This window comes from Haliotis rubra, unplaced genomic scaffold (assembly GCF_003918875.1).
Source record: "Haliotis rubra isolate DU_JTF1 unplaced genomic scaffold, ASM391887v1 Scf121, whole genome shotgun sequence".
Classification (NCBI taxonomy): Eukaryota; Metazoa; Mollusca; class Gastropoda; order Lepetellida; family Haliotidae; genus Haliotis; species Haliotis rubra.
Window position 1 is genome coordinate 1,854,714 of NW_025765126.1, and position 144,179 is coordinate 1,998,892.

At 40.0% G+C, this 144,179-nt stretch overlaps 1 protein-coding gene across 1 annotated transcript; it reads right to left on the bottom strand.

Moving 5' to 3' along the window:
• Nucleotides 1–33,522: 33,522 nt before the first annotated feature.
• LOC124265168 (putative carbonic anhydrase-like protein 1) lies at nt 33,523–107,912 on the bottom strand. The gene is made up of 12 exons (XM_046699959.1): nt 107,505–107,912; nt 70,582–70,623; nt 52,937–53,073; nt 46,068–46,168; nt 44,948–45,038; nt 42,874–42,969; nt 41,143–41,209; nt 39,949–40,103; nt 37,486–37,614; nt 36,823–36,862; nt 36,551–36,635; nt 33,523–36,124 (listed from the first exon to the last, which is right to left on the bottom strand). Exons 1-11 carry the CDS (start codon nt 107,557–107,559, stop codon nt 36,610–36,612), a joined length of 939 nt encoding a protein of 312 aa, XP_046555915.1. The 5' UTR covers nt 107,560–107,912; the 3' UTR covers nt 33,523–36,124; nt 36,551–36,609.
• Between the last annotated feature and the right edge of the window lie 36,267 nt (nt 107,913–144,179).

A 144,179-nucleotide genomic window follows, 5' to 3' on the forward strand; every position in this document is an offset into this window, starting at 1 on the left:
CAACGAAAAATGGTTTGGCCTCGCTGTTCCTGTTGGTCAAAGAGGATGTAGTGTTGGTGGGAAATGGGCTCACACTGATAGATGGAGGCATCAGTTGCTTATCCATCCTCGGATTGAAGGTTCGAATCTCTAAGGACTTGGTATATTTGAATGTAATTTCCCACCCATGGATATACTGTCATGTCTCGAGGGACCGACTGTAGGATGGGCCGGGAGCTAAATCGGTTTTTCTTCGGATAACTGGATCTGGATTGTTTAAATGCCTACATGTGCCGTTGTTGAACGTGTTAACTTTCTTTCATCCTCCAACATTGGACATGAATATTTACTGATCTACACTTCATTTCATAGAATCTAACAATCCCATTGTCAGCTTGTGAATAGGCACAGATATCGTGGCTTGTCTTGTAAGGAATGCCGTTTGTTGGGTCAGCAACAAAGAGTGAGCTGGATATTAACATTTTACGCTTTTCACATTTTGTTGAGCTCCATATTTAGAGGTATAACTATAAAAATAAAAGGATTGAAACAAGACATAATCTAGAATTTAAAACAAACATCAACGAAATGCACCTGGACCAGTATCTATGAACATGGTATCTCTCTATCTCACTCTATCTCACTATGTTCTTAATGCCCCATGTGAACTCAAACTAGGTGAAGGCATAAATCCTACTGAACTACTATGTGTAGTGGTCCAGTCTGTATTGTGTAGTCATGACAGATGTGTTATTTTCCTGTGTTCCTACAAGATGGTAAGCTTTGTCACGATATTTTAAAACTCTTTCTTACCTGGTAACAACTGCAATATTCAACCCTTTCAACAAAGGTACTTTGAGCACTACTGAGTTTCAACTGTCGATGTGCCTAGACTGGAGATTGTTTCTTACATAAGGAATCAGAACTTGTAAAATCAACATGTGAGACAGCAACATCTCTTCTCTTCGACGTAGTGAACAAACACAGGTTTGATAGTGAGTACATGGTAATGGATCTTATTACTGTAGTCTAAATATAAAACACATGAGACACTTACATCAGTTTCTTTTATTTATAGTTCAGGAGGGTAAATCATTGAAAGGGTTATTTGAGCATTTGCGCGACAATTACTGACGGGGTGCAATTGTAATACGGCTCTGCCCTCATATACTATTCATGAACACATGATAGCAACGTTCTCGTTCTGATATATTTGACAACAACATGCACAAAATCGAAATGTCTACCATTAACTACTCAAACGTATTTCAGAGTTCTGCTGCAAGGTATTATGGCATTCATCAAGAAGACATATTAATACATGATAAATGTTGGAATCAATAACCGTGTCAACGACTTCAAACAACAACCTCGTGGAAATATAATCCTACTTTCTCCACTAGAGAATCCTGCCACCTCAACACCTCTGAAGTATAAATCCGACAACTTGAAAACTTTGATAACAAAACAGACGATCAGTTCGACTAACCCGGATTTCAACTGGGACAGCAATCTCCTTCCTAATAATTTCACAACTTTTTCAAAGACATCAATATTTGTTAATGTGTTTTTACAGACAAAACTTCCCATTTGAAATGTGTGTAAAGTAAGCGTGAATGGGCACGTGGGTATGGTTTGACACAAGTTTTATCAATATATACGAAGGGGACACCTGAAATGGGCTTCACACATTGTACTAATGTGGGGACTCGAACCTTTGACAATATGACTTCCCTGACAACTTGTCAAGAAAGTATGTTCCTGTCAGAGGGCCTGTAACATGCGAATCACGGGAAATAAGTTGTTAATACACAAAGTTTGCTCTACGCTGTGAGTGACGTCGTTGTAATAGTGGCGTAGACATACATTTATTCTGTGCTGGAAATACCATGGATATGACACTTGAGATCCTCCATGGTATCGCCCCTAACTAAAAGTGAAACTGATGGAGATATAAGCATCCAGATGAATGAGATGATTACACTCTGAGGTCCAGTAGTCAGAGACATCATACCGGACTGCCTCTCTGAGTCGTTCCAGTATCCCTGCAACAGCGAGTTCCTTCTCAGTGGTATATTCCTATTCCTACGTAATATGAATCTTTACAGTTTATGTACATGTTTATACAAATGACTGCATGCCACTGAAACTGAGATTCTATTTGGTTGTGTTGATTTGCTGTTCACATTTCACGCTGAACTGAGTCAACGTCACATCGTCACAAATGAATGTCAGATTAAAAAAAATGAGTTACTTGTTATGTTTCTTGAGAAGACTAAATGCAATTCTGTATGGCACTAACATGCATACTCAGGAAACGATCTTCTAGATATAATATGCTCAATTTGAACAGAGAAGGCCACTTAGCGACATATTCCCCGAGATGGTAAAGGGCAACAGTCGCAGCAATCGAGAAACGTGACAACCCCCACCCCCAACCCCACCCCAGTTCAAACATGTAAATCATCTGCCGTTTGCTCTGTTTTTGTATCTGATGCATTCAAGTTGTTTCATATTTCAGCCTAATTCTCTTGCATCGCTGAATTACAAATCGTGTTACATAACTCACATGCTGAATGTCCTAAAATGTCAGCCATTATCCTACATCCCTTTCATCTCTCCTTTCTCACCACGTCACTCTCTTCCTCCTCTCAACGTAACCCTCTTGTCTGCTCGTCACGTCACACTACCCTTTCTGAACACATTACTGGAATTAATTGTAAATAGTAATCTGGAATCTTCTTGTACAGCATACACTGACCGGGCTTGACGCAGTACACTATGGATATAGTTCTGGGTTAGCCTGTTGTTTCAATTTGGATATCAACACATTTTCACCCTTTTCACACCAACATACATCACCCTCCTCATTTCTCCATTTGCCCTCCTGTCCCTAACGTCACTCTTTCCCATTAAACCCCCTCCACTCCCCACCCCACTCCCTCTCTCTCTCTCTCTCTCTCTCTCTCTCTCTCTCTCTCTCTCTCTCATCCCCAAAACATGCACAATTAGTCTATATTGAAAGCCGGTTGATCCTTTCACTGAGCCTGCTGTCAGAAGTATAAGTGCAAAGATAATTGATTTTATTCTGTTTGGGTTCGATGTTTATCATCCTTGCGATTCCTTTGCGAACGACAGAATGTCACCATACATAAGTCATGTGGACACCTTTAATGAAAGATACAGAAGCACAAGATCACACATCAAAAGAAATTAAGATAATAAGAAGTTAACCTGATCGAGATAATAACAGGTGGTCGAGCTAATTGGCATGCAGTTGTGCTGCTTGAATCAGTCTATGGAGAAACAAAAGATGTCTTCAGACAACACTTGGATCAATGCAATTCAACACCCATCCCAGGGTCCATGGCACAGCAGTTCTGAAATATGTGACCTTCACTTGGACGTCATGGGTGTGGTCAAATCATGTATTGGGTTGTATTTTGTGTTTTGTCAACTCTACAAGCGTGAGACGTCCTCCTAACACTCCAGATACACATATTCCCCAACAATATGCACAGTGCCATGTTTCCCATCAGTCACACTTGTCTCATATAAAACACGATGCACACAGTGCAAACTCTTTCCTCGGGTATCGTATATGGAGGGGTTTTCAATTTCAACATTTTTTCAAACAACTCTGTCAATTCACTGACGACAGTCATCTACCGGACCCCAAAAGACGAATACTGACTTTCAGAACATTGTAGAACTTATTGTTCGGAATGAAATGTAACACCGTTCTGTTTGTCGTTCCTGCTTTCAAATGTCTCTATATGAGTCAGGTTTTGTCATTCATTCCGACCCTGTGACTTTCTTCAAACAAACTTGACTTCTGTACACTTTTACCATGTTACAGGTTTGGAATGTTTGTTGAATGACACATGAAAACATTCACAGGTATAACGTGTTTCCCACTTCGCTCTGTTGAATGCATGTCTGAGCGCGACGGCGTCCGTCTTTCAATGTCGGAAATATTGTCAAAACATGCCTTGATTAAAATATGGTGAAGCTTATCTGAACTTGCCCTTTTTATCAATTCTACATGCTGTACACTGTGCAATCAAACATCTGTAAAAATGCGAACATGTGGTCATCTTTAAATATTACAAAAGGACCAGAAAATGTTTTATGCAGTTGGAGTGAGTGGGCAGTGTTTCAAAATAGCTGATTCTTGATCGGCGAGAGTATTCGTGACATATTTCCGTAATCACTCGTAATTCGTGGGTTATTTTATGAATTGATGTGTTCTTCTACACAATATACCCCACGGCTGTCCCATTACTCCACTACTGGTCACTGCAGTACTGAATATCGTGTCGTTCAGCTGAGTGACTTGCAGGTGTGCTGAATGAATGAAATACCTGGGTTTGGCTTGTTTTGGATGATGTTCATCGTAGGCTCATGGGCATCACTACATGTGCAAGTTTTGTGTATGTGCGTTTTACCGGCATTCCAGTCTGTATTGTGTAGTCATGTCGCATCATCTAAATGTCTGGCAGGAACTGTGAACCATTCTATCGCATGCATCTTCCGAGTATAACCAGATTGTCATATGTCCTTCATCGACAGGTTTATAATTTAATTGCGTTTATTGTTAATTAATAACTTTTTAAGTCACAATATGGCTGATATATTGACCATGTGACTATAAACTCACTCACTCACTCAAATTGTGATATATCAATTTATTACACTTTTGACGTATCTTATTATCTCATGTGCGTAACGGCAAGAACTGTGCTTTACAGTGTACGCGCAACAAAGTTTCAAAGCTGACATCCACGTTATTAGTACTAATTGTGAGGGGTAATTATTTTCAGCTTCTCGTCGTACTATGCACACAACAATGACATGCAGCATGAAACAATTGTGAAACACAAGAATTCCGTTGGACATTAAATAAATGAAAACAGGCCCGTTTCCCTAAATATAGTATTACGAAATATGAGGCCAAAATGTTATAACATTTGTGGACAATAGTTGTGGATTGTAACACTCTGATTTGTATCAAATCACGGATAAGCAAAGTATTGACTTAGAATGAATATCTCATCCGACGGTGGAAGACGATGGTGAGGTTATACTGACAGGCCAAAATAAAAAAATCAAGATATTTCAGTCTATAAGCAGTAATGATCAGTGTCATGAGTGCCAATTGTACAGCGAATTAGCTTCAGAATCTTCCAAAAGGGGACTGTGACATTAAAAGTGTAGGCTATCTAAATAACCGAACATGAAATCGAATATATATCACGTTTTATGGATAACAACTTCTTTTTATTCGTGATACGACGTTTCAGAGGTAATTCTTGCTCCTTCATCAGGTGAACATGAAATCGCCAACGTCAGTGATGTTATTTTTAGCGAGACGTCACAACGGCCTGCACTATCATTGTAGAAGATCTCACTTGATCTGACCCATGCGATATAAATCTGTTTTGTATGATTTATCAGAGACATCAAATCAAGGATGTACAAAGCCACATAGACACTCGTAAAGCATCTATTGAACAGACGGAGCCGCTCCAATAACGATTGACCGTAATGATAAACATATGTTTCTGGATAATTCTGTCATCAGTAATGACTGGAGGTCTCCTTGGCTAGACACCACTCAACCTCCAGCAAGCAGAGCATCATGTGCTAGCGTCTTCACTGATTGATCCTATCCGGTGAAACACAGAGCAGGCACATGTCTGGGTGGTTTAGGCCGATACTTAAAGCTTAATTACCGTAGAGAATGAGATCCTGCTTCTCCCAATGGTTGGTCCGTTAAAGATCAAACGGCGGCTTCATCGTTTCCTTTGTATCGAAATATCAGCAACGGTTTGATGCATAAACCTTGCAGACAGCCGAGGTATGTTATGCAAGCGACAGGCCATTTAATAATGATTAATCAACAACTAGAAGAAGTTAGAAAAAAACCCATTTGGCTTCAATAAGAGCAGGAAGACGAATTGTTCACTGGACGTATTGCATGTCCTGAACACACAGTGCTGTACAGTTGATGACTCACTGGTTGATATTTGAATAACATATATTTCTGTTGAAGGGGAATACTTGGAACGTTACCGATACTGGGTCGGTAAGAAAGTTGTCCAGTAATGTTATTGCATACTGTCGCAGAAGGAAATCAATCTGAATTAACATCTTATAATCTTGCCACAACCAAAACAGTCTTGAAAATGCGGCCATGTCTTTGTCCTTAGGCTTACGGCCTCAGGTTATTTGTGGTGTTTGTGGTATCTGTGAACATGCATATGAAAAATTTGAACAGGGTCTTGAGACTCGTTATTCAATAATGTATGGTACGAATCTCGCCGGAAAAATAACGATACATCCGACGAAAACTGGAAGTCATGACAATAACTGCCAAAACTGCATATCAACAGACGTTCCCATATCCGGAAGTGGATCCTTTCCTGGATCCAGAATAACATTTAACTTACTGATTCGAAATAGCAATTTCGTGCAAATTATATGTACTTAACGAACTTAAAATTGGCATTCATAATAATGAATGTTCAATTATTTCAACTTTCTATTTGTGTGATAAAGTTTTGGCCCCTTAAATGCATGTTGTTATATAGTAACTGAGGCAAGCATCAGATTTTTAGCGTACCATTTAGGAGTTTGTGCCGTTGTTTGGTCTGCCCTGTATTTGCATTGTTTCATGTTATAGTTTACGCCGTGATACTAGCGGTGATGTATGGAGACAGCTGCAAAAGCACGTCATATCTTCTTTTCAAATTGTTACGATATGACTGAAACGTTGGCGATGTGACGTTAAATATTAACTCACTCACTCTTTTCAAATTTAGATTTTGACAGTATGAATGTAATGGATTTTTAAATCAATACAACCTGCAGCATGTTTCGTGCCAGGCAGTCAACCGCCAGGACCTGGAGCGATGTTTCATGGTGTATGGCAACGGATTCTCGCTAATGTCATCAGGTGTTTGACGTCAGCAGTGATGGTCTGCACTGACGCACGATATTGCACCGGATATTTATTACTTTTCAGAGACTCACAAATTGTTGTTAAACATGTGGTTTGACACAATATGATTCATATCAGTGCTGCTCTGTTTAACCTCTTTGTGTCATTGTTACTCGTAAAGTGTCCGCTTGTATGGATTGATATTCGGTTGTTCAAGACTCATTAAATGTATGAATGCTTAAACAACGTGTTTCAGTTGTGTTTCAATCATCTCTTCTGGTAAGTCATTTGGGTGTCATTTTATGACAATTCCTAGACTATATTTGATTGGAAAACACATCAAAGTGGCTGACTCTTTGCCACAGAAGGCTATAAGTTTAAGAGCATTTTGGTGAATGAGCTAAAAATGAATGAGTGGGTGGGGAGGTGTGTGGTGTTCCTCTGGAGAGTAGCTATGGATATGAACTGCGTTTAGCGAGACTTTGTTATATGAAGTTCTGTACGCATGAGGAAAAGTGACGCCGGTCGCAGACGGAAACATGGACGTATGTGCAATAACAGATATATCTAAATATTGGCAAGTCGGTAAGCATTCGGCAATCAGTTCTGAGAAAAAGGTACACATAAGCGCAGTGAGATTTGTCAGAATGTTAACGAAATACCAAACCTCACTGTTTATAAAATGGAATTGAGCGACTTTTGTGGGTTTGTTGTTGGTTGGTAATCATTATTTAGATAATTGTTTGATCGGCATTCTAGAAGTTGGTGAGTCAAAAATGAAACGTACAGCTTTATGGATGACAACTTCTGGTTTATTATATAGAGCGACATTAGATGTAGATTCTTACATCGTTATCAAGCTAAAAGGCTTCTTTTCGCTTGATAACGATATAATAATCTACATCAACTTAACACTGATGTTGCCATAGGACATTCTTCGTTATGCACGCCTATGTAGGCAATCATGTATATTCTAAAAGTCTACATCTTGCCATGTCAAGAGAAGTAAGTTTATTTAAATTTATGCAATTATGAAATTTATACCACGATGCGGGGACCCGACCCGCAGTCTGTGAGATACTGTGTGAAGCACGTGCTTTACGGAGACAGGGTTTCATACTGTCATGGTTTCTCTGCATAGCCCCTCTATCACAAATTACATTTTATCCACCGAAGCATAATTGCAAAAACAGTCGAAACAACAACCCTCCTGTCATATTTTCTCACGGTGGCATGGCCAGATTCACTACTTTAGGCTGACCAGCGACTTGAGGGACTTGACTGTGAGGGACAGCCTTGGACCGCGTGTCTGTCAAATGTCATCGTTCAGCTGATTGTAAACATACGGTCATTCTGTAGCTCATAAGTGTACACATACTGAAATGTGGGTTCAAAACAATGAAGGTATCCATGGCTGACAACCTAATTATCCATTCATGCGAAATCACTGATCGAAAAAACAGAGTGACTTCAAAGGTGTATTTTGACAGCGTATAAACGTTTCACAACCTATAAAAGGGTCAGAACGCTCAGGTGAATTAACAGCCATGGCAAGTCGTGAGTGAGTTAGTCTTCACAGACAGTTTTGATGTTTGTAGTAGACAAGTCACAAATATATAATCATGTCACAAACAAACCATTTTTCTTTGACAGGATGAACGGGTGCTTTAACACAAAACTAACCCCAAACTCCATGTTAACTATTTGAAGTGATGCAGCTGCAAGTGATGTACTTTGTCCGTGTTGGAAATCTGCACAGAGCTAATGTCGTCCCCGTTCCTATAATCACCTGATGACCAAACTTAGGCTCATCTGCACGTATTTTTTCCATGGATGCGTGATAAGGAATAGTTTCGTACAAGTCGAACATAATCAACTACTTAATATACAGCGAGCTAAACTTTGATTTTGAGCATATTTCATCCACAAAAAAGTGAGTTTGTAAATGTGGAATACCAAATATAGGGATATAGCGATATGATGCTTAGGATTCCAAGGAGGTCGCTACATCCGGTGTTAAGAGAGAGTTATAACATTGTTCAGCACTCAAATATTTGATATGCCTGTGTTTCAGGGAAAGTCTGATTGGGATACATGCAACGGCTGTCACTTAAAAGCTTTGGCATGCCATTAACTGCACAAATCTAATTCGTTTTTGCTTCAAGGTATTATGGAAGTCAACAAGAAAACTTATTAATACATGACAAATGTTGGAATCGATAACAGTGTCAACGACTTCAAACAACAACCTCATGGAAATGTAATCCTACTTTCTTCCCTTGAAAATCCTACGATCTCAACATTTCGGAACTAGAAATCTCATCCCTAAGGGAGTTACAAAATAGCCAGCCAGTTTGATTGAGCAAGGTTTGGACTGGTTCAAGTTTATTCAATGCTTCATTGATAATGTCTCAGTCATCATTCATCTGTATTCTGTTTCGCTAGAGGGAAAAGTATTTGTCACAAAAACGATATTTATTGGCATTCAATGGAATTGTCGTTAACCATTTCATTCTTATCCATGTAAAGTATATAAGCAGTATCTTCGTACAGTCCTTTATACATAGTTATGCATTAACGATGTCCAAGCTATTGAACCGAATGCAAAACCTATTTAACCAGTGATGAATATCATATCGTACCCACATCCTAGATGCCAGACACAATTTGCCACAACACGTTAGCTTGACAAGTGTGAATGAAAGAACGCTGTGTGGAATCTTCATAATGATTTGTTATGTCCAATAATCATTTCACCTCATTCTTTAAACCCTTGCTTGGAGACTGAGATCAAACGAATGTTTTTGCATATTGATGTTTTTACGTGAAACGGAAAGATGCAGTGATCGATATATCACCCTTTTATTGCGACATCCTGTGTTGACGGTTTTGTAGTGTAACCAGTTGATATCGAGTGGCGTCCCTCCTAAAGTGGTCATAATAACAGCATTGGATGCAAGTTGTGTCTCCAGAAGGGTTGTGAAATCGAGCGAAATGAAGCGCGTATTGCATTTTGTGAGGTTAAATGGTTCTTCTTGTAGGTATGAAACACGGCCAAGTACTATTCCATTCAGTTCCAATTGAGACACGTAAGAAGAAACTGACTTGAGGCTTAGGCAAACAATGAACAATTGACTCCAAACGTGATTACCAAAATGAAAGTCCATAATTAGGCTTTGTAAACGAGTTTTTAAAATTGTTGATAATGTTGTAATTTTTAGTTAATTTCATTTGTGCAGTCAATAAATCAACCAGTCAATCATGTTTTGCATGTTCTCCCAACACATAGAAAAACCCTCAAGTTAAGTGTTTCCATTCATTAATTCTTTCACAGTCACAGGAAGTCAATTTTGTTCATTCGTCCTCAGCCATCCGGCCATTATCCAGGATCCACCTCTTATCCATTCCATTCCTCAGTTCAATTCATCCACTTGTCTATTCATGTTTTCCACCTACAAAGCCATATAGTCATCCACTGTTATCACTGTGTAAAACACAGTACTCTAATTAGACAATGACGTTTCAAGCTGTCCAGGGGTACACCTGTGAAACATGTATCCCAAGGCCCTGACAACGGGGTAATTGTCTGACGCATGTATTAATTACTTCTCACGGAGTTATAGGGTTCGAATTGGTTAAATGAAACAAAGGTTCACATGATTATGAGTTCAGAAATAAACAAATATTACTCTGGTGAAATTGACCCGGAAACAATGACCGCCAAACTCTTCGCTTCGCATTCTGAGGAAGATATTACAGTCAAACGTTCTAAACTGATCCCAAACACTAAAAAGCGAACATTGCGTTAGGGAAATCTTTCAAACAATACATGTCTGAAAAGGAACAGGACATGAATTTTGAAGGCTTGGATGCCGTAGTTCATATATATCACTGTTTTTACATACGGTTTACTGCCCCAAAACAGACGTGGTAGCCATGACGGTAAGGTACTGGAACACAGAGGGTACATCAGACCGATACGGATACAATTTCCTCTGGTTCCATCCATTCCATGCCTTCATTCAGTGAGTGAGTATAATTTCTCGCCACTTTTAGCAATGTTGTTCCAGCAATCATACGGCAGGGGGACACCAGACAGGGGCTTCACACATTGTACCCATGTGGGGAATCGAACACGGGCCTTCGGCGTGACGAGCGAACGTTCTAACCACTAGGTTACCCCAACACCCCTTTCCTTCATTTAAGTGCCCACCCATCGTTTCTGGGAATATTTTCAATACAGAACTACTACACTCCCTGATAAATCCTCTCTACCGCTGTTCCTGGGTCACTTGGTCCCATTTGATGTATCCCCGTCCACTTACCAAATTCACTCATCTGAGTTTACCTTAAACTGCTGAAAAGGAACGGTCCATAATTCAAGCATGTTCGTACATACTTTGAAAACATACAATTAAGGCGGATACTTCAAAGCACTATACCGCTTGAAACAAGGGGGGGTATTGACATAACTATTGATGGATAAGACTATTCTCTCTGTTTACTGGCTTTTGATGTGTAGCGATGAGTATGAAATACCAGCAATTATGCTCAATAATCCATCATCAATCCATACCTTCCTTGTCTAGCGCCGTGTGTTCCCATGATTGATATATATTGTGTCTCGTTTTGTGAATGGAGCTATCTTGAACTCGTCAGCTTCACGCACAGAGAGACATTCGTGATGACATTGATATTCACATCAGGACCCTCGGAGTTTTTTACAAAGAAAATGGTTTGGCTTCGCTGTTCCTGCTAGTCAATTAAGATGTAACGTTAATGGGAGATGGGCTGACAGTGATTGATGGATGTATCAGTTGCTTATCCATCGACAGATTGAAGGTTCGAATCTGTAACGACTTGGTCTGTTTGCATGTAATCGTTACCCATGGTTACACTCTCATGTTTCTTGAAGCTGATTGTAGAATAGGCCTATCGTTTTTTCTTTAGCTTGTTTACGTCCATTTCTTTACCGTTTTTAATTTACATTCATCCACAGACATTTGACTTGAATATTTACTGAGATATGCATTAGTTTAAAGGTGTAATTGCGATAGCCGAAAGATAAGAGTGATAATTTGGAATTCAAAACAACGATCACGTTTTGCTATCGAAATGTACATGATCCAGCACCTCGACGGTTCATCTCCATACGCAGTAAATCACCTTTAATTATACACAATAGGGGATAGCATATAATCTGGTGAACCACTATGTTACAGACAAATGTGCTGTCTTGTCCTTTGTGTTTCTACAAGATGGGTTACTTTGAAATAGCAAACGAGTCGACAACTACTGTTAGACTCTTAGACCTTACAAATGTTGTCACACACATACCAGTACCACTGAATACCAGACTGCGCTGATTTGCTGGCACATTTGACCCTGTACTCCAAGTCACAGCGGATGTCAAATTCCTAAATGGAGCCACTTGTAATGCTTCCTGGGAATTCTGTATGGTACTAACATGCATCCTCGTGGGAATGATCCCTTTGACATGAATAGGCTGCAAATGAACAGAAAAGGCCATCTAACGACATATTCCCCGAGACGGTAAATGGCAACATTCTCAGCAATCGGGAACATGAATAAAGACACAGTTCAAAAATGTAAATCATTTGCCGTGTGTCCTGTTTTTATATCTGATGTATTCAAATTGTTTCTTTTTCAGCTTAGTTTGCTTGCATCGTTGAATTTCAAATCTTTTTACATGACTCACAGTAGGACAGGAAGCTCCATGTGACTCTGGGGGAGCTTCTGGAAAATGTGTATTACTCAACATAAATTTCAATTTGGTAAAACCCATTTCTGTCTCGGTCCTTCTCCCTCGGTATTATCCCTGCTTCAATTTAATGTTAAATAGTTTTATGGTCAGGATGTAAATGCTGTGTCTACATTATGAACTGAAAACAAAATCACAGAACATTCCACACATGCAATTGCTCGTGCCTTTGCCTTTATCCACATTCAATATCAACAATTATTCTATCGACATAGGCAATGGCCAATAAGTAAACACGTGTAATTGTAATGGATGTATAGTATATCTTATGCGATTTATATCATATTATTTCAACTGTGAGAAAATTCAATTATCCGTACGATTCTATTGCAAGTGGAACTAATTTACGTGATATCACTCACACATTCGTCACGTGATCACTATATGCACGAGATCATCCATCTAAACAAAATGAGATTCTGACTTTACCTAACCGAGTCAAGAACATGAAATTTCTTTTGGCCGTCTTCGTACACAATATCATGATTATCCTATTTCTAGTTGTTGCAGCTCTGAGTATCAGGTGGTTGTTCTAACTGACTTGCAGGTGTGCTGAATGACATTGTTTGTGGACACTTTGATCAATGTAGTACGAGGTGCCATGGTAGAGCATTTCTGAAACTTGTGACTATCACTTGGACGTCTTGTCTGTGGTCACATTGTGGCAGACAATGTCTACTGTTCTCACCTAAACTTCTCCTCAGTTTTATTACCCATCCATGAACTATTTTAAGTCGTGCTGTGCTTTGTATGTATGTACTGTGTCAAGTGTCACTTTAATAAAATACACTATTTCTGTCTTTTTCAAAAACTTTTAAAACAGTTATATACCTGCTGAGGTGGATACATATTTGAACAATCGGATAACATTAGACGGTGATTTCACGAAACCCGAGACGTAGCACATGGATGCACTTGGTTGCTATCACCTATGCGATATCTCTTACATATCTTTAGTGGCCTCTCTCTACTTCGATAATGTCGAAAAACAGTTTTATACATCCATTGTGGTTGCCATTTATTTGGATATTAAATGACTTAAATAAACATATTTCTATTGTTATATGCAATCTCTGCAAGAAAAGATATGCTATATTGTGGAGAAAAGAATTGGTAATTTCCTGAATAGTATCTACTCATGCCTCAGCAAATCATTGGTTTAAGAATCTACTAGCAGGCTGTATTTAGTCCCGACTTGACGGAAATAGACGAACGTGAGATCGCCGACTTCAGTGGCAGACAGATGAGTGATGTCATTTGATTTTGATGTCACTGAAAGCGAGACGTCACAATGGTCTGCAGTACAGTATGATACATTGTCATTGTAGAAGATATCACAAGATCAATTTCTCCAATACACTTGACTGCGAGCACGTGATCTCGCCCATGTGACATCTCTGGACGTCTGCTTTGGATGATTTATCACAGACATTAAGACAAGGACGCACAAAGCCGTACATACACTCGTGAAGCAATTATTAATTTTAGACGGGGCCGCTCTAATGATGATTAACTGTAATGACAAACATATGTTTGAGAAATAATACCTGCACTAATGACTGGAGGTTTCCTCGGCTAGATACCACTCAACCTCCAGCAAGCAGAGCATCATGTGCTGGCGTCTTCGCTGATTGATCCTATCCGGTGAAACACAGGGCAGGCACATGTCTGGGTGGTTTAGGCCGATACTTAAAGCTTAATTACCGTAGAGAATGAGATCCTGCTTCTCCCGATGGTTAGTCCGTTAAAGATCAAACGAAGGCTTCATCGTTTCCTTTGCATTTCGAAATGAGCAGATGGTTGGAGCACATACCTGGAAGACAGATGACGTATGTTATATAAGAGACAGACTATCTGTTGATGCTATAATGACAACTAAACAAGAAATCGGAAAACAGATTTGGCTTCAGGAATAGCAGTAAGAAGAAGTATTCACTGGACGTATTACATGTCCTCAGGAAATACTGTGTTGTACACTTGATGACTTGCTGGTTTATAGTTGAATACCTCATGTTTCTGTTGAATGGGAATGTTTTGCGGATGGTTAAGGTCAGAGTATAAATCCAAAGGCTTATGGGATTGTTGTGGTATTTGCTAATCGTCAACTACATGCACATGGAAATCTTGAACAGAATCGGGGTCACGCGTGATTAAGTTATGCGGAAAATGATAAATACGCACAATGGTGTTGTCAGTGTTTTCGGCTTGAACCTGTAGGAATAATTGAAATCTATCTTCATAATCAAGACACGTTGCCATACCCGGAAGTAATTTTTCCTGGATCCAGAATAACGATTCCAATTTACTTATTCATTTCTAGCGAGGTCTCGTTGTTAATATAAAGTACTTGTCAAATGTGAGAAGACACACAACCTGTTCCCATAGAATTATGTATATTCACGTCATTTAAAAATAGTTTAGTTGGGGGAGTTTCCGGGTTTTCGGGGTTGGTATGAACGAGCTTAGTGTCTGCAGCTTTACCTGACGACATGTAGGAAGGCATTCTTAGCATTGACCTTTAATAATATCTCACAGAACAAGTATGACAATGCCACAGGTACCGATTTAAGCTAGAAAAAACCAAGCATGATCTACTTTGCGCAGAATTATAGGGAACTTCGTTGGAAATTAATGCATGGAAAATAATTTCAAACGCACAGTTAAGTAAAAACAATAGTATACATGTTTTTTGTTCCAAAAAGGTTAATTCATAAACTGAGTCTCGTGATCTTATCAGATTGTTTCTGTAAATGTTTTCCTAATCCTAGGACGGGAATTAATAAGGCTATCTTTCAGATATTCAAATGAAGTTTATCAAAACATTTGTTTTTCTCTGAAAGAAACAGGAAACGAAATTCTAAACACATCCCAAGATTTGACGGACATTCAGTGAAGATTTGTCTTGCTTATGTTAACATGTTACTGTTATCCAGTTTCATCCAACTCTGGCATACTAAATGGTCGGCCTTTAAATCCTGATCTGGTTTTGGTGTTTTATATTTGGCTGGATTAATGATAAAAGCCCTGCAAGAACCTTCTCAATTATTCTCTCATTCACACAGCTATATTCGAGCAGATAGATGTATATCCCTATGTATGTGAATTCATTTACAAAACCGATAAAGGAGTAGACTAACACAAATACAATCACTGTGAATCGTTCGGTAAGACCTTTCATGTATTCACATCCACTGATATAATACATCACCGAAAGAGACGTGCATTCTCCTCCCAGCGCCATCTATATCAATTGGATCAACTAATCCTTCATTCTCAGAAACTCCGGCAAATGTGTTCGGGAGGGTAGAAACTCATTTCCCTGATGGCACAATCGAGTAGCCTAATCCGTGTCTCGCCAAACTCTCCTCGTATAGTCATCGATATCGTTTATTGTTAGAACAATTCCATTTCCAGGACTACTTCCAAATCTAAGTATAAGAATTACAAAGATTGGTTGAATGTCAACAAACAATATTGTCTTTCTACTGAAGTCTGAGATACATTGTTTCTCCGACTCCATTTCATATGTAGCATGTGTCGTCTACGACGACGTATTTAGGCGATTAACACGTGTAAGGGATAAGAAAGATTATTAACATACATAGGGCTCAATACCTTCACATCAAACCGGAGCTTGTGGAGCCAATGCTACCTTACAGCCTTACGCTACTGGCGAGTGACAGATTCATGACACTGTATCTCGAAAACGAATCCCCCTACTATAATCACCAATTATAATGCATATTGTCAAAATATCTTTACAGCTAAAATCCCTTACACAGATTCCTACGAGTTGAAGCAAAACTTGACACGAGTTGGGCGACCCAGATATTGGTTGGCACAGAACTCGAATGTGAGCTAACCACACAGAGCATCATTAAAGTTAATACCCTGGGCAAGTATGTGTCAGCAAGTATTGGCTACAAAATTGATAGTCCTTATCACATTGGCCTCTGAACTAAAACATGTCTAGAATTTGTAGCAGCTCAATGTCTTCACCAAGATATACTGTTAGAAGGCGGCAGGCATACCAAAGCTGTTAGGTACCTTTCCGCACTGGTCAAGTAGAAAGGTGGCATGACAGGTCGTAGCAGGCGGCCCCGAATGGATCTTTCTCACTCTTATACACAGCCCGCCTTCTGGGAACATCTCAAAACACGTAAAAGGTAATGAAGCTCCTAACTAGGAAGCTGTCTACACAGGGTAGTATCAGAGGTGCCCAGAACCAGTCAAGAGTTTGGATCATATGCAGCTAAGGGCGATCACTCTTTTCCATGCTGCCCAGGGCATACCTCGAAATATAATCCTGGTCACACCAATACACGCCATTTTATGAGTGTTTCAGTTGCTGCCGCCGCATGCTAACGAAAACTCAGACTTCAAAGTCAATATATAAAACACGCGTCTTTATCGTATAGCTTAATCATGTAATTTGCAATAATTTCAACTTCCTATTTATTTGATATATTTGCATGTCCTCTAAGATGCACGTAGTCATACGGTCTGGTAACAGATCTGTTTATTACCAGGTGTTTGTGCCAGAATTCTTCAGGCTTTGTTCAATAGTTGCAGCGAAGGATAATATATGAATGGTTCATCTGCCCAATGTTGAGAGTGTTCAACACCTGCATGAATCGCGGCTTTCGTCTACATGATAATGATACGACATGCTATTAGGGATGTTGTATGGAGACAGCTGCAGAAGGCACATATATTTAATCCAATGAAGCTTTTGACTTCATGTTTGTAATAGATTTTTCAATAATACACCTTGCAGCAATACATTTTTAGGTTTTGCAGTTTGCGATAAAAGACCTCCCGCACATCGTCCCGCCCACACCTCACTTCCGAATACATTACTGAAAGATACACCGAAAGACAAAAGAACACATTCAAACACATCATGTGGTTTCAGTTTGCTCACCAACGCTTGTCATTATTTAGAAATATTGACACTTCATTGATCGTGAATTTGAACGATCGCATTTGAATATAGAATCGGCTCCCGTGGTTCTATAGAACTGCCAGTAGTTTCTGGTTTGGCATAACTGTTAAGTACGTCTATGTCTCAATTAAACCAGAGATTTGTCAGGTGATGATCTTTAACATCATATGACAATAATAATATAATAATTATACATTGCTTTAGAACTTTTGAACGTGAGAGTAACCCACTTCACATTCCACTCGACCATAACGTTACCACATGTGGTGAAGTCTTTCCAGAAGTGTTAAGATGTATTAACCTGCATGATCCATATATCGATCTACTCATTCAATATTCAGCAAAAGTCACAGTCGACTTGATCGTGATTGAATGCCTCATCGAATCCTGTGGGAATCAACAGATACATGTTAACGACAGTGAAAGTGCATTACCCATTTGCTTTTCTTTGGTAAGTAGACGATGTTGAGGCTCTCGTATTGTAACATTATACCACAATATTCTTTTAAATGATTAATCAAAATGTTCACTTGTTCTGATTTTATTTCATAAAGAATTCTTTAGCGAGATAACGTATTTACTCTAAGTATTGCTCTCAGATATTAACAGCTTTGATCTGCCCATGTTTCTTCATAAACATGCAGAACAGCGAAACAAAACATAACATTCTCTCCCGACTTTAATCATCATCTCGGAGCTATAAATTGCTAACATTAGGGATAGTTTGCCACGGATGATGTATTTACTGTTTTTAGAGGTGCTTGCTAGATTGGATAACGATTTTCACTGATTTGACCTGTTCGCTTTGGTTACAGTAACATCCAGTCATCGGCGGTGCGGCAACGAGAAGATGCGGACAATATCATGTACTTGTTCAAAGTGGTTTTCCAGGAGCATTGATATGCTTAATGAAGGACACATACTTGCATATAGCAAGTCGATCAATTATTTAGAGTATTACGTCGAATACGTCTGATTTGTATTTTAAAGGAGATTTTCACGAATTCTTGGACCAGCTTCACTAAAATAAGAAATTCAATGTTTAACATCTTTTGAGTACCAATAATTACAGCATATCATATCGCTTTATTTGCACAAATGTAGGCCATCGGCCCATGACACAATATTGTTCGATAGAAAACAGATAAATAAATCACACAATGTCAAACAAGGATACCTCATCAAACCATACTCGAAACAATCATGTTGCATAGATGTACATGTTGCATTATTTCCATACAATTGTTTTATAGTCATTTGTTGCAACATGCCATTCTCGGGCGCATTCCATACTATATGAATGCACAAACATTTCTAATGACATGCTCATTTTCGCAAGACAACAATATGTTGAACTTTTGAAAAGTAGGGTTTACTTAGTATTTAGCCGGTAAAAACGGTTTCCGGAGATCATCATACATCTAGCACACTAGCAAAAATGGACATCTTTCGGATATTTGACACTGAAGTTTTGCCGCTACTCTTGTGTGGTGCAGAAATATGGGGTATCGACACCTATAAGGAAATTTAGTCTGTACACCTATTAGCATGTAAGCATTTTCTTGGAGTTATGCATTTAAACGCTGTGCTTCTAATTGGTGTACATTATTAAGTATGCCTGCATATATAGGTATCCTGGAAAGTGTTTAGATAGGCAATTCCAGGCAATTACTAATGGAATTGGGATTTTAAGATAAAGTTTCTTTTGTATAAATATGGACTTGGATATGTATGGGAACAACAAGAAGTTTATTGCCCACATTCATTTGTATATGAATTTCTTTGGCGCTTACAATCTTCATACATACAACATTGACATTCACCATTAACAAATACTTCAAGGATGTTTACTCATTCATGTTATGATTATATAACATTATTGTATGGAAAAATTCTACATGTACATCTATACAGTATGATTGTTTCAGGTATGATGACACGTAATATATTATCTTAGAGTTAGATGTAGTGGTGTAAACATCATATTGATATGGTTAACGTAATGTCTGAGACGATAGGCTGTGACGTCACCTTGTTTCTCTCTAAGTAAAAAAGAACAGCCACCTTCGATCCCACACTACTTGGCTTATACACATAAGCGTACATGTCCTCCTGTTCTCTAGAGATGAAACCAATCGAACGTTTTAGGGATTATCTTAACAGGCAAGAAGGCGACCAGTACTACAAGTTAATAGTCAGGACCTGGAGCGATGTCTCATGGACACATGGCAACGGATTCCAGCTAATGCCATCAGGTGTTTGACGTCATTGGTTCGGGGACGTGTTCCTGTCTGTGCTGACGCAGGACTCAATATTGCACCGGTGTTTTATTACCTTTTAAAGACGCGTAAAACTGCTGTTAAACATGTGTTTTGACACTGACAATGTGATCTATATCAGTTTGACTCACCCCTACTCCCTTGTGTCACTGTAAATCGTAAAGTGTCTGCTCTTATGGAATGATATTTTGTTCACATAATTCTAAAGTACAAGCAATTTTTTTGTAACCATGCTTAAATCAGTTATACATGGATGGGCTTTGTTTTAAGAATCTCTCAAATATTACACAGGCGACAAAACCTTTCCCACATCCATACGAAATCGTTGTCGATTGTACAACTATGACTATATCATAACAATGCGTTCATGAATTACTGTAAAATAGCGATGAGCGTATCCTGCCCCACCATTAACGCCATAAACACATGCAAAGGCTAGTGAAATGTTCAAGTGTAAAATAAAAATAATAACATGAAAACGGGAACGTATGGTACAAGTGAAAATTGGGAATTGTCTGTGACATATTTTTTGCCACTGCCACTCAAATTTGGAAATGACCTCCATATGTCTAACACAAAGCGTTTTGAAAGCTTTAATGAGGCCTTGAAATATGTAACCTGATTGAACAACTTCGTCATATTACGATCTTGATGAAAACTCAAACTCAACTGTACCTTAAAAGCTGTGAAATTTAAAACATCAAAGGCGGAGCTGCTGTAATATTGGGAAAGTTGCACATTGGAAAATTGAAGTCATCCTCTTATCAGCCTTGTGTGGCGTGCCCAGGTACTCTTTACCCGTAGATCTAAATAAGAATCCCATGTTTCTTTTATTTCAAGTTCACCTGGGTGTCTTTGGGAATGAGTGATTGAGTAGGTAGGTGGAAGGAAGGATGGTAAGTATCAGACGGTGTGAGCTTCGTTTGTCGCAGCATAGACTACATATGTGGGTATCGGTGCAAGTGTATATCGATGTGTGGGTATCGATGCAAGTGTATATCGGTATATGGGTATCGGTTGTGTAATTGCCGTGCAGGTGTAAATCGGTGTATGGGTATCGGTGCAAGTGTATATCGGTATATGGGTATCGCTGCAGGTGTTTATCGATGTTTCGGTATCTGTTCAGGTGTATATCGGTATATAGGTATCGGTGCAGGTGTATATTGAGGTGTGAGTATCGGTGCAAGTTTATATCGGTATATGGGTATCGGTGCAGGTGTATATCGGTGTGTGGGTATCGATGTAGGTGTATATCGGTATATGGGTATCGGTGTAGGTGAATAGCGGTGTTTGGGTATCGGTACAGGTATATATATGTGTATGGGTATCGTTGTAGGTGTATGGGTATCGGTGCAAGGGTATATCGGTGATTGGGTATCGATGTGTGGGTATCCGTGCAAGTGTATATCGATGTGTGGGTATCGGTGCAAGTGTATATCGTTTATCGCAGCATAAACTACATCGGTGCATGTGTATATCGGTGATTGGGTATCGATTTGTTTGTATTGGTGCAAGTGTATATTGATTTGTGGGTATCGTTGCAGGTGTATATCGGTGTATGGGTATCGGTGCAGTTGTATATCGGTGTATGGGTATCGGTGCAGGTGTATATCGGTGTATGGGTATCGATGCAAGTATATATCGGTATATGATGGGTATCGGTGCGGGTGTATTTCGATGTGTGGGTATCGGTGCATGTGTATATTGGTGTATTGGTATCGGTGCATGTGTATACCGGTGTATGGGTATCGGTGCAGGTGTACATCGATTTGTGGGTATCGTTGCAGGTGTATATCGGTGTATGGGTATCGTTGCAGGTGTATATCGGTGTATGGGTATTTGTGCAAGTATATATCGGGATATGGGTATCGGTGCAGATGTATATCGGTGTATGGGTATCGTTGCAGGTGTATATCGGTGTATGGGTATCGGTGCAAGTATATATCGGTATATGTGTATCGGTGCATGTGTATATCGGTGTATGGGTATTTGTGCAAGTATATATCGGGATATGGGTATCGGTGCAGGTGTATATCGATGTGTGGGTATCGGTGCAAGTGTATATCGGTATATGGGTATCGGTGCAGGTGTATATCGGTGTGTGGGTATCGGTGCAGATGTATATCGGTGTATGGGTATCGGTGCAGATGTATATCGGTATATGTGTATCGGTGCAGGTGTATATCGGTGTTTGGGTGATTTGTCAGAATGCAAAACGTGACCCCCAATTGATATAATGAAGTAGTCCTTGGTTATTTCCAGAGATTAATAATTACTTAGATGTGAGTAAATACTTTCAAAGCTTAGTTTAACATACTTAAAGTGGCCGTACATTACGTTAAGACATTCCCAGGAAATATTGACCTGGGCCCACTTGCACAGAACGATCTTAGCGCTACAATTATTGTCAATCCTTAAGATCGCGATCTTAGGCTTCGGCTACAATCACCATTCACCATTCACTTGCACAAGATCATTGTAAATTACAATCGAAACTTACAATCGGTCCGCACCAATTGTAAGGAGCTAAGAGTCTGTGACAAAATGGCGTTCAAGTTCAAGGGTCTGTTTCACGCAAATAATCAGCTATACGTTTGGAGATTGCTTTTATATTGCATAAAACTGTATGATTCGCCTCGACACTTCAACAACACGGAGCATACACCACCGATTTAACATCATTATTTGCGGTAGTGAACTACATAACTATCGAGTCGATATAAAGCACTACTCCCACCCGGTTCAGTGTTGGAAGATGTGTGAAACAACATACCTTTTTGATAATCAAGGAAAGGATAGTAACGAAAGGTGTCTGCATGTGATTAGCAATGGCCGTGACCTTTTCAATAACTCAAGGGCAGCTAATCTTAGTGTTTACACAAGATGGAAGTGGTTTCCCTTGGTATGTTATGCCGCTGCCGTAGACTCTGCCACGTCCAATGCATTGAATGTTGTGACATCTCAGAGCTCCACATATATCTTTTTCCGGTCACATTCGTGTCTTTGATTTTGCCTTAGTTTATAATTAAAATAATCTACAATTAGATAATGTGCAGAATCTAGTTTCTTTCTCATTCTTAAATCTAAACTTGAGTCGGACGAGAGACGAGGGTTCTTAATCTATGCATTTTAGATATAATACAAGTATTCATCAAACAGGAAAATACACTTGCTAATGCATTTGAAATGTGTGTAAAAAGGAATTTCACAATAAGAAACAAATAATTATCAACGAAACAGGGTTAAACAATTAACATACTGTGACTAAGTATTTAACAACACATACCACATACACAAAATATTTATTATTCATATTTCCCTGTCATGCATTTTCCACAACACTCATGTCACCTTTTCATATCTTTACAAAATTAATACTTGTGGGATATATTTGGGGTTTTACACTAAATACCCCGACCAGATGCGTATTAAACAATGTCTCATTAGCAACCACTGGCAAACCACACATTTAGGTGCTATATCATAAGGACATTTTGTTTATATTTAATGTTTTAATTTATTGCTGTATTTTTTCGCATTTCAATATTTTCAAAAATCATGGATAGGTATTTCTGGGGTTGCAATGTCTCATTCTTTGTTCATAAATCATGACAGTTAGAATGTAGAAAAATGTGTCAGCGTAACAGTGTTATCTTCACGTAATCGTTTCCTTCAAAGTTTTGTGGGATTTTTTTTTCATGAAAATTCTGCAAGGTGCGATTGAGGGAGGTGTGTGTTGTGTGCACTACCCAGTTCCACTTTTTATTTGCGCAGCATGCTATGCGCACTTGCAGACAACTGTAGACAGGAGTGGAGTTCACGAAATTCCTACCTCCACCGTTGAAGAGTTCAATCTGAGTTAAGATCGCGATCTTAGATCCATGCCGTCTTACAATTGCGCTAAGATCGGCCTTGTACAATTGGATTAGGGCAATTGTATGGTGATTGTAAAGTTGATTGTAAGGCCCTAAGATTGATTGTAACTAAGATTGCTCAGTGGGCCCTGAGTTACAAATGAATGAAACTTGGGTTGAAATCAAGGATCTTGTCACTGGTCCATTTGCTGGTCTCTCTCTCTCTCTCTTTCTCTCTATGTCTCCCTCTCCGTCTCTCTCTCTCTCTCTCCGTCTCTCTCTCTCTCTCTCTCTCTCTCTCTCTCTCTCTCTCTCTCTCTCTCTCTCTCTCTCTCTCTCTCTCTCTCTGTGTACACGACCTAAATTACATCGTCGTCCAGTGACAGGATTCCCTGCATAACCCTCTATCACATCTTATATTATATCCACCGAAGCATCATTTCAAAGGCAATCGGGCTAGTAATCGTCTTACCATATTTACGCACGTTGACAAGGCTACGAAATGTACAATTGAACCTAGTTAATGGCAAATTGAAGGTTTCGCGTCCGGAGAAATGTCAGCTATCAATTTCCGTTTGAAGATCTGTTCATGATTGACACCAACCAGTTGTCAAGAGTTTGTCCAGGTCATTTAGTGCCAGACTCACTACTTTAGGCTGACCACCGACCGGAGGGCTGACTGTCGGGAACAGCCTTGGACTGCGTGTCAGTCGAGGTTAATGATGCCACGTGTTTGCTCTGGCCGACAGTATAACGCAGGCTTTTGGTGCCAATGTTTTGTGGTGGAAGAATGATTTCTTAAAATCTATATTTACAAGCGCATATGCACATTGCAAACAGAATGGTATGTCTATTAGAACAATTAAGTTTGGTCCTAGGTGTGGACTTAAGTTTTCCCATGAAATGTGTACTAATCATTCACTTGTTTGTCATAATATGGTAGGTCTGCAACCCATAAGTGTACATATACCGAAATGTGGGTTCAAATCAATGCATGCATGCATACAAAACCGACATAACCTAATTATCCAATTATGCACATTGTCAGTCATTAATGATCGTTCAAACAGCAGAGTGGCATCAAAGATATATGTAAATGACATATAAAACTTCAGTTCAATTATCGATTCCGGCAAGAACTATTCAAGTCATGCAAATTTACGTTGTGTATTCGCAAACTCCAATAATATTTGCAGATTCACAACCATTCCTACAACGTATTGGTATTTTGTAATCTATCAAACACATATAAACATAGTTTAAGTAGTGCTGTGGATTATTCTCTCAAGAACAATTAACAAATAGTGATCTATGTACAATAAAAAAAGGTTTATGCAGGCTTAAGTACTACTTTATTTAAAGTTAAGCATCTTAACATTAAACAACATGTGTCCTTTGAAGTTCCATGCTTGGAACTAATGGCCTTGGCAGATGATTCCCCCTTTCAGTCTTGTTTTTATGGCATTCACATGCTTCCATACTTCTGCGGTCCGTATTTTTTATCATATTCAATCTCTTTTTCTGTTTAGCACAGAGCTCAATGCTAAGAGCGCCGATATTGTCCACTGATAAAGTCTTTGATCGATGTTTTTACTGATGTCAGGCCCACGTAGCAAATGTTAATTATCTCCTGTCTCGCTAACTACCAAATGTCAAAGTGCTTTGGATGGAGGAAAGATTGCTCACGAGCTCTTGTAAGATATAACTGACCCTGTCAATCAGCTACTATCAAGAAAGACTATAGTGAATTCTGGTCAATTTAGAAGGTCACTAAGCAAACGCTGTGGACTTGGAGCTCTCACTATCAGCTTTGATCATGGTTGTTCTCGCTCACTCAAATGGGGATTCTTGTATCTCTTTCATATTGCAAGACAATTTTATTAGTCAATCAGGGCACATTGGGAATGAATAAAAGACTGATAAAGAATAAAGGTTATTTTTCTTCCGAAATCGGTGCTTAAAAGGATCGAAGTAATTTGCATTCCTAAATCTTGTCTGAATCTGCAACCAAGTTTTATTTCACGTGCCAAATTTCCCCAGGGTTCGGGTTTAATTGCTTGAATTTCTATTGGCCAGCAAAACGTGCTTGGAATCAGCTCATTGCTTTCCAATATTTACAGTTTGCAAAATTTCGATTTTCACTTTAATTCGGGACAATCTACGCTTCGAGCCCAATATCCCAGAAGGGATCCAATAGTTTCCTCCTTCGCTTTGCAAATGCGTATGACACCGACCCATTTCGTTTTATTTGTAGCCGGCTTTTCTGATCGATTTTGATGTCCGGTTTATATAGCCGTATCGTTTTTCGACTAAACCGGTATACGCATGGGATTTTCGGCTCGCCATAGCAAATCAATGTTGAGTATTGTCATGTCTGTCGCATATTGGTATGTAAACCTAACATGATCTGACTACTCAACGTAATGCCTGTGACAACGTGCTGACTGCGTTCTTTTCGTAAAGCTGATCATTTTCATATTCATGTGATGTATGACATGGAACGTGAAGCGGTAAAGAATCACACCACCTGTCACTCACACCTCACTCCTACTACACCCAGTCCCCGGCCAACATACGCACTGCAAATCGCCGTGAAGAGCTGCATTTGTTTGGCAGCTGTGTTTGAATCTCAGGTGTGCGTGCAATAATGTTTAGTGTGTCAGCTCATCCTACCAGTGACCATGGGGAAAACGTCTATGGTCGTTATTGGGTTATACTTCAACATGACCGTCGTGACATATTTGAATTACTGTTCTAAACGGCATTTAACTGCAACTCAGTAACCTGATTGTGGTATAACTGCATTTATCAAACAGTGGATACCGATAAGTGAATAGTATTAAAGCAGTCCAGTAAACATGAACCTACTGCCCCATCCAACACAACCTACTTTCAATAAGCTCAATACAGGAACCCAATTCAATCAACAAACAAATGTCGCAAGATACAAATCTGTTTAGATAAGTTTCCCGATTTGTGAAAACAAGCATGGCATCATGTAAGTCTGCTCTAAACAACGAGTGGATAGACGGTTCACGCGGATAAACTATTCCTGGTTTCTAATTAATATGTGATGCTGACCAACTTCTCAACGTCTTCATTTACGACTGAAAGCTGAGCTGAAACTCCTTAAATTCAAATTTCCGGTAAACAATACAGATTCCAAGCAACCAATGCCTGTCGAAGGAGGTAACAGAATGGAAACCGTGTCATGGAAAACTGGATGTAATTGTGTCACAAATTGCGTGATGTACCAGTCACTAGATTGTCTTGTAGCTGGAGTATGTCTACCATCGTATAACACAAGCGAACCGCCACTTTATTATTATACAGATAGGAAAAAGCAGCAGTCCGCATGCTTATTCGGCCCCTCTACTGCCAGTGGTCTGTCTGCGCCATGCCGTACTGGTTTCATTAAAACTGGTAAAGGTCTGTGACATACATTATTTCTAACCTTCCTCCATCAATGAGCTAAATTAAAATGCTGTTAAACCTCTGTCTCATTAATTGTTTTGGTTTGTACAAAGTGTCGTTATTTGTCTTCATTGTTATCACGCATCAATCACATTATAGGGAACAAATTGAATGTAATTGTAGAATATGTCATGCATATTTCATGAATGTTTCATGCATGTTTCATGTACCGCTGTGTTACTACGGAATTTGCAGCTGGAGTTATAATGTTTTAACTTTCTGCCTTCTTCGTTGGAATCATTTCTTCATTCCGAGACTCTGGTGTGTTAAGTTCATGTAGGTGGAACTGGCTGCAGGTCATTCAGTTCGGGCATGAAGCTGACATATCAAAGAGGGGATAGATCTATATGAGTTCCCGAACCCACTGATCCTGCCACGCTTCAGAGACGTAACTGGCAACAGCATACAACTGAACCGCACCCGCTAGGGTAACATGTGAACACTCAGTAGACTAGAAAGACTTCCTGTACATGTTACTGGCGATGATATGGCCCACATATTATCACAAACTCTCCAGTATCTGCCGAACTGATTCCACTGGGCGTAAAAGGCAAGATAGTGGTTGAAATTATAATGGATGGGTCTCTGAAATTCAGTATGACAAGGGGTGTTCGCGAAAATGGCAAGCACGTACAGGTAGCACCCGTTACGCACGTCTCTGACCTGACGAAACCATGTGTGAAAGTATATATGTCAGGTAATACGAGACTGGAAGACTAGTTTGATGCAATAGAGTGGATGACCAGAGCAAGGCATGTTGCATGCTGAACAAAAGAAAGCCCAACGGAATTCTTTAATTTCTTAGTGGATATTGACGGATCGAAGGTACCATATTTGGTCTAATGGGTCTGATATTTTTCATCGGACTTCCAGAACCGGCGCTTATAAGAACCCGACGCTTATTGGAAGCCCGGCACTTTTTGCGCTTACTGGGTGTAATAAAATCTTAGTGTGCGTTACGTCAAAGTTTGCTTCGGGGAACTGTAAACAAGCGTGTCAATGCATGATTTTCCTGCATATAAGCGTTAAAGTTTACTTAATCGAAAAACAATTCTTCTTAAAAAGATCGAGGTTTCTTGAACAATTAAACATTGACGCTGAAATTCAGTAAAATCTTACACTGACACGCTTGCTTAAAACTCCCCGGCGCTGTGACTTTGGCGTAACGCCCACTAACAATATTTCGTACACGTTATACTTTACTAAGAGTGAAAATATGATGAAACAAGTTCTGATAGTTCTTCTCAAAGTTTTATTTGAAAACTAGAAAATAATCAAAGAAACAGCAATAATTCTGTGTTTCAGCTGCATGCACAGCTTCCCTGAATGTTCTATTATAAACAATAACAAAAAAAACCTGCGGGTATTTCTTAAACCGCTGCTTTACCCCCGGCGCGTATTGGAGGTCAGGCTCTTATTGGAGGAAATACGGTATTCAAAACGCAACTCAGAGAACGATTGACGAGATCGATAAACAAAATATTTACATTTGAACTTGTAGCTTTAGACGTTACATAAATTTCCTTTCAACATGGTTTTGTTTGTTCCGGTTTGCACATCATGCCGAAGGGAACGTATTGTTTCAAGATCAACGTGTATTCGCTTTGGGTAGGGGCTTTTCCCCGTCTTCAAAGGGGCTGTGGGGAGGCCTTGTGGTTAAAGTGATCATACCCGTGTTCCATTCTCCACAGAGGCACAACGTCTGCCGGGAAAAGCGACATAAAACCATACTCAGTCACTCCTATTCGTCCGTCTGTTCGCCCTTCCGCCTGCAGGTATTGCTTTGAATATTATTTTCTCCTAAACTACTGCACATGCTTAATGTTATCACAATATGTTCATCATGTCCAAGACTACAACCCGTGAAGATCCGGGTTAGAATTGGTCGTCAGTAACCCATGCTTGTCGTAAGAGGCGACTAACGGGATCGGGTGGTCAGGCTCGCTGACTTTGGTTGACACATGTCATCGTATCCCATTTGCGTAGATCGATGCCCATGTTGTTGATCACTGGATTGTCAGGTCCAGATTACTTACAGACCACCGCCATACAGCTGGAATATTGCTACCAAAAACAACAAACATACCAACCAGCCAACCAAGACTACAATTTCAAATTCAAAAGATTGAGAGGCTTTGTGGAACAGACAATGCCCTGATTGAGATGTTGCCGTTGTAAGATACGCAATCAAGGTGTATGACAAGGGTATTTGTGGCACATTTAAACGTCGTTAAAAACCTGAGTAAACACAAAGACTGGGCGGGTTTCAAATACACCTCTGGTATTTTATCCATTTTAGAAATAGAAAAGGCAGGGTGCAATTATATATCTGATATCAGCTGGCCAGTATTGGCAATACCTTACCTTTACGTCCAACATAATCTGAGATATCCACGCATTCGTAAAGGCTGATTTATGTAATGGAACAAGTCCGCGATTCCATGGTTCTGGAAATATACAAGAATAGGACTCAGAAAGATGTTTGTAAAAGGGTAATAACAGAAACTGTTAATCATGCCCTGATATATCCTCACAGACCAGTTCATCGCAGCTTGTAAAGTCATCACAATCTGCCACATATTTGTGCAATGGCTGATTTTGATTCCGTGTACATGTATATAGTTATCTCTTATGTACGACACTCCTTTTCACGAAGCCGATGAGCACAAATTTCACACATGATGTGATTGCAAATATGCAAACACAGAACTGTGAGTAGTTCTATTTAACCATGTAACCACAGAGAACGTGAGGAGGATGTATAACAAATATATCACCATTACCCTTGTTGTATCAGTGAAACTAAAACCGACAAAAATCGTCGACGGACACCAGAACAAAATCTGCTGTAAGTGGATTTCTGACAGCTTGATAGCTTCGTGCCAAATATTATATTTGAATAGTTTGACATCTAAAGCCTGTGTCAACAGAAACAAGTTACTGTGGATCAAGAATCGTCGAATAGTCGAATCTGCTTTTTAGCGGAGAATGTTTAATAATATAAATATCGAAGTGTTTTTCGCTTGTATTTAGTAATCAGAAGCAAACTGAGTTTCAACTTCGTGCTTCCATTGAAAGTGACATGACGTGACCGTATTTGAACAGCCTTACAGTGAGTGAGTATGATTTTACGCCAGCTTGTGTAATAAACCAGAACTTTCATCGAATGGGACACCAAAGATTGACTTCACATGTGGTAAATTGTACCCGGAGTGACGAGCAAACACTTTAACCACCCGGCTACCACACCCACTTGCAGCTGATCAGTGACAACCAACATGTGGCATAAGGACATAAGCAAGTTGAAATATCATAGGGTCGTCGTTTAATTTCAAATAATGTGATGATGTACTGTTGCGACTGTCGTTTCGATAGAGCCACGGTAACAACTGTATATCTGTATATAAGTGTGATTCTCAGCAAGGTCATGCCTGCTTTGTTTTTGTCTAGTTTGTTGTTGGCCTAAGTGCATGTATAAGCCTATTATGAACCTGTCAGACACACCTTTCCATATTCCAATATCGTGTTCAATTACTAACATGAAATAATTACCAATTGGTGCAAATATTCAAATGCTCTTTATTCATAATAACCTAATATTACCCTAAAACGCGTTTTTGTGTTATTTTGTACATTCTTGTCATGGCGTTCTTGTTGCAGGCGATTTGTCAATTGAAGAAACGTACGTCGTACCTTCCTAGCATTTAGAAACTAACGCCAGGTAGAATGTAACTGTTCATATGTAATGAAAGGCAAAGGTTACCATGACATACAGAATACACAGAGAATCGGTCAAAAGGTATCACCACCTTGAAAGGATTCATAAATAATAGAAACAGCAATGAAGAGCTACAGCCTATATAAAGATTGCTCCTGACATATGGAAATGGAGCCGTTGAGAATGGCTCCTTAAGCATTGATGAACACATTGTCTTCTCAATGAGGCCACATCACCTTGAAGGCCTGGCTATTAGTACTCCATACCTGCTGAATAACAACTTTCGTTCCATTTCAGACATAACTGACTGGCGACTGGTTAGGGGAACCTACGGGTCAGGGTAACATGTTGATAATGTCAGATAAAAATAAATAGTACAGTAAGATGTTGTGCAATGGGTTCTTTCCAGGATGGTGATGGTCTGCCGGCTTAGATACTGCAGATGTATTTTTGTCTACGGATTGTTATCTCACATAATATGTCCTCTTGGCCAGCGATGGTATTGGTGGTGAATTATATCATTGTCTGAAACCACTGTTGATACAAGGTTCGAATCAAAATGTGTTGCCTTGAGACGAGTGGCTACAACGAGGAGATTTCTGAAGTGGAGATCCAGTTAAAAATTACATGTGTTGTGTTCCTGGGAGCGTGTTCTTACATTTCAGTTTGAAAACGATCAAAAGTGTGTGTTTTTTCTTACTTTGCCATGATTGCTTATCTCGTCGCAACCATAATGGGGTTTAGATAAATGGCATTTGATGGAACAACATGAAGCAGTTGCTAGAAACGCGCCATTTGGTTCAAAACGCTTCGTCGATTTTATATCAATAATTGAGCTGGTTCAAAATACTAATGTTCATATAAAGTTTTAAAAGTGAAAACATTCATGCCACAATTACCCCCGCCTCTTAGTGTATTTCAAAGTTTCTGGCTACATGAATTTTGAGTTGGATCAGATTGCAGAGTGGGATGAGGTATCAGCATAAATTTCCCAGAGAACTAAAACGCATCACTGTACCAATGTATCCCTAATTATATAATGTTCTGTTGGCCAAGACATTTAACTGCTGAATTTCTGTGGAATACATAGAGCACACCAGCGCACTGTCGTGTTTGCTACAGCTATATGACATCTTGAGATCTGTGTGAAGCATTAAGTGAAGCAGGTCCCAGATGTCACCTCCTTTGTGACACCCAAACGTACAGAACTGCGATTCGAGCCCACGACAATAATTTCGCAGGGGATGACAGAGGAACAGGTTGTGCGGAATATGTGGCCTACCATCAATGATTCGTTGTTGTTTTTCCTTATAAATAGATGATTTCAGTTGGTGATGTTTTCAAAATATGGCGACTGTCCTTGATCATCGTCATCTCACTTTGTTAGCCTGCCAGGCCTGGCTCTGCAAGCACTCGGTGTACATCGGTGCACGGGGTACCACTGTTTACCATGTGCCTTTGCTCAAAGGTTCATTGAAGTCACTTAATGTCCGCACGACCAATCAATCTAATTGTCCGCAAGTAGAAAGGGATAGAGCTGTTGTAATATAAAATTATAGAATGTCGATTCAGTAGTTCCGAATGCGAACAGTGTCAGCAGCTCGGTACGTGGTCAATGTCAGCCCTGATGCTGCTCCAGACTCTGAGGTGCGTGTGGTTCTGAAATCCCCGCACACTCTAACAATTCAGTTCTTGCGTTGAAAAACACGACGTCGACATAAACATGGCCTTGGTTCCTGTTGCAATTTCCGCTGAAGTCCCGTTTTTGAAGCTGACATGACCAGAACCGTGTTAAATGCAAAGAATTCTGATTACAGAGAGCGGCACTGGTGTGGCCTTGATGAGACGGTGCGGTGGCCAAAAACAAAACATAACACCTTTATGGAATCTATAATGTCTTGGAGTCAACAGGCGACACATTTGGGAAATGTGTGTGTGTTTGAGAGAGAGAGAGAGAGAGAGAGAGAGAGAGAGAGAGAGAGAGAGAGAGAGAGAGAGAGAGAGAGAGAGAGAGAGAGAGAGAGAGAGAGAGAGAGAGAGAGAGAGAGAGAGAGAGAGAGAGAGAGAGAGAGAGAGTGTGTGTGTAGTTTCCGTTATATACATGTATTGTTCAGTATATGTCACACAAGGTAGAGACCTGTACCATTGTAGCAATTTCGGAAAAGCACGTCCATATGTCCATGGATATAATGCTGACTCATCAAGGATAATGTGATAGAGTTGAGTGATGAACTCATGATTCACGAATCCTTGTTACAGCGTTAAATCACATGTAACAATATTGCAAACACGACAAGCAAGACGGAGATGGGACCTCACGTGTAATCCGTGAAGTGAATGAAACCCGGGTGCCCGATGAATGTTGTAGAATAGTGTTGGGATACCCGAAGCACCAATTCAAGGGACGACTGAATTCATGGAAAACACGTCCTTCTATAGCTACTCATTTGTGTTTGGGGAGATTTACCAGTGTGTTCACGAACTTTCTTTTCTTTTCTCCCACCTACAAAGGTTCACACCCTATTAAATGAAATACCAAACTATGAAAAAATGAAAAATAGTTTATTGAACAAAGAAATATTATTGCATCCACAAATGTAGTTTTTCAATACATATTCAACCCTAACACACCTTCAACAAGCAAATATTGGTTCTAGAGGAGAAATATAATGGTAGACCCAACGTCATATGAAATATGTACAAATGAATGTGTAAGGAGGGTACACGATCTGTTGCCTGTTACCAGTAGAGTGATGTCTCAATGCCAGAATTTCTGAATCTTGTGGATACATTCAGCAATCGTCACATGCAGTCATCTCATGTGGCGGCCATGGTCATTTGTGTACCTTAATGCTAAGAGCGACGGTCTTTAAGTAAAACTGCATTACCCTCTTATATTCATACACGTGCTTATTGTTTTCCCTACTTTTGTTTTGGATGTGTTTTTCCTGTCGGCACCAACATGTTAAATCTCTTAACTGATATAATTACCTAATTAAATCTCGGGCAAAACATACATTCACTTAAAATTGCGTTAGAGCAAATAATTACGTGAAAAAATATTCCGAAGCTGAAATGTGTTGCCAAGCACTGCAAATCTAAGACCCAAAAGCAAACGATGATACCCGTAGCAGTTAATATTATTCGCAATAAAATCATTAATGTTTGTGTCATGTAGAAATACGGGATTTTGGTGCATGTTGTACGTATCATATCGTCGAAAATGTGTTGTTGACAAGACTAAATGCATAAATGAATGAACATTCCTAATATTCTTCGTCGAGTCCTTTGCTCTCCATCGTATCTGATGTATTAATGAATGTATATTATATATGCATATATCAAGTAATACAAGACGGCATCCGCTGTGCTATACCGTACTTCCATCTGTGTTGCTTTTCAAACCAGCGTATAGATGAGTGAAGTTTGCCCATCGAAACTCAAATGAGTACAAGCTCCAATCGTAATCATGCATTGTAGTCCACCCATGTGGTTGTTCCGGAAACAAACATTACTATTATTAGCCTATGTTTTAATCAACTTAATCAAATGTAATGTCATCAGATTTAAATCGAGCACTTCAGCACGTAAACAATTTGTCAGGAATAATAGAAATATATGTGCTTGATGGCCGCAAGTCGGGATAATTAACTGAACGTGCTGAGCTTATATTCCAAACAAGCAAAGCTGATTATTGTCCTCCTCAAAGTGCTCTCGAATTTCCCACAATCATCAGTACGACTGCAGCGAACGTTTTAAGACGTTCTTTTGCGCCATTCAGCACGAAGGTATTCCAGGTATTTTACTCCATGACAAAACAAGGTAACACAAGGTTCCATGCATAAGTACAGGAAACAATCACAAATTAACGATTATGTTCATATGACTTAGGATTCAAAACTTTGTTGAATGACGAATCTCTTATCACAAAATACACACTTGCAGCACAAATGTTTAAATGCAGTGTTTTAAACGCTTTTAAAGTGCGTGTTTCGAAAAATTAGACAGGAGCACATCTTTGACCCAAACTGTCTATTAAACTGTACAAACATAAGGCAAAGCATCACCTGTGCGTACATACCTGTCCATACCTACTTTATTGTGCCTTGAAGTTAAGGGCTTAAAATATGGCTGAAATACTGTTGATGTTACTTACAATCTTAACCCACTCACTTGAAGTTACGGTAGTTCCCCATTTTCGCCCTTTGTTCATACTTAATAGCCGGAAATCCAAAGAAGCATGTTCAGGAAGGAAAGGCAACGAAATTAGCAATTATTTTGAATTCTGAGATTGTGGTTGACTTACAAAACAGATTTGTGTCAGACCTAACTGTACTTACTCACGTAACCGTGTATGAAGTCAAGGTCATAAGAAGGAGTCGTATATGAAAGTATATCATTTTCTGATACGGTCTTCTATGAATATACAGTTTGATTTGTTTGCTTTATACCTTTACAATAAACAACCTATCGGTGCTACTTGTCATTTTCTAACACAATACGCATACAACAAATATGGCTTAATGGAAGTAAGTAATAACAATTCTTGGAATTAGCACATGTGGCTGATTTGCCAGTTTGCATAGTTAGCATGTAATTCATCCTCGTAGTGTAGCACTGCCACTCTCCCTCAACCTCATCGTATACCTACCCCATGGAAGACACCAAAGACAACCACTCAACCGTCTCTGAATATGAGATGCTCTCTGATCAAATATTCAAATTTCAGTAGATACACATACACGTCATTTATCTTGATGAAGTCTTGCTTTGGATGCCTTTTGAAGGTACCGTCACATTTGTCCATGTAAGGTAATCGTCGATGGTAATGTCAAACAGAGCCCCTTGTCCTATGAACTAGACATAAATTGTCAAATTAGTTTCAAATAAAACGAAACGCTGTTTTAGCATAGTTCCGTGAACCAGCCTCAGATGCACATTTTGTTGATTTCCCCTGCAGCACACTTTATAGATGCTTGTTGTCCACGGCTGGTCAGTTCGCTACCATCCTCTGATGAGAAATCCGTCGCTGTACTCCTCGACATTGTTGCACCGTTACCACTATATAATCGTATTTCAGCTGTCCCTTTAGAATTCCTCCAATACCAACCCAGAGAAAGACTAAAGGTGAATGTGATGAACAGGCAGACCTGTGGGGAAAATGTTTCTTCGGATAAGATGATTAGATTCGATATTATCATGACAAAATTAATCGTGGTGCGTGAGAAATTCTCACTTGGATTTCCACACATGTACAAGAATGGCCACTCACAAAATAGGGTCAAATGAAATGGAAAACCTATTATAATAAACGATGGAGGTAGACGGTATAGACACTAGAAGTAATTACCGTGGTGTAGTTTCTGATTCAACACGACATGGTGAAGTTTGTTTTGCTTCTTGTAAGGTTTAATTAATACATAAAACACATATTGACCAACATTTGTGTACGTTCGTTTACGTTTAATACTCAGACAGCAGACCACTACAAATGTTTAGCTTGTCTTTGGAATACTGTTATTACAAAAATTGGCATGCCCAAGATTCGTTGGGTTCAGTGGAAGGAAATGTTTCACCTGTTCAGGTAGTGAGAAGTATTTTATCCCCGTGATGTCTTTGTGATACAGTTGATCAATCATGTGACCTTGTATTTGTCATTGACTGAAATTAAAGGTGAGACAAAGCGTTATAAACTATTACAAATAATATATAATTGTATTGACACTAAGTTCAAACCGTTGTAAACGCGAACGTCAATCTCAAGATAAATTAAACACTTGGAATAAAGTTAATACCTTCTAGAGAATGAAATACAATAATCCAAAATAAGTATTGATAATTGATTTACCTTCATAAAATGTTATTTTCTTTACACCACAGTTCTGTTCCTTCAACAAAAAAGAAATGATTAACAGTTACTTGAGGACACACACATTTATACACAGACCTGTGTTTAATGTTCCTACAGCAGTGTAAATACACAACTATATTTGGTTTACTTTGAAAAACCTCTCAAATAATCGTCAATACGTTTTATACGTTCAGCAAACAGACGTAGATACAAATATTTAAGTTCTACGTCACATAAAGAGGTAAATAGTCCACATTAACTGCTTCTTTCACTCCAGTGAGACATACCGATATGTGAATATGTCATACAGAAACAACAACACTGCTTTAAATACATATATATCCTACTTTCTTTCTCGTCCTGGACAAAGCACAGCGAGTTCGCTGATCGTGAGACCAGCCACACATGAGGAAGGACTTGTGAATATTGTTTTACGCATCACTCAGCAATATTCCAGATACATCATGACTGTCGGTATATCTCACTGGGCAGGTCAATTCACCGTTTGGCAACGTGAGCAACGACCAATGCTAAGATGACACAACCATCCTCCTTCAAGTCGACACTCAATGCAGGGGGTCCTGGGGACCAATTATTCCACGAGTCCCTAGGGCACAAGAATGAGGAAGGCCACCCACATACTGTTCGAATATTACCTACCTGTTTTTTAGGTGCTATATTTGTTCTGATGGTGCGTCTATTTAAAGGCATCGGTGGACGGAAATTGTTCTCCATAAGCACCTGGGGCAATCCTTCGTGCGCCTTATGCAGCTGGCGCAAGCTATTTAACTGTGAAAAGGAAAAAGTAATTTCACATAAGAGTAATGCATCAGACATAAATTCCTGTCAGTGTTTGTGTAGAGATTCCTGGTTGCCAATGCTCACTGTGATGCACGTCTACATGTACCAAGGGCATATGGCAATAATTAGTTTACTTTGGCACTGGCTTCCTAGTCCTTCTTGACTGTTGCAATAGATACACGTTCCAGCAATAGTTAATTGACTGTGGGATGGAAAGAGAAAGATGTATTTTTAGAAAAAGCATGATCTCAGACCTGTTGGTCTGAATGTCCTCAAAACAAAAGTACCGAGAGATGGTTGACCAGAGCAATGTAGTTATATTCGATTATCCTTACTGTATCTTTCTGAAATCAGAGGACACATATCTACATTATTTTTTGGTCTTCATCACCATGATGTGGGAATAGGCGTGACTTTTATAGTTGTATCAAAACCTAATCCACCTTCTTAATAATTTCCATGCACTAAAAACGGTTGCAAGGGCACTATTGATATACTTTGGTTGTCCCTGTGAACATGGTTTTATAACGCTTGAAGTAAAATTCCAACACTAGTCGCAAAGCTGGGAGTAACATATTTTACCCATCTAGGGGATAGGTACAAGTGCAAAGATAACGATCGGCGGCATTTGTTTATTCCGCTGTGTTTATTGATCTATTGATGGAGAAGAACTGCACTCATATTATTTAATAGTCTTAACTAGATATCGATAATTTGCTGTCAGAGATAGTGGCAATATACCGACAGTTGGGTCACGTCGGACCCCAGTGACTATAGCAACTGATGCTTATAGCATAATGTGTTGATCGGGTTTCGTCTGCTTAAATTATCGCAGATATCTTAACTGTTTTCTTTGTTCTTTATGGACATCCAATTATTCCGAAACATTTGTCTAAAACTCGGATACAACGTACCAAGTAAATGAGCCCTTTCAACCTGGGAGATATTGTTACCACATTTTCATGTTAAATGTTTTGGTTGCAGATTATATGTATCATTAATTTGTATAAGTGGCAGTCGGGTAGCCCAGTGAATTAAGTGTTCATTCGTCAGGAACAAGACTCAAGTTCGATTCCCCACATGGGTATAATGTGCGAAACCCAGAGTATTCTATCACTGTATATGATATTAATATCAGAGCGAGTGAATGGCTCAGGAGGTACAAATCGATGTGCAGAGTTGTATCACTTAGTAAAGTCAGAATCTGCTAATCGCGGTTTCGAAATCGTATTTCGCCTTGATTATATGTATCAGTACTCTAACCATGACAAATAGTTCACTACTGAAACAGGAGGAATTCACCCAAAACACGAACTCCCTGGAGTCGACACATCTGTTTGTAATTACGACACTTTAAACGTTTGAACATTGCTAACTTAAATAGTGACTAATCATTGGTTATGATGTACATTCGAAATACCAGCTTGTCGTATACTTACGGGATATATCAACTTAACAGACCACACTAGGAATTTTCATGTAATTTCACAGTTATTTATAGTATTGAACTTTCCCTAATGCTTGGCAAGGCTGGGTATACAAGTTGATGGAAATCATTAGTATAAAATCCCCCGTCTAGACAAGTCGGATCTCAGCCTTATGAAGCGTAAATAGATTAAAATAAAGGCCATAAAGGGCTCGGTTTGCATTGAAGAGTGAAAGGAGGCTCCGGTTAGGTCGGCGAATATCAATACAAGTTAAACATTGAAGATCTCTAACGAGAACATGTATCCTGCGAGCAAATTTTATGACAATGAATATCGCGACCCCGGGTAGTGCCCCCTTGCTGTGCAAGGCACAGTTTGTCGTGAGTTTGAATCCCTTGTTCGCCACGATATAGATCCTCGTAGGTAAACCTGATCTTATTGTTGTTGTATTTTTGTTTAAGCTTTCGACCTGCGATGCTGATACCTTTCAACTCATATTAACCTGAAACATCGTAATGTGACAGACATGCTCTAAAAACGGTGTTCACTTTGACGCTGAGTGGAAAAGCATGAACATTAACGTGTTCAAGACGATCGATTTTTGTCATCTCAAAATAAGAGGTAACTAATTGGCTTATATCTCTTAGGGGACTTTGTTAATGTGTCCTTATTGTATTAAAATATAGAGATAGGAGAATGGGATGCAAAGACGTTTCCAGGTTATTCAGCACAACACCCAAGCCTGAGTAGTAAATGTCTAAAGCTGCATGACGTATTTCTCCCCACATAAGGTTAAGACGCTGTGACTGAAACACTGTACAACGCGTCGGAAAACCCATCTCACTCACTCACTCACTCACTCACTCACAGAAATATGTCAGAAACCAGGTCTTACTTGATCTTTCGTAACATACAAGGGTTTGTTGAGTATAACCCACGTGACTGTTTCCATGCAGCTCGGTTGCGTCTGTGAACCCTCGTAAGTGAGGTAGGAATCAGTTTCAGGTAATAAATGGAATATAGAAAATCCACCAAGCTGTAAAATATCCCCTGCAACACAATTGCCATACTTCAATATAAAAACAAATCAAAAATTCATCCAAACTAAGAATTATCAGTGGAATTTCAACCATATTACAACAGATGTTTATGAATCACTGTGAGGGTGCCCACCAGTTTGAAACACACGCAAAGGCAAGTCAACAAACATGTGCAAGTCGCAACAGGGATTTACATAAGTCAAATGAGGCACATTTTGAAATGTCTACCATAAAACATCTTGAAAAATCAAAGCTAAAAGAGTTTCAAAAGGCGCTCGTGTTGCATTTCTGACACGAGAATCATTTGAGCAAGAATCATCTGAATCTCATTGGTGGAGTGAACTTGCTCGTGTGTACCTCAAACGCTGTACAATATTGACATCAAACGCCGGAGTAAACTAATGGTATGGAAATGAACGAAACAAGATGTTCGATATGGCATATCTGACGCTAAAACGTCCCGTGTTCTGAGTTTGTCAATCCGAGCGAAAATTTCGATTTACATGCATGAAGAAACAGCTTCATGGTTTCCCGTATCTAGTACCCAAACTTATCAAGATATGCTATTTACGAGGATGTGCAGTATTTCACATGATGTTGTCTCAATAATCTTCAGAAGGCATACTCTTTAATTTTCTGCATGTGGTCCTGCATGGAGACAGATATGTAGTTACATCTAAGGTCAGGGCGTTTTGTGACAAAATGAATCAAGGAATGAAGTTGTCCTTAAGGTTTTCGTATGGGGTTGTGGTTACAGATTCTTTTCTCAAACAGCACAAAGGCAGGAAATGGCTTTGACATGCGATTACAGTGCATGTCGAGTGATCGGCTGCCTTCACTGATAATATGCCAATCCATACACTAGATACATATGGCCTTTTTGTGCAACACAAATAGATGCCATCATTTTCCTACCATGTTTTTCCTTTGTACCTATACATATAAACCTGTCAGTAGAAATTGCAAAGGTAGTTATATTTGGGCATATACAGTCCATGTTAAACTTACTTGAAGGAGCATGACATAGGGATAGAAAATGTTACTCTTACCTTTGAATTTTGTTTGCTGTGATGCTTGCACCAAAATTTCAAATTCAGTATTCTTTTCCTCGCCTATCTGTCGATCAGAAAGAGAATATGTGTCGTTGTAGACAATTTGTCCTGTGATTTGACATTGTTCAAAATATGTGCTCAAAAGTGAACATACATTGTATACTCAGAGGCAAAAGTTATTGTGACATGGAAATGTCTCCTTAGTATGATACGTTTTTGGATTTGAACCAGAGAAATAGTGTGTTGAAGAAACACAACCAATTGTTTTTCAAACTGCACGAAATTTTCAGGACGCATGCCAGATTCGGGAAAGATGGCCACAATTATAAGTCAGAAAAACACCTCCATCCATCATTCTGGAACATGTTTGACAAGCCACGTCTCCGAGATAATGGCATATAGAGAGCTATAGTCTGGTACCTCGCAGTGTGACGTTGCTCGTCGATTCAACGTCCAGAGAAACACCAGTTAGCACTTATGGTGACGTTTTCAGCAGAACAGTCACGCTATAGACCGACCAGTTGTGGCAGCCCAACAGAAACGACCCCATTTGAAGACCGTTTGATACCTCCGAAACATGTTATAGCCAGCATACCTTACAGGCCGTACCATACCTGGCAACATAGGTGTATCTGCGAGAACAGTTCAAAGACATCTTCGCGTCAACGGCATCCATGCCAGACGTCCAATCCAACAGCCAGTTCTGATGCCAGGAGGTCGAGTCAACGTCTCCAGTGCAGCTGACAACACTTTTGATTGGGAGCAAGTGAGTGGATAACAGCTTTCCATACCGATGAATCACGTTTCCGTTTTCACAGGACAACGACAGGGCACATGCGCACAGGTGAACGTTACATCAGCACATGTATTTTGGAAGGAAACGTTTTTGGTGGTTTCGTTAGGATCTGGGGTTAGATTATAGTTGCAGATGCCAATGGATATGGTTGAGGGGAGCATGAATGCTAGGGGGTACCGAGCCGTGATTTTGCAAATGGACGCTTTACAGTTTTATAACAGAGCAGACCAAATTGACGTTTCAACACGATAACGTCAGACCACGCGTTGCTCGAGTTTTACAGCAGTGTTTTAGTCAAAACCTTGTGTTACTCTGGCCTGCAAGATCCCCTGATTTGTCACCCGAATCCTTCAACAACGGTACAGGGACACCGCCAAATCAAGAACGACCTGAAGGATGAACGTTTAGCAGCGTCAATGAGGCGGAGGTGCCAGGTCTGCATCAATGCACAAGGTGGACACACTTGCTACTTACTGTGTGAACCTGCTTGTGAACGCCCTCTATTGTTAAATGCCAGGTGCGCTGTTCTTATCAGCTGGAGATTGTTACCACACCTTGAAACAATTCTCTTTCCACGTAATGACATTGTATTCGCGGCAGTAAACAATTACAATTACAAGTGCTGTATTTGTGCCACACTAACTTTTGCCTCTGTGTTTAGTCATATTTTATAGGCGTTTCGCAAGAGCAACGTTCCAAGTCGTCAGTTGCCTGATGGTTCACATTCGACCAGGTTACACGCTGTGATCACAGATTCTGATACTTTTGTTACGACAAGCATGAACTACTGGAGATCTATTCCATCAACAATTGTGTTTGTTTCATGTTTGCTTTAAAATATATTGACACAAAATACTTTTATCTAATGATCAACAGAGTGTAAAGATCCTTATGAGATTATATACAAATGGACAAAAACTGATTGTACTCACCATACCAAATATAGATATAGCTGCAATACCATGGGGCATCATTTGAGATTCTGTGAAGTTGCTGTACAAATCATGGTTATATCCATATATCTGTAACTAAAACGTGCATGTTTCCCATTAATAGTTGATTCATACTGAGATCGGAATGGGTGTTCTTAATTACTTTGTATTCGGATAAGCAGACAAAACAGCATAAAATATAATATTATGTTGTGTTTGGGATTACACTTAGTCAGTAAAGTTCTGAGAAAGTGTAATCCCAAATATACCAGATATTACATTTGACGACTTTCTAAATGACATTGTGTATTCAAAACATAGCATAGTTTCCCCATCGAGAGTGTTGACTTTTGAGTTGTGTATCCACACAAATCACCAACGTAGGACAGAACACGATAGAGTTCCATTGCAACAGTGACGTTACGTAAAAGAATTCGCATTGGCGTTTATATATTACCGGGCAAAGGAAAGCCATCCCTTTAAAGTAATTGTATAAAAACACACAAATGCTGAACCCAAGCAGAAAACATTCTCCAATACGCATCATGGTCACAATAACAACGCAGCTGTCCGAAAACTTCGAACGAATCGTGCATTTTTTTAAAGGTGAAAAAGGCAATTGTGGAACATGGGTCCAAAGGCAACTACATGGTCGTGGCATAATGCCGATGCTGGACAGAGCAAACATGCAGTAAAAAACACACCGGCCGAAGACCTCTATATCCAGCAGATCCACCTCCGGAACAGATTCGTGACGGCGACGGCGAGGACAGCACTAAGACACGCCATCAGCAGGCGAACAGTCCTTCCAGCTTGGAATGGCTGGTGTGCGTACCTACGTCCGCTTCCGTTGAATGACCCTGAACCGTCTACGCCGTCAACGCAGTTTGGAAGGGGCACGAACTGTACGCTGGTGGCAGTGACGGGACTGGGACAGTGAGTGAGTTTAGTTTTACGCCGCACTCAGCAATAGTCCAGCTATACGGCGGCGGTCTGTAAATAATCGAGTATAGACCGGACAATCCAGTGATCAACAGCATGAGCATCGATCGGCGCAATGGGGAACCGATGACATGTGTCAACCAAGTCAGCGTGCCTGACCACCCGATCCCGTTCGTCGCTTCTTACGACAAGCATGGGTTATTGAAGATCAATATTCTAATCCGGACCTTCACGGGTGACTGGGACAGAGTACTCTTTACAGAGCCTGAGGTAAATTGGTTCAGTCTTTACAGAAACGATGGCAGAGTTCGACGTAGAGGAGAGCGACTGGAGCCAAGACTGGGAGAAGTGCATCCCTTTAAAGGGATGGAGGAGGGGCGGTGGTATGGGGCGGCATTTGTGGCCAGAGAACAGCAAGACTGGTTATCATTCGAGGAAATCTGAATGCCAGGCATTACAGGGTTGAAGTGTTGGGACAGTTTGCAGCATGACAATGCAAGGCCTCACACTGCCAGAATTGTTCGAGAATACCTGCACAACGTTAACATCAACGTATTGCCTTGGCCAGCGCGTTCTCCAGACATGAACCCCATTGAACATCTCTAGGATAACCTTGATCGTCAGCTGAGACAGCGTGTACCACCTCCAGCGAACCAACGGGAACATGAACAGACTCTCTTGGACTGGATTCCCACTGACTGACGACGCCAATGATTGTGCTGGCGTGTATGGATGCCCTAGGTGGTCACACTCGACCTCCTGTCACTCAAGGGACTCTTTATGCACTTTGTGAATGAACTGATTGGTGTAATTTTGCTATTTTGACCCCTTGACTCTTTCTTAATGAATTGCAGCAAATGCAAGGCCAGCATTACAATGACTTTTCAGTCACATTATTGGAAAATGATTTCTGATTGTCAAATAATTATCATAAATGTCACATACATGTATGTCTTTGAAGTGAAGTCGGTGATAACTTTCTTTTGCCCGGTAGTTTATGCAACCTGACAGCCATGTTTTATAAGATGAATTTAATGAAATATTTTATACGTTGTTGTATCTGTATTTGGATTCACGGCCCTACAGTTTGTGAAAAATACAGACGAATCAAAAATGGCATTTATGATCTTACCTCTATAGGAAATGGACGTCCGGCGACCGAGTGTTCCGAACCTATTTGGTCAACTCGCCCATAATGAAGTTTTATCTGGTGAACTCTGTACCTGAAATTATTATTCATTTGTCTATATGCAGAAACATTATAGAGAGCGATTGCGTGCTGGGCAACGCCACAGTCATCATCATTCAGCCTCAAAACTGAAGCATTGCTTCTGAAATAGAAAAACTACAGCGAATGAAAGCAGAAAGCTTCTGAACCAACCAGGAGAGCCAGTCAACGAAGGCATCGCTTGTGGAAAGGAAACAGAAATGACAGAAATCAATTAAATATGTTCAACTGAATTATTGTAACAACCAAAAGCCATTATGTTGATATTTTAGCATACTGTCATTTTGTACTACCCCTTTCGTCCTCTTTGAGACTTGATTGTTAGATTCCGTGATGGCGCAAAAGACGTCAGAATATAGTACTTGAGTAATATGGTGATGAAACAAGGTCTAGCCGTGTGGGTGTGTCCGAGTCGGCTAGCCACGTGGTATCTTTGTAGGCTAGCACTATAAAACCGGCATTAGTCCGGACTAGCAACACACACACGCATGAACATCCGTCACTCAACGTCAAACACCTATTCACCTGACGTCACGTCTCTGAGGAAGTTGGACCTCACAAAAGTGCTCTACAGTATTGTTTTGATGATGTAGACGCATTCAATAATTCAGAGTTACATTCTGTCTGTCGACTATTTTGTTCTTTCCTAAATTGTGCTGAATCTCTTATTGGCACTACCCCTTGGCAGATGAACAGCATTTTGAAAGGGAGTGATAGTTGGACGTTCAACTGTCGTTACTGGTACTCAATAATCCTGAAAGCAGCATCAAGCTACTCTGGTCTCTCCGGAGTACTTGTTTATTGTGTTCCTAGCAAATTAATGATTATTTCAGTTCGCAGACTCATTATCAACATTATACAAAATCGTTAGGATGCGTTGACTGCTGAGCATGTTTGCGTGTGACTCACTAGTTACTGGGCGAAAAAAGAACACTTTGGGTTATAATCTGAAGTCGGGAATGACGGGACCATGTAGACCCAGTAAACTCAACAAAGGTTCCCTTTATAGTGGTGATAAACTTACTTATATGACAATGGACCACCAGTAAATGTGAAGTAAGGCTCGTATGTGGTGTTCACCTTCAGCAGGAGATCATGGCCCGTGTTCATCAACGCCGCATCCACCTGTAGAAACAGAACAAGCTTAGGGTTAGGCTATGTTTGTGGTTGATTTAAGGACTGCAAGCAAATTGTTGATGATTTACGGACTCTAAGCAGTGTGTTTGGTATGTCCAAACGATCGAATGGAGGAATGAACAAGAAGAATTTCAGACTTGTGTTGAATTTCTTCAACTTTCTGTCGTGTGTCTGTCATCAAGGATAAAAACGGAGTCATTAAACTGAAAAACAACAGAACTCTTGCCTAACAATCGTTTACTTTTACATTATAATCAGTAAGTAAAGAGCTTAACTACAACAGTTGTCTAAACAAGCCGTGTTGTTGTTTCACGTGTAGGTGACCAATTTCAAAACCGTACCCGGTTCATACATATTCCTTGGAAGATGTTCTAATCAGAAAATATTAACGTTAACGCTTTTCATTTTAATGATTATTTCAACCCAATTACAAATGAACGCCTGACAGATAAGGGTTTTAAAGTAGACTCATGGAACTTTCACATATGGTTAATATTCACATTATATTTTTTAGTGACCAGTAGACATGTCAACGGATCAGAATTGGACATACAATATGTAAGTGTTGTACTATCCATATTCTGTATACAACGTTGTTCATGTCCAGGTTACGTGTACGTGCTTCGCGTATGTGTGTGTGAGCGCATGCGTGTATGAATCGGATATGCTTATGGTGTTTCCTCGTGATCCCATGGCGTGGGTGGTTCCTAATGCTTGATATTACTGGTAGGGTTTGTCAGTTTTTTTCCTGTCGACGTGACTTTTGGCTTCTTTTCTCTGAGTCACATGGCACGTTGCGGCCTGTAACTACTAATACAAGTGACCGATAATTTGAAGAACGTTCAGCGCCGTGGGGATACAACGACACGCTTACTACAACATTACCGTTTCTACACAGTGACCCATTCCGTCATCTCGTACGATAAGAATTACCTGCTAGGGCCCACTTGCACAAAGCGATCTTAGAGCTAAGACCGTCCTAAGTCGATGTTAAAATAAGGGCGTTACAGTCGCCTTATCGTTACGATCGCTTCATGCAAGGGGATCCTGTTATACAAAGTAATTGTAGCTCTCCGACTGTCCTAACTCATGTTAAAACACGGGAGTTACTAAATCGTGCCGCTCTTTGTGAAGCAGGGCACACACTTCAACCTACAGCACGCATATATGTTTTGGGTATGACAACCATCGATTTAGCAGATCCTGGCACGGCTGTAAGCCGCACCCAACTCATAGCTAGATGATCGCAAATGGCTTAAAATATATGTTAAAACATGTGTAGGTGATAAGTTTGGATAAATGGAAATTTTGGTGAAATTTAACACTATTTGAGAGGTAGGGATAGTATGAACTGATGTCAAACTAATATGCATATTACATGTTACAGCAATGAATGTTTGTTTGTGAAAAAAACTCGATAAACACGGAGGTATTCATTTCAAATTGCGACATTGCTTGAAAAACGATTTGGTTCAGTAGCAAACATAATAACATTGCCAAGCTATCGATCACGTCCAATCTAAACCTAAACGTTTTGCTGATGCTATTAATGATATGCTATCGATCATGCACAAACATCAATCGATACGTTCAGTCGTGTGAGTGGACTGTTCTTGAAAACAACTCCCTCTCTTTCAACACCATTTAGTATGCCTCGGGGGCTTTGCTAAAGATCTTAGCATCTTAAAGACACATTTGTTTGTAGAACAAGCTTTAATCTTCAAAGACCATTTCGTTTTTAAAGAAGTTTGTTGATAATTGTAAACAAACGACGCCGAACTGTTTGATTAAAACAGGATAAATATAAGTATGGGTTCGTTGGAGGAGACAAAATTGTAGAGGGTTGTTTACGTAATCTTCTAAGAATCCCGATACAGCGGAACCTCTCGTATCAAATCATTGGTCCTATCCGAATATTTCAAATCAACACACAGGTGTTTTACAGGATGAATTTAACTCATTTATCTATATTCCTCTGTGCTGTCTGTGGGCTAGCCCAATGTCCCCCGTGTTAGCGCTGACTAATGTGGATCAGGTGTTTCATCGTTCGTCTTTGTTTATGCTATTAACCACAAGCCTGTGCTCAATTCGTCCACAGCACGGTCTTATGGCTGTTCGTTTTCATTCATACAATCATAAATTAAATATTTATACATTCAAAATACATAAAATATTTATACACTCCACATCCAATCTTCCATTACCACAATCTGTGGAAAGAGAAATCAGTTCTCAATTCAGCTGCTTCAACCTTGGAAACAGCCTTCCCCGATTCCCTAATATTGCTTGAAGAGGCGTTAAAACCAAACTAACTCACAGGCTCTTATCTTCCACCATAAGACCTAATAGAATTTAGAATATAGAATTGGAGCAGAACAAAAGTTGAAGATGTGTGATGCAGTTTGTGTACACCTTTGAAACCCATGGGCACGGGAATGATGAGAAAAACCTAATCCGGAAACATCAGGGATTCGAGCACAAAGATTACTCTCACTTCCGTTACGTTAAGAATTGTGTCGCTGACTGGACCGTGTCCCTGTAGACCTACCTAATACCGTACATGTTACGTATACGTAATGACCTACGCTTATTTACTTTACCGATGCTCATAGTAAAGGTGTCATTCTTTAACTGTAATAATTAATTTTGTAACTGTATCGTTAATCCAAGAACATCCTCAGCGTTTCTTGATGATGTATTTTATCGAAGGCAGATCTAAGATTTTACAATATAATTATCCTTGCTGCCAAGGATGAATAGATGCATATTTTCACAAATGCCTCAAGATTTGTCGATTTCTAGCAATATGTATTTACAAAATTTTGGAATTGTTCATAAGTATTTGATGAGGAATTATACACCAACAACTAAACATCTAAAATCTTCAATAGTTTTCTTTATCTAGTCCACTACCATTGAGTGATGCCATGAAATCTTGCCTCGCGTCAACCAATACAGATCTGGGAATTGCTTTCTTTGGCAAATGTGCTTATTCTGAATAAAATAACAGTATTTCTTCAACAAATAATTACATTCAAAGTAACTAAAACAACAGTCTTCAAACGGAACGTTGATGTCTTATTGCGGCGAATGGTAAGAACGAAATGTTCCTGATTTCTTTTGTTTGGAGTGACGAATTTCGATAGGGCGATAATCAGTTTTTCAAAGCCCAATTCCCCTCATGTAATAGCAATTTGTTTTAAAATCAATCCAACCTCGTTCTCATCTTCTAGCTCACTGATATTGAAATCGATATTATCTAACTGTAATCTCTCCCCGGATACGAAATGTTCGAGTTTGTTAAACAACTTGCTAATAGACACCAAGATGATATTGATCACCCCCCATAAACCTATCGCATGTTGATTTATCAAACCAGGGAGAGTAAATACAACACTAATATAAAAGTGAACTGTACGATAAAATTAACAAAAGCCTTTAAATTCTAAAGCAATAACCACGATGATCTAACCCCTTTGAGAGCGGGTTGGTGATCACAAACGGAGATTAATGGCTGAACCAATTTTTCTCTAATCTCAAATGACGGAGGGAGAATCCTCCATGACGGCTAATCAAGCTTAAAATGTGAATTGGAAAGTATTTAAGCCGCAGAGGACGTTTTTTAGAGGAAACACATTATCCTCGTGATTCCATTTCCCCCTTCAGATAGGTTGTTTGTTAAGACGCCATGTATTTGTCTCATGCATATATAAACAGCGTGTATTTAACGATGAAATTCGTTTCATTTACATTCTTGTTTATGGTATTGTGATACATCTCGCGAGTACATTAGTGTTCGAAGGCGCCAAATAGAACGCTAAAGTTGTGTTGTTTAAATGAAAATTCTATCGAATTCCAAATTCCAATGTAAATTTCTGCCCGACTGCCATGTGTTGGATTTATCGTATTGTATAATGTACTCATGAATTTGAAGAAAACAGTTTTAGTATATGATAACTTCTTCCGGTGTAAATATGAACTCTACGAAAGAGTGCCAGGTTCCCAATTTTGGTCGTTTTCATGAGGCAAAACATTTTTAGTTTGTTGTAAAACGCGATATTCTATCTGTATGAATGTTCTTTTAATTATCTAATATCGTGAACAACGATCAACACGCAGTCAACCACGTGACCGAGTCTGTGGGTACACGTGGGACAATATACTTCGACTTATCCGTGAACAGATAACTCGTTTAATATCTTGACACCGTTATTACAAATATTGTGACAACACCATTTATGACTATTTATTTTTGACTGCTGGTCACTCGAATGGGGGCACCTGTACATGTGGCACTGTAACTCCTCCACGCCGACGCCACTGCCGACCTACACAGCTGTTGCACGCATATGTATGTACGCATAGATCTGAAAACTGCATCGTCGACATATTTTACTGGATTCAGGACTTTTCCGTTTGGCTGTGCTGATCACGGAACTACAAATAGGTTTGATATAAAGTATTCGGACTCTTGCCTTTATAGTGAAGCAGTGCAAACATTGTGGTTTTATTTTGTCATTGATTATAATCACTGTGATTCTAGCTCCGAGCATGAACAAAGTATTATGTCCAAAGATCAGCTCAGCATTCATCGACGCGTCTGTTCACGACCTTGAACGTGTTGTGGTAAATGAGAGTAGCGCCCCTTGGATCAAGTAAACAGTCGTTTCACATGTCGTCCTTTTGTCATTCGATGCAATCTCGTGTAATTATTTGTGCTCCGAAAAGGGCCAAATGCTATAGGTTAACGGTAATTGGAACCAATTTCATGACATGTACACCATCTACTGACACGACGTACGTCACACATCCATCATGGTCACTCGACTTGATTGTCTCCCAGGATCAACTCACCAATACACCGTACGGAGATATATGTAGAGTTGGAAGCTAGATTTTCTTCTGAATGGAAATGTTGAGAACCTTTGTTGGTACTGCTGGTATTTGTGTCTATAGATTCAATCCTGAATATTGTTTTAGAACTGCCATCTCGTTGTTTCTTATAATCCTGTGGTAGAATAACGCTGGACTTTCCCTTGCTAGCTATAGCTTGCACCTAGAGAGATCAGTCTATCGTCAAATCATCAGCTGTCTTTTTTCAACATGGAATGTCGATAGTATGTGAAGGGGAAGCGAGTAATAAAATACTGCTGCCCTTGTCACCGTTATATGTCGTTTTTATTACAAATCATGATTATCAAAACGAATCAACTTCGGTATGGCTCTCTGGAAACCTTTTGAAAAGCCTCCGTTATACACCTGCAAACAAAGTGCTGGAACAGCAGCCAGCATGAGCTACACATGGCCGAGCTTAAAACTCAAGATACGATATACACATTCTCCTCACAATAAGAACGTTGTCTCATGGTGACTCGTTCAGTAATTTGTATTCATAATCTAGTTCCATAATGTATTTCATCAGCAGTTTAAATTATTCACACATGCATTGATATGGCACATGTATTTAGTTGAGAGAGTTATTTTCAGACATGCCACCTTAGATGACTGAAGGGTCAGGAATACGTGCACTCGTGAAAGTATCACCGGTGTATTGTTCACGTTATACGGACGGCGTTATTGGCGTCATTCGAATCTTTTAGTGACGTAAGGTTGGGATGACACTATACACGATGTCAAAGGTGACGATTGTTGACGTTATGCCACATTCGGGTTTTCTAAGATGGTGGTCGTGATCATTTTCTGAAAGGTTCTGTAAGTTTCAGATGTCTTGATGACTATTTGTGCCTGTTTGTATGTAATAAAAATATACAAATATACTTAATGGTCACCTTAATCATATGATCACGATATATTTCTGTTTTACTCGTGGAATTTCTTTTAAAACACAATGTTGAAATGTGCTTCTGTCCGTGTGGACTGCTGTTCTACAATATGACAGCAGTGTGAGTATAATATCCAACATTAAGAAGAAGTATCGATAAATTAGACAGCAGAATGACAGATCATATTGCGAATTTAGATAAGGGCTTACAACGTTGCAGTGGTCAAGGTGACTTGAATGAGAGCGTAGCCTGATCAGATATGTATGCTTCACTTTACACCATGCTTCCGTTATGACATAATAATACCCTATACAATATTCATAGGTTTTTCTCGGATATGACAAAGAAATCAATAAACTATTTACTATTTCATCAACACGTGACACACGTATATAACTGACTGGATATTAATGCAACATTTGTGACAGGTTTTGGTGTTGATAAAGAAGGCCGTGGAAACATCATATGTATGTTTTGTTATTCCCTCGTAACATGAAGGGTGCATTACATGCAGACCGTTTACTTTGCATACGTCTACATTTCGTATGATGCCAAATAACCATTCGGTTGTGTTAAAGTGATATCATTACGATCTAGTGTCATGATATCTGGAAAAACACGGAATTGTTGAACTTTTGAGAAGGTTGATTGAAAACATCGTAAGCGAAATACGTGTCTCTTGAAATTGGAGAATGCGAAGGTGAAGCAGATCCTGTCGTCTTTACACATTATGAAATCACGAATGTGGTGCTGACAGCATGAGACCATCATCAGCCAGAGTCTGGGAGCTGAAGATCTGGGACGTCATCTTTACAACTTGACAGCAACTGGCCGCCTTACAAGGCATAACCATACATATGGAAGAGATCCTTCACAAATGTCTGGATTAACAAGTCAAGGGTTACCCCATCCCCATCCCTTTCGGTATAGCGAGGTATCCGGAATACACATGTTCACTGTGTCATTATCTTACCCTGTGTTTATCAAGGCGTAGTGGTTTGAGATTGGGATCGTAGACGAGTGTCTTTGGGTTGATGTCGACAGGAGATTGGTGCTTGCCTTTACTGCATAGATTCCACTCTTTGTTCAGGAGGCCCCAGTAGTCAGGCCCTGTAACCAGATAAACACAATACAACGTCTATAACATGTTAGAAATACTACATGAGTACGTGAGGGTTCAGGAGGCCCCAGTAGTCAGGTCCTGTAACCAGATACACACAATACAACGTCTATAACATGTTAGAAATACTACATGAGTACGTGAGGGTTCAGGAGGCCCCAGTAGTCAGGTCCTGTAACCAGATACACACAATACAACGTCTATAACATGTTAGAAATACTACATGAGTACGTGAGGGTTCAGGAGGCCCCAGTAGTCAGGTCCTGTAACCAGATACACAATACAACACAACATGTAGAAATAACATGTTAGAAATACTACATGAGTACGTGAGGGTTCAGGAGGCCCCAGTAGTCAGGCCCTGTAACCAGATAAACACAATACAACGTCTATAACATGTTAGAAATACTACATGAGTACGTGAGGGTTCAGGAGGCCCCAGTAGTCAGGCCCTGTAACCAGATACACACAACACAACGTCCATAACATGTTAGAAATACTACATGAGTACGTGAGGGCTCAGGAGGCCCCAGTAGTCAGGTCCTGTAACCAGAAATACAACGTCTATAACATGTTAGAAATACTAAATGAGTACGTGAGGGTTCAGTAGGCCCCAGTAGTCAGATCCTGTAACCAGATAAACACAATACAACGTCTATAACATGTTAGAAATACTACATGAGTACGTGAGGGTTCAGGAGGCCCCAGTAGTCAGGTCCTGTAACCAGATACACACAATACAACGTCCATAACATGTTAGAAATACTACATGAGTACGTGAGGGTTCAGGAGGCCCCAGTAGTCAGGTCCTGTAACCAGATAAACACAATACAACGTCTATAACATGTTAGAAATACTACATGAGTACGTGAGGGTTCAGGAGGCCCCAGTAGTCAGGTCCTGTAACCAGATAAACACAATACAACGTCTATAACATGTTAGAAATACTACATGAGTACGTGAGGGTTCAGGAGGCCCCAGTAGTCAGGTCCTGTAACCAGATAAACACAATACAACGTCCATAACATGTTAGAAATACTACATGAGTACGTGAGGGTTCAGGAGGCCCCAGTAGTCAGGTCCTGTAACCAGATACACACAATACAACGTCTATAACATGTTAGAAATACTACATGAGTACGTGAGGGTTCAGGAGGCCCCAGTAGTCAGGTCCTGTAACCAGATAAACACAATACAACGTCCATAACATGTTAGAAATACTACATGAGTACGTGAGGGTTCAGGAGGCCCCAGTAGTCAGGTCCTGTAACCAGATACACACAATACAACGTCCATAACATGTTAGAAATACTACATGAGTACGTGAGGGTTCAGGAGGCCCCAGTAGTCAGGTCCTGTAACCAGATAAACACAATACAACGTCTATAACATGTTAGAAATACTACATGAGTACGTGAGGGTTCAGGAGGCCCCAGTAGTCAGGTCCTGTAACCAGATAAACATAATACAACGTCCATAACATGTTAGAAATACTACATGAGTACGTGAAGGCTAGGCGTGTGACTGTGTGACTTTTTATGTATTTTGTGGACAAATACACGTCTAATGCATACATTGTAATATGACATCGTTAGTGCAAAAAGCCAATTTTAAGAACCGAGAGCAAGGGTAAATACAGTGTATTTGTTCTTTACTACTGTCTTTCAATTTCAAAGGCTGCAACGAAATTCCAGCGTAGGCGGCGTCCCCAGTGGATATAGAAAGGTTCCACATATGGTAATGCTGGACAAAGATGTCCTTCAAAATAACATGCTTGATCCGCAAATAAACACTGATCGTTTGTACACTGTACACGTATGAGTAGGATTAAAGCATTAAAGAATATTTCCCTTACTTTAAATAAAGGAAATGTCACAAAGACCCTTTTTATCAGAAATGGATTGCACTATGCAATTGGAAAACAATCATCCAGAACATTATGTCTTTTTAGTAACAGCATACTTATTCGCGTTTCGGTTGTTACAGAAGTGTTATTGTAAGATTTTCCACCATTTAAGTTTCGCTGATCTGTGTACTTTCTTTGTTCCTTTCTTTTTTTTCCGCTACGTTGTGAGTGAGTAAGTTAGTTTGGTTTTACGCCGCTTTTAGCAATATTCCAGCAATATCACGGCGGGGGACACCAGATATGGGCTTCACACAATGTACCCATGTGGGGATTCGGACCCGGGTCTTCGGCGTGACGAGCCAACGCTTTAACCACTAGGCTACCCCACCGCCCCTCTACGTTGTGAACTAAAATGGACCTTAAATTTGCCGATGTGTCAAACTCTGGCAGTAGTAGCCCATCAATCATTGAATGTGAATGTTTTCAGAGGAAAACTTGGTGACCTACCATGACTAAAATTGAACAAAATGTGTGTAAGATCGCAATAAACAGGTATCACGGAAACTCCCGACAGTTAATGAGCAGATGCGGACAAGACGTCATATGTGGCTTTTGTGATGGCTTCCTCTTTGAGTTTACCTGACAACGTGACAATGGATTGACAGTGACAATGGATTCTAAAGCAGCAGAAGATGTTCGCGATGTCATTTTTGTATGGATGTTAGACAAGATCAGTACGAGCCGATTATACATCTTGCAAGAGAAATTTCTAGTGAAGACGAAGAAGAGGAATCAAGCGAAACAAAAGCATCATAAACTGTGATCCTATGACACACTAGCATCCCTTCAAGTACTGTGCACTTTGTACGCAAATGATAAGAAATTAGTCATTAACTGAATTAGTCAATAATAGTTTTAAATATATCGAAATGAAAATGAATACAGACCTGAACATAATTTAGTCCACCCTGTGAAGCACCACATTTTACCCAATGTCCAGAAAAGAAATTGTTGTATCGAATCGAAATACATCTAATCTTAGCCAAGACCAAAGCATTTGTTGTTCCATGTAAAATACTTGATAGAAGGAGACAAGTCGAGGCATTACTGTCATAAACACAGTTCCCAACAGATGTCTAAACATACAAAAAAGTTCAAATACGTCAAACGTTTATCAAATCTGACGCGAAGCTTAATATCACTGGCATCAGTTGTCCACATCTTCAATATTACAAAGTTCAACATGTTCAAAACACATCAGACATAGGCTTGTGCAGGCCGTTAAACACAAACTGTAGTGACATCAGCTGTGTCCACATCCTAGTCAAAAACATGTTCAAACACCCCCATATATAAAGGTGTAAAACCTAGTTCGAACATTCGTGATATTAAAACATCAATGCCACCAGATGTCCCAACATGACGGCACGTCACAAGCCACTTACAAAACACAAGTGTCAAACTGTCACCCTGACATTAGTGTTAGGCTAGTAACACCAAGTGTTCATATGGCAAAACAGTTCTTAGCATCTTACGGATTACCAGTGCAGAAGGCTAGATGGTATTTCTAGCCGTGAATAGATGCAATTTTGCCAATTTTAGCAAAAGATATTCTCATGTCATCATCGGCTGCACATCAGTTTCTCGGCTCACAAACAACGTTTAGACAACAACATCCTAGAGATGTGACAAAGAGCCACTGAGCACGGGGAATATGAAGTTGGCCAACTAATAAAATATGCTTCTACAAGACCACAAATACCTGAATCTTTAAAGACGTGAAGAGATAGACTTGAGGCAGGTTGTGTTTCAAATAACTGACAATACGCTTTACCAAATTCAAAAGAAGGTTTTTATCGATTGTCAAATGCTGAAATAAAAAATCTAGATAATATTGTTTTGTTTGTTTGTTGGAACCAACTTGAGCATTATCTGCACTCGGTCAGTGTGATAAAACGGAGACTACGTCAGTCTAGATGCCACTGTGTGGGCTTTGCTTTGTCACCTTCACTTTCATTGCTCTTCAGGCGGGAAGTGCAGTATTTAAATCATTACTGCATACCATCAGCGGATTGTGTTGTTGAACTCGGATGTTGATTGATTAAATCTTCTATTCTTGGTTGTGAGAGAGGCTGCGAACGCCTCGTTACCAACTGACACAGACCTCGCCTTAAAAGTGTGGAATTTAGAACTCGCAGTTGATGAATTGAGCACATTTTGGACACAAAACATTTTTTGAATAAAGTTTTGTTCGTGAGTTGAAGTTACAACTTTAAGTTACATTATACTCAAGGCTGGATTCTAGATTAAATGCTCTTATAATTTACTATTTTAGCCTCAATTTGAGAGAGAGACAGAGAGAGAGAGGGAGGGAGAGAGAGGACACAGGCAGAAAGAGAGAGACCGAGAGAGAGAGTGAGAAAGAGAGAGAAAGTGAGAGAGAAAGTGAGAGTGAGAAAGTGAGAGAGAGTGAGAGAGAGTGAGAGAGAGAACCGTGAAATATTTATGAGCACACTCACACAAACACATTTCAACAAATAATATGATTCCAAACCGAAAATAAAACATTCTTTAAAATTACAAACAAAAGACCATATTGCTTTCAAACTAAAAGCATCCGTTCCACCTGTCCACATATAAAATATATTTTATCAGCAGGGTATTAATAGGTATGTATTGTCTGTTTGACCCGTGGCTACCTACCGCAGCACGAAGACCACCTCTGGCGATAGCGTGACACTCAGGCATTGAAATCTCGCCAACGCAAAGCTAATTACCGGCAACATTAATTGCATGTTTCTTCCACTAACAGCCACCTTGAGGTGGTGGGATGACAGTAAATTTGGCTTCACGGATGTAGGAATACAAGGGCCTATTTTGTCTCGGCGAGAGAACTTCCGTCCGAAATTCAACCGGTGTATTACATTAAGTGCATCGTGAAAGACAGTGGATATAGTCCTTTGGGTGCACCAATAATCATACTGACCGAACCAATTTCGCACTTGTAGGTATTAATCGCGTCGAACGATATTGACGTTTTGTGTTATTTTGAGATATGAAGGCAATTCCTAGGTAACTGTATACAAAAGGGGACAAAATCTGTTTCCGAAAAAGATGGAAAGTAGTACTTGACCATCTAGGTTTATAACAACAAATAAATCGCCTGGCAGACATGTGTTATCATGTGTAGGGAAAAGTATGAAGGTATCGGCGACTATATTGACGCGTAATCTTATTAATGTCACGCTTTCAACGATTTCCTTCTATGTCTGAAGAATGTATGTGATCAGCACATGGTAATGACTGTAAGGACGCCAGTCTCAGTACAACGAGGGTATTTCTCGAAATGCAGCAAAACATTTGCTGTTTCCTATTTTCATGTTAAGCCCAACTAAAGCTATATATTTCAAATACCTGTGTGATAGTTGAAATGGATTAGCTTTGTGTGTTGGTTCGTAGCAATGTTCCATGTATCACCGCGGGCTTTAAATAATCGAATCATTCAGGTACACTGGTGGTTGATAGCGCGATCGATGTCTCACGCCCCTGGGGCGGAAGGACAAGCAGAAAGCCATCACAGAGCCTGGTCGTTCGATACCTTGAGGCGTGCCAGAAACCTAGGTTGGTGGGTTAGAAGCCCAGATATACCCTTCTTGGTTTGCCAGCTGCATAGCCTCGAGCTATCACTTAAGCGATAAACGTCGAAGACCCACACCTCTTCGGGTCTTGCTCTCACAAAAAGTCGTCACTGACATAGGTGAAAGGAACAGTAAACTCACTCACTCAGTCAAAGGGAAATTGACGTCATAGCAGTACCTAAGTGCGCCCTTTGCCGAATATATGACACAGACATATGTCTGGATGTCCTTATTCAAATGACATAAATCCTGTTTGAGTTGTAAGCAGTATTTTTGTTACATGTAAATGCAATGACACTCATGGAAACCCGTGAAGTTCCGGGTTAGAATTGATCTTAAGTAACCCATGCTTGTAAGAGGCGACTGACGGGATCGGGTGGTCAGGCTCGCTGACTTGGTTGACACATGTCATCGTATCTCATTTGCATAGATTGATGTTCATGATGTTGATCACTGGACTGTCTGGTCCAGATACGATTACTTACAGACCGCCGCCATATAGCTGGATAATTGCTGAGTGCGGCATAAAACTAAACTCACTCACTCACTCGTCACATCGTAATTCAACTCGAATAACAGCAGCACTAACCCAAACTTACTCTTAATGACAGTATGTGGTATTATATGATGTTCATCCAATGATGATGTTAGGCTTCTTCATCAACGTGGGGTCCTGCGCATTGTAGCCAGGCGTCCGATTCGAAAGGCATGGTATAGAGTATGCCTGCATGTACAAATGTACCTGTAGTATACAGGCTCGTGTTTACTGTGAACGCACAAACAACTCCCAGAGCATGTATTTCGACGGATTTCAAGTGTATTTTTTATTTATACCTTGAGGTTTTAGCAAACATGTGAAAACATTACAACATCAAGTGGAATGTCATCGCAACATATGTGACAAGAGTCGTTAATAACGCGACAAGAGGTGTTTTGAATGATAATATAGGAAACAGTATTTCCACATGAGCAATTAGTTAAAGCAGAGTAAGCTTCTACAGAATGCATGCAAACTGATTCAAAAACAAAAAGTAAAATTCTATTTCAAATGATACAGATGTATGAAACGGCTGTTGGCATAGACGTGGCGTCATTGTTTGTTTATGTTATGGTCAATACCTCCGTTGTTATGGCATGCATATTAAATTTTAAGGTGGGGATGTTAATTAATGTTGATAAATGAATACAGTATATATAAAGTAACGTTTTGTTTCCCGTCCAGAATCTGACGTTGTTAATTATATGTAGGGCTTCTTGTCAAATCAATTTTGTCAATGGTTATATTAATGAACCTACTCTATTGTTTGGGAGTCTTTGTTGTGAGTCCACCGAGACTGATTGCAAGGTGAAACACCCTAGGCAATGAAGATAGCTGTAAAACATTAGCTGTGTCATGTAGTGCATGATCCACGTTGTATATGATGTGTTATTGCTATGATTATTATTGTTATTGACGATACACCAATGAGGTTGTCGTGGTGAGACATCAGCTGCTCAACACTTCGGGGTTCATCAAGTACAAGTTTTGACTTATTATCAAGTCATAAGAAGGTATTGCCAAGACTTATAGGGTCATTTGGTGTAGATTATACATATATTAGAGTAAACAGATATCCGAGGTTAATGTGTTTTGAAAATAACATTTCCAAGGGTGTCAGTATTCAGTTATAACATGTGGTTAAGCTATAGATACCAAAATGTTTACACAACAGTGGTTCAAGTGAAATGAAAATTAAATGAGTGACTGAGTGAGTTAATATTTATCGTCACATCGGCAATATTTCAGCCATACCGTGACGAGAACAAGGGTTTCTATATTAGAATGAGAGAATATGACTGCAGTGAAATGACAGGAGAGACAGGATTAACTGCTACTGTATAAAACGTCACAATCCGATCGAATTTTTAAAGATGGCAGAGTTGAAATTGAACTGGTTTGAAATTATGGTGTGTTTTAATATGGACATATATGGCGGCTTGTAATTAAAAAATCCAGTGTTCAACAGCATGAGCATCGATCTTCACAAATGGGAACCGATGACATGTGTCTGGAAATCAGCAGATCCTGGAGCTGGCAGCTTCTTCAAAGACAACATCCCTCCAGAGAAAATGTGAGGAATGTTTTCTCATGGACACAATCAATTATTATTTTTACTCTTAGTTCTACCAGCTAGTCATATATCAAAACAAGCCTAGAAACCCATACCACGCACAGTTTTCATAACAATTACTTCCAAAATACGTCGCTTTTTATTTCATGGCTGCAATAATGCTTCAGTGTTGACTGTCACCGTCCGTGCCTCACTAATCGTGAACTTTGCACACGAATCCTACCAGAAGATTACGCCAATATTGGATCAACAACGTTGGAGATTCCCTTTAAATGCTAAATGTTTACACTCTCTTTCCTTCATTTACGGAAACGTGGTGCTGTTACAAAAGTCCAGGGAACGAATTTCCGGAGTGCTTAAGATGGAGTGTTTTTAGACCAAACACAGCATCCCTCCCCTAAGGAAGGTCTTCTGATAGCTTAATTCGGAACCGTGCCATTTGCTCGAATGTTCCAATTTTCTCAATCTATTGGAAAACACTCCGAATGAGACGCAGTTGATTAGTTCGGGAAAATATTTGCTGAAAGAGTTTTCGTTTTCGTTTTAGCAATTCAGTGAAACTTTCATGAATAATGTTGATGTTTTTTACATAGCGTCATTAGCAATGAAGGTGACAGGAGGAGGGAAAGAGGTGTGAACTATGGAATCTCCTTGTTGTTCCTGAGATCATACGGACCTTCAATTTCCATATTACCAATACTTCAAAGGCAATGGCATTATTCTGATTCAGTACTTCAGTGGCATGTTAAATCAGATTAAACACAGGAACCATTTGGCACCAAACTTATTACAGAGAAACCGGAGGGTGAACGGCTGCATTCAACTAACCCGGGCCTCTTGTCTTAGTATTTGTTAGTGGTTTGTCTACACTAGACTCGATATCAGTAGAAACCATGCATGAACAGGGTGTAACCATCACTCAGTGAAATATGAGAACACGTTTCTAAAGGGTGTACCGTGATTAGGCATGGTCACCAATTGGGTGATTGAGCATTCGGTTTGTCGGTGATGACTGAAGGGTTGACGGACGAGAGGAGGGAGGTGAGTGGGTGTCATGGTGTGGGGGTGCGTGGGTTGGGAGTGAGCGGGTGTGGGGTGAGAGGGCGAGCGGTCTGTGAGTTCTGGTTCTATTTGTAATACAGTTTTTGAAAAGAATTATTTTAATTTTACACAATGGCGATGCCATTTAAACCAGTGATGGCGGGTTACAACGAGTGGGTGTTAGAAAACGGTTTCTACAGTCACAGTGTGTTAAACAGCAGCAGGGTTAGACAAGGGTTCCAAACAGTGGTGATCCTGTTACAGCTTCAAGACGGTATTGGTTGGAAAGCATTTTAAAAACAGTGACTGTATTAGAACATGTGTTAAATAGTGGGGCGGTGGGGTAGCCTAGTGGTTAAAGCGTTCGCTCGTCACGCCGAAGGCCCGGGTTCGATTTCCCATATGGGTACAATTTGTGAAGCCCATTTCTGGTGTCCCCCGCCTTGATATTGCTGGAATATTGCTAAAAGCGGCGTAAAACCATACTCTGTCAGTCAGTCAGTTAAATAGTGACGGTGTTAAAACAGTGTAAAACAGTTGAGGGGGGAGAACGTTGGTTTAACAGTGAACACGTTCGATAATGGTTCAACACAGCTGTGATATTATGGCATAGTAAACAGTGTTAGTACAGGTTGGTGAAAGTGTAGAGAGGGTTTATAACAGTTTCACCATTAATATCGCGAGGTGCTGACGCAGCATTGACGGTATAAACAACGGACGTCACCCGTCAGACTGATACATCCAGTATAATATCACTGTGAGCCATGTAAGTCCTTCAAGTAGTGTCCATCAGGGCCATTAAAACACGCTGCATTATGTCCAACAAACAGGATGTCTGGTATGATGTCTCAATCCCGACCCAGCATCAATCCTGGGCACCCTCGGGGGTGTGGTACAATGGCTTTCAGGCGCCTGTGGCCAAGCCGGATAAGAACACAATATCTGCATATGGTACATCTCGTTAATCACACTAAGTGCTTGTTCCAAGGCCAATGATGCTAACGGAGTCTGTTTGAATCAAACGCTTAGCCGATCCATAAAGCCGTTTTCCCGATTGACAAATGATATCAGTACCACTATCGACTTGTTGAGAATGTGTTGATACGTTTGTGAGTCCTTAACCATTTTATGGGAGCTTGGGAAGCCTTGTGTTTGTTCCTTTGTTATTCACCGTTGCACTAAAATAGTCACGCCATATAATTGCGGTCTGTAAATAATCGTGTCTGGACCAGACATTCCGGTAATTGATATTATGAGTGAGTAACGACCACGCCGTCCCAGCAAAACGACATGCAGCCAGCCACGTTGAAGTGCCTGACCACCCAATCAACAACTAATGTATGTATCGTGTAAAAATAGGGAGAGGATCTGGAAGACTATATCTTACAAAGAGTGCTCCAAAGGTGTCGACCGCCTCCGTGGTGTAGTGGTTAGAGCGTCCGCCCGGAGAGCGGAAGGTCGCGGGTTCGATCCCCGACCGCGTCATACCAAAAGACGTTTAAATATGGTACTTGTTGGTCCCTGTCTGGCGCTCGGCATCAATGGGTACAACAAGGACTGGTCGGCTCGGAGTCATTATAATGTGTCTGATTAGGGTATTCATGCTTCACTGCGGCATGGTATCTCAGTGGGCTAGCACTATAAAACCAGCTTCAGTGTGGGCTAGTACAAGCAGCTGCACATACACATACAAACGCATGCACGTCGTCATATGAGCGAAATATTCTCAAGCACGACGTTAAACCCAATTTCACCTCACCTCCCAGGGTGTCAGGTTTGTAGTTAGTCATACGTTGCTGCATACGTTGCCTAGTGGGCCACACCTTCACAGGTTGATGGACAGACATCTGTGGTTCGAATCCAGGATTGGACCAATAAAATCATTTAGTGTGGCATTAACCATGACATTTGATTACCAATCCCATACCAGAACCACGCTGTACCTTCTTCAACGTCGTGTCAAAAGTATATGGTGTTCAGAACAGCTTCCAAACTTACACGCCCACAACAAATTCCTTTCTTCTTGTTTTATATACAGTAGATAAAGTTGATCTTCATATTCTCTTCGAGTAATAATAGGTTTGAATTCTCGGGGGTAAAATAAACTCAACACAAATATAATATTTCAAGAGAAGTCAGTCAGTAAACACGCACCGCCGCAGCCTTATTGATCTCCACGTATCAGATGGGCAGCCACAGCAGCAGCGTGAGAGCACAACCCAAACAGCTGTGGACATTACGCCAACCATGAACATGAGATCCTAGCCAAAGTTACAAACACCGGGACTGTATCAAGTCAGGGTTCTGATAAACTGCTCAGTCTAAAGCTTGAAATTAACCTTCAGAAATCTCGAGAGCACACCAATCAGATACGCTTGTTGATTTAGTAGAAAGCGACTGTTTATTTCCTCTCTATCCCAGCATTGGTTTTGCCATCCTATCTTTGTTTCTTGATAAATGTGATTGAATCAATTCACGACATCCATGAGATTAGATGCAATATTTATCTGTCTGCAAGAGCAAGGCTGTAATTACTCTAACTCGCGGACAAATCCAGTCTGCATACAGACAAATTCTGTTTGCTCACTGCTTAAAGAACTGGGTAGAATCAGTCATGCAGTTTTGAATCACTGACAGTGGGATACTTCTTACCACTGAATTATGGCATTGAGTCATACGTGCCCAATAAGACGCTCAGTCTGGGTCGTGCGTATAATTCACGTACATCATTATATATCTCTTAAGTAAATGTCTGATCAATCATGATCTCCCTTCAAGCAAGGCATCAGGCCATGAAACGTTCTTATCATCACGCGGGTCATTTACACCCTACCGTATGAACAGCTGTTTTGTGCCGATCAATAATGTTCAGATGCGTACACTACAAATTCAGGGTTTAACCTTCGTCGTGTAATTATTCATACTGTCCTATTTTTATTGAAAGAGTTATATTTTCTTCCCAAGCTATGCCGCATCTAATATGAACGAGTTTGAATCACTTGTCACGCAAGGCGCGGGTTCAGCTCCCAGCACTGGTACGTCGATTTCTGGTGTCCCCACAGTGATATTGCTAGAATTAAACCCTACGCACTCACTCACTCAGATACGCCCATGTATCCTACCAACGATCACATCTCTACAAAGCGCAAACTTTAGTTGTTTTAAAGTTCAGGACAGATTTTCTCATCATCGTGTCTGCTATTGAACTTCTAGTTTGATTGAGTGCAGTACATCGTGTCTGAACTGTTGTGGAGGGACATGGAGGACGAACCACTGACGTAATGATTTATATTCGGAAAGGGAAATGAAATCCGGTTTTCTGCGTGACATGATAACGCAGAATCAGTGAGTAGGTGCCCTTTTCCGATGGGAGTGCGAGGCACGGAGACTAATGTGAATTTAAATCCCAGCATTTCGAATGAGTGAGTGAATTTGGCTTAATGTCAACCAAGGTAGTTTAGTATTCATTTCACCGATTAATGTCACCTTGATTTAGGTTGGAGCATTCAGAGTGATGTAAGCAGTAGACGTTTGTTTAGATGGACTCATTGTCACGATTGTAGATGATCCTAGCTGCACCCAGTCTTGTGTGGGCTCAGTGTGTCAACGTGTGGGGACAGAAAACTAGGCCATGCATTCCGTAGACCTGGTATTGTGCCAGGAGACCCATAAGTATATAATTATTAATCAGCGTGTAAGTTCCAGCATGTGAACAAATGAAAGAACCTGACATTTGATATTGTGTATTTTTTATAATGCTGCTTTTGCTGCGATGGAACCCCCGATATACAGAGGATTATAGGGAGCGTAAGAGTTGCGTCTCCAGGCTGGCCAGGCTGTGATCGTGGTGTCGGGTCCGAGGTGCGGCCTTTGTTTGGTCATCGCTCATTGAGTGTTGCAAAGTGATAAACGTCTACGACGGGAAGGACATTATCGTGCTGTCCACACTATGATGGCGCACAGTGATGTTACTGAAATAGTGTTCTATGACGACATACCCGATCTGAGCTAGCCAAGTACAACAACACCCATGATAAAGGGAGTTGTATTGAATATTCTATCCTGGATGTTATTGGAACGTCTAGATTTGCATGTATTTTACTACCCATCAAAAGTTTAGACTCACTTAAAGCACTCACTATATGTTACGTATATACATATGGTTACATCAAAAAAGAATATCTCCACTAACCTGGGGGAACCAACTGCAAATAGTATACATATGAATTGCACGAGGATCATGCATCAAATTGCTGTAAAGCATGTGCAATATATCGTGCATGTGAACAGCTGCGTTTTGGTGAAAAGTTTTGTTAAGAATTCGCCAATTTTCACAGATTTTCATCATTATTGAACTCAAGACAATAATCTTTTCAAAGTTACAAATTTGTTTTACAATACTTCCGTTCATGTGTAAACAATACCTTTAAAAACAGTAGGGAATATTTTGCAAAATCTAGTTTAGAACAGTTGACTGGGGTAGGTGGCTACATTTACACTAGTGAGTCTAAACTTTTGATGGGTAGTACATATCAGGCACATCGACCATAACATTAAAAAAACTAACCATGAACACGTCGAGTCAAGGTCTTACATCATACCCATAACGCCAAAGATTATAATCCGCTAAGCACACCCATATTTCAAGGATGAGGGATTACCCACGGCCTGTCACCAGGGGCGATATTTGTTAGTTATTATGATTCATGGATATTCTTCATCCTTTCGGTATATTTGATCATCACACCTACACAATCGAGCCTTCAGAGGCTGCCGTTACATCCGACAGGAATAACAGTCTTCACTCATCACCCATCGTAACATTCCCCTCGACTTGCCCCTTACCACAATCTGCACTTGGCTTGACACGCCTGGTCACGTATTACATCGTTCCGATCCATCACGGGTTATTTTGAGAGGAAGTGAGCAGTTGCAACACGTTCGGTGTCCTGGAAGACCCATGTGGCCTTATTGTGTGTCAAAACCATCTGTGGTAGTTTCAGTGGACCGACCTGAACCGTGATATCATAACGTGACTCGGTCTCCAGCAGCTAAACCTTTGTCTTGGCCCACTATACTGATGATTAAATATGAAATAATGAACAGAAATTGCAATTGTCCAAATTGATTTTAATCACCGTATGTTACATTTTTTGGAACTTATATGCGGTGAACGGTTGGCATTAAAAAAGTATCCTTCGTACAAAAGTAAAAAAGATCATTAGTCTTTTGGGACCCTTTAAATTTCCTCTATGACACATACAGCTTTCTGTTGGTCTGAAAATGTTTACTTACGGCGTGTCGAAATGAGGCTGTGATTGATAGAATTGCCACGTATAATAATCAGTGATGAAGTAATGATTTTAGACCGTTGGGAATTCAGCTCAACGAGGCAATATCTCGTGCATGTGAGCAGAATAGACAAGGAGGAGGGTGTCACGTGCAAGTATAATCAGCTTGTTCAGGGAACCACGGTCATATATCTCGAATACAAACAAAACTTACAGGCCACAGCACTGACTAAGTAAAATTCCAACATTAATACCAACTCAAACACTCGCTCAACTGTGCTGTGCAGAACAGAAAAAAAACAAGAAGCCTTGTAAAGTTTATAGCGCAATACATTGTACGATAAATCGAACTATGCGTTAGTGCCAGATACTGTCGAAATACATATTGATGCATGAACAGCAAGAACATCAATACATCATGCATAATATGACAACCGAGGCAGCCAGGGGGCGTGGATCAATTTCCCCATAATGCTTGGGATGGTTTACTCTTCATGGTTAACTGCTATTGGCCCGTGAAAATCCGGGGTAGAATAGATGTTCAGCAACCCATGCTTGCCACAAAAGGCGACTATGCTTGTGGTAAGAGGCGACTAACGGGATCGGGTGGTCAGGCCCGCTGCCTTGGTTGACACATGTCATCGGTTCCTAATTGCGCAGATCGATGCTCATGCTGTTGAACACCGGATTGCCTGGTCCAGACTCGATTTTTTACGGCCGCCGCCATATAGCTGGAAAATTGCTGAGTGCGGCGTAAAACGTAACTCACTCCCTCACGCATACATACAATCTAACGTCATGTTCAGCTGAAGTGAACCAAGCTCTTCTAGAGAGTGAGTGAATATGGTCTTACGCAACTTGTGTACATTTTTTCAGCGCTGTCATACATTTAAATTGGCATATACGTTTTGACCATGTCCCGAATCAAGCCCAGGCGGTGGTTCCTATCGCTGTACCTACTAGGCTACCCTGCCCCCCTGGCGACACCGATTATAAATGTGTGGACATCTTCTTCAGATCGACGTCATCCCTAATTCGGGGTTTCTTGACTACCGTTGTCTGAAATATCATGTTGTTTAACCCCGAATTAGTGAAGGGTTTCATCACAGCGTAAACGTACTTCTGTGGTAATCTGTAGTTTTCGATGGTTTCCTTTGGTTCTAATCTCCACGCAATACCAGCAATTCACTGTGACATTGCTCTATATTTGAAGTGGATATCATCGTATGTTTTGCGCCACCTTTGCGTCAATTATTTCCTGTCGAAAATCAACATTGCATAATATTAACGTTCGTTGTGCGCCACCTTTGCGTGTATTATATCCTGTCGAAAATCGACAGAGAATACTACATTAATTCGGCAGAGAACATAAACTGATTCTTAATTTCGTGTCATATGTGTAAATGACATCAACGTACATGTTGAGGAGAACAGGAGATGCAACATCTGGCGGCAGTCGTAAACTAAGTCTGTAAATTAACACTGTCAGTCACTGTCAAAAGGATAGAATTGAGATGGCCTTGTATTAAACGATTTCCATGTGATGCTTTTAACTTTGTTCCGATTAATCGGAGAAGACAAGAACTAATATCCTGGCTTGACAGCTTGGTCATGGATGGAGCCAGCGATCGGTTTCAACTACACACAGCCCGAACCTCCTGATCTGAACGACTGGTGACAAGCGCCGGAAACTAGGGGAGATTACACGGCTTCATTTAACCTCGTGATGAAGTAGACAGAGACTTACCCTGTCTTTACACTCACAGGCAATAGCATTATGTCCAAATAATGTCAGACTTGCAGTAATCACAGCCAAAGTGTTGATAGTCGTTGAGTGGGGCACATGTTGCATGTGTTGACGTCCAAGGAACCAGGATCCGCTGTGCTGAGGCGCCTCTTTAACGCGCACCAGGAAACCAGCTCAAATAGTTAGGAACTAGTGTTTTCTCTGAATTTTGCAGTTCTAAAATAATGTTATTTTAGTGCGTTTGATACTTTTCTTATCGATTACGAAACGTTTTGTTAATTTATTACATTTTGTAATTGTTACCCTGCCTCGTCTGGTGGCTTGAATTCTTATTTGTAGATGCATCCAGTACGTGACATGATGCGTGACAGAGTCGCCTTATTGATACCCTGCATAGCGAATTGTCGTTGGACAGTGTGGCGTCCCTTAGTCGTGTAAAAGAATTGCTGGTCTTCTGGTTATCAACGCTGTGTTTCATCACCACACAATAAGTGTGTGTGAATATTTCGCCCGACTACACGGCTGCGTGTACTCGACACGTCGGTGGCTGATCACCAGAGCATCAAGTACACCAAGGACCACACGAGAAGGATAGGATATCATACAATAAAACCTTAAAGCCACAGTCTTAAAGATGCAGTCATCTTCTACAGCAAACCAGTAAGCATACGAAACAGACATGAAGTTTGGCACCTTGGTGGTAGTACAAGGTAGTTAATATGGGTGAATATCGCAATGGCCATATCTAGCCTGACGCATCAGTCCATTTCAACTGGGTGAACCACCCGAGTGCATGCAGCACGTTTGTTTTGAAAACGTGGACCTGACGGACAATTTACAACCTGAGGACATGTGTGCATCGAAAGGGTGTGACATCTGATCGCCCCAGGAAGGACGACAAATCAAATTCGACTACGTCATTTGCGTAATCATTTTACGACCGCAACGTACCAGTAACACACTGCTTAGACTCGCCCAGACCATGCGAAACCGCTTGCGCCCTGCCCGACGTCCTTATGTTGGGCCGCTTCTGACACAGGTAAAGCAAAACGAACGTCTATGCTGGACATAACTGCACCTGAAAATGCTCTTATTGACGTCCTGGAGTGCCCATCGAGATTATCTGACCTCAATCACATTGAACACATTGGGATGCTCTTGGTAGAAGTCACCATATGACGTCAACCCAAGAATGTTTAAGAACTGAGCGACATGTTAGTACAGCAATGGCGTAGGTTGCCTTATGCGGTGTTCAGGGGTCTCAGTCTCGTGACAACCTTGCCTTGCTGCTGTGAAGGGGGTGGGGGTGGGGTGGGTGGGGTGGGGGCTAACGTGGTACTTAACAAGCTCCAATTCAGATGGCTATTACCTGTGAAATAAAACAGTGACCCTGTAGTGCTACTGTTGACTGTAGAGAGCGCACTTTTTATTATTATTATTATTATATAGGATATTTATATATATAGCGCACATATCCACGCAACTAGTGCATGCTCAAGGAGCTGGTATTTTTTACTTTAATGTTTAATCCTGTTTTAGTACACGCTCATTACGTCCATAAACCAGATTTCTCCATTAGCAACCATTTGTTCTATATGGGTATGTTTGGGACGTAAATGAGTCCATGTTTCTTTTTTTGTTTGTTTAGTATATGTTTCTATAAATCCTGTTGAGAAAGGTGAACGTAAATCCGTTTTACCAGTGGTGTACTTATATCAAGTACGGTAACTGCGGATAACATCTAAGGGGAGCAACTCTGCCTTGTAAACACCGTGACGTCATCCTCATAAAGTATTAAAGACAGAAAAAAAACAATCGACTTACCTGATATTCCTTGATAGGTCCACCATTTCGTCCAAAGGTCACCTGACAAATAAAGAAAATACGTGTAACAGTTATAATCACATAAATGCATTTTATACTGTAATACGTTGATGTTTTCATGGCGACTGTAGGGGATACCTACAGACAAGTTATACTAGGCACCTCGTCTTCCATATCGACCCAAAACATTAACTGGACACATGAGCTAATGCAACCTTAACTGATGTCGAGACACATTAATACGATCAACGCCAAGCAGTCAATCTTCCAAGATTCTGGTGCGACGCCTGGTCCCTGACGGGCTTTACTCTATCACTAGGTATTGTAACACACACGGGTTATCTGTGTGTGCAGTGGTTACACACACAACGTATAGAGTACCATCACCATTAGGTTCCTGCTGAGAGCTTCCTCTCCCATAATGAACCTGTCTAATTAACGTTGTTCGTGCACCGTGTTAACTCATCAAACTGGTTGCTGTCTTTTGTCAAATAGGGAAGACAGACTTGGCATATGCGTACGTCACGTTACCGTGATGTTTTGTTGGGATGAAAAGGACACAGAACAAAAACCATTTGATCAGCGGAGAACACGGGTTCTAATTTCCTGCTGTCATTAAGCCAGTAGATTTTGGGTCTACACAGAGTCGTCTTTTAAACAGGTAGACGTTGGAACTGTTGGCGAGATGTAATATTAGGATAGGTGTTCCAAGTATTCCGTCAGAGATAACATGCATCAACACTTTGATTTTTGCAGATATCTTGTGATCAAGATGCAAGCAAGGTCTGCAATATTATGCTTTGCACCTCTAATCAAGCTTAATGCCATGCAACGCTCAGTAATGTTTTGTAATGATCGGCCCTATATTTTGCTAGTCTATGCTAGTCCGTGCCCTGTTATGCTAAGTTGGCCTGACCTAGCCTAGCCTGGCCTAGCCTGGCCTACCCAACGCTGTGCTATACTGACTTAAAGGGCCTCCTGATGTAGTCTGTCTGATATAAAGTCTGCAAACTTTTGAAGTTCAAATGTGAAACTTTTGAGGACTTTCTGTGGACAAACAATACATATCCAAAATCAGAATGCATCATTCAGCTAAATAGAAAGTTTGAACAAGAAAAAATAACTTGATTTGAAAATGACAATTACTAACAACAAAACATCTTCCCACCTTGGGCGATACTTTGTAGGCCCCGCGTTGGAAACCTATATGCGGATTGCCTTATTTGCAGCAATTAGTGTCCGTCCACAGCATATGTAAGTTGGCATCGCTGTCTGCGCTATTGATATTTGGCTTGTAGCGTCCCGAGATATTGCAAATAATTGACACCGTGATGGAACGGCGTAATAGCGGAAGAATAATCACTTCACCCCCGGGCTACCCCGCAGCGAACTTGCGTCTCTTTTGGAAGCAGTAATAGGGATGAGGTGGTCTAAAAAATTACCCAGATTATTGACAGATTTGACTGCCTAGTCAATTATATTATCACGAAGGCCATTGTATGAGATGATCCTCATGTGAGTTGGAACTAGAGTCAACTGATTGTTTAGTGAATTAATGGACCTCACCGTGAAAGAAAATGGACGGTTGTATCAATCAGGGAAGAAGAGACAGTCGAGTTTTGCAACCAAGTGATTTAACAGTGATTTGTGTTTCGGTTGCAGAGTCCATGACGTCAAGGTGAATGCCTTTTTTTAAACTTCTGATATAAAGCTTTGATCACCTTGCGAATGTTTATAGGTAGCCACACGCCTTCCATAAATTCACCTTTGTGACAAATCATAAAAACACAGCGTCAGAGGCAGCGAGCATTATCTTGATTACCCGCCTGAACAGATTTCCTTTGGCGTAAAAGGCAAAATATCTGATCAAATACAACAAATGGATCTGATACATGTTCTTCGTGAAGGGTAGTTTGAAATATATGTATATATATACTCATGCCAATAATGGTTGTCACCCACTCCCAACCCCAACCCCACACACACCTCACACCCCCACCCCACAAACCCCTCTCCAATTAAAAAAATCGAAGGGGGTGACAACCATTATTGGCATGAGTATATGATTTTACGCGGGTTGTGCAATATTCCACCTTCACAAGAAAGTTTCTTCACATCCGATCCTTCGACTGACGAGCAATTATTTTATCGAGAAGGTTACCCCTAAGCCCTTGGCAGGAATGATTTGTTCTAGTCTGGAATGATGGTCTTCACGGGTTTGAAAGTCAGACAGGAGTGTCATGGAGTTAGTCAGAGTGGCTTTACACCAGTCATATCACGGCGGGACACATTACGGTCATGAAATGGCCCCAATCAGGATTCGAACCCTTACTTCATATCACGAGCGAACGCTCTATCTTACCGTATGGAACAAGTTTTTATGGATAACAACTTCTTTATTTCGTGAGTGCGACGTTTCGATACAGATTCTTGTACCGTTGTCAAGCAAGAGTGATACATGAAGTGGAGGAGCTGCATATTTATGCTGTGTATAACAATGAAACTACATACATTGTAATTGACAAAGGAAGCAACATAATTGCTCCACCAAGCCCAATCTATTGTATAAACATCGCACCTATTGTATAAACATCTCCTTCATTGTACCACTCCTGTATTTATACATCTCTGGCTTCCATTCACTATCCTTTGTGTACTCACTGGCTTCATCAGCTTACTGCTTAACCAATTATGGCAATTATGTTGTTTCCTTTGTCAAATTTGTCACATATGCTTTCTTTCATATTTTAGACTTAATCAACTACGTAATCTGAATTTCCCGAAGGATAACAAAATGTAAGCTCATCTCATCTTATCCTATCTCTCGTAGAGTTTGTCTCGAGTACTTCGAGTTTCCTCAGTTTCTACGCTTGTAACAATGGCGTCCACAGAGTGGGCCGTGGCTGATCGTGTATATGTTTTAATTGTTTACAGGCTGCCGACGCCAAAGATGGCATGTTGTTTTACTCTTTCTTCACATGAATGTAATGGGGATTACCAAATGTTAGTCATAATACACAATGTTGTTAGATAAGGTTACATTAGAAAACCGCACAGTCTGTTGTATTCATCTTATATGGGGAGGAATAAGAAACGTTGATTTAAATCTGATTCAAAATATATTGCTCTGATATCAGTGTTGATTATCTGTTTTCACTGGCACCAGTACCGACTCACGCAACATCAAAGCAACTGGGAATGTCAATGTTTTCTTTTGTAACAATTTCAGTTCGCCATTGCTGTGCGGTACGTACATGCGCATTCTTACTAATGAGAATTGATAATGAACATTTGTCATTCATATTGCTTAACTAAAAGAAGATTGCATTGAAACTTGTGAAACTTAATGGTACCATAAAAAGATATGTCATCTGACATTGGCACTAACCTAACGAAAGCCTAAATGTTTTTAGAAATGTAACACTACATGTACGTACATTAATCTGAACAAGATTGGGAAGGCAGGAGGTTTGTATCTATTTAAGGTTCTTATCTCATCGACATCGTATGAACTATGAATTGTTTGTTTCTTCACACAATCACACATGTACGAACATGGAAAGGCACGTTTCTGAAATGGCTTGTCATAGACGCATTGTGCTGGCACGCTTGCTGACCTTCCGATCTCACTCTAACGGGAAGTAATGTCCATCCTCCTTGCAGGTTAACCCATCCTTCAAACCCGTCCACTTTTCTACACACAAGCTGTTTCCCAGCACTGTGCCTCCACTGTCAACATTCAATTTTCGAAGTGCCTTCGTTGCGAAAGCAATTAGATTTCTCAGCGGTGCGATAACGTCCTTACACGAACATGTCTGGGAAGGTGTATGTCTTTATGAAATGATCTTCAACCAACTGCAGACATATTGTGTGGGTAATATGGCTCTGCACCTTGAGTCAGTTGTAAAACCTGATTACCACGTTCAGCAGGTGTGACAGCGTGTTGCTATACTATATATGTCCTCATACCCACGTCGTGTCGTAGGAGCTGACCTATGTAGTTCCGGCGGTTAGCCTGACCTGATCATGGTGAGTCTTTTTCCCCAGACGATGTACCTGTTGTGTGTTGTCAAATATGGACACAATTGTTGTTTATCATAACGAACATGAAGCTACATTAAGGTACATTGTAGTTGTATTGGTACTTTGAATGCCCATGATGGTATACGCACCTGTGTCACCGCCTATTATGTTGCTGCCAAAGACTTATTCATATTCTTAGGTGCTTTTTAACTTCAATCAAGATTGGCCTCTGACTGACTACACCGTGTTTGCCATTATTAAGATATTTCACTCTCAGTAACAAATACATGCGGATATAGGGGTATAGCCTGAATGAATGCCAGTATAAGATACGGGGCGGTGGGGTAGCCTAGTGGTTAATGCGTTCGTTCGTCACGCCAAAGACCCGGGTTCGATTCCCCACATGGGTACACTGTGTGAAGCCCATTTCTGGTGTCCCCCGCCGTAATATTGCTGGAATATTGTTAAAAGCGGCGTAAAACTAACCTCAAACTCGGTATAATATACTACCAAAACTGGTGTTTTTAATATGAGGTGAATGTCCAGGAACATGCGGTTGACATGATTGATGTGGGGAAAACGCTTCCGAGTCAAGCTCCACACTACACCATTCAGAAAGTCATGAAGCACGTGTCCTCAGACAGCAGATTTACCACGCAGATTTACTGGCTCGGATGTGAGCAAACGGATAGTGCTTAGAACCAAATACTCAAAGACATTTTATTAATCACATTTAATCATTAAGGAAGAAACAGTATTGGTCGTGTGGCAATTGCAAAGCTCTGGACGTGTATGTTCCGTCGACGTAATGAGGGGGACACACGTTAGAATACTGTTGCCCAAATATGTTTCTCAAATCTGACTTCAGGTTATTGTGGAGCTGATGCAAACAAACACATAACGTGGACGCCACCTCTGTGGGCGCCCAGGGGCAACAACTCCATCACAGGTTTGATTAGACAGAACGATGGAAATACGACACCAAGATAACAGGCTAGTTGCACAGAGTGTCAGAGTACATGTCCGGACGGTGCTAAACGTTTACACATATATATGACATTTGCGTGGACGGCGTGGACGTGACATTTCACAACTCACTGCACGTCATTTGAATCAGAGTCGTCAGTGGTGTAGGGAAGATCTTCACTGGGGTAATCGACACTGGGCTTGTTTGAGAGAGAGTTCTCTCTCGACTTCCCAGACCGAAGGAATCGAGTGATGTCCTAGTGAACGTGTTATGGACGTGGAACTATAATGGTACAGGGTAGTACCAACGTTGCATCTTTCAACACGATAATGCACGTGCTCATCGTTTCAAGGTTGGGCCCCAATTCAGCAAAACAGCAAAACGTCAATGCTATGCCGTGGCTATCTGTGAAATCAGTCCCGGAACTTCCACCAGTGAACACGTCAGGGGGTCACTGCCAGACGTTAATGTCGAACCAAAATCTACCCACGACTTTCAATGAACACGGTGCTGCTCTAGCTGATGACGGGAACAACATAGGCGGATCCAGAGGGGCGGGGTGGGGTGTTTGGTGGTGGTGGTGGTGGTGGTGGGGGTTGCAGGGTGCGCACCCCGTTTTGTCCTGAAAGTTTATTAAATAACCATTGAAACTCATTGAAAATGAAGTGTGCAACCCCCTTTTTCTCAATAGTGTGCACACACACACCCCTTTCTCAAAGAGCTGTATCCGCCCCTGAGCAACATGTCTCCATCTGCTATTGATCGACTCATCAGAAGCATCGTTTCAAAGAATTTGTCATATGTGGCCAACAGATGTAGTTTCACCCGATAATGGGGGATGTTGGCTGCAAAAGGCTCATTCCGAATTTGACTCCCGATCTCCTTTACGACCTCGTGGGTCACACTACCTCATATCACCAATGATGACCCAAAAGATCTCATCACCTATCCCAGAGCAGATAGCTGGGTCATAATATTTCAATTACTCCACACAATATGGATTAGAAGATATTTCTACAACAACCTTCTGCTTTTGCCACTGTATATAAATCATCACAAAACCGTTACACAAATCATGAGAGTGAGTGAGTGAGTGAGTGAGTGAGTGAGTGAGTGAGTGAGTTGAGTTTTACGCCGCACTCAGCAATATTCCAGCTATATGACGGCGGTCTGTAAATAATCGAGTCTGGACCAGACAATCCAGTCATCAACAGCATGAGCATCGATCTGCGCAATTGGGAATCAATAACATGTGTCAACGAAGTCAACGAGCCTGACCACCCGATCCTGTTAGTCGCCTCTTACGACAAGCATGGGTTACTGAAGATCAATATTCAAACCCGGACCTTCACGGGTGCAAATCCTGAGAATTATGTATAAAATCTTCATTGTACAATTCCGATTCTGTCACGAGCATGTGCTTTAGGAATCACATAGTAAGTGAAATCCAAATGCCCGACAATAGTTGTCATGTGAATGGAAATATAGGGAATGGTCATCGATGATGGCTTTCACATCACTGTTTGAACGTGCACCCTCACTAACATAGATGTATAGTGTGAACTCTCCTGCCCTTGTTGGGATACGCGTGTGTCTTGGACGTCATGTTTACTGTTTAAATACACTGCAAGAAAAGTCAACTTTGCACTTTTGGAAAGAATATGGAATTACTACAAACACTTCCTGGACTGAAATTACCAGAAATGACGCAAGTTCAGTTGTTGTCAAATTAGATAACGACAGAATGACAAGAAAGGATAAATAGTTGTTGTAGATCATTGTTGATAGGGAGGGAGGTCAACGAGATCAAATAAGGGTAAATCGAAAATCGTTTATTTTGACCGAGGTAGAATACATGTGTGAAAAGGGTCAAAACGTAATGCCTCGTAGCATCGGAATTAAGGGCACTGTTTATCGTTATCTCAACAGAAACGTGTTAATGAATAAAATATGAGGCAACGGACGTTCTGTTGCTAAATCGACAGGTGAAATGTAACTGACGTTTTTCAGATGAATATTATTGATTCCCGTTTAGAATAAGAAAACTGATCTATATAATCACCCGAGCTGTTTTTGATGTAACAATTTGTGAACGCCCTTCGTGGACGAAAAAAGGTGGCACAAATCACCAGTAGTCAGGAAGTATCTAATGGATTTTATTCGGAGGAATGTGTGGAAGCTTTCAAAGCAAACAGTATGGTTTCAGGGCGCTTAGCATCTCTAATGGAGGTATATCAGTAGTGATTAGTACTACTCTAACCTCTAGAGTGACTGATCGAGATGTGTCGATACTCCTTCACGAACTGGGTAGACATCGACCAACAATGACACCACCGAGTGAGAATTAATTAGCCCGTACCTGCATGTCAAAGGCAACTGGCCAGCTCGTTCAAATCAAGTTATCAATCTCGCAAAATTGAAAACGAGCCAAAATAAACGAACTGTTAAAACGTCAATACCCCGCATCACCGCTAGGAGGCGCTGACAAATGGCGCAGCCTCTGGGTAATAAGGAATGGAAGACAAAGAGGTTTGAAGGAGTACTGCAGAAAGTGTGACGGGACAGCGCCACGACTTGAGCTCTCAACGGGACAACGGCTGCTTGTTTCAAGAGCCAGACCCATATTAAACATTAGCATGAACGTTTTGGTGTGAAAACTGGTAATGCATACGAGTGGTTATTTGCAATCAGGCGGGGGGAATGTTTCCCTTGACCTTTGGACACAGACTACTCGTTCCAGCCAAAGGACACCGTTTCCTGGTTGGTTGAAGTTTATGGCAACTGTAAATGGTTGAGGACAATAGGGAAATCGACTACCTAGCAGGTTACAAGGATAATTTACAGCAGTAGTGTTTAACGCTCCGATTGCATTTGGTGTAAATCGATGAGGCGCCTGTAGACTGATACTGAATATTTATCCAAACATACACATAATCGGACAAATATTCAGATTATTCCAGACTTGTAAGGTATGCGTAGCTGGTGGTTAGAAGACATCAGGTTGATTCATCGTGTGTAGATTTGATTACTGTTTAGGCTTGTGTTATGATGCAATTTCATGATGAACGTCTTTCAAGACATTTTTGTTTGTAGAAAAACGCCGCACACAGCAAATACTCCACCTATATGGCGACATTCTCTAAATAATTGAGAAGAGACAATGCAGTGATTAACATAGTTCGCGACAGGGATATGACTACATTAGCCTGATTCCCCCTCGTTTCTCTGAAGCTTTTCTTTTATTATGTAATAAATGTATTTCAATGTAGCTATTGATGGTGACCGTTAATGTCGCAAAGACAACCAGTCAATTTGACAAAACTCTGCCACTGATCATGACTTAAGCCGAAAAATGGGTAAGAGGTCATGGAACACAGCCCCCCTCCCCCTTTGGGACCAACCATTTATAACATGCTATATTTGGGATTCGAACCCACACCCTCAGAGTCAGGCACCTAATCGCCAGCACACAAAGTCAGCCGCCCTAGCTCGCTCAGCCGCCGCGACTACAGCAGTGAAAAAAGTTGATTACTTTTCTTATTAATCTCTGTACAAAGGTCAAAGTACAACGTCGTCAGCAACTGCTTATACACTGTTATGTATTCGTCCGTCAGAAAATCGCCACATTGGGACATATTAGGATTTGTTGCCGGATAAACCGTTAATGATCGCCCTAACATAATCAGTTTTCTGTTTCAACTTATCATATTGACCAGGTTCACTCAATCCTCGGATCTACTCTATTACAATCGAAATTCCTGAAAATATATGGACAACAGAAAAGAGAGCTTTTTGTTACGGTAACGAAATGAATCCAGCCGTTGATCACTGGGACATCATGTTTCAGATATCTTGACAGACCTGGTTGTGATTTATACACGTTACTGAGTAGAGCTGGCTAATGAACAGAAGCACTAAAGAATGGCTATGTCAATACTAATATCTTGACTGGATTGGAAAACGGCAGATTCCACAGACGCTAGATAGTGGTAGTCTTGTGGTAGCTCGTTTCCTCGTCTTGCACACACCCTGGTTCGATGTTAGCAGGTCATTTCCCGTCCCCACAGTTATATTGTTTTGAATAAAGTGGAGTATTCGGTCTTTCAATTTCAGTGTATTAAACCTTGCATTGAACATATACTGTTATAACGTCCAAATCTTCCAAATAGTTTCACCAAACTTCTGAGATACATCGTTCATATCATCTAATACCAGGTGAATGAGTGAGTGAGTGAGTTGAGTTTTACGCCGCACTCAGCAATATTCCAGCTATATGGCGACGGTCTGTAAGTAATCGAGTCTGGACCTGAACTAGACAATCCAGTGATCAACAGCATGAGCATCGATCGGCGCAATTGGGAACCGATGACGTGTCAACCAAGTCAGCGAGCCTGACCACCCGATCCTGTTAGTCGCCTCTTACGACAAGCATGGGTTACTGAATACCAATTCTAACCCGGACCTTCACGGGTTGTTATGGTGAGAAGAAAGGATATACTTCTCCAATAGAACATAGCGATGGTTATTTCTTAAATTCTTAAAGTGTTCTTCAGCATTTTGTATCATTCTGAGATTGCGAGTAAATGTCATGAAACTGATCAAAAATATATTTACTGTGTTTTTCCAGTTTTTACAAATTCAATCATTCAAGTACAACAAACCTTTTAACAAAGTGGCATCAGGTTAACAAGGGAACGAAAACAAGGAAGTGTATTGGGTTTCACTCCATCCTGTACAGAAAATAACGTTATAAATCACTCGCTTACGCCACGTGCAGCGGAAATTGCGAGTCCCTCCTTTATGAAGCTGTTCAAAGTTTTAAACAGGTTTAGAAAAACGAGATTTACACAATCGTTTTTATGTCTATCGTAAAACATTTTCATATGGTTCGAACGCACCGAGAGTTAAAACAATACCATCGGTTGGGTTATATAAGGTGAGAACACTTCTCTTTTATTGTCTGATAGAAATTCGGTTTTGATATAAATTTAATAAAAGCTTGTCCGGACTCTAACATAATAAGTATCCATCCTGCGTAACTATTCCAATATAGCTGATAATGGGTTTGAATCAGTATTCTGCCGTTGGACAAAAACATCTCAAGGACCAGGTAATATTCAAATTAACTTTCCGACGAGAAACAGTTTCATTCTTACATGGTTTAATTTGCAGATACTTAACGTATAGGAGACGGAACACAGTTAGCGGTTGATTAACTGTTGTAGAACCAGTATAACCCCAGAGAAACAGTCGCTGCTGGCCATTTGATAACCTGATTTAATGACAATCTCTCCAGCTAGGGGAGCTGTGGTACTCGAGCTAGTCTGACGGCAGTTAACGCTGCGATGACGTCGATGACGTTGTCGTTATTGCATCTGCTGGGGAAGATGCTACTGACTCCTATTGAAAGACATTGTGTGAAAGCTAACATGTGCATATACTTATAGAAGAAATCGTTGCAGGCTCACCGTGGCGTCTCCTGTTGTGTGTCTGTTCTAGTGCCAATATGTTAGAAGGGCATAAATAATAATGAGCCTTTGAGAACATCTTTTATCGTTATAGGATTAGCTGAATTTCAAATCCGAAACGAGAAAAATAGCTTGTTCACATTGCACGATTTAACGCTTTGCGGCTCGGGACTTTATTCAATTTGTGCTAAATTAGTGACCATCACTCATTTGAATATAAATGATATTCCTTTGATAAGGTTATATTAGCAAATTTGTTACATTAATTTCATGATCAAGTTTTGCTGGGCATGTAGGACAACGAGTGGCGGTTCGTCCCGGCATTATCCCCGACAACGTGACCCCCGATGAGACATCGACGACGTCACCACAATGACGGCAGGCCAGCAGGGGCTGAAGGGTAATAATTTCATCATTAGTTCGCCGGAAAGACGGTCTTATAAGTGGGACGGGGCAATCACAAAAGAATTAGAGGAGGCAAATTTGTATCGGCGGAATAAATGGATTCAATCTGCAATATTTACAGTGTGTATTGTCCCGGCTTAACTGGATCGGGTTTAACAGCTGTCTAGTAATCAATACAGCTTCATAATCTCCTGCCAACTATAGACACAATTTACAGGGGCAACGTGGCCCAGCTAACTTTGATGTAGTTTGTTAGACGATTTGTAAATCGTGCTTTTTGTGAGCACAATGGACGTTATGATGAGGTCCTGAATTGCTCTCTTAGTTCGCAGTATTGGGAATGATGGGTTTGAAGTTGGAGAAGGGAAACTAAATTATTTGTAATTACCAATAAAGAGGACAAGGCCGAAAAGCAGCAACGTGTTTCAGCATACATGACAGATGAATACGAGAACACATGACAGATGAATACGAGAACACATGACAGATGAATACGAGAACACAAGACGTGAAACCTTTACAGACAAAAGATTCTTCATTTGTAGGGACGTTTTAGGCCTGTATACGAGAATCCATGTCAGATGAATGCGAGAAAACATGACGGATGAATACGAGAACATATGACAGATGAGTACGGGAATACATGACAGATGAATACGGGAATACATGACAGATGAATACGGGAATACATGACAGATGAATACGGGAATACATGACAGATGAATACGGGAATACATGACAGATGAATACGGGAATACATGACAGATGAATACGGGAATACATGACAGATGAATACGGGAATACATGACAGATGAATACGGGAATACATGACAGATGAATACAAGAATACATGACATGTGGATACGGGAATTCATGACAGATGAATACGGGAATACATGACAGATGAATACGAGAATACTTGACATGTGGATACGAGAACACATGACAGATGAATACGAGAATGCATGACAGATGAATACGAGAATACATGACAGATGAATACGGGAATACATGACAGATGAATACGGGAATACTTGACATGTGGATACGGGAATTCATGACAGATGAATACGAGAATGCATGACAGATGAATACGGGAATACATGACAGATGAATACGAAAATACATGACAGATGAATACGGGAATACATGACAGATGAATACGGGAATACATGACAGATGAATACGAGAATACTTGACATGTGGATACGGGAATTCATGACAGATCAATACGAGAATGCATGACAGATGAATACGAGAATTCATGACAGATGAATACGACAATACATGATGGATGAATACGATAATACATGACAGGTGAATACGGGAATACATGACAGGTGAACACGGGAATACATGACAGATGAATACGACACGGTCAGGTCACACGCTTACGTATTCCACCATTGTTAGAGGACACCGTAACCTAGGATTCCTTGCAGAAGAACACATCTTTAATTGACATACCGATTTGAAACTGTATCCAGTTATTCATCGCTGCTGATTGGCCACGCTAACAACAGCATCTAACGACGGACATTTCGCTCCCTGTGTAGGTTTTCGTCACTGGTGAGGTTATGAGCTACGGGGAATCATTGTAGACGAATACAAGTTGTATATACTAATTAAGCTAACGTGGGACACATTTCAGATGACACGTCCTTGTTATGAAATAAGCTAACGTGGGACACATTTGAGATTAACACAAGTTGGTTATGTAATAATGTTAATAGTTCTCTCTGTAAATGTCGGTATATGTCCTGCTGATTTGTGGACATGTTCAGAAAGCGTTTCAAGAAGGTTTCATAGCTGGTAACTAACATACCTACTACTGACTGTTAAACATATGTGCCGAAACACAATAACTGACTTACACTTGACAGCGGCATCACCGCAGATAAATGAAGGATATGGGTTACGAGAGTCTATAACCTTCATCTGTGATGTCAGACATGTTGTGTCACAATGGGTAGTCATAGTAGTCATATACAATGTAGAATACTTGACCAGTCTAGTCTCGAGATGATCTGACGATCGTTGACAGAAAAGTCTGTACCACACTGTACAAATTAACGCAGTAATATAAAGCTACATAAAATCCCACCATTAAGTTTTGAATACGCCTTTAGGGGCGGTGGGGTAGCCTAATGGTTAAATCGTTGGCTCGTCACGCCGAAGACCCGGGTTCGAATCCCCACATGGGGACAAAGTGTGAAGCCCATTTCTGGTGTCCCCAGCCGTGATGTTGCTGGAATGTTGCTAAAAGCGGCGTAAAACCAAACTCAGTCAGTCAGAGAATACGCCTTTAAAAGATAGAAGAAGCCGAAGACAAGAAACTTTTACGGACAACAACTTCTTCATTTGTAGGGAAGTTTTAGGCCTGTATATGATATGGAATCCTGGAAGGGATATTCACATTGTCGCGTTGTCGCATTGTCGCGTTGTCCCTCTCAAAAGCAATTTTCAAAGTCAAAATATCTCGCTATGTCGCCCTTTGGAGGAATAGAAAAATATTATTCAAAACGCGACATGCGACATCGCGACAACGCGACAAATGGCCGAAATGTCGCGTTGTTGCATTGTCGCCTTGTCGCGCTTTGGTTAATTTTGCCTCATTTTGCTTCTTTTTGAGAGGGCGACAACGCGACAATGTCCCTTCCAGGATTCCATAATGTGGACTGTTCGTCAAGCACGGCAACACAAACCCAACAGTTACAAACACTGAAGGCGTAATCTATGGGAAAAGTCATGCAAAACAGTTTATCTCTGAATTCGCACAGAGTAAGACAAATCTGTGACGGAAAGTTCTGCATATCAAATGTAAATGGTCGTATTTGCTTGGCGGTAACGAGCTGGGACCAACGTGAGCTGTAATCTGCGTGTGATGTTTCATTTAAACAATGAGAAGTTGAGCACCTCAGAAGTAATCTGGCACGAAATCAGTTGTTCAGGAACAGATTCCCCCCTTAAATCTACAACAAATTTGTATGAGCCGCTCAAAGTCCGACAGAAAACATTTCCGATGTAGTTAAGTGTTTCACATTTCAGATGGATCTGGAAGAATGGAAATCCCTTCTGCATGATATATGTCCAATTATACAACAGATATCGCTACTCCGACAGATAACGTGTCCAGGATAACACATTGTGAAAACAGCGCAGTGGACGTTCCGAGATATACTACTCAAGGGAAGATAAGGACACCCGATTTGTCTCCTATATCTGTTATGATTCCGTCACGCCAGGATATATTAACTAGGGTATAAGCCACATGTGTATATCGGAAGACCGAGGCAAAGAGAAAAAAGTCAAGCACACGTTGATAGTGCTCACATACACAATAAATGGGATTCGAACTCACAACAAGCGGATGTCTAGTTCATCCCTAAGTGTGCCAACAACTCGCGTTACAGAATGGAACTGAGCATGTCCACTGAAAATGGTCTCCGAGTGATTCACCTAAGCAAGTTACACAGAACCACGGCTTTCAAAGTTAATTTGTACCAAATTCCAGGAACATCAATGAAGTTTCTTGTTTGATTATTAGGCATCTGTAGTCCTTTAGCAGTGCAGCACTGAGTCAAACTTAAATCCCTTGAACATTCAAACACATCGGCTGAAGTCTGGGTGTAGCTACAAACGAGTGATAAGTTACAACCCACCAGCCAAGCTCCCTGTAATTACATTAACTTCCGTGAATTAACTCCTAATGTAGATATAGCACGAAACGAAAACATTAGTTAAATCCAATTCTTCTTCACAAAGTTAATTATCTCAGTAACAGTTTCCATCCTAAAAGGAGTTGATGGAGCTTTTAAGGACACGCCTCAATAAAAAGTCACATAAGGAGATAAACATTTAAAAGGTTAAATCGTTTATATCTCGACTGACGCCAGTAAAACAATGGACGCGCCTCCCAGCCCACCGAGTTCCTTCCTGTAGCTGTCCCAGGCATCGCAAGCTGCAATGATATACTTCAAAAAGACCCACTTCCTCCCTAAACCTGTCATCGATAGCCTAATATATTTGTCTTCACATGTGTCCGATAGCCATATCGAATCTCCAAGACAGCCAACCTCAGGCTATAAGTGCTCAAGTCAGTGATAGTCTGAGAGGCTAGATCAATGTATGGAAACTCTACATTCGCTTTTAATTAATCCGTAAATCAATGGGAGGAAATAGTAACCCCGATATGTCTGAATGTTCTATTACAATGCGAGGAAGTGTTTAGTTATCACGAACAATGGGAAGCGTAAATAGGGCACTAGCCCCTTTTTTCTGACTATTATTTGCTGGACAACAGCTAACAGGCCAGGGTGTTTCTAATCCAATAACATGCCCGACGCCGTTGTCGTGAAATTGACCGCAGGGAAATACTTTGGCGTTGTATTGCGTGAACAGTGCATCGGGATTGTCAATAATTAAACATGTGGAAATTTCGAAACAGCCAACGATTTAAGAAATGAGGAAGTGTTCGGTATGAATTGTACAATTAGTTTTGATGATGGTTCATCTCGTGTTTCCCTATTCAGCATACACTGTAGTGCCCAGACAAGTGAGGACACGCTCTGTGTCAGTAGTATATGAAACGTTGTACCACGTGAGGCTTCCCTCTGTGGAAGTTGGATGATACTCAAAGGCTTATATACATGTAACCGTCATCGTAAGGCATTATTCCAGCGATTCAGATAATTATGCTATAAGTTATATTAACAATGATATAATGCAGTGCCATGTTGCCGCCTCCACAACTTACCTTACTTGTTGCCAAGCTTTAGCTCTGACTGTACTTATTGTATTGCGAACCGATCAAAGCATACTTTAGATTAAACATTCGTTGCTTCTATTATTCACGTACTTACTAGCATTTACCAGATAGAGTGAATGGTTGTTCTCTATTTCATGGCGAGTATCCATTATACAATGTCGGTCTTCGAAGTACACCATGGTTTTGTTGTTTTTTGGTGGGATGAACCACGGGCCCTCGTGTCTTTTGAAGATTAAAGATTATAAAAAAAGAAATTAAGATGACCCCCAACTCGAAATGCTACACAGTACAATACATCATAATGTATTGTACTGCGAAGCATTTCGAGTCGGGGGTCATCTCAAATGTTTTATTTTTTTAACATCTTTAATCCTCGCAAAGACACGAGGGCCTGTGAGATGAACTAGGTTGGTTGGTTGGTTGTTTAACGCCGCACCCCAGCTATATGGTGGCGGTATGTAAATAATCGCGTCTGGACCAAACAATCCCGTGATCAACAGCGTGATCATCGATCTACTTTGTCCATGTGAATGTGGGATATGAACCTTTAAACCCAACCGGGACATAGCTGTCAACAGTACACAGTGACCCCTGGACAATATGGCTAGCCGCCCTGCCCACTAACATGATCAATAACACAACGATAAGTAATGCTATGTTTGTAGTATAGGTTACAATGATTCAGCAAAAACCTACGATCATACAAGCATCAATATAAGGTGGTCATATGGAGTTCTCGTAATAACTATATTACATGTGGAGTTAAAGCCAGGGGGCACCGTACTGTTGCAAATGACTTTATTGCATCACGAGAACAACAGGGAGTTCAATTCATTCAGCGGTGTAACCGGCAGGGGAGAGCAGGTCACTTCACGAGCACTCTTTCCTCAATTCCCTACAAGGCTCAAGTGGCAATGTGGCGCCAAGAGATGGTTTGATTTCCTTCACGCCCCATCCAAGTCCCGGTTGTATCTTCTGGGACCTCAAACACATATACAATGTTGAACAATATATATTCTGGTTCATGGTATGCACTGCAAACGCCCTCAATGATTGTATTGATGTGGTGGTGGTAATTGTCGGGTGAACTACGGGAGAGGAACAACCTTTGTACTGAATATTTGCAGGAACTATCTTAGTCAGTGGAGTTTTGTGTGGCGACAGCGATAGTACGGACCAGAGTGCCATCAGAAGTAACAGGAAGAACTGTAGAAAGAGCAGCAGTGGTAGTTACATTACAGAAGGGCTGGTGATTGCTGCTATATCAGTAGCAGTAGCTGCAGTTCCAGGAATGAGGGTCGTTCTCACACAGACCATAATAAGAGTTATGGAGCAGTCGTATTTCTGGCAGGAGTATGGGGTGGTTTATAAATGACACTAATAATAGTAGTCAGTGAGTAAGTTTAGTTTTACGCCGCACTCAGCAATATTCCAGCTATATGGCGGCGGTCTGTAAATAATCGAGTCTCGACCAGACAATCCAGTGATCAACATCATGAGCATCGTTTTACATAATTGGGATACGGTGACATATGTCAATCAAGTCAGCAAGCCTGACTACCGAAATCTCGTTAGGCGCCTCTTTCGACAAACATAGGTTACTGAAGACCGCTTCTAACCTGGATCTTCACGGGTAGCAGCAATACCAGTAGCATTCGGTACAGGAATAGAGGGGGTGATTTCATTAAAACCATCAACATGCATCAGCGGCAAGTTTACCAGTAAAAGTATAAACCATGGATGATGTCAGTATTAGTAGCCGAAGAACTGGGAGTAGGCATTGTTATTTCAGGAGTAGCAATATCAGCAGTGTTATAGGACTCAACAAAACTCCACTCTTGCTCGTAAGCAGTCGCTTTGGCCTGACAAGGTCCTTGACATTAACAAAACCCCATACTTCGCGAAATGATGTCACAATCAGACACGTTCCACGCTGAAAGAAAAACACAATCTGTCAACAGAAACCGATTACTATACGCTATATTTTGACAGTATGTGTGGTATTACTTACTGGTATTGATTATAGCTTCATCTTATTGAATGTACACAGACATGAGTTAAACACTACACAATCAAATATAGACTGATTACATGCACTCAGATGACTACACATGCATCCCCGCAAGAGCAAATAATTATGTTTCGAAATGAATTTCTGATTATAATTAGTCCCCATTGTTTGTTATCATACATCACAAACGTCCTTACACTGTCGTCGACAAACACTCCCCTTACTCCCTGGCCTTTCCTCTAATCCTAATCTCACAGCAAACGCCGGTTTAATGGCCAGCTAGTTTACCTTCTGTGAAAAGTAATCAACCATACCACTCAATTTCCGTCACCCAAAAACCCGTCTGGCTTTATAAAGTATGAATCATAAGTACAAACAAATCGCCGGGCCTCCAACTGGAAGGCTTGCGAGCCTGACTGCACCCGTTATGTGTAGTTACGCCACACGTAGGGCTGCTGTCGTCATTACGAAGGCTTTCAAAAGCTTGGTCTGTGTCGTGGCAGGATATCGACCACAACAACCTGAATCAATTCTTCCCTTCCCGCCGTCCTTTTAGTAACGTACATCATTTGCTAATACTAATTTTCTGTAACAGCTAAATGAAATTATCTAACAGAGGAGAGGGTATTTCTATGGCTTAACTAAGTAATCAAGTTGTAAGACCAACGACGCTGCGCTAGCTTCCAGAAATCAAACATCGAGAACAGCACGCTTGGAGAACAAATAAAGCACTCAAGTGGAAAATATGCCATGCCATCCCTCCCTCGAGGTCGATAGTAGAACAAGAAAGACGTGCGGCCCAGGCCATTGGCGTTCCATACCCTTCTTATGGCGAATGTGGCCAATTGGAACGTGTTTGTGCGACCGTTTACTTGGCGGCTGATGTGTGGAGGAGAAATGAGAACAGGATGAAACGTGAGGAAAGGGTTGGAGCAAGGAGAAAACTCAGGCCTGAGAGAGGAGTCAATATGCAGTGAATTAGTGAACACTGAAAGCACTATCTCAGTTTTAGGTTATGACATTTGTAGCTAGGCCCATGAGATGATGAAGACAGTTGCCTCTCAGAAACAATTCTTGTCAGTATGAAGAACTGACCTGTCAGAGATGGTTGTGACGGGGCCCTACTGATGTGGGGAATGCATCAATAACGCGGTGGGTGTTCGCTGCCTAATCTATTACTGCTGTAATCATAAGTGTTTAAGTACGTTTCCTGATAACGTCATGAAGGCGCGTGAAATTGTACATAGGAATCGTTGTTCCATCATGGCTATTGAAATTGGAAGAGGTCAATAAGAGGGAATTATTATGATACACCTGATTCCAGCGGTGTATATAGGTTTGGAAAGCATGCTTATTGGGAAAACATATTTTTGATCAGTAAATGTTACACAGAGAATATCACCAAGTCGTATTTGTCTGTAGAAGCTCTAAACTCACATTGACATCATTCACTTTCAAACACACCTTTGTTATTTTCCGGAGAAATAATGTTTGTTATAACCTATAACAATATACATTGAAAATGCATTTCATCCAGACAGAGTTATCAGTTTATACATGTTGAGTATTGATATCAGATCATATAATAATAATAATCATAATCTTTATTTGCACTGAGAAGGCCACAGGCCTATAGTACATAAAGTTATGTTACATTTGAGAGGAATTTAGATCGGGTAATCATAGCATAGTAAATGAACATTGAAATATTTTGTAGAAGAACTGGATTTTACTACTTAACAATGAGGAGAATTTTATCACATTTGGATGGACATAGTAATATCTTTTAATATATTTTGTTCGCAACCGGTCATAAAATGGACATCGGATCATAGAAACAAGCGTGTTTCGGTGGGATGGCAGAGATACGTTGTCATGGAGTACATTATTGACCTAACGGACATTGAGATAGTGAGGTTTCTCTGTGTGAATTCCAGTGTAGCATCATAAAACAATGATAATGTGAAACATATATAATCGTTGCCTTAGGCTCCATATCACAAATGTGTGAATATGGCCAAGTGTCCCCTTATAATGCCACGTATGTTATTGTACCATGATGAAGTAAGCTGTCTGAATAAAAAGACGCTGAAGCGTCGGATACAACAAAAGGAAAAAGTACGATTGGTTCACTTGTGTGTTCCATGCTTGCTTTCGACATGTTTGGTTTAGCGGAAATTAAAGGAACTTTTTTCTGGTATTATTCGGTTTTCTTCTGTTTTCAACAAGTGCAGGTGTCTGATCCATAACACTCTTCTTGGGAGATGGAAAATGGGTTCAAATAAACTTCCCCTTGAAATTTGAACTGGTTTTCATTCAATGAAGTCACGGGTTATATAATTTAAGGATGAATGCCATACGAAAAGAGTTTGATGATAATATATGGACACATTATCTTTAAATGTCAAACTATTTAGATTCAATTGTTAAATAATCCATGATATTATGGGCTGCTGTGGTTGCAAAGTGTTTAAAACGTTGGTCAAAGCAGAGGATCCGGGTTCGAATCCAGTTATACATGTAGGCAGAATGCATTTCTGGTATTATATCTGGCATGCCCTCGCCTTGATTTTCTTGGAATGTTACAAGAGGGTTGTGTGGCGTGTGGTCCATGTTTATATCAAAGACAAAAGGGTGTTTCGGAGACAAGCGGCTTCAGAACATTCATTTTGATCTTTGCATGTCGAACAAATGCTTTTTAAAAACACTTTCTCAGACCATGAGGGATGAGATTAAATATCAAAAATGCCCTTTTCAAACCTCCCTTTCCCAAGTATAATACAATTGTACCTACGTTTCACACAATCCAAGGGTAAGATAATAAAGTATCCACATGACTCACTGAATCTTAGTCACAAATCTCTACAACTTGAATCTGACTCCAGAGCTATAATTCCGCGTCCAGCCACGTGGAGTTAGACGACAGATCCTGGTTTTGCTTGAATATATCCCAGAATCAGCGAGTTCTCCTCACAAAGGGCATTCATTGACAACATTCGTTCCATTGATCTGCATCCAATCAACTGATACACACTTTTAGCAAGAACAACCCCTTATAAAGGTACTTGAGACAGTTTCTGATTCTCACTCCATAGATGTGCCGGATGCAGTATAATTGACTCTTCCTGTCCTACCATTTACATCATATACATAGACGTCTGGATGTAAAGCAGTTCTTACTCCTCGTGTATGGGGTGCTAAGATACACTGATCGTACGTCGGTCCGCCTACTTCTACTCGACATTTCGCCGGAATATTATTTCTAAACAAAATAAGAAGTGTCTGATACTACATGTCTATTTATTGCTGCTTAGTGTCAAAAAATTGCCAAACTGTATAGAAATGGCTTAAATGAGACGTTGAAGTTACTCTTACTCCCTTTAGAGTCTGATGTTTCTATAGCGATTCTGTAAAGAGTATATTTCTCACTTCAATCCAGTCAAATGATGTGAACTCGTTACAATATGTACACATAAACCCTTGAAAAAGTCATATGAAAAGTTCAAAGTAAAAGCCGATTTTTTAAAACAAGATTTGATCGAAAGAAATTATTTGAACGAAATACTTAAAATGTTTCATGTGACATTTTTATATATGTGTTTCTAAATGGAGTTTGACATACCAGGATGCCATTACCGGAATGTCATGAAGATGTGACCGCCTCAACGCGGGCAAAGCCTGCATATCGCATATCGTGTTTTTAATATCTCACTTAATTCATTTCTGTCTTAAACTTCTTGTCGTGCAGCAAACACGCAATTGTAAAATTAATATCATCTTTTACACGGAGCATTGTGTCGTAAAATGTCGGGTCGTAGATTACCAGCGCGCTGTTCGTGTCAACACGTTAAACCGCTTAAACGAAACACATTAACAGCGAGAAAACAAAACTGAAATGAATATTTCAAAGGAACTTGGATTCAGGCGGTTAATCAATGTGTATGGTATGTAGGACAGACTCAGGACGCAGTGTAGAACAAAAGGATCGCCTGTGGGGTCGTGTATTATTGCTCTGCGTATTGATATTTCCTGTATGTTATTAATTCTTACGTCCAGATATATGAATTTAACATGATGGTGGACTTAATAGTCTGTGTTTCGACACATTCCCATGGCCATGGATGACACATTAGCCGTCGTGTTAGATAAGACATATGGACGACACGTGATGGATCAAGAGATGAAGCCATTGTCAGCTGGGATTCTGGAATGATTTTAAATAAATACCTCGTCTTGCTTTCGGACTATAGAGAATCATATATACCTGAAGTGTTGATGTGGCGGTAATGACCTTGTTCACCCATATATGTGTAGTTCCGTGTATGTATTGTAATTTATCGTACACGTATCGTTTAGAAATATCTGGCAGAAAGGTAAAGGTTAAAGTCGTGTGTCCTTATTCCGGTCTGACTTATGACCGTGACCGTGACACCGGTCTGACATATGACCGTGACCTTGACACCGGTCTGACATATGACCTTGACCTGTACACTTGGTCGTTAAACACAATGACTTACTTAGCACCTGGTGTTGAAGGATATTCCCTACCGCCAGGACCTGTCGGGGTGAAAGTAAAAGCTGGCATACAGTTAATCTCTGTTTAATCATTCTGATGAGTCCATCCGAGACCATCCGGGTCAGAACTGGTCTTCAGCAGCCAATGCTTGTCGTAAGAGTTAACAAACGAGATCGGTGTGCAGATAGTCCCACGTGTGCCAGTCAGAGCAGTGAGCAGTAATCGGGGAATGAAAACAGAAATGTAGGTGACCGACAAGCACCAGCGTGCTGCGGATCTTGATTAAACCCTGAATTGTAGGTGTTGATTGTAGGTGTTGAACAATCTGAGGTATCGTCCACCGGTTTGTATCACCCGTACGTTAGATGTTCGACTGTAATTACAGTCACGTGAAGACCATTTCTGGTGTCCCCCGCCGTGATATTGCTGGAATATATGCCGAAAGCGGCGTAAAACCATACTCACTCATTCACTCTGCGAAAACGGACAACACATGCCACAGCCTGCACTGAGTACATTCTATTGACGAACACTTGTGTCCAGCATCGGTAACCTGGCCCGATGTGTTTCGGTGGAAACAAATGTGGTACTCATTAGAACCTCACTGGGGAAGACACTCCACGTAGGTGTGACAGTGACTAGTTGAGTTCATGTGGTTAGACGACAGGACGAACAACCATGGGATTTGGTGAAATTATGAATAGTAACTAATATTGATTGTCTATCCCCACACAAGAACTAGGTTCACTCACATACTTCACAGTATTCAAGCAATCGTTTTATGCTCTTTTCACTGGCGATGTCGAGATGATCGACCGTAATTGAATATTGATTACCTTTGCTCAACATGCGTGCCAATAATTGATTCCAGAGACAAAATCCATAGCTATAAACCTCTGTTCACGGCGATTGGGACATTAAAAGCAGGATCAAAATGACATACATTAATTTTGAATTTGCGAAATAGTGGCTATATTATGTCACCGATTTCATATTGTTGCGATAAACTGTTTTAGTCACTGATTAGAAATTGTCTACCTTGATAACTGATCTCGGGGTACAGGCGGAGCCGGTACCACAGTGGTGAATGTGTTCCATCAGCATCCCAAAGACTACAGGTGCAAGTTGGACAAAAGCCGTGCTAACGCTGTGAAGAATCTGTTCTCGATTATGAGAACTGCGATAGTCGTTTGGTGAGTGAATGAGTGAGTGAGTTTACTTTTAGGTCGCTTTTAGCAATATTCCAGCAATATAACGGCGGGGACACCAGAAATGGGCTTCACACATTGTACCCTTGTGGGGAATCGAACCCGGATCTTCGGCGTGACGAACGAACGGTTTAACCACCAGGCTATCCTATAGCTCCTAGACGTCTGGTACTGTATTGCCCTACCCTCACTGTCATAAGCATATGTTAGAGTCTGAGAACAATGATCAATGCTAAGACTTACCATAGTGATAATGGTAGGTCATAGGTCTGCGTGAGAGTGGGTGCTCTGTGACAGTCATTGCATTGGTGTTGTAGCTATGCTTGAAGGTAAGTGTGTGACAGTATTGGTAGGGCCCAGATGACTTTGTAGAACGAGACCTTGGGTTATTTAATCTCAAAGGCAAAGAGTCAGTGCTTGGTGTCACGCCTTAAAAATCGGAATTAAACTTCACACACTGCATCTATGGTCAGCTGGTCTTAATAGCATATCAAACACCAGGGCCTGTGCCTGAAGTAAGCTGCTCACAAACTCACTAGAGAAAACCTTAATCACATTTAGGAGAATAAGGCTGTCATCTTAAGACAAAGGGTAATTTGTTCCAGATCCACTCGCCATAAAGCTTTACCATGATAAACAAACAAACATCATCAAACAAGCAACACAACATGTTGCATTATCAGGTTACGTTGTTCACAAAACATTCTTATACAAATACTCCACCACCCGAAGAGCTATTTACAGCCAATTGTGCTTTCGATGAAAAGTAATAAATTCAATTTTAAAGGCCATGTGATTAATGTCGCAAATGTATCTTGAAGACTTCAGAATGATAAAATGGACACAATCGGACCAAATGTGTGATATTTCAACGGTAAGATACTGATCAATATTTTGTATAATGGCTATGCGTTACCATGGCGATGTGTGATTTTCTACCTAGGTGAGCTGAAAGACGACAGTGGGTGTTATTGAACTGTTGCAGACTTGTACAAGAAGGTATAGACAAAATAGACATAAAATTATTGGATCGGTAAAACGTACAGAACTTATCGACTTAGTCCTTAGCTGGAGCGTATTACGTGCAAGAGTACCCTTTCAGTCGTGTCACATTAGTCGGAGGTTTATCGTCGTCAATGAACAAAAAGTTTCGACTTCGAGGTTGGTCATTTGGAGCACTTGTAATGAATTTTGTTGTGAATAAGAGAATTTGTATTCAGTGTAACAAGCATGAAATCCCAGATCATTAAACTAATACTAAGATGACCTACCGGTCTAATTACTATCAAGACTTGGGGACAAGGTCGTCTGGAGATCCTATTAATATTAAGGGGTAATGTGGCACACTGAACTAATTGATACTAAGACGCATGGATATAATGACCAAGTGCGATAATTATTATGAAGACCGGCGGTCCAGTGATCCAATTGTTACTAGGATACAATGACAAGGTGGCTTTGTGATCAAATTATTACTAAGATACCGGGACATGGTGAACTGATTGATACTAAGACACGAGGACAATATGGCTTTGTGAACTAATTAATACGGAGATTCAGCAAGAATGTGACTTTGTGGTTTAATAATTACTCAGATTCAAGGTAAAAAGTGGCTTTGCGATCTAATTTATACTACGATACATGAACAAAGTGGTTTTGATCAAAATTTGATTATCGAGTGCTCGAAGATTTCATTAAAGAAGTACGTACGTCGTCTTTTGGTCTTTCCTCTGACATTACACAACGTTAACCCTTCGCCATCACTTGTACTTGTCAAGTGCCTCTAGTAATAGTTGGTTAGTAGGAAAACCTAGCGGTGTCAACAACTCGCGCCATGGCAAGGGTCTGTATTAGATGTCCCTCTGGGATAAAATGTCCTATGCCGTGATTTTTCTGAAATACTATATCGTAGAACCACCCTTATCCACTACGAGTTCAACACATCTGGTTTTGATTAATAATTTAGCTGCAAAATTCCACGCTGTATTTGATTTTAATATTGTTTCCGTTCACTTTTCAGTGCGTTTTAGAACGTTTAATCAATCACTGAGTTAGATCAAGCGGAACATGGCAGAACGATATTAATGCGTAAGCATGGTTGCAGCATGACGTAGACGTGGCAGCTCCTACGGTCGTCGCCCACTAGGGCATAACCACAAGGATTTCGTAGACTTTGGCTCCAAGTAATTCCTCCTATCGACTCTCACCTCCGAATGTTTGCCGACTGAAAATTGCCTTCAAAGCAGCTGTTTGCCCTTGTACTAATCCCTGGAAATGTTACAATTGTCTCTTTCGTGTGCCCCATCTCTCGATCAGAGGACAGTTGTGATGTTTATAGGCGGACCCTGACACCCACAGTGTTCACGGTATTTGTTTTGTCAATTTTACGAGTGCATCAGTGTCAAAAAGCCAGCACAGTCGAGGTAATAATTCCCTGGAGGTTAGTTAGAGGGAATCTGTCCAGTTCATCGCTAAGCTAGGGCATTGTGTAATATGAAGCGGTTGTATCTTATCATTCCGTTACGTAACGATCTATCAAGTGAAGCAGCTCTGTATCATTTGCCAGCTCAAGTTTGCTGAAGGCAAATTATTACAACGAATTAGGACAACTATATCTATACACATTTTCTGCATGATATTATGCAGACATGAATCGAGACATGAATCCTTCACGTATCTTAGACAGAGCAGCGTTATGTTGACAGGATTGTTGTAGCAAAACGCCGTGATACTCTCACTAGGCTATATTTGGGCATTTCTCGACAGAACTGATATAGACTTCAGAGAGTGTAATATAAGGTTTTGGGGTTGCTTCTTCAGCATCATGTTAGACGGAATTGACTGGGAATTGACTGGGAGTCTGGGAGGCAAGTACTGGGAGTAGAGGCAAGTACTGGGAGTAGAGGCAATAGCGTCTTTAGTTGTGACAAACGCTTTTCCATGCTTGTCTCCCGCCCTCTGGATCACACCTTAGTTGCAACAGCTTTTTTCACCCATGTTTTTATCAACGTCTTTGAAGACATATTTACGTATTCCTGTTCTCGCCTCTCCAACTGCAACAATAAAATATCCCAATAATATCATCATTAATTTTTTATCCCGCTTTCCTTTTTCTATTCCGATACAAGCGTCCTCACGAAACTGCAATCTTTCTTTTTAAACAGTTTGCGCTCACTCTATTTCCGATATACAAATGGAACATTTGACTTACAAATGGTCCCAAGAACCTGTAATTGCATGAAATGACGTAACTCATCAAATGATTAGTTTATTGCCCGCATGTCACTGCACCACAACGGCGTGGATCGTTGCTTGTAACATCAGTCACTGGATTGTCGGGTCGATAATTTGAATGAAATACGGCCGACGTTAAACGTGGCGCTAAACAACAACGAACACACAATCAAGCAGCATACCCACGCTGGCATAACGTACACAGTGATACAACAAGCAACATACCCACGCTGGCATAACGTACACAGTGATACAACAAGCAACATACCCACGCTGGCATAACGTACACAGTGATACAACAAGTAACATACCCACGCTGGCATAACGTACACAGTGATACAACAAGCAACATACCCACGCTGGCATAACGTACACAGTGATACAACAAGTAACATACCCACGCTGGCATAACGTACACAGTGATACAACAAGCAACATACCCACGCTGGCATAACGTACACAGTGATACAACAAGCAACATACCCACGCTGGCATAACGTACACAGTGATACAACAAGCAACATACCCACGCTGGCATAACGTACACAGTGATACAACAAGCAACATACCCACGCTGGCATAACGTACACAGTGATACAACAAGTTACAGAGTGCAGCTGATAACGTACATAGTGATATAACAAGCTATATATTGAGTGCAGCAGTGATAACGTACAGTGCAGCTGATAATACAACAAGCAATAGAGTGCAGCTGATAACGTACACAGTGATACAACAAGCTAAACAGCGCAGCTGATAACGTACATAGTGATATAACAAGCTATAGAGTGCAGCTGATAACGTACACAGTGATACAACAAGCTATAGAGGGCAGCTGATAACGTACACAGTGATACAACAAGCTACAGAGTGCAGCTGATAACGTACACAGTGATACAACACGCTACAGAGTGCAGCTGATAACGTACACAGTGATACAACAAGCTATAGAGTGCAGCTGATAACGTACACAGTGATACAACAAGCTACAGAGTGCAGCTGATAACGTACACTGATACAACAAGCTATAGAGTGCAGCTGATAACGTACACAGTGATACAACAAGCTATAGAGTGCAGCTGATAACGTACACAGTGATACAACAAGCTATAGAGTGCAGCTGATAACGTACACAGTGATACAACAAGCTATAGAGTGCAGCTGATAACGTACACAGTGATACAACAAGCTATAGAGTGCAGCTGACACGGGTTTCAGTGAGACATGGCGCAGTCGTGATTCAGGACATACTGTTGTGTCATGGTTTTGTATAATCAGTATGATAACCACTCGGGTGTGATATTCTCTTCATCACCCACTCTTATTGTAAGCTAATTAAATTCTCTATTGAAAACAGGATCAACCTGACGTCAATATCAATAAAATGAACTAGTCAACTGTGCTGCAATATAACACGCGCTGTTATCGTAAGGGCCAATATGCATTCATATAAAAAATAAACACATATGGCATGCGTTTTGATATTTCATACAAATGAGGGATTGTTTTGTTTGGTACAACATGTGATGTACGTGTTACACAACCTCATCTCACCATATAAATACAAATGATTATCGCACTGCCTACAACATACATCGGGCTTAATGTTTTAAAATTTCCTTAAATTATCTACTCCAAGTTTGCCCCTTGAAACCCTCACGTCTCCATACATCAGAACTGATTGAACCCATATGACTACCAGAGTGTTAACAATGTCCAGCCTCATCTGTTGTGTGTCACAGATGGGGAACACCTTGCTTTGATTCGGAGTCTCACAGCGAAATCAATAGTTTACAAATTGATATGAATCGGTGGCCTTGATCTTTGTCTTTCATAACGAAAACAAATTTCCAAACTGCCTATAAATTGGTGTTGTGATCTTCGGACGTTGTTGCAAATTAGCTTTGTTCATTAAATATTAGTATCCATGGACTCAAAGTATCTCATATTTTCTCTTGCCTAGAGTAATAAAACAGAAAATTACGCTGTAAAACATTCAGGATGCATTTTCTATTTCACGCAGTGACGAATGTCAATACCAGGCCTGATATATAGATGTTGTCAAACTCCGATGCATATTTCATCGTAAATAGAGCAATACTTGACAGCAATCGATGGTGGTAGCAATCCCGGCTAAAAATATGTATTGTTTGATGATTGTTGTTCAGACGGACAGTCCCCGACACATGTTTTATAAATTAGACGATCTCCATTTTATGGAAAATGTTGTATAAGAAAGAAAAACGAATAGTTAACGCCATTCTGCAAGGCATGTCGGTGACATTTTGATTAACGGGATTGTCAGTAAATAATACAGTGGCTTCTCCCACCACAGAGGAAACATGTAAGTTTTATTTGATCAACTCGTATGGAACCAACTCATGTATAAGATCTGGGAATCGATTCAAGACAGTTCCCCCTCCGCTGTGCTATTCAATCTCCAGGAGGGATCCAATAAAATGGTAAGCCGGAACCCGATAGTCTCTTTTGAGACACAGACACATTATGACCAAGCTCTCTTCAAGGGGAAGTTTGGCTTAGTATGATCAATCCATCCTATTGCGTTTAAAGAATTCTTTCAATGACGTTGTGTCTAAGAATGGTGACCATTGGACGTGAAGAACAGCTGTTTTGAATATTGTGTGGTAATAAATGGCACCTTTTTGATGCATGGTTTGAAACTTGGCGCCGGTTGTTATTGTCAGTGACGCCTGGACTGTTTGATTGTTTGAAAATTCCTAAACTTTGAAATTAAATTGTGAAAAACCTTTACAAAATTAACATTTAAATGGATTGAAATATATTCATCATTCCTATGTGCTTAAAATAACATTCCACTCCCAGAAATATTTTAATTGCAAACAACTATTGTGTAAAACCATATCCCTTTCGTACAATACGTCAACAATACCATGTACCCATCCACCCGAACGTGACTCGTATCTTTAGTGTCCCTGGCCCAGTGTCGCCCAGCCTCCCGGGGACGCATCATTGCATTACACCGTACAGCCCTGTAAGTTCAGTAACTGTTTTCCAGGTACACAATGACTGTTTGATGTAAACATACGTACACACCTTCACAGTAGGCCCCAGAAGTAATTGTATTTCCGATCTGTACTCAGTTACCTTAAAAGATCGAAAGTCTTGTGAAGAGAGTACCATTGCAATCAATGCTTGTTTAAAGGAATCCAACTACAAACTGAAACATTCATCAAGGACAAGCAATTAACATCATCCCCAGTCAATGACGAATGTCTAAACAGGGTTTAAATTATTGTTCTGTACACACCCGACGCATATGTGATTAATTTCGAGAGAAATCTTAAATCTTTCCCGATGTTTTCTGAACGGTTTAGATGAGTTGAACTAAGTCTTTAACAAGGCCTTCGATAAACAAATCCCTAAAGTGACAGTTAAATAATTTTATAGTAAGCTTCTTTTAATAAAAGGATCCAACTAACTGCCATTATGAGAAATGATACTGCTACGCACATACATTATGCATTGATTCTATATTTAAGGTGTTATACGACATTAAAACACTGACGTCAATCCGGAGCAACGCCTAAGCGTCTGACCTTTAATAACGGGCACATCTGTTTGTGCAACAATTGCTCGCTACATCAAATTGGGATGTATCTGGATATTAATAAAACATACCTTTTGGTTCCGTGTTTTTATATGTGTTCTGATACAGTGAAAAACCCAGATAAGTGACGGGTCTTGTATCATTACAATCATTCATGGTAGTGTGTAATGTTTCATCTATACTGGTACTGTCTGGTAGTATGTATGTACTATCGAAGTCTGTACTAGCGAGAATATTTCCATCTAAACGTGCCCTTGATACAGGTGTAAGATATGCGGTATTAGGCTCGCAGTATGGGTCCAATAGACAATCCAGTACCCTATGACCCTTGGTTTGAATTTCAGTTTGCCCAGTTTGTGTTTCTAGTTGTGCCCATGATTTCCGTCAAAGTGTGATGAACGTCTAAGGCCTTTATCATTTCGGGCTGTCTTCTACCACTACCAGATTCACACAAGACACAACTGAGATACTGATCACAGCGGCGGAAAACGCACTCGCTCAAACATGTGAATGCGGGACATGCTGGGATATTCTCTACAGGAGTTTCTGTTTTCAGCTTTCCCCGCCCCATATGTTCATGAATGTGTCAGTTGACACTGAGGACGTTGCCGTTGTCTGTCGACTAGGTCACCGCAGACAAATTAGATTTTGTGTGAAATATTCGACCAGCAGGTGACTTACTTTGAACTCATTAAATACACGCCTGCCACATGTGTTTCTATTGATTCGGTGTTGTGTATTTTTATCAATAATTGTAAAATTAATATACTTCTATTACATTTCTGAATTCCGGGAAAAGCTGGACAATGGCTGTCTTTCGTATTAAAACCCAAAATCGCACGCCGGACTTCTTTATATTCTTTCTATATTCTTTCATTTGATTGTTGCAGTGAACAGTCGGTATGACCTGATGGGAGCAGCTATGGTGTGATCCGAATTTACAACAATATTCTAATGTGTTCAATATTGGATGAATGCTCGCATATAATGACGTTCAAGTTGTAAATGTCTCAGAAAAAAGCGCTTTAAAAATCGGCCGCATTACTGAAAGGTTACATCCAGCACAGACAAGAGATTCGCTATGCGTTCAACGCCATATTCAGTTTGGTATGTTATACTCAAATGGACATAGCATTAAGGTAATATCGGCCTATAACGTTAGCTTGCGAAATAAATGTCATCAAATGATGTGTATGATAGATCATTTGTTGGAATCGTTTCGCTATGCTGACTTAAATCGTCAATATTTGCGTGATGTATGTGATTAGTGTGTCGTGGGCAGAGCAAAAAGTTACACTGGTTGATGGAAAGTCGTTTGTCAAGTCATGCCAGCTGTGTCAAAGATATCGTATTAATCAAATATCATTTAATATTAAGCATGTGAGAAGGGTAGGATATCAATGTCTTCTCTTATGTGTTTTGTCACGTGTGCGTGTGACCTGCTCTGGTAAAGTGAAGGATCGTCAGTCCTAATTTGGGTGTTGCAGCGACTGTAAGTAATGGTGCTGTGTCATCTTGAAATACACAATGGCATTTAGAAAGTGGTCAAATGTAACATATGTCATATTTGGGATTACACTTTCTTAGTAAAGTACAGATCCTAGTACTTTTGCTGGGTTGAGTCCCATCCGGGATTCGAACCCACACCCTCAGAGTCAGGCACCTAATCATGGTGTATTTCATAGCTTTCGGCCGTTGGAGCCGTGCCAATTAACACTTATCAAAGGGGTACACAAAGTCCGCAGTCTTGACTACCAGTTGTCCGACTTCCATTTTTGTGGAAGCCGCGGTGGCTGAGCGGTCTTGGCGTCTGACTTTGTGTCCCGGTTGGGACTCAACCCAACAAAAGTACTAGAATCTGTACTTTACTAAGAAAGTGTAATCCCAAATATGACATATGTTACTGTGTCATCGTATGAATAAGCGCGCGCGCGCGCGCGCGTGTGTGTGTGTGTGTGTGTGTGAATTGAAGCAGTGAGCTAGCCAGTAAGCCTAAGTGAGATAGATATGAGCGAGAGTGTCAATGAAAAGGAGATTGTAAGTAGGAGTTTGAATGTGAGCGTGCGATTGTGTGAGTGTGAGTGAATGACTGTGTGGATATATATGGAATTGCCCGAGTGTGTAGGTGTGTGTGTAGGTGTGAGTGTGAATGTAAGCGTGCGTGTGCGATTGTGTGTTTGAATATCAGTGCCATTGTCCAAGAGTGTGAGTAAGAGTGTGCGTTTTGATGTGAGAATGATTGGCATTTTGTAAGTCTGAGAACTTAAATTGAATGCCGTCAAGCACTCATTTAGAGCAGTGGCGCACATTATGGAACCAATGGTATGAGTGAATTTCAGGAAAAATCAAGGATCATATCAGAAGAGAATTTGAAAGCGGAACCTAAGCATGACCAAACATAGGTTCCTGGTGAATTAAGGCTCTTCATTACTCAATCGGGTAGCCCAGTTGATGAAGTGTTGGTTCATCACGACCCAAGGTCCTCTTCACAAGGGTACAACGTGTGCAACCCTATTCTGCGTACCCATTCACCGGCAAAGGTAAATTGAAACCTTACAAACTCACTCACTCGTATAATCAACGGTGGCTGGCAGTATTGGTTTCCGCAGCAGTTTCTTTGCAGCTGTTGTTTTGATACAAAACACATACCGTCAAAGCCATAACCTGTTTTGTGACGGCCGAGGAGCAAACGCTCAATACGGAAATGGTGCTATTTGATATGATAATAGCAACTTTCTGGTACTCCTTTATCCGAGAAGCGAGTATTGATACTGATCAATACTGGTAATGAAAAGATATTTACGAGATGAATTCGTCTTTGCTTATGTGGTATGACGGATCTATTTAGTAGCGGTTTTTACACGTTGAGAAACAACTCCATGCGCTCAAACACGACCAAACAAATATATGTTGCAACAGCATGCATTGTTGATAGGATGCGAGTCGATAGCAGCCGTCGTATCAACGCGTCACATGTCAAATATTCATGTTTCATTTGTGTTAATAAGTCTTCATGTTTGAGTAGCTAAATATCCTATATAGTGTCCCACAGTACACGGCTGATAAATACATCAATTCTTCTGTAAACAGAGAGGTACAGAAACAGTTCAGAATCTGTCATGTAACGAAATCGAATGGGAACTTAACGTTAATGGTGTGAGAGGCCATCACAATGATTGTGACACCGGGTGCTGACCGCAACGTGCTTAATCCAACCAACACAGTTAAGGACATACTGACGCAGCCATGCTTGAGCTTTGATTTGGTCCTCCCCAGGGAACCAGTTAAGGTACTTTCCACGTTTAGCTACTTTGTTAATCGATTCCCATTTTAGTCGCTATTCACTGGCCTGGAGAAGTATTGTACTTGGGCCTCCCCACGGTATCCATGTCGGCATTTTGTTCTATCATTCTGGCAGTCGTACCGTGCATAGTGGCGCCTGTTGTTCTGGTTTGCTGTTGATACAGACACATCGACAGATACGGATGAATATCACCAAGGTGGAATGGAGGACATAGACAGATACGGATGAATATCACCAAGGTGGGATGGAGGACATAGACAGATACGGATGAATATCACCAAGGTGGGATGGAGGACATAGACAGATACGGATGAATATCACCAAGGTGGGATGGAGGACGGGTGAATATCACCAAGGTGGGATGGAGGACATAGACAGATACGGATGAATACCACCAAGGTGGGATGGAGGACATAGACAGATACGGATGAATATCACCAAGGTGGTTCTGGTTTGCTGGGACATAGACAGATACGGATGAATATCACCAAGGTGGGAGGTGGGATGGAGGACATAGACAGATACGGATGAATATCACCAAGGTGGGATGGAGGACATAGACAGATACGGATGAATATCACCAAGGTGGGATGGAGGACATAGACAGATACGGATGAATATCACCAAGGTGGGATGGAGGACATAGACAGATACGGATGAATACCACCAAGGTGGGATGGAGAGAGGGGTGGTTCTGGTTTGCTGTTGATACAGACTCATCGACAGATACGGATGAATATCACCAAGGTGGGATGGAGGACATAGACAGATACGGATGAATATCACCAAGGTGGGATGGAGGACATAGACAGATACGGATGAATATCACCAAGGTGGGATGGAGGACATAGACAGATACGGATGAATACCACCAAGGTGGGGATGGAGAGAGGGGTGGTTCTGGTTTGCTGTTGATACAGACACATCGACAGATACGGGTGAATGTCACCAAGGTGGGATGGAGATAGGGGTAGACTTACAGGGGCAGGGTCCGTTTTCGATATTTACTCACTCAGCTGCGTCTCTTGTGAGTGAATTTTGTTTTACGTCGAGAAGGGCATCGTGACATGGAGATAGGTCATGTATCAAAGGTTTGTTTTTAGCTGCCTTTCAGAAGAAACAGAGATATTTCAGACACACCATGACGGAAGTCACAAGAACTGATTGTGACATATCCAGACACAGTATCGAACCTGGGCATAATACTCCGGGCTTTCTTCTCACGTTACCCTGAAACGCCGTGCTATAACTGGAATACTAGTCGCAGTAGCGTTAAGGGCCATTACCCACAACCTGACATAGTCAACTCAGTGGAACGTAGGAACGTTGTATGAACTGTCACAGAAATCACGTAATTCCGTTTCTGTGTGATTGATTGATTGGGCGAGTGAATGTGTGAGTATGATAACCTAGCCTAGCAATTTAATCGCAACATCATAGTGGGGAACTCGGAATGTGCTTTACAACGTCGCCATTTTGAGAATCGAACCTGACCTCTCGGTTTTATCACGACTACTAAACAAACTTGAGGTTTGGGACCGTAAGCCTCCGGGTGCAGCAAAAAAATCAGTTTCTACCCAACCAGAAGCTGTCAGGTGGGCCGCGGTCACGTGGACGTCATGATGTTATGCATGTATTTAGGCCATCCGAGGCATCGTGAAGCATATACTATGCGTTAGTCATATTGCTTAAGTTTGATATCAGTGAGTCGGATTTTACACCACTCAGAGAGATATTCTTGCTCAGAACAACTGGGAACACCCGACAACGATTGGACATTGTATCCATGTTGGAAACGGATTGCCGCTACGACTGTGACCACAGTAGACAACGGAGACATTTAATACTGTGTCACATGAAAACATGATTGGCATAAAGTCACAACATTTTTTTCAACAATGTAGCTAAATTCAATCATGCTCACGCGGTTATATCGATTGTACGCATATATATCCTCTATATTTCATAAAAACATCATCAATCATTCATCATATCATGTGCAAATGACGGCACCGCTATTGTCCGACAGGCAACCAGTGTCTGAACTGTTACAGTTAAAATTTAAGGCCTTGAATGTCATGGCTTAGAACGAGCAAATAATGCAAGTCTAATATACCACGACTCAAATGCTCAAGTCTGATTATAGCGTGGGGACCTGCAGTTAGCCTGATGTCTCAAATCATTATATCGTCTTTATGCATGTAAGTGCATTCAACGCATAAAAACGCTTGCTATAATACAAGTATCGATTCGCTATCTACAACAAGATAATGATATATTGCCCAACAATGGCATTGCCAATGCACAGCATTAGGAATCATTGACAAAGCTCAAAGGCTTGCATTCTGGTGGAGGTTGTTAAGTAATAATACATGCCATACTTGCAATCATGTGTCTACTAATTTATAGATATGAGGGCAGTAAAACCTCTTCACTAAAGATCGGCATGCTTACGTACGGTACTGATAAATGATTCATAGTTGGTGCTAAATGTAAATGAATTTAAACCAGATATGTATGAAATACAACGAACGAGAAGTAAGCTGCAGTAGTAGTAAATAGTAGTAGTAGTAGCAGCAGCAGCAGTAGTAGTAGTAGTAGTAGTAGTAGTAGTAGTAGTAGTAGTAGTAGTAGTAGTAGTAGTAGTAGTAGTAGTAGTAGTAAGCCTGTTTTTGTAGCTTCACTAGCATTCCTGTACAGGGCATATCGTAACCTACTTATGTTGATAATAGGTACTTAGAAGTATGCATTGAGTTCTCGTTTCAAATTGAAACAGTCTTTGGAAAAATATGTTGTACATGTCAATAAAAACGTAAAAACAATTTACTATCATGACAAGCTCAGCTGGCTTGGCTTCATGGTATATTTTATCAGTTTCAACATGTTACCTAGAAGATTTATCAGAAACAGAAAGCATTTGCCGCAGAAGTTTGGTTATAGAGTCTAATGGAACATTAAACATGTATCCTAACTGCATCCGTACTGGTAACGGGCGTTGTCTAGAATGTGAATTATATATATCTAATTAAGTTAGAGTATAAACGTGATTTAAGTTCGACCCGACATGCAGCTAGCGTATAGTCAAACTGAAGTGTGAAGCATGTATTGTTGAATGTAACATCCGATCAAGGTAGCCCGTACACAGTGAAATACGGGATGTGACACATCCCATTACAACAACAATAACTGCAATTTTCATTTTTCTATTTTTTTATGCGCTTCTTTATAAGCGCTATTTCCTTCTAATGAATAATTGATAGCTACAATTCACCCTCACGGTATCTGTTACAATTGGATTGCAGCGTTGATAGCCTTCGGAAACAAAATGTCGAAAGGTTAAACGCAGTAAAAATATGTCGTAGGATTTTCACTTCTCAAGATAATAATACTTTCGTATTGTTGAGTTTAAACGTATTTAATCAGCACTCACCTCTCGTTAATTCCAAGTATGAGATGAAAACGAGAATCCACACGTGAAATTCCATTTCATATTATTGTCCTAGTAGGAATTGCAAGTAAAAAATCTGAAAAAGAACTAATTCCGTCAGAACTTGCTCAGTCACAAGTGTAAGTTTTCCATAGCAAATCCTCTGTCTATCACAGGTAGAGACTAAAATACCTCCTCTCGAAAACTCTGTCACAGTATCTCGAGCCTAAATCCATAGCTGAACTGCCCTGACATTCTCCACTGTACGTATATGAAGCGGAGATCTGTATTAATCCAGCATATCTAGTCGCTAGACTCCGATAAAACAGCCTGCATTTATAGAGACTTCGCGAGATCGTTACATCCAGTGGCAACTCCTCACACAGGCGCAGATTGGCTGGAGAAGCCACCGTGACGAGACAGGCTAAACCAATCGATAAAACATTTCGATAGGAGATTTATTTTCTGAGGGCCGATTTTCTAAGTGACTACAAAAGCGGTCTATCTGCTAGTGTGGCCTAACGCAATCGATGTGCAACCATTACACGTAATCGAAAAGATTTAGCGGATAGTTAATGTTAGAATATGGATACTACAGTTCCCAGCTGTTGTAGCCAGTGTTGTACGTTACAGGGGGAACTCGTCGCTCACAGAGCATTTGGCTCTTGACACGAAACCTATTCAAGGTGTCTTTGCGATGGTGTTACTAAAAGCGCTCGTCCACTTGGCATACGGACTAATTGTAATGAAATACATGTCCAGATCCTTAAACTGGTCGTATCTACTTGCAGCAAGTGCGCGACGAGCTATGACGGTAATAGTGATTAACCCCCAAGACGTTATCGACAGCGTTCAATCATTTCATCACCACGTGTCAGTATTTGTGTGCGAGGTGACCAGTGGCGTGGTCAGCAGGAATTAGTTAATGCTCCTTCTAATGAGATGTGACTTGTAGCTCTCTAATTACGCTTTTCATAAGGTCACCACATGTGAGCTACGTCATAAAACATATGCGTGTATGTGGATGAATACCGGTCGATTTATGATGGCAGAGGCAAATCATAGTGATTGCTAATATGTGAGGTCTAATTAGATATTTCTCTCTGGATATAGATCTGGATTAAACCAGACCAGAATGCTATTCCGGAAAAGACGTACGCATATTTGTAATCGAGACCTGAGGCGTTGTGCTAAGGTGAACCAGGATCTGATGGTCATCGGTTCGAATCCCTCCTTTGCCATTGACTATGGTACTTTGGTGTGACAGTACCAAATTTGAAAATGAAGAGTCAAGACAACATTGCCTCAAATCAATGTTAATCCCGCGTCCTTACTAACGCTCATTTACCCTAAGCAAGCGAACGTTAGCTACGGGAAATGATTTGAGTGAATGTGTGGGCGAGTGAGTTTACTGGCATTTTGAATAGCATTCACCGAGTCTTTCAAGAAAACCTACCGTGATGGAGGTCGTGGATGTAAGCAGGTTGGCGAGGCACTTGTTCTCGGGTTGGATATAGAGATATCAGGAATCATAAGGGCCGCAAATCTGGGATTTGAAACGGTCATCAGCGAACACTAGTACGGTTAAGGCATAGAACTCGGCAACCGCAGCCTGTACTACTGGGCCACTTGTATCTCTCACTCGACGTTCATGAGAAAATATGTTTCTCTTCGAAGTATATATTTCGCTGGTCACCCACTCGAACTGGACATACATTGTTCTCGAACTGGAAAGCCACTGGTCGCAAACTGGACAAGCACTTGTCTCGAATTGGACACCTATTGGTATCGAAATGGAAGCCATGGGTCTTAAACTCGACACCCATAGGTATCGAACTGGAAACCCATGGATCTCGAACTGGACACCGCTGATCTCCAACTGGGATAGTTTGTCTCGAAACAGAAACACGCTTGCCTCGAAAATGATTCCTGTTGGTCTCGAACTCCGGTTAATTCATAATATTCGGGATGTTTGCAAGTACTTTGCGCTAACGAGCATTCGCTGTATGTCACCTTGATGACTACACCAGCGTCAAGGCGTAGTTCAATCAGACGGCGGTAGTAATTCCGTGCTGGATCTTGGATCACTCCTCTGACACCGGAGAATAATGGCGTAGTAATCACAGGCACCCGCTGTATCCGCTGATACATGTGCCAGCTTATCAGATCTATCAATGAACCTATAGACAGTTACACTGTCACAACCGGCGCTCAACCATGTTGGGCTCTCGGTGCCATACACTTGATACTATCAGCCGGCCTACTGTCACGGTAAAGTCGTTTGGTCAAGTTTCGGTTTCAGATTATTCCAATCAATGAATTTATGATGCTTGCAAGCAGTCATATATCTTCCGCTTCCAGACACTACTCTACAGCATCCACCACACCCAGGAATGATATACATTGTCGGACACAAAATGATTGAACGTCAATTGTATCATGGTTGTGTGTTGGACATAAAGTTTCCAGCGTTTGCGCGACCATTGTCAGTCTCTTTAGGTTTCGATAACGTTTGTACTTATTTTATAAATCCAATTGTCAAGCCTCCGCTTTTTTATCCTGTAATTTGTACTGGACACCGGGGTAGTTAAACAAATGATAGTGACGATTATGGCCGTGTTCGACCCCCACAAGGGATCAATGTGTAAAGACTTCTGGTGGAATAACTGTGCTCGACGTAATATTGATGGCATATAGGAAAGGCAAGCATTAAGCCACTCACTCACTCACCCATTCATTCATTGATACACACCACCTGTATCGTGATCATGTGGTGTCATTTCCAAACATACAACCCCTCTGCTTTAAGGGAAGATTGAAATGGAGTGTGGAGTGTTCCAAGATGTACCCCATAGGGCTTTGAAAGTCTTGATCTACCCTGCACGGACATGTTTTATGTTTGTTTATTTCCATTTGAAGGGTCACCTTCTTTATGACCATGCAAACAGAATCGTGGCACCATGGCCAGACTTGACAAGCGTATTACTATGTGAGATGATTATGAGACTATTAACAGTTAATGTGTTACGCGTTTCAGATGCCTGAGATGCCTGGCTGATTTATATATAGAAGTTTTTTACATAAAGTTTTTATGTTGACAGTAATACCACAGTAGATTTGCTTCTCTTATTTCGGAATTATATAGTTACCGTTGCCAGACACTGTAACGCTAAACTGTTGATCACTTAGTATTAACAGTTTGCCGTCTTTTGTAATCTATACTTCTGCAATCCATTTAACAACTACAGCAGAAGTATCTATTTCTTAACGCTGTACCTTGTTTCTATCTGTGTTTTGTGTACAGCATTGGTGACATGCAACCTAAAATAACACAGAGGTTATCGCACCACACATATCAGTGACTGATATCATGTGCGATGTTTTCTACAATTAACGGGATCAATTAGGTCAATTAATATATTTATCAACTAAATATGTTCAAGAAAAGCCTCATTGAGGTTTGTGTCTCGGAGACGCCTAAACATTTCATATCCGTATATATTGTAATTGTGTGGAAGACGAGATACATTTTCTTTTGCACTGTTATTTTTATCAGGATCTTAGATATCATCTTATAAATGGAGATTTTAGTTATGATAACAATGTGCATTTATTAAGTATTTTAATGTCGTCAGATCCGCTAATTTTATCAACCACTGTGAATAACATGTTTAGAAGACGACTCCTATTCCTGTAAAAATGTTATTCATTTAAACTACCTCTTCTCTAAAACGAAATGTACATAGTTATTAAATTGTGTATGGTGTCTCATAAGCCTTATTGGCTGGGTGAACGATATTTTACTATGTATATTGTGTATTTTATTTCATGTAATCGTTCACGTGACACCTTAATAAACTATATCTGTCTGTCTGTCTGTATGTCTGTCTGTCTGTCTATATTCACATGATGCGTCTGTATAATTTTGCATATGTGTTACATGCAATATAGCACCTATACATTCGTGTTACATACAATATAGCACCTATACATTCGTGTTACATACAATATAGCACCTATACATTCGTGTTACATACAATATAGCACCTATACATTCGTGTTACATTCGTGTTACACAATATAGCACCTATACATTCGTGTTACATACAATATAGCACCTATACATTCGTGTTACATACAATATAGCACCTATACATTCGTGTTACATACAATATGGCACCTATACATTCGTGTTACATACAATATGGCACCTATACATTCGTGTTACATACAATATAGCACCTATACATTCCGATGTAGTGGTGGATGTAGCTCTGACATTTGTAGCGTTACAATTCGCTGTACGGGGTTTCAGCAAAGGGCAGCATCACATCGGAATCCTAAGTATTCAAGCCACGGTTGACTCACGACAAGAGAATAAATGTTTTACAATCTCATGCACATTAATTTTCTTCTCCAAAATACCGAAATGTCAGCCGAAATATTTTTGAAAGACGAAACTAATTCTAACTATATGATCCGTAGACAAAGATACTCAAAGCTCCATACCGTTCCGTGCCCTACGACGGCTTGAAACACATGAAGCAACTATGTATATCAGAATTGGATTCTACTATGGTAAGAAATGCGAAATACACTAAAGAAACCTTCGGGGTATTTGCTATAAAAAGTAACAGCGTTCAAACGAAAGTATTTTTTACCATTCTTCCCGCAACAAAAACGAAGCCGATATTTGTCTTTAAATTGGTTGTCAATTGCCATTTTGCGGAGTAGGTCTAGAAGTAGCCTGGAGTTTTTCAAACTTTGACGACGAGGTTGTTAATAGAAAAGAACATTCTGTATTAAGCTGCGCAAGACGAATGGTGGGAAAGATATGCGCAGATCCACTGAGCTCACATACAAACAGAATGAGACGGGATGTCGTTTAACGCCACTCTCAGCAAAATGCCATGGTGGTTGTAAATAATGTATTCTGGACCTGAAAAAGCGGCGTTCAGGAGCTTAAACGACGATTCACCACATGCAGTGGTCGAGTAGTGGGTGCCTGGGCATCCAGTCCTCCTTTACCTATTGACAGACAGGGGATAACAACTACCAGTTCAGATCCCACCAGGAAAGATCTGGTTATGTTTCAAGCGACAGGCCGACAAGAAGATACGATTGTTTGAGGCACCACAAAGGGAAGAGGTCCGTGTCTTCGCTGTACCAGGATTTGCTGAACGTGGCTATTGACAGAACCTCGATGTGTCTCCACTAATCCGCATGTGCCGCGTGTTATGGTGCCCCAGTGGCGTTATACAGCAGCCCCTCAAGTTGGTTTGTACACAATGTTGAGTTTCGACGACGTCAACACTAAAACATATGACAACATTATTCATGTTCATGCAGATATCTGTTTCCAGCTGTAAGGTTGCATCAGAGATGTTTCAAGGTATTATGCTACACCGTCAATTTCAAAGACCGAGAGGCTATATTGATTGACGGGCTTATGATTCCATGTAGTGGATATGGGGATTTTGCGATTGTCCTTTACATTCTTGTGATTGACAGTTTATTGATTTAATTCATTTATTTAAAAAAAGAACCACCCACGGTGGTACAGGAGAGAAGTTTTCCAAGCATAACAATAATTTGTACTTTACAAGATGACGGTTATATTGTACAGATAATTGGCGATATTAAGACATTGTGACTGAAAACAATTCTGAATATTTAAAGAACAAATAAACTTTGTTTTTTTGTACTCTTTTAACTATTACATATGAACGATTTGTGGTTAGACTTATGCGGAACACCAAATTCATTCTTAAAAAACTTGTGGTTAATTAATACCGAGCGATTAAAAGTTGCCAAAAAGTCGCTTGCTTCACTCTCGCCCGCCAACGAAACCACAGACAGGCTACGTAACTCTGTCGCCAGAGCATTGCAGTGAAGTCATATGAGGAACGATTTTCAGTTAGTTGTATAGAAAGTGTGTAGCACGCTCATCATTTTGATGATTTCTCGACATCAACGACGGAAGTTAAAGAATCAAAACTACTTACTAGTTGTAGTAAAATATTATATGATTGATGACCATAAAGATTTTCCATGACACAACTTGTAACATAGCGATTTCTTCCTCGGAAGTCAGGTTGTGGTCGAAGTAACAATAATATTGTAAGTATATTATATTGACACCCACGCTGCCACGAGAGAAATTGTTATGTTATAAGCTATGTCATGCCAAATCCTATTGGTCATCAATCAAATACATATTTTACTTCCATGTAGAAAGTAGTTTTGATTTTGTAACTCGGTGAAAACAAACCTAAATAGCATTTATCCTAAGACTGGCGGATGTTCGCGACAGGGCGCCGCCATTTTTGAAAATCGTAAAGTGACGGGCTAAAGTCTGTTAGAATTAATGAGATTATGGTTTGTTTTCATCAAGTTAGAAACTCAAAACTACTTTCTACTCGTAGTTAAATATGTATTGGAATCATAACCAAAAGGATTTTGCATGACACAACTTATAACATAACGATTTCTTCCACGGAAGCGAGGTGGGGGTCGAAGTCACAATACTGCGCGATAAATTTCTTGCTACATTCACATGGTTAATGTCCACTCACCAGTATGTAGATACTAGTCAATGTACGTCTTTATATTTATACGTCTTATAATCCTAATTAGTTTATTATCATACTTGTATGCATTTTGAAACTAAATAAAAAGCAGACGATCTGCTGATACTTACAGTGAATTTATAACAGAACTGTAATATCTAGAAATTTTATAGTTTGCCAATGTGAATCATAATTCGCACACACACCCTAGTGTATGTTGTCTGTCTCATTACACTTCACGGAGAAAACAATGATTCTGTTGAATGCTACGACAAATGAATAAAAAAAAAATGCAAATATTAAAATTAAAACAGATTAAAGTTATAGGAACAATGTCAGGCTATTACCTTGTTCGAGGAATGTATCCATCAATATCCACAAAAACGAGTGATATGCCATTCATCTGCAGCTGTTCCAAGTGATGTGTCTTTTAACAGTTTAATATACGAAAAAGTGATAAATCTTTTCAGGTATTTCACATTGGTGTATAGTCTCATTGGTCACCCAAGATAGCACACCTTGCAACTAATTGCATAATGTCCGCCATTCTTTAAAAACAGTAATTTAGTTAGCCGAAAATGGGCAATCAATCAATGTATTGCCGGTTAATCCTTTGAAGGAAGGACGTTGTTTTTACGCAGACACCGACACGACAGAGTGTATTCAGTATAGATTAGTAAATCTACATACATAAACACTACCTTTTGACAAATCCGCTGTGTAAGATAAAAGTAATTAATCAATCAATCAGCGTGTTATCGGTTAATCCTTTGATCGATGTTTATAATGTTGAATATTTACTCCAGACTCAAGAAATGCCAAATGGGAACTTTTGTCGGGTAATCTAAGTGTGTTACCACTAATTATACCTGTTATAAATTCATTAACTGACCATCAAGTGAATGATGACAAATAACATGTGTAGGTTTATACCACCTCATCCGGGTTGCAACAAGGGAGTATTAATTGCTGTATATGCAAGTGAAAACTTATGGGCCGACACTGTTTTGAGAATACAAACAGATTTTTACACGACATGGTTCAATATCGAGGTAAAAAAACACAGAAATGGGATCAATTTGGATCAGTCATTATACAAATAAGGCCTAACGACACCAAGCAATTTTGACAGAATCGTCTATGAAAACAAGTTGTAACTCGGAAACTAGGCAAAGCAGGAGACAATATTAAATGACAGTAGATTGTGGGAACATATAGCTTTCATTTTCCACAACAGTTGTCACGATTTCAGGTTTATACAAACCTGTAAACAAGATAATTTACCCCCTGAAATGTAGATGAATTCTGCATCGGCCCTCATATCTATTCCTGATATGACGTCACAGAGACGCCCCGCTCTGATTGGTTGAAATTTTGTTCGCCGGTGAGAATTGTGCACTGTTGTCAAAAAAGTCGATTTACGTTGATTAAAGACCGAAGTGAGTAGTTTTAATGACGGGGTTTCATTTATAGCGATGCCAGTTAGTGATTTATGTATTTGTACCCCCCTAGAGTATATGTGATCTTTAAAAATAGACAGATAATATAAAATCCGCTTTTGAAATTCGGCACACATGTATACAATCACACTCGAAGGCACTTATCTATTATACAGAGAAACTGTGCAAGGTTCTTGATTTCTTCTACCCTTCTACTACTCAGCAATTGTTTGTACTTTATACTATTCGGGAACTGTATGTAGTTATTTGGGATAAATCTGGATCTGCATTCATAAAAAGCTTCACATTTAAATAGGTAGTGGAATTCATCAGCTATAGCTGGCGTCATACACAGTTTACATGCCCTAAATTCTCTCTCTATCCAAGGCAACCTCGACAGGCAGATTATGGTTACAAGTTCTGTATTTCAGGAGAGGATAATATATCTGTTTATGCAGAAGGAGATAGTTATCAAATGAAGGACTATCGTTTAAGTATTCATCATAAAGCACATTCGGGCCTCTGTCGACGTCAGATCTCCAGTTTTGATAGAACTGATCTATTAAAGTCTGTTCTACTCAAGCAGTTATCCATTGGCTTGAAACACCTCGTTGGTCATGAAATACATAGGATAGGACACAGAGGTTAACTATTTGCCTTATATCGTCCAGACATTGTGTTCATTAATATACTACCCATCAAAGGTTTAGACTCACTGAAAGCACTCACTATACGTTATGTATGTATATATGGTTACATCGAAGAACCAACAGGAAACCTTATCCAGATGAATTGCACGAGGATCATGCATCAAATTGCTGAAAAGCACGTGCAAATATCGTGCATGTGAACACCTACGTTTTGGTGTAAAGTTTTGTTAAGAATTCGCGAAATTTCAAGATTCAAGATTCAAGATTCAGATTCAAGATTCAAGATTCAAGATGTTTATTTGTAGAAAAGCCATATGACCCAAAGTACAAATGTACAATATAACATAAAATTCTACAGAGTTACTTTCTTTAGTTTTATACATTCAAACACATGTTTAAGAAATTTAGCAAGATTTAACAGAAAGGTGTTATTATTTGATTGGCACAGGTTTGAAACATTATTATGGTTACCATTACTACAATTTGGGATGAATCGCTTTCTCTCTGTTACAAAATATACACAATCATACAGTACATGTCTTTCATTCAGCATTACATTACAGTGTTTACAAATGTAGGAGTTATTAGTAAAGACATTTTTCTTACTCAGATATCCACTTCTAAATAAAGTTAATACACGTCTATGCTCATGGGAACTAATGTTTAACAAATATTTTTCACAATTAAGCAAAGACTTATGAGAATTATAAAATGCGAGAGAATCACTCTGAAGAGAATAGTGCCAGTTCTGATAAGCACATTCTTTAACACGTTGACTAAAGATATAAATGAAATGATCTGGATCCCCAACCTCTTGGCTTATCCAAACAAAACCATAGCCATAACGAAAAAAGTAAATATTTTACTTGATTGGCCCAACTCGGCCTTTTTCTCTCAAGAATGGACAACAGCATATTATAACATTGAAAAGCATATCTTTGACGTTGCATTCTTAACAATCTTAGCCAATACTTAATACATTTAATATGATAGGAAACATAAAGTGGATATCTTCCACACTCCCCGTATGATACAGCATTCGACGATTTATAACTAATACGGAGAACAAATTTACAAAACTTCCTATGAATAATTTCAATATTACTCCTTTCTTCCCAACCCCAAATTTCAGCCCCGTATGTAAGAATTGGAGTAATCTTTTTATCAAATAAAAAGAACGCATCTTTTACTGTAAATTCAAAACGTCTGATCAAAGATTTTATAGGCCATAATGCTTTACTTGCCTGCTCCGCTAATGTTTTACAGGCTCTAGTCCATATCAATTTAGGCGTTATCATTAACCCCAAATATTTATATGCATTTACTATTGCCATAGGATTCCCATTAAAGAAGAATGTTTCATATTTTGACAGAGGCCCACCCATTTTAAAGACAATTATTTTACTTTTAGCTAAATTAATGTCCATACCCCATCTATAAGAATAATTATGTAGGGCATCCAATCGCCTTTGCAACTTAACAACGCTATCTGCAATTAGTATCAAATCATCAGCAAACAACAAGGCAATAAGGTTCAACATTTCATTGGATATAAAGATACCATCATCAAATTGGCTCTGCAAATCACACACAAGCTCATTTATGAATAGCGAAAACAACACTGGGCTTAGTGTACATCCTTGTCTGACACCGCAGGAACTGTAAAAATAGTTTGTTAATTGTTTACCATAATCAAAAGTAACTGTTGATTTAACATTAGTATACATACTTTTTATGACATTGAAAAATTTACCATGGATACCATTTTGTAATAAAATATATAACAGTTTATTTCTATTCACCATGTCAAACGCCTTTCTAAAGTCTATAAAGGCACAATATAGTTTCCCCTTCTTTCGAGAGATATATTTAGACACAACTGCTTGGAGGATAAAGATATTGTCAATCGTTGAATGGTCTTTACGAAATCCTCCTTGGTAATCCCCAATAGTTTTGTTTAACTCGAGATATAGTTCTAGTCTTCCATTCATAACATAAGCAAATATTTTATTCATGATATTTAGCAACGATATCCCCCGGAAGTTATCAGGGTTTCTCATATTTCCTTTCTTGTGGATAGGCATTATAATGGCAGATGTCCACGCATCAGGGTACACACCAGAATTCAATATACAATTCGCGAAATTTCACTGAGTTTCATCATTTATTGAACTCATGACAATAATCTTTACAACGTTACGAATTTGTTTTACAATACATCGGTTCACGTGTAAACAGCACCTTTAAACAATGTGGAATATTTTGCAAAATCTAGTGAGTCTAAACTTTTGATGGGTAGTATAGATACAGATTGCAAATAAGCAAACATACAGATAATTTGCGATAATTTCGCGGAAGGTCCGGGTTTACAGAGAAACTAACTACCCGTTTGACTTCATAAATCGATAAGGGTATCCCATCTAATTCCCCATGGACCATAAACTTTTGGGTTGAATGTTTAAGCCCACAGGTTAGTTTCAGTAATTTTAAATGAATGTTTTCGATTATATTCATAATAATTATTTTGGTAGGCCCAGTTTTTGCAGCCATATAATAATATCGGTGATATCATCACGTCAAAAGCCTTCAGTAAGCGTTAACAGTCCAGAAGAACAATATAATTTCTAGATTTTTTAAAAGACAGGGCAAGGCTTTAGAAGCACTCTCTGATAAACATTTGATTGCTGACCTGAAGTTCCTGTTTCTACTGAATATAACACCTAAGTATGTGTAATTATCTACGATCGCAATTCCGGTATTTTCCAAATAAAAAGATAACCTACAGTTTTTGGACGGCCGGCTTCCAAAGATAAGAACTTTATTCCTTTTCAGGTTAACATCCAGTTTCCAGATATTGCAATAGTTTTTAAAAGAATCTATTGTTTTCTGGAGTTCAGTTGCAGAGTCAGCAAGTAGGGCCGTGTCGTCCGCATAGAGAAGGATTAAAAAACAAATACATAATTGCGCATGTAGAATGTTCGTATCGCCAATTCTAACAGCCGTGCATCCGTCCTTCAGTAGGAATGTTTCAAGACCAATGATGAAGAGACAAAGGACAGAGGTAATAATTTTTTTCCATGCCGCACGCTTGAATAACATGGAAAATACTGTGATACGGCACGATTTATAGACATACATATTTTGGACTAACTGGAAGAATTTACCCTTAACACCACATTGTCCTTTATACCATTAGACGATTATCCACACATTGTCGAGGGCTTCAGAGAAATCAATAAAAGCGCAATATGATTTTCTCTTACTTTGTTTAAGAATCTGAATAAGCATATCCAAGACAAAGTTGTATCAGTTGTAGAGCAACTCTTTCTAAATCCGGCTTGCGCTGAATTCAAAATATCATTTATCTCAAGCTAAGTATTGTGATGGGTCTGTAAGCGCTAGGATCGGATGTGGTACCTTTGCTTTTGTAGATAGGGCGTATAGACCAGAAAGCCATGTATCAGGTGATATTCCTGAAAATAATATTTAATTGAAATAATCGACAACTAGAATTCCAAGTACATCAAACAAATCAATAACAACTTGTTGTTGAGTAATTTGTCAGTGGGTGGGTGAAAATAAATGCCCCAAATGGTATATATTTATTTATGACAAAAACGCATTAAATGTTTGAGTTGAAAACCAACAAATACATGTTTTTTAATCTTATACAAACTGAAGTACCAGTATATAAATATGCGGCAAATCAATGATTTGCAAGTGCTGCATATGTCACGTGTAACAAAAGGTTTGGCACAAATGTGGCCTTGCAACTGTTTTGTCACGTGTAACAAAAGGTTTGGCACAAATGTGGCCTTGCAATTGTAATGTCGTCAAATGATGAACGTGGAGCTGGTTGCAGTATCACTACAAAACAGGACGAAGCGAAATACATCAAGAGAGTAACCACAAGCAGCGAGATGTCTTGTAGCAAGCTTGTTCGAATCCCGCAGGGCCTTTGTTCTTGTATTGTGTGAGAACCATCATCGAAATGAGTCATCTATTTTGTTTTGTTTCTTTTGCAAAGAGAAGAATAACATAATTAGCATACTTAGATTTTTATCTCCTCGTGTACTGCATGATGTCAAATGCAATTTCAGACAAAAGAAAAATACAACGTTTTAAATATGCACTAAACTAAATAATGAATATCCCAGTGGAGGATACGAATTGAGGTAGTCCCCAGTGTGTCGTGGACGTCGTAACGGACGGCTGACATAGATTTATTTGTATGAGCACCCGTCCAGAACGATGACACACATTCAGCCTAGTCACCAGGCCACATCAGCACATCTATAAATTACGACAAGCCAACTCTAACCAGGAATCCTCACGGGCTGACTGACACCGGGTGGTCATGCATTATGACTTAGTTGATAGTGTGTTCCAGATATGTCTGGCATTCTGTGCCACTTTGTCGGATAGTTGGCCTGATTGGTTACCTAGTCATCGTCCTAATCAGTGACTTGTTTGGAATGTTCGCCGGAGCATTACATGTTCAAACCTACCCTAAGTAATCGTAATATCTCAGGTTTATTTCAAAACAGATTATCCTTTTGTTAACTGCCATGAAATAAGACAAAAGGGTTTTGTTCATTACTGTTTTGCATTTGTCGCCAGGTACAGTACGTTTCGGCGATAATTCGAGGCTGCCCTTTTTCTAGCGCAGACGGGTATATAGATATTATTGAGTGCAAGTACTGAACGTCTCATAGCCACAGGAGAGGCTAGTTAGTTGGTTAAAGTGTTCGCTCGTCAAGCGAATGTTTTGTTCAGCACAGTTTTGAAGCTCATTTCCAGGATCCCGTGTAGGGTTATATTGGAATAAATGAATTTACTAAGAGCGACGTCAAGCACATAACGAAACGTTCCAACTGTGACGTCAAACAGAAAGGTCGACACACAAAATATCTGTTTCACAACAGAGATGGACTAAAGGATTGATCTCGTACATGATGACTAAATTGGTTAGGTCATTGGAGGGTCACTGCAATAAAAGAGGTGAATTTTGATATTTTCTTTGGCGCTGATATGTTGTCAAGATCAACATCCATGTAAATGTTAAAACAAGGACTCCTTAAGTACATTTAATTGTTAAGTTAGTGTGACATTTGATAAAACTGACATGCCAATAAATAGTAAATATATTAACACTAATCGATTAAAGCAATCCCCGAATTGTAATTATTGAAGGTCTTTGGATTCTAAGACGTTTAGTGCTTTTGTAACAGACACTAGCCGATCGGGACCCAAGTAGATTTGGGGAACAGAGAGACATCAAGACTATGGAAACTCGGGTTCCTCTTGGATTCTGAGGATTTTACGGATACTGGGGATTCCATATGTATTCTGGTGCTTGGAGAGCTTCAGAGTTCAAGGGATTCGAATGACTCAGGTAGCTCTGATAATTCTGTGGACTTGGTGACTCTAATGGCTGGGACATATACGGAATACAGAAGCTCGGAGGACCCTGGTGACTCAAGGGACTGTTAGTACTCGGGGCATTCCGGTGATGCTGGTGAATGGAATGTACCCCCTGACCCACTTGAAACGGTTTACGGCTTCATTTGGGACGTCATCTTGCCACAGTCAGTAATCACGCCAGATACTAGTATACTGGCACGAGAAACATAACATAAAAGTATGTTTTCCATTTGCAGCAGTCGTCGTCCGAACATATGTTTGTGGATTCTTATTACTTTACAAATGGTCTCAGTTCTCGTAAACGTTCTGCTACTACTGTTCGACAATAAGGGATCTTGTATCTGTAACTGCTGTAAAGGCTGCAGCACACACACACACACACAGATCCAGTTCGTCTACAAGAAACGGATTGCTATCGCGTGTTTTATAACTGGAGTACCAGGAAATCCATACATTAAATATATGCTTCCTTTGAACTTTACATCAGGAAATAGAACACGCTGTATGCATACAATATCGGATCGACTACCGGGGAAAATATGGTACGTAACTTCTTGAGGTGACACATGTTGGTGTGAACGCTGAGGGGGCACTGGATATTCAGGAGACAACACAAAGTCACTACCGACCATGTGCTTGTCGTCAAGTTCCTGTCCATCGTCATGCGTGTACGTTATAAAAGTGCTGTTAAACATACATGCATATACATAAACCTACCTTTTGTTTTGTTTTCTTTCATAGTGATATGTGATGATGCCCTGGTCGGATGTCTCGAAGTTCGGATAACTCGATATTTTTTCGTGGCCCCATGAATATCAAGACAACGGTGCTCGACTGTATATGTATGTGGATATAGCAGTTACGTTTGCAAGCATTGTTACACATGTTCCATCATGTAAATGTTTGGTGGCTTGATGTGAACATGGTGTACATTTTGAATGTTAGTTATTAAAGTCGTTTGAAATTGGTTTAAACTAGACTAAGTAACCGTTTGGATTTTCCCATTGATATAAGATGTATTTTGATGACGTAACCAAGAACAATATGATAAGTGTCCACTCAGCCTCGTCAGAAACGGCGAAATGTGTTACTCTTAGTCTGTTCTTGGTATCAAAAGTACAACTGCGTCTCTGTTTATAAAACGCATTTCTGTATCACCTGTGATCTGTTTCTCATGTTGCCAAAGTGTCAGCATTGTCACTCACGGCGTTGTTCATGTTCAGAAAAATGTCGAACTCCGTATGTCGGTTTCAAAAGTCAATAAACATCCAGTTCTTCGCATACACTGTTTTATGCTGTCAGGTGAAACACATGGCACTTATTCGTAGTGTTTGCGGAAACTATACAAAACAACAAACTTACTTGAATGCCCTCATGCACGAAACACTGATTGTCACATTATTTAGTGACTTGTGAAAAAAGCACAAATACGGTAAATACGACAAATACATTCATTATTCACAACAACTCGATGGTAACAGTCAAACGATTTTAGCTTTAAATGAACTTTTTATAAACTTCACTTTTATAGATCATGTATCATACATGCATATGCAAATGCATTACTTAAAAACATAACGACAGTATCATATTAACCTTCAACCTGACATCAGATTCCCCAAGCACAACGATAAACATTTTTAAATTTTACGCCAAACCGCATGTTATTCTTGCCTTATACCATCCATCCCCAGTTACCATACATGTCCAAAACCAACTGTGAAGCCATTCAAGCGAACCCGCTGAATAAAGATTATTTGATTACGAGTTTCGATTATTCTGCATGAAATATGCATACAGCGAACAAATCTCAAGGTGCAGATGCTGGCCCTGGAGACACGACCAGATTACACAATAGGTTGTATACAAGCAGCCAACTCCACAATCTTCAATGATCCATGCTGTTTGTCATGCACTAAAGCGTGTAGGTGTCGTTTTAAATCACTACTTTATATTTGACCCTTTGAGCTGTTATCTCTGGTATCAGTGAATATTCAGTGAATCTGAATCCAAAACCAACATTGGTCCCAAGATTTGTCAGCACAACAGATCCATGTGATTTTATGAAGGGAGTGGGTGAGTGAGTTTAGTTTTACGCCACACTCAGCAATATTCCAGCTATATGGCGGCGGTCTGTAAATAATCCATTCTGGACAGACAATCCAGTGATCAACAGCATGAGCATCGATCTGCGCAACTGGGAACCGATGACATGTGTCAGCCAAGTCAGCGAGCCTAACCACCCGATCCCGTTAGTCGCCTCTTACGACAAGCATGGGTTACTGAATATCAGTATTCTAACCCGGATCTTCACGGGTGAAGGTGACATACATGTTTGCCGACAACCTGTGGAAGGAAAAACCATGAAGTAGGCACGATGAGAGACAATACCAAAGTCATGTCTGTTCATATCGAACGATGGAATGTATATAACTTTTAAATTGTCTTTCAAATCACGTGAAGCTACTTTCGTGGATGCAAGTTTAATGTTTCTAAGAGTGACAAAACAACAATGATATATCATAAGAAGACATCGGTCTCCCCGAGCGATTACTTGTTTCACTCAACCTTAAGGATTGTCAACTCAATTTGAAATGTATTATGCTGGGGACATTTCAGCTGAGAACCCACATCAATAAGAAGAAATATTAAGTCAATAAGAAGAAATATTAAGTCAATTCTTAAAGTTTGATTACAGTGCATATATTTCCTGATGCTTATTTATCTGTTTTTCACTAATTAAGCATACACATATAACAATGGCAATCTGTATATTTGCAAGTCGCTGAGGCGTATTTCTCCTTTATATCGACCGCTAGCTAGTGTCATGAACTGTAACCAATGCGCTCATGCGAGACTTGAATTACAAAATCATAGTCCCGGCAACGGCTTTGTTTCTCATGGTCAAGAACTGATAACATCTTTTACCAGCTGTAAATAAATCAAGTCAACTTTGACAGTAAAGGGCATAATGTGCATCTGGAAATTAGAACATCAGGAAAAATTGTTAATGTTAAACGATTGGAACAATGAATAATAAAATCTTCGGGTTTTTCGTTTTTTTCCTCTGGGACATTTGCATTTATAAACACTTGGAACTGACAGCTCCCTCCTTTTTGTTTCACGGCTAGCTCACAATAGTCAATTCATCAAATCTAGGCCTGACGTACCTTTAGCTCACGTAGAATAAAAGGCCGTCTTAGTAGTTTGCTTTTTCTGTTTGTTACCAAATATTTTAATCTTATTACTTGACAAAGGGAGGTTATCATCCATGACCTCAGCAAGCCTTCCAGATCCCGATTCCTAGCCACCTTTACGTGAATGTCCTTGAACCTCTTGCCTAGGGAAACCCCACGCTGAAGAACGGGATGATCCTTGTCGAACGAGGCAAGATGCAAGAGAGAGGGTCACCCACGTTACTTGGGAGAAATGTTATTCACCCTCTCGTGAAGATCAGGGGAATACGTACTAACGTATACTTACTTACGTACTTACGTCTACGTATACCACTCATCTTAGCGACAAAGTCCAGAATGTTCATATTTAGGACAAACAGGCAGTATACTTGGAGTTCAGAGCTAAATACTCTCAATAAAATCAAAGCCATATACATTTATGCTGTGTTATTGTTTATTTTCTTATCCTTTTAGTGTTATTGAATGGACGAGACATGAAGTTCAGGGTACTGATTTAATGGTCTTTCTTTATGACATATTGTGACACATCTATTTGCCTGATGATCCTCTTGTGCCGCTTGTCAAATCTCATGATGTAAACAAGGCACAGTTACATATGTTATATTTGGGATTACACTTTCTTAGTAAAGTACAGATTCTAGTACGTTTTGGGTTGAGTCCCATCCGGGATTCGAACCCACACCCTCAGAGTCAGGCACCTAATCGCCAGCAGACAAAGTCAGACCCCCAGACCGCTCAGCCAGGCGATTTGGTGCCTGACTCTGAGGGTGTGGGTTCGAATCCCGGGTGGGACTAAACCCCAAAAGTACTAGAATATGTACTTAATGTATAGGGGAAATCATTAAACTGTGTGGAATAGGCCCGTATACAGTCTCACAAGTGTCGAGCTCAACAAACACAACTTTTTCCTTTTTATGAATTCGATGAAATCATTTACATCATTGAAGTCTCGTTCCCCTTTGGGACTAATATGATTGATAAGATTCAGGAAAAGCATGGCAAGTATGCGGACCTTGCTCATGATATGTCACGCTTGCATCCTCAGGTCGAGGTTTGGTAGCGACAGTGGGAAAGATGCCGGGACACTTCTGACACTTGATGAACGTCTACCAAAGCGGTAGATTTAATAATATAAATGATAATTATTAAAGTTCTAAGGATGAAAATAGAAATTATTACAATCTGCAAGTGTTAAGAATCCACACAATAATCACATCCCATATTGTTTAGGGAGGGACATGAGCATGATTGTAGAATCAAAGGCTGTTGACGAATTATTCAAATGTGTGCAGGCAACAATTAAGAAACGTATACATGCTTCCATTTCGGTATTAAATAGGGGCGAAGGGGGTAGCGTAGTCGTTCAAGTGTCACGCCGAAGACCCGGGTTCGAATCCCCACATGGATACACGTGTGTCAAGCGCATTTCTTGTTTGATATATGCTGGAATATTGCTAAAAGCGGCGTAAAACTAAACTCACTCACTCATTTATCTAAGGTATAGTTTGATCTCAATCACTGTATTATTTGAATTTGTTTCTTGACGGGAAAGTACTATATGTAATCAAGTATCATTTTATGTGCTATAGTTGTGTCTTGTCTACATGTTTCCTTTGTTGTTGCTGGTAAACCAAATTAAACTCATTCTGTCTTTAGCAAAAGTCTCCTACGCCCCTAGAATCTCACATGGCAGGTCCGTTTGGGAGGGTGTCAGTGGTTTGAGGGTTCATTTCTTCATTGTTGAACGTTGCACCAAGCGATATTCCGCGGCATGTATATACTCAAGAGAAGACCATACATTCCAGTGATGGACATCATGAGAACAATCTACACAACAGGGTTGCTGAAGGGCAATAGGAACCCATATATCAAGAGACTAGTGTTCAAGGCGTGGAGCTCCATCACATATTGCGGACAACCCTGATGTGGGCTGCCGGGTACAGTTGTTCCCAGGGGGAATATAATCCACTTGCATTTATATCTGGCTGCGTGAATATAGCAGTTGACATGAAGTAGTGGGGCTTGACAATTGCAGACTGCGAGGCGATAGTTTAGAGACATGTAGGATGTACACGGATAATATGCATGAGGATAATTCTTAATTTACATAGAAAATACATTAATTCATCATAAACATGGACTCATTAGTCAGTATCAGATAATACCAGTTATTCGCGAAACAATAAGTGTTTCCTGCTCCGCTGGTGTAACCCTAAAGCGGAGTTCTACTATAAAGCAGGTCACATGCGACAGTCATACGATTAAATATACCCCCCCAAAAAAATAAAATAAAATAAAAATAAAAATAAAAATAAACATGGAAAAAAGTAGATGTATCCATGGAAAGGTCAAAGGCCACACTATTGGACACCAACACAGGCATATGGTTTTGACTAGCACAAATGTAATGTAAACGCATGTCTGTTTCAGGCGATTGCTGCAATGGCCAGGTTCTTGTGACACTTTATGAAGATTGATTTGACCAATGTATGTCACGCATGTTCCTGTTCCAGATAGTCTTGACTCGCACAGATGTCAAAACTGAGTTAAGTACTTTGTACATCTCTGCTGATACACAAATTGTGAAAAAAACATGAAATCTCCACTCCTATGCCACTATATCTTACCCACCACTCATTTCCGAAAAGAGGATATATTGATTTATTTCCGTAGGAATCAATATTTTGGCGTTTCCTTCTTCGGTAAGTCGTGGAAATAGATTTGCTAACCGCGGTGCATGTACTTAACAAATACGTTACCGCCCAAGGGGCAAGCTTGCCAGACAAGGTTCAGACGACAACTGAGTCCTTAAATGAAACCACGAAAATCATTTTCAGGCCTGCTTGTAATTATTCCCATTCAAATTCATTTTACCAACTCAATTTAACAAACGTTTCCTTTGGCGATTATAGTAATTGGACATTTTTAAGCATCACCAGAGGAAACAAATTCCAGAGAATTATAGTGCAACGTTCAGCCTGCTTCATCGGTGATGAACAGAACCTTCCGAGTGGGTGTAAATTGTTTAACCTATGGAAATCATGATCTAAATCATGATTGTCCTAACATTCTCAAGATGTACTTCTTACACCAATTGCATTGACGGATTACAAATATGTGTGTGCGTAGTGAAGCTAGTTTTGTGCCTCCATTTGAGTTGGTTACCTCAGCTTGAATCCGCCATATAGCAGGAATATTGAGTGCGCATAAAACTAAACTCACTCACTAAAGATCCCTCAAGTTGAGTATATTTATTATTAACCTTCCAGCAAGTTACTGAGGCAAGGTACAATATTGCCTACAATGAGTTGGTACACAGTTTCCCTTTATTTGTCAGAGTAGGCACTGTTTGGCTTGCTGGGATTTTAATTTGGTACAAGGGTGATTACTGGTTAATTGGAGACATGACTGATTTTGTTCGTTAATGTGTCACAAAGATTCAGTTGTTACCAATATATCTTGTATGCTGAATGGACAATGTCCTTAAAGAACATATGCTATATTTGGGATAACACTTGCTTAGTAAAGTACAAATTCTAGTACTTTTGGGTTGAGTCCCATCCGGGATTCGAACCCACACCCTCAGAATCAGGCACCAAATCTCCAGCACACAAAGTCAGCCGCCTAACCCGCTCATCCACCGCGACTTCCACAATTTGACCACCTTCTAAATGCTATTGTGTAATTATAGCCTTTAGGGAAGATTGTGTTTTGGCAAACAAAGGGTTTGTTGCCGATATTCGCAAAACAATGATGGTTCTTATTTATATCTTCTTCGAAGCATGTCTAGTCCCGTCGTCCAGACGCCTCAATTATATCATATGTAGATTATCGACCTGTCAAAACGTTCTGGTCAGTGGTTTCGATTCTGGATTCAGCACCATATTCGTTATCGGGTTTGGTCACATCTAACAACCACGTGTCGCAATGGAACTGAACTGCGGTTGAAACTGCATTATGCCAGGTCAATTGTCACTACGAAGAATTCGGCACAGATTGCGATAACCAGAAGTCAAGATAAGATTGAAATTGCCCATTTGATGAGTTGTGAGCAGAAGAATACCTCGACTCTACGATACTTACTTGATTGAAGATAAGACGTGTGTAACATGCATTCAGTAGTGTACTACACCGTGGTGCGTCAGCCAACATAATGTTCAAACATTTGGATATGATAATCTACCGTTCCCTCTGTCTCTGCCTAGTGTAATATACTGTTAACAATAATGCATTGTGTACTGCTTTCTCATTATGAACGATGGACATTAAGGCCCTGGTCAACCATTACAGTGATATTTATTATGCAGCAGTTACGTACACACACGTCATATGTAATGAAATATACATAGACTCTTGCATAAAGTTAGTAATACAATGACGAATAAAGGAGCACATTGGATGTAATTGTCACGTGAAGGAAATGAATATATGCATGGCATGATTCATACGTATAAACTACATGTATGTTCTCTCCACAGACATCGTGGTATCTGGAGTCGGGTAGCACGTACGTATATTATAGATTATATTATGTCTGATACTATCGTTCCAGGTTAGTTGAATTGTCGACACATAATATTATCATATCACTTGCAGTTCGACAAGGAAAAGACAGTACATGTGATTTATTTCGGTACACGACAATAATTGTCCCTTGTTGAATATCATTCTGATCACATTTTGTTCAGTGGCTGTTTTCAGGACCATCCGTTTTGTCTGATTTTCTGTCAGCTGAATCCATTATTCTGTATTCTGATATGGCATGGAACAAAGACTCTTACAAAAGTAGATGAAACTGCTGAAGCAGTGAAACTAGAATAAGATATATATGATTTGGAAAGTACGCAGATTTAGACGTCTCAATTTAGGAGACACGATCGTCAAGTAGGGAAGGAACTGAAAATCATAGTTCTCGAACCAACTATCAAGACTCCATCATGTTATCTGTGATGAATAACTGAAACAAAAGTTAACAAGAGTTCGTATTTCTTGGTTTATCTCACATTAAGCCATGTTGTGCTCTTTCTGTCTTTCTGTAATTGCTATGTATGTTTCGGTTTCCATGGCATGGTATCAGTTCTGATGATACCATACTGGAGTTCACCAACGTTCTGCCGGGTGCGTATTGAGCAACAAACACAATATTCATGGTTGAAATAGACGACCGTGTTACATGGGTTGTGCTCTTCTCGTTCCACCAACGAATCCTACTCCGTTAATGTGCGTGTTTGTTTCACTCGTTGTAAAATTGACGATTTAGGAGGTTTCGTGGGTTAGTTTGTTTTGAGGACAACCGTGTTTATTTGATTCTTTGTTGTGAAATGTGTCACATATTTAAAGCTTTAACACTATCGGGAGAGTATAGTGGCCGGGTACTATTGAGAATCTGACGACTGACATTCTGAGCTGAACTCCAGGAACTCGATAAACCCAAAGCACCGTGTTGAATGAAGTGAATCTACAACATCAGTTCACCACAAGCTAACCTCATGAAATGAAATGAATGTTGTTTTTATACGAAGCTCTTCTGTCGTCCAGTGTTGCATACCCTTCCCAAGGGCTTCAACTTGCCTAGGTATTTAGTAATAACAGCACTAGTCGTACAAACGCTATCCACAGTTTTATCAAACAACTTGGTTTTATTTCATAACCTTCCCTTGGGGGTTTCCAAACTAAATTATTGATCATAAGGACCGTCTGATATGCTGCTATATTTACATGTAGTAACTTGCAATATGTGTGATCGTACGTTCCCAATGCTGTAGGAAAATAAGTATTGCATAATTTACGTTCCATGTTTGTTAAATGGTCGCCAGTGCATCTATAACACCGATAATGGTTACAGCCACAAAGATCCAATTAACCGATCAAAAAATGACTGATATCGCCTGTCTTAAAATTAGAGCACCAGGAAACTCATACATTAAATATACGTTTTCTCTTGAACTTGACATCAGGAAATAGAAATCGCTGTATGCATTGAGCTGCTAGATTGACTGTGCAGTGGCAAGGTTCCTACGGGGCTTGGTGTTACGTCTTTGGTTCACATATTGACACGGACAACACAAATTACCACATAACAGGTAACTCGAGGGTAGATGGTTTGAAATACACATGCTGGTCTTATAGTACTGTCGGAAATAGAAAAAAACTGTATTTTCTCATTTATCTCTACAATTTATGTAGTTGATATGTGAAAGTGTGAAATATCTGTTAAACTAAGTTCGGCCTAACTACAGTCTCAGAGGTAGAGATATAGGAAACGGAGAAAAAGGACTTTACTGAGGGGAAATTAGTGCAGAAATGAGCAATGCGTTTTTTTCCTAAGTCCAAAAAGACTTATTTAGAACAGACCATGGCTTTATGCAAATTGGTGTGCGACGATATTGTATTACAAAGGACACTTTTTAAATGCCCAATTTGAAATTAGACGTAGATTCATTATAAACGATAGCTGACGTAAAAAATAATAACTTTTATGCCGAAACTACTAAGGATGTAGTTACCATGCAGTCTCACTGTCACTATAAAAAGAAACAGATAGGAGGGGTCGCCTCAAAAGCAAAACCTGGGGTCGGGCTTGGGGATAGAGATATCAGCTAAGATAAGATCATCCTTTAGGGCAGTTATACTGGGGAGGTACACGGCACGACATAACAATTTACAAATAATATCCAGTCCTGTCGATCTTTGGGTGGACATGCCACCTATATACTAATCTTTGATATGACCCCTTGTGCCTGTAGGCAGCACGTGCATTTCATGCCAGGTGAGTCGACGGTCCGTCGTCATACCTGGCTGAACGACCTAATTGCCATCTATAGTCTGATCTATTGTTTTCAACAGCTATTCGTATTATTTCTAAGTAAACATGCTTTTCTGGATATCGTATTACGCATCCCACTGAACGCCCAGTTAGGCCGAAGTGGGTTATTTCGACATATGCTATTTGCAATTGTGTCAATTTTAGGGATACAGAGTAACAGCCTAAAACCAGTTTTTTTTCTATTTCCGACAGTACTATAGTATTATGCGGTGCACAGTTTTGCTGTGAAGTAGATCGTTCTACCAAGCGTGAGTGAGTGTTGTCTTACCATTTACATGCTGTAGTGATGAAAGGGAATTTATGACGAAGGGGTTTCTCGTGATGTAGGCGTTTCATGACAATGGAGGTTCTCGTGATGTTTCTGTACTTATGACAAAAGATATTCTCGTGATGTTGGTGGTCAAAGCAGGCTGTCGTAAGGGCTCCCATTTCAGAAGCAGAATCAAGGTACGATAGAGGGCGAAGCATTCATTACTCAGAACAGTCGATTCCTCCCATAAATAGAATTGGCTGATAGTGATGGGCGATGGAATTCCTGATGTGCCCCGCTGCTTCATTGATGGAATATTTCTAAAGCTGTGGAAACCTGCTCATAATTTGCAGACAGTTCTCACCAGATTCTGTGCAACTGTAGTGTTAAAACTGATAAGAAGCTTAAGGCCTTGTAAAACCCCAGAGCAAATTGATCAGTGACAAATTATAGCACAATGGTTGCTTATTTTGCAACGTAATGATGGTTTAGTGAGGCTAACTCATATTAACAGCATATACAAAGGCTCATTGTAAACTCAGCCAGTCGTTTATGAGGTTTAATGTCATGTAGCCAGGCAGAAATCAATGTGGCTCGACATGTTTGAGAAATATATTGAGTCAGGTACATCCGTTTGATTGTTTGTTGTTTAACAGCCTCTATTTAACAACATCTTACTGGTATCTCTCGCCTGTAAATAATTGATACCGGACAAGACCGAGAAAAGACTGATATTATGAGAATAACCCACTGAGACAGACATGATTACACACTATGAACTTAGTCATCCTGTCGGAAACACATGTGCTTATATGTACTTGAACGGTATGTTCCATGTATTTCCAAGTGAACTACTGACTTACTTTGCAAGTGTTTGTAAGGGATGCTATTGGTCGGGGAGGATAAGGATTCAGAAACACAATGTCATGCATATAATACACTGAGTCGTTTTCATGATTGTAGAAATGTTTTGTCACTATTTACTGGGGATTTATCATCATATCCGCTGGTTAGACACATATCTATAGGTACCATTTGACACTATGTTCATGTTGGTATCGGCGATCACTGACAACACATCTCAACAGGCGATGGTTGTGTCACCAAAGGAAATATGCTGTGGTCAACCCTGCCTAACGCGCCACGATCTCAGGGGTCAGCTGACACACTGACCTTTTTTCAATCAGTCACAACAGGGCATGTCGAACCTGTTCCGACAATGAATCTCTCATAAATACAATTAATCAGGATGCGTAATTACATGCCCAGACCTGGACCAAAGCCTACCAACTTGTGTCACCCAAGGATGCATGGTGAAACAATCAATGGCGTGATGCTTACAACATCATTTGTAATATTATGCTTATCAGGCACAGCTGATGAGCTCGCTCAGATTGCCAGTAACGTTATCACCAGACTTCGATTTACGTAAATACGGTAACAGTTATAGATATATACTGAAACGATGCAAAACGGCACGGTGTCATAATGTTAGCCGTCTCTGTTGCTGGTTGTTCCGTTTAACTGTTCTACTGAGCATCTCTGCGATTATCAAACAAGGCGCAGGCAAATGTATCTCAAAGTATTCCTGATGTTGGCTATGTGACGTGTTGAAATCGGAGATGAGTACAATGGATTTAATTACAACTTATTGATGAGTGAGTGAGTGAGTTATTATTTAACTTATTGATGAATACTACAAGAGGGAATTGTCGATACTATTGGATGAATGAAGTTAATAAACATAATAAGCTAATATATTTGTACCTTCATGACAAACATAAGTAAGCTTGTATATAAATACAGCGTTTTCAACATTCAGGCTGCAGATAATATACGATCACACTTCTGTCAACAACGTCGACATCAAACAAACCATATAAGTAGAACGCACAATCTAATATCAGTAATATCCAATTTTCCTGCATTTGGCTCAATGATCTTTAGTTGGAAAATCATTGTAATGTACAACTCACTACACAATTGTCAAGTAACCGCATATGATGGCACTCTGGAGGATATTGGGCACTGAATGACAATCGAAATCTCCGTACAATTCCTTCTGTTTTGCTGTCTTTACTGCAACAATATTAGTCTCCAGAGACATCAGAAGCCGAAAGATGTACGTGTAACGAAGTTAATATGTTGTTGCATTTTTTATTTCAAATATATCATGAATGACGAAACATCAGACTCATTAATTTATTACTTTCAAATTGGTCTAAGCGTAATTTAATCTGGACTCAAAAAATGGATTGAATAAAAATAAGAGGAGTATTTGGTTTTATGTTATTGATCGTTACATCAAACATTGTATCTCCGTATTTTGTATTTTTGTCTGTCTGCTTTGGGTTTTAGATGGCTTTGTATGACGACCGTTTCATACTTATACCATGCATGGTTGATCAAAATTACTGTTAGTATTTCGCATAATGCGTTAAGTCGCTGCCTAGTTAATAGTGCAGGTAATATTTAAGGCTAGTTTCTTACTCTGTCTATCGATTTCCGTTGCATTAAACGCCGTTGAAACATTCCAGTTTCTGGAATAGCAGGACTAACCTTGGTCCTGTCAAACAGAAACAAAACGTTGTATATGACAGAGATAGCACTATCTACCAAAACGGAATCTATTATGTACCTCTTGTCAACATCAATTTCACATGTACCAGTTCAACCTTATAAACCAATAGTTTCTGTTCAATTAATTTCAGTCGTGAAATCGAGTTTCAACGTAACATAGCACGTTGAAAAGGACATTGCTTCCAAACATATTTCACTGTAGATACACAGTGCACAGTACTTCCTCTGAAATCATTTTTTTCAGCAGATGACAGATTCGTTGCTTTCTGTGAGTTCATGATGTCAGTGCACAATCCATATCCCCACTACACCTATGAGGGAATCGGTTTTATTATATAAATTACTCAATTACAATACATATTAAAGCATGCATGTTTCTATTTACATGTACACCAGCTCAGAAAAACACGTTCTGACCAGTTTGTCTCTTGTTGTCACCATGGATATGAACAGTCGCTGTATAGCATTCGAATCGTTAAAAGACGTAGGAAGCATTTGTAGACATATTATTCTATTTTGTTTTTCAAACAACAAGTGACATCACTGGTTGATGATGCCAATGATAGAGTCGGAACAGTACAATGGTATTTCTTGTGTCGCTTGATATGTGTTATGTAAATAAATCACTTTAAATTTCATTATCGATTAGATCGGAGGTTGGCAACATGAGATATTATAACGGGTTATTTTGATATCTACTAAAAACAGGCAATTTGCGTCAGGGAGGGTTTCCGACGGGACATAATACGTCATATCATCTGGAAGACATGTTCAACTGAATCAACGACAAATCTTAAAACAATCGTTTGATTGGTGATGTCCAAACGTTAGCCAAGAACGCGATATGTATAACTGACTGACTGACTGAGTATGGGTTGACGCCGTTTTTAGCAATATTCCAGCAATACCACGGCGGGGGACACCAGAAATGGACTTCACAAATTGTACCCATGTGGGGAATCGAACCCGGGTCTTCGGCGTGACGAGCGAACGCTTTAACCACTAGGCTACCCCCATCACCCCGATATGTATAGAAGATCAATGAACAATTAACAAATCATTATCGAGCGCTGGGTGAAATAATTGCCATGCACATTTATAAGTATTATATGCATCATAAGGCGGCAGGAGTACGGAGTGATCAGAAGTCTGTAGGTTTACCGCGACTAGTCGTAAAAAAACTATAGAATTTAGTTGTTTTGTGGCACAAACAACATTCTGGACATTGTCCAACCCCGAAACGTTTGGAAAGAACAGGTCTGTCATTTCATGTAAACAAATAAGGACACTAATTCTTAAAGACACTACCTGGTAGTAACCACAGAAGCACTTGCCATTGTGCCAGTGAGTGAGTGAGTGAGTGAGTGAGTGAGTTTAGTTTTACACCACACTCAGCAATATTCCTGCTATATGGCGACGGTCTGTAAATAATCGAGTCTGGGCCAGACAATCAAGTGATCAACAGCATGAGCATCGATCTGCGCAATTGGGAACCGATGACATGCGTCAACAAAGCCAGGGAGCCTGACCACACGATCCCGTTAGTCGCCCCTTACGACAAGCATGGGTTACTGAAAATCAGTTCTAACCCGGATCTTCACGGGTTGTTCGAAATGATATGTTGGTTAATATACATGTGTGTGCATGCGTAGCCGGAGGTGGGCACAGCAATATATCTACCCACTATACATACAACGTCATGGTACCACAGTCCTACAAAACGCATTGCCTCAATCTGTGAACACCACCTCTTTGAAGCAACTGAGATCCGTTGGAGCAATATTTCTTATATACCTAAGTCCATCTCTGCCGGCTTATCCTTTTGTAATGACAAGCTATCGTCATTTATCCGCCTCTTCAATCAACTCCATTCACAATAAAATCATGAAACTACAGATTTGAGGAAATATGGGAAGGTAGTACGTAACGTAGTATGAAAATAGAACGAAAGTGCCCCCTCCAGCATACTGGTTCTGCTTTGTAATTACAGACGTAAAACGGAATGTATACATATTACACTTCGGATTTAGTTTCAAGGGAACACATTCACGTATTCTTGCGCTCATTCTATTCCTCTTCTAACAGTTTCAATCACATATATGTTTTCACACAATCAATTAAATTATTGATATTTAATGATTCTCGTTGAAATGCTATCATTTGTCTATTTAGTCTGCATAATTGATGAAACTTAGACATGATAACATTTAGTGATGCCTGCCACATTATCTTGATCATCTGTGTGAAGATGAAATGAAAGTGTGACCATATATTAAAATCTATAGTCCTTGTTGTGGAGAGTAGTATTCACTTAACTGTTGCATAAAAACAGTTTAACGAATAGCCATTTTTATCGTATCTTAAAATAACTGAAGTTGTTTTGCAGATGGATATTTTTCGTGATTCTTAGGACGAAATATATGTGTGACATGTTAACCAATAAACCAATTTTGTCTTCCTCCGACGCCCTGAAAGACGTACAACAAGCCCTGACGTCAAACAAAAAGGTTTCACATTTCCATAATTCTTTATATTCCATGAAAATCTAGTACTCCATCATTAGTTGGACAGCCTAAGTCAAATTACATTTTGCAAATAAGTTGATTAGGGAGATCTTAGTACGTATTTGTTCCTTTGACAATGTTCTCTATTTCACAAATACTTTTTATGTTTTCATGAATTTCTGAGACGCGTACGATTTCCGCGTCGATTTTTGTGTTTGAACAGTTTGATTAACTGCTAATGTTACATAACAAAACAATACTAAAACATTATATCGTGACTGACCAAGAGAGCTGAATTACAATGGCCTGGTTTTAAACAGAGCGGAGTTACGACTCCATTTCTTTGTCCGTGCGGATACTTCCCTGGCGCCTTTGACGTTACAATGAAATTTCAGTAGTATCATGCATGATGTAAGTAATTAACATATTTGGTTCAGATATAAATCAGGATTTTCTCGGCAAATGTGACATATAATTATCCTCGTACTGCAGTCACATCGGTGTACGCCTTATGTTTTGCGTTGTGTTAGGTATACTAACACACGTATATAGGATATACGATATCTCTAAAGCATTGTAAAGTCAGAGGTAGACTCAGTGAACTCAACAATCTGTATCCTCAGCTCAACGTTCACTTTTAGAAACTTTATGAAAACGTATACCAGAAGAATATATCTTCATCCAGATTTTTGAGGATTTGTAAAGCCTGTGGGACTGGAAATCATTTTCCTACAAATTGCAGTTCTGTAACTGGCGTGCACTGTAAGTAATTCCCAGCGATATCTGCTTTAGTAGTGACGAAAGAATCATCCAGATAAATATGAGTGCGAATACACGTATAATTTAATTAATTACTGTATCGACTCATACAAGGTAGGTACCTTCATTACAAGGTAGTCTAATACAACATACATACATACTCATTGTTGCCTGTGTGTGTATGCACAGGAAGATATCAATACTTTTATACTTCACATCGAGCTCACCTGATTGACGGTTACATTTCTAGTAATGTCCACCTTGCCTATAACCTGATGACATTATTATTTGTTAGACAAAGAAGTTACAAGCTGAACTGTTTGAAAGTTTGCTCTGGTGTAACATGGGTACTAAAACTGTATCAAATTTCAGCGTGGATTTCAGCATTTTCTCCTGATAATTCGACAACGAAAAAAAAACATGAACACATGAACAAAATACATAATAATGCGTATTATGTCAGCTGAAACCGATGGATTCCATATAGTCCAGATAGTGGAAGACTTGTTGAACTAAATATGGTCCAGGGACATGCATACTTGGTAGATTATATGTAGTTCGAGGACTTACAAATGCTATGGACTCTGCACATTCCGGGGACTTACAAGCGTGATGAACTCTGTACAGTCCGGGGCTTACACATGGGGGTGTACAGTTGGGGGACCATACTCTGTAATTTAGGTACTGAGAGAGATTTGATCTGTTACAGGGAAACCCAATGATGGCGAAATACCAAGTCAGGAGTAAGTACACTGAATGAAACTGGTATACGTTAAAGGAGAAGTTCAAAGTGATGTAATCGAGGTTTCATGACATGCATGCAGATCTAAATTGGTTTTGAGATGCGTTCCGAACTTAAGGGCATGGACATTTCCAAAAACAAACAGTTGTGACTTCTATTTTATGTCTTGCTTAAAAACTTTATTGATAAAATGTCAGCTCTATAAACCAATCGTTTAAATTCATGCTCGTTTGCAAACAAAACTCAACCACAAAAATAAACCCATTGTGCTTTGTAAGGACTTTGTAGCTGACCCTCTCTGAAGTAATTTCTGATGATACACAGTTGGAGCAAAATCAATTTATGTCTCTATTATCTAGACTCTGTATATTACCTACTAGGCATTCCCGGAAATAGCACATACAGATTTTTTTGATATAATCAATACTTCGGTATTTCCTACTTTCACCAAATTCGGAGAATAGATTGATGTCATACCATGGCGCGGAACTTTATAATACTCTCTTGTCCACAGGGCAAGCTTTCCAGACACAGTTCAAGATGGGGATAAAGTCTTTACATGAAACTAAGAAAAATCATTTTCTAACCGCGTTGTAATTATTCCCATTCACGTAAATTTTGTCAACTCAGTTTAACAAACGCTTCCTTTGGCGATTACCGCAAGTACGTTCGTGAAATCTACGGCTCAGCAGAGGAAATACAGTCTAGGGTATCACAGGGTAACGTTTAAAGTGAATTACAAGGAATGGCCGGAATCTTCTGATTGGGTGCAAAGTCTTTAATCTTTATGAATCCATTTTATCATGATTTTCATCGTCTCCTCAACAATCATTATGACTAAAGTTGAAGTGTCAGTAATTTCAATGCTCTATGCAAAGACAAATATAATGCTATAAATCGACAAATTATTTTCCATAATCGTAAGTATCTTCTACTAAAAGCAGTCACTGTGTATGCTGTACGAATATTAAGGGTATGCTACATACATGGATGTTGAATGCACCCTGGTACACTATAACCCGAATCAACACATGTTAATACAAGATTCTTAAGTTAAAGTCTGAGTACAACCCATATCAGGTGATACTTGTATCAAAAGCCAAGTTAGTCAGTAACATTGTTTAAGGTCGACAGAGGTACTGCAGTAAGAAAAGTAAGACTTCTGGATACAATTGAAAAGCTATTTTGTGCATCAAACTAGTTATGCATGATGATAACTCTAAATTACGAAAAAGGCTGATAAAAATCGGTTGAGAAACTGGATTCTTGGGCATTTTCTGTCATCGATATTAAGGATGTTTAGTGTCATAACGTTGGTCTCGTATTCATCTTGAAAAACAGCATCAATCGTTCTCTACTTCCTTTCAATGCTTTCGCGTCATGAAAATCTACGTAAAGTCATGCAAGCATATGAACAGAACAAGAACCGACACTGGGCTATTCTTTTTTCAGTGTAATACGCTCTTCTTAATATCACTATTTACATCAATCTCCTTGAATTTAAAGGAGAATACGAGTGAATTGCAATACTTTGCTGGGTGAAAGATAAAGTAATCAGAAACATATTCCCAACTTTTCAATTAAAAGTTATGTATAATTATATTTTAATCGCGAAAACAGTTTCTGTAAATCTCAGCTTCGGCCATTATGCATATTTCGCTGGAACCCACGTGACCTTCCGGTCGTGACGTCAAATGTGCCTGGAGTCCGCCATATTGCCATAGACCAAGCGCTACAGTAGTACAAATCGTGTTGTTTCTGTCGTTTTTGTAAATGGTACGATGGTGTATTCTGTTACCTGGGGATGCACATCGAACAATGGAAAGCCACCATTTCTTGCGTTTTCCAAGTTAAGAGACAGACTTAGGCAGGAGAAATGGTCCGATCATTCCGAGTCGGACGCATATGAAAGAGACAAGCACACATGGGGCATACAAATCCCAAAGCTAGGCTGAAGAAGGAAGAATTGCCCACGAGATTCATTTATACTCATTCATTCCCTGTTACAGCTTACTGTCAGTGGTATTTTTAACATAAATTCAATCAAGTACGATTGCCAGTCGAATTGCCCCTGCTGCAAATTGCCCCAGCAAATTTGGTGAAATTACCCGGAGTTTTGGTCAAATTGCCCCTGGGTGGTAGTTAAAATGCCCCAATTTATTTAAAATGATTAAACTTAGGCCATAAATACATAGTTTTGTCAACTTTGATATTATGTTCTTCATATAAAGGTATATACATTGTTATGAGTTTACTGATGGAACATTTATCAGAAATATTACTTCTTAATAACTTTTATATGAAGAACATAATATCAAAGTTGACAAAAACTATGCATTTACGACATATATTTAATCATTTTAAATAAATTTCACCAAATTAGAATGAATGACCAAATTTGCTGGGGCATTTTGTAGCTGGGGCAGTTCCACTGGTACCCATGAGATAGATATCAAAATCAGTAAGAGATTTCACATGAGCTTGAAAATGTTCCGAATACAACGGCAAATCATGAAGTACTTGTTGCTTTCATTGTTTTCCATTTTGTCCAATTACGTACGTCGGCATCAGACTCGCTAACTGTCAGCAGTGTGTGCCGTGAAAGTTGTTCTGTGTTCACATTGGCTAACAAGATGCCACTCTAAGGCTATGGCCGAGTACCATAGCTATTTCCATAACAAAACACTTGGGAAACAAAGCATTGTCCTGACAAGTATTTTACAATTCACCAGTTTTCGGGGAATAACTTATCTGCGTCGCGAATATTCTCTCTGCTCGACCAGGCTGGGATTTTGTGTGGAGACTTGCCACGTTATTAATGAGAACTAGGATCCTAAATTTGTTTTCAGCAAAATAACTCCAGTGTAATTTTTGTAGCAGATAATTTCTATTTTCACCTGTCTGAAGCATAATTATTGTGTTCTTAGATCCCAGACACCCTACAGTCACCATTTGACACAAAAGGAACTGTAATCACATTGCAAAAAATATAATTCTTAGGCACTGGTCATAAACTTATACGGGTGGGTTTACTGGTTGGAACTGTATAACATTTTGCTATCAAATAGTATTTTTGTTAAATGATATGGTATATTTTAAAATTTATTTTGACCTCAAGCGGTGCCTCCGTTTCGCTTGATTCTTCTTCTTCATCTTCAGTGGAAGATTGTCTTGCAAGATGTAAAATCGGATCGTATTGATACGGTCTAACATCCATTTCAGAAATGACATCAGGAACACCTTTTACTGCTTCAGAATCCATGGACACGGTTAAGTTGTGAGGTAAAACAAAGATGCAGCCATCAGCAAAAGGCACATATGACGTCATGTCACGTGATACCCCTCTGCTAATTAACTGTCGGGTGTTTCCGTAAAAGGCGGAAATACGAGTACGTTTTTTGTGTTTTTATTGCTATTTTGCTATTACTTTTTGTTCAATTTTAATCGCGGAAGGTGACTTTTAGAATATCCTTTACAATATATCAAAAGTTTGTTTTCGTTCGTATTCTCCTTTTTAGATCATTATATCATCATTGTGTTGAGATATACAACGTACGCCTTTGTGATATATGTGTAGATAGGGCCTCATTACATTTATGTAATAAAATAATCCCAATTATATATTTACAGTTCATATCAGCTGTGTACCTTAGTTTAAATACACATCGGCGGTACGGTAAGACTTAAGTCCAGAGGCTTCACGTAAGAGTCTCAGATGTCACTTGTGCTGTATACTGTCCCGATTTCTACAGATCATTGCTTATGTTTGCAGTCCATCATGACTGAGAAAAAAACATTACGATTATAATGTAAGACATTATCGATTAGATCACGTATAAGTTGCTATAATCTCCATGTTGTTGCTAAAATTGTTTGGACGATTACTTCAGCGTGCGTCTACGTATATTATTAAATAACGAGAGATATTTCTCCATACCCGAATCTGATAAATGAGTTACTATCTCTCCTATTTTAGTGATGTACAACCATTCTCAGTTCCTTAATGAGATATAGAGACAGTATACACCAGACAACATGCTTATCCGAAACAATGGACTATAACAAGACAGTGAGGCGCTGTTTAGACAACTGTATTGCCGACCTGGGGAATCTAAAACAGTCATCTGTAACACATTTGAAACTATGAGCAACAGGAGGAACCAGAAGTTAGGATGAGGGGGCTTAAGGGAGGCCTGAGGGAGAGATGGGAGAGATGGTATAGTGTATGTGCGTGCGTGCGTGCGTGCGTGCGCTCGTGTGACACAAAGTGTACAAAAGCAATAATCCTCGAGGGGGAGATGGGATAGGGGAAGGGGAGTTTAGAAAATCTGAGCCATATTTCTAGAGACAAACATGATAAACATTAAGTAGGCGTAAGGAGTTCATCATGGCAAAAGTAATGATGTTTTTCCGCAATGACATTGTACACGGTGTTAAAAAGTAACTATGTTTGTTTTAGTACTCATGAGATCCAATACCCTAGTCTGATTTAGCAATACCTCATAACCATGACGTTCTTAATCTTAAAAAACAACAACATTAGAATGTCAACTGTTAATTATTGTGTAAACGTTGTGTTTACTGCAAAGGTATCCTTTACGTTGAATCAAACTATCCAATCGCCTATATACTTTTGTCATGATGGTTATTCTGACTGACCATATCTGAATAAAACGTGACACTCTCTCCAATAAGATAAATGAATTTTGCATCCCACAACGTTGTAACACCGAAACCAAGACGCGAAATCAAATGACACTGGAAGTCATTTAATTTAATTAAATGTAAATTGAAAGATAAGAAACATTTGGCATTACGTCAACACAGCGTATTTCGCTTCCTAAACGAACCTTATGAGACGATTCAAAAGAGAAGCAAATTGTTTCTTCTGGAAGGAGTCATCTTCTCAGACTTGCTTCTCCCTATATATCGCTGAAGAGACAATGCGTCATAATGATAGCATAACACACAAGGGAGCTGTTTATTTGATCGATGGTTTTCGAATCCGCTGTATTCCTTTACAACGTTAAAGAACGCATCTACTCATTCAAAAAGATACTTGAAAATCACGCATTTCCTTACATAACGTCAAATAATTGCGATGGATGGTTCTTCGCGAGAGTCAAACACGCATCAGTCATACAACTTGGAATACTGCTTTGCAGCGATTCTAGCGTCGTGCATTACATGATGATCTTTCAATTCCGGACATTGACAATGGTCAGATTAGGGACCTATGTATTGTTACTGTTTATGTACTACGTTAAATGTTAAATTCATTTTGGCTTTCTGTTACGTCATACTAGGTACATAGATAAGAACTTGCGTCTTCATTATATGCAACAGAATTTCATAAAGAGCAAAGAATGCACCTTGTCATGTCGCTATTATTACTCACGTTAGGTTGAACGTTGTCTGTTATGTCGGATTCAAAACCAACAGGTTTTAATAACACTTGAACACCGCTACTTAGAATCATACTGGCGTGCATATGGCTAGTGCTGTATGTCCTGTGGGGGAGTCTCATAAGTTGGATCGCACCTTGTATGACTGTCGGTGTCTCTGAGGCAAAACCAGAGGCTGGAGTCGCTGTTCAGCTGTGTGAGGGCTGACGCTGGTCACGTAACAGGTGGTATAAGCCGAGAAACCCAGTTAGACTGATGTCGTGGCAGTTGTATGCTTGTTGACTGTGATAGCCTCTGTGTATTTAGATTAGAGAAAATGTATATTAATACGGG

Coding starts and splice junctions, on each gene's coding strand:
- LOC124265168 (XM_046699959.1), bottom strand. CDS start 107,559: ATGGAATTTCACGTGTGGATTCTCGTTTTCATCTCATACTTGGAATTA. Junction 45,039..46,067: donor GGTGGTCCATTGTCATATAA/GTAAGTTTATCA, acceptor TAATAATTTCAG/GTACAGAGTTCACCAGATAA. Junction 36,863..37,485: donor ATATAGCACCTAAAAAACAG/GTAGGTAATATT, acceptor TTTTTGTTGAAG/GAACAGAACTGTGGTGTAAA.